General features: G+C 42.8%; 1 protein-coding gene across 1 annotated transcript; it reads right to left on the bottom strand.

Annotated features, from left to right (window-relative positions):
- Positions 1-48581: 48581 nt before the first annotated feature.
- Positions 48582-98229, bottom strand: B3GNT2 (UDP-GlcNAc:betaGal beta-1,3-N-acetylglucosaminyltransferase 2). The gene is made up of 2 exons (XM_088477492.1): positions 97852-98229; positions 48582-52694 (listed from the first exon to the last, which is right to left on the bottom strand). The coding sequence occupies exon 2, from the start codon at positions 52683-52685 to the stop codon at positions 51492-51494; it is 1194 nt and encodes a 397-aa protein (XP_088333618.1). The 5' UTR covers positions 52686-52694; positions 97852-98229; the 3' UTR covers positions 48582-51491.
- Between the last annotated feature and the right edge of the window lie 45950 nt (positions 98230-144179).

The following is a 144179-nucleotide window of genomic DNA, read 5'->3' as shown; positions in this document are numbered from 1 at the left end:
TCTGTAACAATGGTGAAATTTGGCCCCACCCCCTATTTAAATATGCAGTATTCATGTCAATTTCACCACCCCCATCACCACCCACCTGCAACAAGTTGGTAAGTAAGTTGTTACACTGAAGGTTACAGATCTCCAGATTTTTTTTATTATTATTTATTTAATTTTTTTTAAAAATACCTAATCGGCTCAAAAAAGTCAACAAAGTTTATAATTTATATACTATATAAAGATATAGAGGAGAAGGGGATTCCGCATAGGATAAAAGAAAGTGAATTTAGAGTTTAAGTTCTTTGCAGATAGGTAGAATGCCAACAATATACAGTTTTCAAGATACTGTATTAGGGGTATTTATTTATGATGGTGGTGCTCCCCAAGGTTTTTAATATACAATGTACACAAGAGAGGGGAAGTTTTTTGCAAAGGGAAGAAATTGTTTTTTGGAGGGGCACATTTATAAGAAAAAATAATATTGGCAAGTATTTGTTTATATGAAGAATTTAAGTTTAAATATCTTTATTAGTAGTTTTGTTTTTTTTGTTTAAAATACTGGGGGAGATATTTACGCTGAAAGGTATATTTTCTAAAGAGCAGGTTTTCAGAAGTGGAGTTGTTTCCCATAGCATCAAATCAGATTCTAGCTATTATCTTCTAGAAGGTGCTAGATAAATGTTAAGTAGAATCTGATTGGTTGCTATGGGCAACATCTCCGCTTCTGTAAACCCTCACTTTAGCAAATATACCCCCAAGTGAGAGTGAACGAGGTTGTTCCTCACTTATAACCACACAAACACAGTTTAATTGACAATAAATAAAGAAATTCTTACAATATATTCTTAAACAAGAGATTAAATTTCAATTTAATACTAAATGTGTGATAACTAAATAGTTTTTTAGGCAAAAAATTGGCTCAAAAAACAGAAAAAATTAGATCTCAGAAACAGATCATCTAAAATTGGCTAAGTAGTTAATATTTCTTTCATGGGACACCCAAATTCCAGGCCAGAGAGATTGTATTTAGACCAGTAGTTTTTAATTTAAGTGGCTCATCAGTCAGCACAAAAAAAAAATTGCTGTTACTACGAAAAATATTTTCTGATCTACTGGGGTATGTGCTATTCATTAATATCTCACAAGACTACACCCCATATTATATCCATAAGGACCATATGAAAAAACCTTTGTTATGTAAAAAATTTAATATTATCATAGCAGACCAATTTCCAGCACTTTTCTTTTTTTAGCAACACTAGATATATTTATATTATATATATATATATATATATATATATATAAACATGTAGCGGTGTATGTGAACATAGATTAATTCAGTGCTAGTTCGCAGTTTATCCCTTCAATCACATATATAAATACAATTCCAAGGTGTATATACTTGGTGTTCAGATACAATGTATCCTAAGCAAACGTATCTATAGTGTGTGCAGATAGTGATAGAAGAGCAGAACCGAGTGGGAACTCACAGGGGAACTGCTTTCATGCCTTATGCTGTGCAGTGGATGGCTGTTGAGAGGTCCCTGTGAGGGCGCTGCGGTGGAAAAAGGTATAAGGGATGCTTCTGCTTTCCACTATGTGTCCAGCGCAGATCAATAAAGTAATATTAAGCCAATCTGTAAAAAAAAAAAAAAACATATGTGATGCATGTCTTTTTATCCAGGCAACTTGCACTTGCATCAAATTTTGTGACAGCAGCCAAATCAAAATAGGTTTTAAAATGCAACCAAATATCTCCAATAAAGGCAGAAAAAATGTTCTGCTGTCTCCCTCTTTGGCTTCAGAAGAACATATAGTTTTAAATAGGGGTGAGCGGGTTCGGATTTCTGAAATCCGAACCCCCCCGAGCCCCCCCGATCCGAGGCCGATCCGAATCAGGCTCGACTTTTCCCGCCTGACTCGGATCTGAAATCGAGGCAAAACGTCATCATCCCGCCTTCCGGGTCTCGCGGGTTTTGGATCCTATATAAGGTACCCGCGTCGGCGCCATTTTCTCACTCGGCTGTGGACAGTGAAGAGGGAGGGTGGGAGTTAGGGCTGGCTGGGCTGTGTAGTGTAGTGTAGTGCAGAGTAGTGTTGTGCTGTGCTGTGCTGCGCTGTGCTGCTGTTGTCCATAGGGGCTGTGTCCACTACTTCAAAGTCCATAGGGGCTGGCTGTGTTGTGCTGTGCTGCTGTTGTTAATAGGGGCTGTGTCCACTACTTCAAAGTCCATAGGGGCTGGCTGGACTGTGTTGTGCAGTCAGTTCTCCATAGGGGCTGTGTCCACTCCAAAGTCCTGTGCAGTGTCCCAGTCCTAAAGGGGTGCTGTAGTGTTGTCCAGGGGGTGCTCTGTCCATCAGGGGTGCTCCCCCCAAGTGCTAAAAAAAAAATATTTTTTCTGTGTTTGTGAATTGTGTGCGCAGTAGCCGCACGTGCATCAACAAAGTAGTGCCAAGCGTGCGCCTGTGTCATAAGTAAAGGGCCGGCTGGCTTGACCGTTAAAGGGTGCTGTAAACCCCAAAGTACACTCCAGTCCAAACCAAAAAAATATATATTTTCTGTGTTTGTGAATTGCGTGCGCAGTAGCCGCACGTGCATTAACAAAGTAGTGCCAAGCGTGCGCCTGTGTCATAAGTAAAGGGCCGGCTGGCTTGACCGTTATAGGGTGCTGTAACCCCCAAAGTACATTCCAGTCCAAACCAAAAAAATATATATTTTCTGTGTTTGTGAATTGTGTGCGCAGTAGCCGCGCGTGCATCAACAAAGTAGTGCCAAGCGTGCGCCTGTGTCATAAGTAAAGGGCCGGCTGGCTTGACCGTTAAAGGGTGCTGTAACCCCCAAAGTACACTCCAGTCCAAACCAAAAAAAAATATTTTCTGTGTTTGTGAATTGTGTGCGCAGTAGCCGCACGTGCATCAACAAAGTAGTGCCAAGCGTGCGCCTGTGTCATAAGTAAAGGGCCGGCTGGCTTGACCGTTAAAGGGTGCTGTAACCCCCAAAGTACACTCCAGTCCAAACCAAAAAAATATATATTTTCTGTGTTTGTGAATTGTGTGCGCAGTAGCCGCACGTGCATCAACAAAGTAGTGCCAAGCGTGCGCCTGTGTCATAAGTAAAGGGTCGGCTGGCTTGACCGTTAAAGGGTGCTGTAACCCCCAAAGTACACTCCAGTCCAAACCAAAAAAAAAAATATTTTCTGTGTTTGTGAATTGTGTGCGCAGTAGCCGCACGTGCATCAACACAGTAGTGCCAAGCGTGCGCCTGTGTCATAAGTAAAGGGCCGGCTGGCTTGACCGTTAAACGGTGCTGTAACCCCCAAAGTACACTCCAGTCCAAACCAAAAAAAAAAATATTTTCTGTGTCTGTGAATTGTGTGCGCAGTAGCCGCACGTGCATCAACAAAGTAGTTCCAAGCGTGCGCCTGTGTCATAAGTAAAGGGCCGGCTGGCTTGACCGTTAAAGGGTGCTGTAACCCCCAAAGTACACTCCAGTCCAAACCAAAACAAAATATTTTTTCTGTGTTTGTGAATTGTGTGCGCAGTAGCCGCACGTGCATCAACAAAGGAGCAGCGCCAAGCGTGCGCCTGTGTCCCATAAGTAAAGAGCCGGCTGGCTCATTTCTTAAAGGGTGGTGTAACCCACAAAGTGCACTACTCTCCAGCAAAAATAAAAAAATATTTTCTGTGTTTGTGTGCGCCTTAGCCGCACGTATATATCAATATAACATAAATGGAGGACCAAACTTTCTCCGATAAAAATAAAATAGGGAAAGATCAAGAACCACTTCCTCCTAGTGCTGTTGCTGCTGCTGGGAGTCGTTCATCATCCCAGAGAGGAAGTAGGAACATCACTACTTTTACTAAACATTTGACCCTCCAACAGTCCCTAGCGATGAGGATGAAGTACGACAGCAGTCATCCTGAAGCAAAACGTATAACTGAGGCCTTGACTGCTATGTTGGTGTTAGACGTGCGTCCGGTATCCGCCATTAGTGCAGTGGGATTTAGACAATTGATGGAGGTAGTGTGTCCCCGGTTCCAAATCCTGTCTAGATTCCACCTGCATCCTCAAAGCAGCAGCGACAAGCATGCGTCTGTCTGTTAAAGGATGGTGCAACCCTCAAAGTGCGCTCCACAAACAATAAAAATATTCTTCTTCTTTTTTCTGTCTTTGTGAATTGTGTGGGCTGTAGCTGCACTTGCATCCTCAAAGCAGCAGCGACAAGCGTGCGTCTGTCTGTTAAAGGGTGGTGTAACCCTCAAAGTGCGCTCCACAAAGAATAAAAATATTCTTCTTCTTTTTTCTGTCTTTGTGAATTGTGTGGGCTGTAGCCGCACTTGCATCCTCAAAGCAGCAGTGACAAGCGTGCGTCTGTCTGTTAAAGGGTGGTGTAACCCTCAAAGTGCTCCATAAAATAAAAAACTATTTTTTTAATGTGTGCGATGTAGCCGCACGTGCATCAACATAGTAGCAGCGCCAAGCGTGCGCCTGTGTCATAAGTCAAGGGCTGGTTTGGACATCTGGTCCGGACAGAAGGACGTGCCAACAATTTCTGACAAGTCTACTGTCACTGCATATGATACTGTCCTCAAAGCAGCAGCGACAAGCATGCGTCTGTCTGTTAAAGGGTGGTGACACCCTCAAAGTGTGCTACACAAACAATAAAAATATTGTTCTTTTTTTTTCTGTCTTTGTGAATTGTGTGGGCTGTAGCCGCACTTGCATCCTCAAAGCAGCAGTGACAAGCGTGCGTCTGTCTGTTAAAGGGTGGTGTAACTCTCAAAGTGCTCCAAAAAATAAAAAACTATTTTTTTAATGTGTTTGTGAATTGTGTGGGCTGTAGCCGCACTTGCATCCTCAAAGCAGCAGCGACAAGCATGCGTCTGTCTGTTAAAGGGTGGTGACACCCTCAAAGTGTGCTACACAAACAATAAAAATATTCTTCTTTTTTTTTTCTGTCTTTGTGAATTGTGTGGGCTGTAGCTGCACTTGCATCCTCAAAGCAGCAGCGACAAGCGTGCGTCTGTCTGTTAAAGGGTGGTGACACCCTCAAAGTGTGCTACACAAACAATAAAAATATTGTTCTTTTTTTTCTGTCTTTGTGAATTGTGTGGGCTGTAGCCGCACTTGCATCCTCAAAGCAGCAGCGACAAGCGTGCGTCTGTCTGTTAAAGGGTGGTGTAACCCTCAAAGTGCGCTCCACAAACAATAAAAATATTCTTCTTTTTTTTTCTGTCTTTGTGAATTGTGTGGGCTGTAGCCGCACTTGCATCCTCAAAGTAGCAGCGACAAGCGTGCGTCTGTCTGTTAAAGGATTACATCGGTGACAGCATCCAAGTAGGCATGTCAGACAGTCCGTACCTGTACTGGCAGGAAAAAGAAGCAATTTGGAGGTCCCTGTACAATCTGGCTCTATTTTACCTGAGTTGCCCCCCCTCCAGTGTGTACTCCGAAAGAGTGTTTAGTGCAGCCGGGAACCTTGTCAGTGAAAGGCGTAGGAGGTTGCTTCCACAAAATGTGGAGAAGATGATGTTCATAAAATGAATTATCAACTCTTCCAGGGAGACCAGCCTCCAGAACGTACAGAGGGACCTGTGGTTGTGGATTCCAGCGGGGACGAATTAATACTCTGTGAGGATGAGGATGTACACAACACTGAAGAGGGTGAGGAATCGGTGGATGAGGACGACATCTTGCCTCCGTAGAGCCAGTTTGTGCAGGGACAGATTAATTGCCAGCTTGTTTTGTGGGGGCCCAAACGAACCAATAATTTCAGCCACAGTCGTGTGGCAGACCCTGGCGCTGAAATGTTTGGTTTGTTAAAGTGTGCATGTCCTGTTTATACAACATAAGGGTGGGTGGGAGGGCCCAAGGACAATTCCATCTTGCACCTCTTTTTTTTCTTTGCATTATGTATAGTTTGGTGCCTAGTTTTTCAAACTGCCATCCTGTCTGCCACTGCAGTTTCACTCCTAGATGGACCACGTGTTTGTGCCGCCCACTCGTATCTCTTAGCATAGTCATCCAGCTACCTCGGTGCAAACTTTTGGACATAAATACACTATTGTGAGGTGTGAGGTGTTCCGAATAGACTGGAAATGAGTGGAAATTAAGGTTATTGAGGTTAATAATAGCATAGGAGCAGAAAAACCCACAAATTCTGTGATTTTAGCTGTTTTTATGCTTTTTTTTAAAAAAAATACAGATCCAAAACACAAAACCCAGAACCCAAAACACGGAAGGGTGGTTTTGGCAAAACCAATCCAGATCCAAAACACGAAGAAAGATCCAGATCCAAAACCAAAACACAAAACACGAAAAGTGGCCGGTGCACACCCCTAGTTTTAACATGAGAGCACTGAAATATATATAAGAAGCATATAACTTCAACATATAGTATTCACAATTAGTTTGGCCAAGTTTTGCGTCTCAGTGATGGCAATAGAATCTAGTAAATTGATTGGCTGAAGGATGCCGCGGCGCACAGTTTGGGAACCACTGTCCTAGAGTATTATTAGCATCAATAACATTAATTTCCAGTCATTTACACTCAATTTTTATCACCTCACATCTCAATATTGTTCATCAATATAGACCAAAGACTGGCTGGTTAAACTAGGAAACAGAGCAGCGGCACAAATACACAACACTTATTTCGGTTTAAAAATGTTTACAAATTGATCAGTCAGCCTTTTTGTTGAGCAGTTCCCAAAAATCTCCCCAACCAAAAAAACAGTGTTATGTGCAGGTTGGATACAGTGCAGGTTACAGTCCTGGTCGCATTCAGTGCGGGTTGGATACAGTCCTGGTCACATACAGTGCTGGATACAGTGTGAGTCAGATACAGTGCAGGTTCCATACAGTGTGGGATACAGTCCTGGTCACATACAGTACTGGATACAGTGTAAGTCAGATACAGTGCAGGTTCCATACAGTGTGAGATACAGCGCAGGTCGGATACAGTGCGGGGTACAGTGCAGGTCAAATACAGTGCGGGTTGGATATAGTGCAAGTTGGATACACCAATGGTGCACTGTGACAGGGGATGCTGGAATTGTCCTCAGTGCGGGGGTGTCGGCCCTGCAGGGGTGGCAATGGTGGCCACAGTGCGGGAGTGCTGGTGGTGTCGACAGTGCAGGTGTGCCAGCGGTATTCTCCATGCTGAGGTGCTGGCAATGTTGGCGGTGCGGGGGTTGTGGGAGTGCTGGCAAAGTTTGGTGGTGCTGGCAGTGTTCTCGGTGCAGGGGTGCCAGCGGTGTCGGCAGTGCGGGTGGCGGTGTCCTCGGTGCGGTGGGAGCCGCTATCTTGCATACATTTGCCACATTAAAGTCTATGGGGAAGCGCTGATTGGCTGAGAGCCGTGACAGACGGTTCTCTCAGCCAATCAGCAGTTAGCCCATTGATTTCAATTGGACTTTTTAAATTGGTGCCCGAGCCAAACCGCAAGATGCGATAGCAGGATCTCGAGGTTTTGGCTCAGATATGGATCCAAGGCAGACCGGGAGATCTGAGCTGCGGCTCGGATTGCCTTAGATCCTGGAAGTTCGGGTGTATTTGGATTCCAAGGAATCCGAATTGTTCATCTCTAAATTAGATAGAGAGAAAAATAATAAAAGCATGGATGCATTTAGCAGAATAAATTGCATAGCATACCGAAACAATTCAGCATAAGACATGACGGACGGACAAACAAGGAGGGTAGAGACATAAGATAGAGAACCCTGCCTGAGTGAGCTTATAGTCTAGCAGATTTCGGACTGTGTTAATGAGTCCATGTCTGATCTGGGTGCACTGGCTGTACTACTGTGAGTGCAGTCTCTACAGGGAAAAAGTCAGGTCACCTCTCTCCAAGTAACCCTGTGACCACCCTGAGGCACCTGCAGTACTCCCTAATGTTGTGTGTGTAGACATCAGACCCGCATGTTGAGAAGATGCACCCTCTATGCTCCTTTCAAAACAATGTGGGGGCCCCTATGGGCCACTGTGCATCACTAAAGCCCTTAGGTAAGTTTTGCTACATAGCCAGGTGATACATATTCCCTGTCCAGACATTCTGCATTTCAATATTTAAAATGTGTATATGTGTACGTACGTAACTATGTACATGTATGGTCAAGTCTTACAAGTATACAGTCACAGGTTTTATTTTTTTATTAATTAGTCTCTATTGAGTTTTCAATGTATGAAGGGGTACAGAAAAAAGAGAAGGGGGAATAGGGAAGGAAGGGTATACAATTGGCAAGAGACATAACAAACAAGATATACATGGCTGCACAAACATGACACATACAATAATGTGGCACAAACAAGATGTGTTAAAAACAATGTTACCATCTCCAGTTTCCAGGCAAATGTTGTTCTTATATATAACTCTTCTTACAGGAAGACAAACAATAGACTCAGGAGGGTAACATAGACATGCAGACTGTACCACCTCGATAGAAGAGAGGAGAATGAAGGGGAATATGGGCAGTTCAAGGTCTCAATTTTTACCCTATTGTTGGTTTTTTAAATAGTCATGGAGAGAGGCAGTGGCAACTCATGGAGAGACAGAGGCAAGTCATGGAGAGAGGCAGAGGCAAGTCATGGAGAGAGGCAGAGGCAAGTCATGGAGAGAGGCAGAGGCAAGTCATGGAGAGAGGCAGTGGCAACTCATGGAGAGACAGAGGCAGTCATGGAAAGTGGCAGAGGCAAGTCATGGAGAGAGGCAGAGGCCGGTCATGGAGAGAGACAAAGGCCAGTCATGGAGAGAGACAGAGGCCAGTCATGGAGAGAGACAGAGGCAAGTCATGGAGAGAGGAAGAGGCAAGTCATGAAGAGAGGAAGAGGACAGTCATGGAGAGAGGCAGAGACAAGTCATAGAGAGAGGAAGAGGCAAGTCATGGAGAGAGGAAGAGGCTTTTCCTGGAGAGAGGAAGAGGCAAGTCATGGAGAGAGACAGAGGCAAGTCATGGAGAGAGACAGAGGGCAGTCATGGAGAGAGACAGAGGGCAGTCATGGAGAGAGACAGAGGCCAGTCATGGAGAGAGACAGAGGCAAGTCATGGAGAGAGGCAGAGGCAGGTCATGGAGAGAGGCAGAGGCCAGTCATGGAGAGAGGCAGAGGCCAGTCATGGAGAGAGACAGAGGCAAGTCAAGGAGAGAGACAGAGGCCAGTCATGGAGAGAGACAGAGGCCAGTCATGGAGAGAGACAGAGGCCAGTCATGGAGAGAGACAGAGGCAAGTCATGGAGAGAGGAAGAGGCAACTCATGAAGAGAGGAAGAGGCGAGTCATGAAGAGAGGCAGAGGCAAGTCATAGAGAGAGGAAGAGGCTTTTCATGGAGACAGGAAGAGGCAAGTCATGGAGAGAGAAAGAGGCAAGTCATGGAGAGAGAAAGAGGCCAGTCATGGAGAGAGGAAGAGGCAAGTCATGGAGAGAGGAAGAGGCAAGTCATGGAGAGAGGAAGAGGCAAGTCATGGAGAGAGACAGAGGCAAGTCATGGAGAGAGGAAGAGGTCAGTCATGGAGAGAGGAAGAGGTTTTTCATGGAGAGAGGAAGAGGCAAGTCATGGAGAGAGAAAGAGGCAAGTCATGGAGAGAGACAGAGGCAAGTCATGGAGAGAGACAGAGGCAAGTCATGGAGAGAGGAAGAGGCAAGTCATGAAGAGAGGAAGAGGCCAGTCATGGAGAGAGGCAGAGGCAAGTCATAGAGAGAGGAAGAGGCTTTTCATGGAGAGAGGAAGAGGTTTTTCATGGAGAGAGGAAGAGGCAAGTCATGGAGAGAGACAGAGGCAAGTCATGGAGAGAGGAAGAGGCCAGTCATGGAGAGAGGAAGAGGCAAGTCATGGAGAGAGACAGAGGCAAGTCTCATTTCCAAACTTGTGCAATTGTCACACTTCGAATATGGTCATATTACATATGAATATGCCACAGAAGATATTGATGATTTTGAGAAATGGTAGAAGGGTACTGGTGTAATAATTCTATAGCTGAAGTTAGGGTGCAAACAAATCCTAACACTATAAAACAAGGGTTTCTGGATGACTCCATGTGGGTTGGATCAATATATGGCTCCAAAAACACATGTAAAGTGTCCCACGTGTCCACAGCTGCGCCAGTACAGTTGGAACTGGGAGGGTCATATGTTATGCGGTCTCTCCAGATTAAAATACATGCAATGAAACAGAATAATAAACATTTTTATATAGCTAATTAATCTGGACAGTTTAATGCCAGTGAGAAGGAGGCATCTCCAGTCCTTGGACTCCAATCTAAGATCTAAGTCTGTCTTGCAGGAAGTTTGTCAGGAGATAGTTTTGAGAGCAAATGGTCATACCATAAGGTAATCCCTCCTTTATGGTTCTGAGAGGAAAAGCTGAGCAGCAATAAGTGGAAGCAGAGCCCAGGAAAGGATCATAAATGGCAAAAATATACCTAACCTGAAGGAATATATAACAAAAAAAAAACCTGGGAGGGGAAACCTTGCCTGACGTTGAGTAAAGGACATGAGGGAATTGTCAAAGAACAGATCTCATAGGTTAAAAACTTTGCAGTTAGCCCAAGTAGACAAATCCAAATTCAGGATGACAAGGTATAAATTTGGTATCGGGAGGTGGATTGGTTGAGGGCAGAGAGAAAGAGAGGCAACAGTAGCTCTAGCTGTAGCGTGATGGAAAGCTCATGATTAGGGTGGGAGCCATAATAAATTAGTAAATGGGTAAAGGCAGTGCATGAAAACTCTAAAGGTTGTCCAGGGTTTATGTAGGAAAGGGGACATCTCAGATTTGGTTCATCAGGGAAGCACGCTGAACAGTTCAAGGTTAAGGAACGCTAGCCCTCCCCCCGATCTAGGAAGTTGTTGTATATTTTCTAGCCAGTCTTGCTCTCTTGCGTTTCCAAATGTACCTATTAAAATAGGTGCAGAATCTGTTGAGCTAAGAAACTGGGAACCGCCTAGAAATAGACCTAAATATATATAGCATTTTGGGCAGGAACATAGTTTTGTCAACTGCCAGTCTTGCACATCTATGGAATCCAATTATTTGTAAAAGGAGACAAGTTTAAATAAGAGAGGGAAATAACAACAATGTAACATAGGGCCTGATTCAGACCTGCTCACTCTTCGACCATCTGCGCATGTGTTTAATTCGCAGTGCGCGTGCGCAAGTCATTCATTGCGATCTAATTTTGGTAGCTCGTAAGCCACTATCAGGTCGCTGCTTTGAGTGACAGATAGTGCCGTTTGTGGGTGGTAACAGGGGAAGGTGCTTGTGAACGGGGGAGTGGATGTGCGAACGCAGGCATGTCTGGCCGCCAAAACGCCGTTTAAAGGGCGTGCATAATTAGCAAAGCAGCATCATTGTACATGTCACCTGCATGTATTTCAGCCAGCGCTGATTGCTGTGCTTGTGGCAGGCTAAGGCAACCCCAAGGGCTGCGAGCAGTTCCGATGGCTCACGATGGTCCTGATTAATCCTTAATTTCCCGGAGATGACGTTTGTTGCGAGTGGCAAGGGGGAGTCTTCAGACATTTGCAAGCACACTTTGCCGGAGCTCGCTGAAATATAGTGGGCATCATTACGCGACGCAGTGTGAGCGCTTAATTTAAATTTCCGGCCCCTTTTTGCCAGCGAGCAATCACATATTGCGAGCGGGTCTGAATGAGCTCCATAGCTCCCACCTTGGCCAGGATAAGAATGCCCAAATAACTCAAACATGTCATTTGTCAAGCATATTTATATCTCTAATGTAATAAGTCGTGGGGGACATTAATGAGGGGGGGGGAACTACTATGGCCCTCATTCAGAGCCGCTCTTTAACAGCAGTACGCTCGTTGCGTTCCGATGTTGAGAAAGCGCGCATGCGTCGGTGTAACACTGCGCATGTGCGTACGGCATATTGCGAGTTTTTTTTTCGTCTCATTCGGCAAATAGCGTACAGGAAGTGACATGTCAAATGTGATTGACAGAACAGGGCGTTTTTGGGCGTTGACGGGGGTGGAGATGGAAAAACTCAGGCGTGGCGAGGCGTTTTTTGGGCGTACATACATTATCTGATGCGAACGTCAAATGTGTTCGTACCAACTCATACGTCACTGGATGATCCTCTTTCCGTTCAAACTGCTCGCACAGCTTAGGGTCTGGATTACTCAACCACATTGGCGTTGGCCTTCTCCTCCGTCCCGGCCCTCCACGATGTTTCATCGATTAATCACGGCTTGTCAGAAAAACAATTAGTTTTGTATTGAAAACCAGCTTGTAATGTGTTTTGAAATCAGTTTTTTGGGTTAGCACAAAACCGTACGCAGGTGGAAATCATAGCTGCTAATGTCAGGATTACTCAATCAATTAGCGTACATTTGTTGGTCTGTTTTTTTGGGTTGATATTTGGATTTTGTGCTATTGTAACAATAATGTCATCATGTTTGTCTGTATGTTTCCATTTTGCTTTTGTCTGGAGAATTTGCATCCTTATGTAAATTTTAAAGTGTTCCTTAAAGAGGCCTTTTATTTTGGATTTCGTTTAAATTTTTTGGGAGCTCGTTTTTGCCTTGTGGGCCAGGATTAAATGTAAACCATTTCTAAAATAATGTCAGAATACAATGTCGAACATTTTTTCAAAATTTATTGGAAATTAAAACATTTTCAGGCACATTTTTGCCCCAAACATTTTTGGCAGTGTTATTCCCAATAATTTTTTAATTTGTGCAAACATAAAAGGTATGGAATCTTAAATCTAAAAATTAAAAACAATTCACAAGAAAGGAGAGGGAAGTTTTGGCCAGAAAGGAATATGGGGCAAGCACAGAAGGAGTGTGGGAAAAGTAGCCAGTGCTGTCAATGTTTTTCCCCCCGTTTGGCTGGGGGAGGGTGGGCGCCAGACCGGGTCCGGGATGTCATCGGGCTGGCCCGTCCAGAGCCAGATGTTGTGGCCTCTGGACTAGGCACAGGGCTAGGCACATTTGGAGGATTGGCTGATGTTGTGCCAGAGGTGGAGGATCCTGATGTTCCGGCAGGAAGGGAGGTCGGTTCCACCATGTGCTGGCGAACGAGCTGCTCCAGGACATTGGCGATGTGGATGTTGGCCCTGGTATTTTCCGCCAGGGCCTGACCAATGGTCACGTTGGCCGCAGCATTTTGCTCCAGGGCCTCAGCCACCCGTACCAGACTGGCGTCCATCCTCTGCAGAATCTCCGTATGGAAATCCGATTTAAAATTGAGTTCTGTGAGGAGGGACACTGCCTGCGAGGGTTATTGCCCTGGACTGGCTTCTGCAGGGTCCTCAGCCGGATGTACTGGTTCCTCCCCTGCAGAGCCAGCAGAAATTCTGTGGCCAAGGCTCCCCTCTGGAGCAGACTCATCCGCCTGTGTCTCTGTTGGAAAAATGAGAAAAGAGTCACATTAGAATCTACATATTGGCACAATAACATTTCAGAGTTGGTGACATCACAATATTTACCTGGGACAACATGAGGAGCCGCAAAGTCTGGCATGTCCTTATCCATGTTGGACACGCCAAACACCTCCACATCCTGCACACACCCCTGTGCCAGCTCTTCTAAATCATTCAACTCCAATGACACAGGGGTGGGACCCCCACCTGTCCCCCTTGCATGCCTAGCCCTGTCCGCCAGTTTTTGCTTCCGGCGATATTTGAAGTCGCCCCATCTGTGGGTGAAAAATGAACCATTATTCTGTTTTTTTGGGGGGGTTTTGGTTTTAGGGGGGTCAAGTTTTTACTTACCGCCGTTTGACATCCCAGGCTAGACGGACATAATCACCCACCCTATTGACAGCACTGGCTACCTCCTCCCACATTCTCCACTTCTGGCTTGCACTCATATTCCTGTCTGTCTGTGGCACTTCTGAACCAAAACCTCCATCTCCTTTCTTGTGAATTGTGGCTGCCTTTTCTTTTTCCCTGCTTTGGACGGAATACTGGGCCCAGCAGCCTCTTCCATGTCATCCTCCTCACCTATTTGTTTAAATGTTGAGAACTTTAAGCTTGCAAACTTGCACTATATTATGTTTCAAAATAATCATTTTTGGGAAATGCATGAAATACTTACCGGCAGACTGTTGGCCATTGTTTCCCTGGTCTGTAGCCATTTCTTATCTCCAAGCAAGAAATACACCAGAACGTTTGTTTTGCCTCGTGACGTATTTATACATGCGTCCTTATTTTTCGGCCGCATCATTGATTGTGCGTTCCTATGATCCCTCCTTAATTTGTGCGGGAAAATAAACACTATTTATGGCTTGGGGAGTCTCGAGTCGAGGTGGCGGTTGTTGGTTGTTGGAGGTTACGTTGGTCGGAGTGGATTGTTGGCGGGTTTTGGATTTGGCGTTGTTGGGAGTTGTTTTTGGTTTGTCTTTTTGGGGGTTTTTTTTCTGTTCGCTTTTTTTGGTGTGGTTGTTTTCTTTGTCGTGTTTTTTTTTGGTAAGTTTTTGCCCGTCTTACTTTTGTTCACTTTGTGTCTCCTTCTTTTTGTGAATTTTGGCTCGTTAATTTATTCAAAAATCTCCTTTGTTAGGTTTCTTTTGGCTCTGCCCCAACGACCTTTTTATCCGGTGACTTATATATCCTCTGTTGGTAAGTTTATTTTTTCACTTGTTTATTAAATGTTCATTTTTTTTGTAACGCAACTTTGTTTGACCTTACACTTTTAACCTTTGGTTTTGTGAGTCCGAAATGTATGAACTAATTCGTGCTTTTTTATCTGCGTATTTTTTGACTTGTATTTGCAAACTAATTAGCGCATTTTTATCTGTTTCTTTTTTTACTTGTATTTGCGAACTAATTAGCGCATTTTTATCTGTTTCTTTTTTGACTTGTATTTGCAAACTAATTAGCGCATTTTTATCTGTTTCTTTTTTGACTTGTATTTGCGAACTAATTAGCGCATTTTTATCTGTTTCTTTTTTGACTTGTATTTGCGAACTAATTAGCGCATTTTTATCTGTTTCTTTTTTGACTTGCATTTGCGAACTAATTAGTGCATTTTTATGTTTCTTTTTTGACTTGTATTTGCGAACTAATTAGCGCATTTTTATGTGCTTATTTTGATCCGTGAAATTGGTTGTGTTTTCCCTTTATCATTTGTTTAATACATTTGGGCCCAAATTGAGGTAGTCTGCGCACTGTCGTTTTGCTCTTTGCCCAAATGTGTGTTTCTCCCCTTTTCTGTTTTGTCTTGCACCCAATTTAGATTCCTAAATGCCCACCCTAAATTGTTGCATTGTTTATTTGTTATTATTTATAGGTTTGGACAATCATGACAATACCCCGGCATGTAAGCATCATTGGATTGTATCATCAAGCTAAGTAATTTTTCAAATATTTTTGCCCAAAAAAGCCTTACATTCAAATCTTGCAATTTCAGGTTGATCTTGGTCGGATTGTTCTGGCCATGCTCCCGGAATCCGACCAACCTCAATCTCGTCCCAGGCGTAGGCATCGTAGGCGTGCAAGGCCCCAGATATATTGAACACGTGTCACCCTTTTTGGAAGCCCGATGAGGTGTTAAGACGCTACCGTCTTCCACCCCAAATCATCATAGACACTCTCTCATTAATAGAGAGTGATCTTGAGCGGCACATTGACAGTCCAACAGCAATACCACCACTTACGCAATTTATGGCGGTGTTACATTTCTGTGCCTCAGGATCGTTTCAAACAACGGTGGGAATAGTGGCGGGAATCTCACAATCCTCCTTTTCCCGGATCCTGAGGGCAGTGATGGAGGCCCTTTTCAAGCACCTCCATCATTTTATTCAAATGCCTTTGGATATGGGTGCCCTTAGTGTGGCCAAGGCCAATTTTTACCAAATAGCTGGCTTCCCACACATCATAGGGGTTGTGGATGGTACTCACATACCACTTCAGCCTCCAGCACGGCTGGAGGCCATATTTCGCAACCGGAAACACTATCACTCCCTGAATGTAATGGTGGTGGTATGTGATGCCTCCCACCAGATCATGTCCCTGAATGCAAAATTACCCGGAAGTGCACATGACTCCACCGCTCTGGTGGCGAGCTCATGTATTTACCGGATATGGTTTCGAAAATTGTGGTCCTGTGTGGGATATTTCACAACATCGCCATAAGGAGTGGTGTCCCAATGCAGCCAGAGGATGCCTTGCCTGAGGATGGCCCCCCCGAGGTTGGTCGGAGGTCAGTATGTGGGGGGCCATATGCGCTGATGTGGTTCCCAGATATTTTAGGTAATTATTTGCAACCCAAAAGTGTTTTGACACAATGTGGTAAGGATTTTTGGAGAACATCTAATTAATTTGTTTTTTGTTTCCCATCTTCTGTTTGATTTCATAATCTTTGGGACTCAAACGATGACTACTTCCTGCTACCCAAAAAAAACCTTCATGGGGACACATTGGATATATATTCTGGAACCCATATTGCAACGCCACATTTGTGGAATCATGTTGGCATGCTCCTTCATCAACCAGTTCTTGATTTGTCATTTTTTTTTTCATATGGTGTTTTATGGGTTGTATTTTTGGGTTTCACTGTGTGTATTGTTTGTGAGTCAACACTTTGTTATTTTAGTTATGTTGTGAATAAATGTTTTGAGAGTGTAATTTTGGTCATTTTATTGCCCATTACAAGCAAGTGTAACCAGGTTCACCCACGTTAAAATTTATTAAGGGTTAATCCTGTAATGACGCAATTTGCTCTAAATTTAAAGATGCTTTCTGGGTCAAAACCAACACCAAAAGGAATCCTGTACAATCAGTAGGCTTTGTAATGTCGGCCTAAGCAGGTTGCCCCCCAAATTGGAACATGTAAAATGTAGTAATATATAAATTGTCAAACACCAAAAAAGGCCAAGCAGATTGTTACTGTTAGGGGTTTCATGTGCCTGTTTCCATAAAAAATACAACACACAATCTTAGTGACATTAATTGCAAATACTTGCTGGAAGAGTCTACTTATGTCAGTGTAAACAATCTAAAATTTGGAGACAAGGAATGAGACAGAACGTTAAGTTTAAAATTGTAATGAATACAACTATTTTTTACTAAGAAAAATAAATTAGGGACGCAGGATGACAGACATATGGTCGAGGACCACCAGCAGCCCGATGACGTAGCCCCGCATCCTTTCTATGCATCCGGCTAAGTCCGCCATACGCCTCTGTTCCTCTGTGGGTTAGAAAAGTGTGGGGCTTAATACATAATTAATGAAACCACATGAAAAAACAAGCCAAACCAAGTTATCCAAAAATGACAATATTGTGACCAAAAGCAGATTTAACCCAAATAAACCAAGGCCCCAAAAATGGACACCCCAAAAATTGCCAAAGAAAACATCAGATTCTGACAGGTGTGATATGTGTATGGGGAAATCAGTAGTAAAAGGTCAAGACAAACAGAAATCTACACCAAATTCGGACAAACCCCCCCCAAAAAAGCCACAGACACAGGATTACATACAAACACTTTTATAAACAAAGAAAAAAAAACAAAAAAACATACCGTTCAAAATAACGCCCGGGACAGAAGCAACTCCCTCGTCCTCCTCGGATGTGCCAACATTCCCCAACGAGGTGGGAGGGGTGATTTGGGATTCAGGGGAGGGAGTAGTTACGAGAGGGGTGGTTGGAGGGGAGGGGGAATTGGGATGGAGGGGAAGGAGCCCCGACACATCTTCCACAGGGTCTGTGCAGGCTGGGGAGGAGGGGGAAATAATGGAATTTTGGGGTGTGGAGGTTTGGCTGGGGGTTGGGGAGAGGGGCCGAGAGCGCCGTCTTTGACGGCGATGACGCCGTAGTCTTCGCTCTGCCCCTAAAAGATGGGAAACAAATTGTGGATATTTTCAACCCTGACCTAGTTAAACGCTAATTTTTGACAACACAAATATGTAAACATGGCCATGCAGATATGAGTACAAGGAATAAATAGGACATACATGAAAACATGCCCATGCAGATATGAGTACAAACAATAAATCGGACATACATGAAAACATGCCCATGCAGATATGAGTACAAAGAATAAATAGGACATACATGTAAACATGGCCATGCAGATAGGAGTACAAAGAATAAATAGGACATACATGAAAACATGCCCATGCAGATATGAGTACAAAGAATAAATAGGACATACATGTAAACATGGCCATGCAGATAGGAGTACAAAGAATAAATAGGACATACATGAAAACATGCCCATGCAGATATGAGTACAAAGAATAAATAGGACATACATGAAAACATGCCCATGCAGATATGAGTACAAAGAATAAATAGGACATACATGTAAACATGGCCATGCAGATAGGAGTACAAAGAATAAATAGGACATACATGAAAACATGCCCATGCAGATATGAGTACAAAGAATAAATAGGACATACATGAAAACATGCCCATGCAGATATGAGTACAAAGAATAAATAGGACATACATGTAAATATGACCATGCAGATAGCAGTACAAAGAATAAATAGGACATACATGAAAACATGCCCATGCAGATATGAGTACAAAGAAAAACATGAAAACCACAGTCACAAAAAATTACTTTCCGCGATCTGCATGCGAAAGCATGCCAGCAAGCGGGGCGTCTACCGTTGCAGGTCGGACCACCTGCGCTCCAGCTGGCCGATCTGGCGGCGTGAGCCGAAGGAACGCAGGCGGCCACGTACCTCCGCATATGCGGAACGCTTTTCCCTATTGGTGATGGGGGGAGGCTGGCTGGTGATCCGCCTGTCCATGACCTCGGTTAACACCATCAGCTCGCGCCTGGTGAATGCCGAGGCTCTCATGATGGCAATGGTGTATTTTCTAAAAATCAATTTTAATAAAGACCCGAAAATAAATTTGATTGGCTAATGTATTTGGGTAATTAACAGGACCAATTCTATTGGTTAGTGCATGAGTCATGTGTTCGACAGGGCCACAAATCTTTTGCGAGTTATGATAGGCTTGATGCAGTGACATGCGTAAGCTAATTTAAATAAAGAAATGAACCCAGTAAAATATGCGTGGTTAAAAACAAATAAAACAAATGTTTAATTGTCTCAAACATGTATTTTGACAAATAACAGCGAATGTTTAAGCCGTACGTATTCTGCGGGTAAACACAAACACGGACAAGAGTAAAGTTTATTGCATTGCCAAAAAAAAAAAAAAAAAAGCAATTAAGTTAATTGATATATTGATTGGCATGATACGATTGAGGGAGGTAGGCAGAATAAAGGAGCAGGTAATCGAAATCTGACAGGCCCACTTCCGGTTTGTACTTGTGCGTGCGTTCCCTGCAAGCCACATTGGGGATGTACGCTCGCTATTTGGCACGCTCGTTAGTTAGAGGAGGGGTTGGTAGAGTTTGGGGAGGATGTTTAGATGCGTTCGAAATTCCGAGCGAGTGCTTGAATTAACATATGTCTGTATGTACGCCGAACGTACGAATGGCCACTTGCGTCCGGGTCTGAATGAGGGCCTATATTCGACCCATTTCGTTTGTAACACGAGGCAATGGAATAGGTATCCAATACTTATGAATGGCCGGCAATGAAGTCTTGGGGAGGGTAGCAGAGATCAACATGCGAATAGGCAGAGTTAGCGGTGGGAGCTGTGAATTAAATGGCAATTGATTGATATGTAATTACGCGTTTTTTCCGCCAAGTATACAATGGCTAAGACAAAGATGAGCACGGAGAGAGAGCAGTTCTGCTTGAAGAGTACAAAACGAGAATGGCATTAAGGGATTTACCACAAAAAGTAAAAAAAAAGCCTCATGAAGCCTCTCAAAGGCTTTTTTCTGCATTCCGTGATCACATGACAAATGGGGTCCCAGGCAAGGTTTGAGGTTTCCAAATACTGAGTGCTCATCAGGCATGTCCTCAGAACAAAACAAACCTGATCAGGGTCAACTAACTAAAGAAGTAGGGGATTCTATCTACAAGCAAGCATTTCAGCTACAAATGTTTTGTCAGTCTCTAACAACACTATCGGGTGGTAGTAGTAATGATTCTGGGCTGGGTCCTTACCTAACTTTAGGATAGTGATAATATGGGCTTCTAGCATCTCCTTGGGAAAAGGCCTAGATGAAGATCCCTCTTCAAACACTCTCAGCAGAATAGGAGCCAGTTCCTTTTAAATCATAACATAAAAATTATTGGTATAACTGTCTAGAACCAGAGCTTTATGCAAAAAGGCAATGGCATGTTTGACATTGGCATTCGTCCATGAAGACAGTTTGAGTCTGAGGATCTAATGATGGGAGCCAAAGATAAGAATGTATCAGTAGACTCTAAAGTAGGTTTAGGGGCAGCAAAGTCATCTTTTAAATTATAAAGATTGTGTAATAGGCAGACAGTGGGCCTGATTCAGAAGATGTACACAAACCATTAGGTTTGCGTACGTCTCCGATGGCGGGAGTACTTCGCAAGACAGGCTGGGGCAGTTAGGGGGCAGGGAGGGGGTGGCGCCGGGTAGAGTTCCTGTCACCCCCTTTTTCTGTGAGTACCAAGGCCAGGGACTGTGTCTTCCAAAGCAGATTTCCTGGCCATGGCAGAGGAATTTCAGTGTCCATTCTAAGTAAGCTTTGTTTTAATCACTCGTTGTGAATGATAAAACTCGTTGATAAATGAGGCCCCATGTGTGGCCACCCGCCACAGATGAACTTGCCCAACCATAAGGGAAGACATAGTCAGCCTTCAAAGAACAAGGTCCCTTTATAAAGAAAGGACAGGGGTTTATCAGGCCCAGGAGGGCTAATCGGTGTAGTTTCCTAAGAAACTAATCAAGTATCCAAGTTTATCCATGGTCCAACTCAACCAAGTAACTGATCCTGTAGTAGAGTAACAATGTATAATTCGAGTACACGGTCTTGAACCTGAGCAGAGAGTGGGGCCCTCAGGCAGTGGGGCACTGGGCATTTGCCATGTACACCTGAGGGCCAGTCCAATCCCTGTCTGCCAGAATGATATGAAAGTTGTTCAAGGTAAAAAAGAGCAATGGCAGTGGAATAGAATCGCCATCCCTCCTTTCTTGACAGGCTAATTTGCTAAATAATCTTGGAGGATCAAAGGGAGGGTGAAGAGGACTGAGCAACGTGTGTTCCTGTACTGATACAATATCACGCTTAATGTTTAGCAAATTAAAAGAGGGCAAGCCTCTGACTACTAGGCAAGTTAAGGCTGTTATCATTAACAAACAACAACGTCCCCATACCAGGAATGTATAAACGAGTGAGATGACCTTCAGCTGAGGTAGCATCAGTCGCAAAACTAGTTTTCTGTCTTATGGTTTCTTTTATTACATATGAATGCTTCAAATGCAACTGCTTTACCTCTTACTAACAGGATTGTGTCAACATGAGTCAGTGATTAGATTGGCAAACCATGGTGGCCTTTTATGAGCAATCTTATGATCTGACAACTGAAGCAAAAGGATAATAAAGACAAGGAATGCAATAAAAAATTTAATGGAAAATAAAATCCTTTACAATGTGATGTCCGAGCGAAATCAAAATACTGTAGCTCAAGGTATTAAAATAAAAGGGTGACTGTGGTATAGTACCCATCACTGGATTACTTTGCGCTCTGTACCCATCAGTGGATTACTTTGCATTCTGTACAAATCATAGGAAACAATGATATAAATATATGGCAGAATGCAGACATTAAACGCGACATAACAGTTTTCAAAATTGTAAAAACAAACAAAAAAAACCAGGTGAGTTGTTATACAAATATACATTTAATGCATTGGGTAAATTAAATACAATAGAAACTTTCTATTTATATAGTTACATTTAGCGCCACACCTACCACTGTACAAAGCTGTGACTCTTCCAGCTGCAGGACAGTCCACTTCTGGGAAAGCAGATCTGAGTGGCTGGTCTACTCTTGTGAGTCTGGGTAAGATCACTGGATCATGGTTCTCCAGGGACAGGATTGGGCCACCAGGAGAACAGGGCACTTACCACTGGGCCAGATCACCTCTCTCACCAGTATAGTGCCAGATTAACCACTTAACTGACTAATTTTTTTTCCAAAAACCGCTCCGAAATTGTCGTTTTTTTTTTTATGATTGAATTAGGTCAAGAACATCTTTTTAAAACTATTTCAACTCATTTTTTTTTTAAACACCATATACCATAAAAATGAAATTTTTTATGGTATACTGTAGTTCTGGTCATTGACAGCTGTACCATCGACGGCCGATTGATTCAGCCATCGATAGAAACAATCGATTGTTTGACATCAGTTGGGGGGCTCCACACACACACACACACTATATTATATATATATATATATATATATATATATATATATATGGTATATATGCGCGCATACACATATACAGTCAGGTGCATAAATATTGGGACATTGACAGAATTTTCATATTTTGGCCTCTATTCACCACCACAATGGCTTTGAAATGAAACAAACAAGATGTGCTTTAACTGCAGACTTTCAGATTTAATTTGAGGGTAATTACATCCAAATCAGGTGAACGGTGTAGGAATTACAACGGTTTCTACGGTTTCTATGACATTATATGAGAGGAGGGGCCGGAGTGTGAGGTAAGGAGCAGGGTGATGGAGGAGAGGAGGGGCCGGAGTGTGAGGTAAGGAGCAGGGTGATGGAAGAGAGGATGAGGCAAGGAGCAGAGTGATGGAAGAGAAGAGGGGTCGGAGAGTACTGAAATGAGCAGAGTGATGGAGGAAAGGATGAGGCAAGTAGCAGAATGATGGAGGAGAGGAGATGCCGTAGTGTGAGGGAAGGAACAGGGTGATGGAGAAGGGGATGGGGTCACAGTGTAAGGGATGAAGCTGGGTGATGAAGTGGATGATGGGAAGAGATTGTGAGGGAAGAAGCAGAGTGATGGAGGAGAGAATGTGGCTGAGATGTGAGGGAAGGAGCGCGGTGATGCAGATGATGTCTGGGGTGTGAAGGAAGGAGGACAATGGAGGAGAGGATGAGGCTGGAGTGTGAGGGAAAGAGGATGGTGGAGGAGGGGATATGGCCATGCTGTGAGGGAAAGAGGAGCGTGATGGAGGTGAGAAAGTTGATGGAATGTGAGGGAAGAAGCAGGGTGATGGAGAAGAGGATGTGGCTGGGGTGTGAGGGAAGGTGGGTGATGGAGGAGAGGAGGTGCCTGGGTGTGAAGGAAAGAGAATGGTGGAGAGAATGTGGCCGGAGTATGAGGGTAGGAGCATGGTGATGGAGGACAGGATAACATGTGGGTGTGAAGAAAGGAGGAGGGTGATAGAGAGGATGGAGTCAGGGTGTGAGTGAAGGTGGTGAGTGATGAAGGAAAGGATATGGTCATGATGTGAAAGGAGGAGGAGGGTGATGGAGGAGAGGATATGGCGGGGTGTGAGGGGAGGAGGGTAATGAAGTAGAGCAAGGGTGTCATGTGGCTCTTCAGTTGCTGTGAAAACTACATATCCCAGCATGCCCTAATCACAAAACTGGGGCAGTGTATGCTGGGTTGTGTAGTTCCACTGCAGCTGGAGGGCCACGTTTGACACCCCTGGAGAGAATGTTGCCAAGGCCTGGCAATACCATTAGGCAGCAGCCTAGGGCACCGGGACCTGTAGGGGAACCACTGAGGCTGCCTAATACTAGGATTTTGGTACTTACCGATAAATCCCTTTCTCCGATTCCACAGGGGACACTGGAGCCTCAGTACAATGGGGGTATAGAAGTGGGTTAACCGGGAGCTGGCACCTTTAAATAAAATACTAATGGTAGCTAGCTTCTCCCCTCTATACGCCCCCAGGTCAGTCTACAAATAACTGTGCCCGAGGGGAGCTGGAAGTAAGGAGAAGGAGACAGAAAAGCTACATTAATCACATACACATAAGAAAACAAACATATACATGAAAAAACAAAAGTCCAATCAGACACCTTAAGCGCAAACCAGCGTCTGAACCTGTAAAACAGTAATAATGCAGGTAGAACAGCTCAGGGTGGGCGTCCAGAGGCCCTGATTCAGAGCCGGACGCTCTGACAGAGCGCTCGCTCTGAATCAGGGCCGGGCTATTTTTTTTTTAGAGCGGCCTCCTGGCCGCTCGCATAGCTGTGGGTGACCACCCACAGCTATAGCGAGTGGCCAGGAAGATGGTCGCGATGGTCAAGACCATCGCGACCATCGGGCTTGCGACGAGAGCCTTGTGGTAGGGTCTCGTTGCCACAAGCCCCAGAGAGATTTCGGCTCTAACAGAGCCGAAATCTCTCCCACTGACATCACTCGTGATGTGAGTGGGGCCGCCCCCAAACGGAGGCGTTCACATGGGAACGCCTCCATTTGGGCAGCCACTGCCCCGGCCCGCCCACCAAAGGGGGCATGCTGGCACTCAACATTGACACCACGCCCCCTTTGGTACGAGACCCGGAGTGACGGATTGCCCATCGCTATCCGGGTCTTGCGCATGCGCACGACGGAGCCGGCTCCGTCGTGCGAACTGGCCCACCATTGACCCGGTTGTGAGCACACAGCGCTTGCGACCAGGTCTGAATCAGTCCCCTGTGGAATCGGAGAAAGGGATTTAACGGTAAGTACCAAAATCCTAGTTTATCCTTCATCCACCATGGGACACTGGATCCTCAGTACAATGGGGACGTCCCAGAGCTTACATCCCAGGTGGGAGAGGTCTGAGACCCCTGCAACACTGCAAGGCCAAACTCTGAAGCGGAGGCCGCAAAAGTATCAAAACGATAAAATCTTAGGAAGGTATGCTTGCCTGACCAAGTGGCTGCTCTACAAAGCTGGCTTAAGGAAATCCCACAAGCATCCGCCCATGAAGGACCTAACGAGCACGATGAATGCGCCGTAATAGGACCTGGTGGTTGTTTGGAAGCCACCACGTAGGCCTGTATGATAGTCAAGCGAATCCATCTAGAAATGGTTTGTTTGGAGGCAGGCCAACCTGGACAGGCCACATCAAGCCGAATAAACAAAGCATCGGATTTTCGGAGGGAGGCAGTCCTGTCTACGTAAATCCTGAGTGCTCTGACTACATCCAAGGATTTTGAATTTGAAGAGTCATCCTTAAATACCGGGATCACGATTGGCTGGTTGATATGAAAAACCATCACCACTTTGGGGAGAAAGGCCTTTTGAGTACGCAGCTCTGCCCTATCTCTATCTGGAAAATGAGGTAAGGAGGGCGACAGGATAAAGCACTGAGTTCTGACACACGCCTTGCCGAAGCAAGTGCCAACAGCAGAACCACCTTCCAGGTTAAGTACTTTATCTCCACCCTCTGCAATGGCTCGAAAGTTTTAGACTGGAGGAAGGCTAACACCAAATCTAAATCCCATGGTGCCGTGGGAGGCACAAGAGGAGGCTGAATCCTGACAACTCCTTGGAGAAAGGTCTGTATATCCGGAAGCAAGGCCAATAACCTCTGAAAGAAAATTGACAACGCGGATACCTGCACCTTTAAGGAACCCAGGAAGGCCTGCTGTGAGACCAGCTTGAAGAAAAAGAAGGAGATGTGATACGGTACTTTAAGGACTGACGGAGGAGAATTACGTCTCTCGCACCAAGCAACATATGTTTTCCATATTCGGTAGTAATGTTGAGAAGTGACTTCTTTCCTAGCCCAAATCATAGTGGCAATCACAATAGACGGAATACCCTTCTTCCTGAGAACGGCCCTTTCAGTAGCCAGGCCGTCAAACGAAGCCGCCTTAAGTCTTGATAAACAAATGACCCCTGAAGAAGGAGGTCGTCCTTAAGAGGCAGTGGCCACGGCTCGTCTATTAATAGATTCTCTGTCAGTGAGTACCACGCTCATCTGGGCCAATCTGGTGCTACCAAGAGTACCTTGACCCCTTCTCGTTTGATTCTTTGAAGTAACGAGGAATGAGCAGAAACGGCGGGAATAGGTAGATGTAATGAAACTTCCACGAAGCTGTCAGTGCGTCCACTGCCGCTGCCCGTGGGTCCCTTGTTCTGGAGTAGTAAACTGGTAATTGATGGTTTAACCTCGATGCCCTGAGGTTGGCTTGAGGACAGCCCCACCTTAGAGTTAGTTGCTGGAATACCTGAGGATTGAGCGACCATTCCCCTGGATGAATGTCCTGCCGACTGAGGTAGTCGTCCTCCTAGTTTTCCACTCCTGGGATGAAGATTGCAGAAATTGCTACTGCAAATTCCTCTGCCCAAAGCAGAATCCTGCTTACCTCCCTCATGGCGGCTCTGCTTTTTGTGCCGCCTTGCCTGTTTATATACGCCACCGGTGTGGCGTTGTCCGACTGAACTCCGATTGCCTGACCCTTCAACAGGGGATGCGCCAGCTGGAGAGTATAAAACACCGCTCTCAACTCTAGAATATTTATAGGCAGTCTGGCTTCCTGCTGAGTCCAGTGCCCCTGAAAATGCTTCCCCAGGGTCACTGCTCCCCACCATCTCAGACTTGCGTCCGTGGTGAGGAGGGTCCAATCCCACACCGCAAACCTTCTTCCCGCCAGCAAGACCAAATCAGGGATGTTCGAGTTTGAGGCGCCAAGAGGACTCTCTGATGGAGAAAGAGGTGGGATCCTGACCACTGGGAGAGGATATCCAGCTGAAAAGGATGGGCGTGAAATCTCGCATTTTGGATCGCCTCGAAGGATGACACCATCTTCCCAAGAAGGCGGATACAGAGATGTACAGACACTCTGCGATGTTCTAAAATCAGGCGCACCATGTGCTGAATGGAGGCAGCCTTGTTGTGAGGCAGGAAAACTTTTTGTTCCACCATGTCCAGTATCATTCCCAGGAATAGTAGGTGTTGAGTAGGGATCAGGGAGGACTTCTTGAAATTTAGTATCCATCCGTGTTGTAAGAGAATGCTCTGAGTTAAATGAATGTCCCTTAACAGACGAGCTTCCGATGAGGCTTTTGTCAAGAGATCGTCTAAGTATGGAACAATGACGACCCCCTGACAATGCAGCAGGGCCATCATCGCTGCCATAACCTTTGTGAACACTCTTGGTGCTGATGAAAGACTGAAAGGTAGGGCCTGAAATTGAAAATGCGAGTCTAGGACCACAAAACGAAGAAAAGCCTGATGAAGAGGCCAGATGGGGATGTGGAGATAAGCATCCTTTATGTCTAAGGACACCAGAACCTTGTTCCTGTCGAGACCCGCTATAACAGATTTTAGAGATTCCATCTTGAATTTGAAAACTGGAAGATGAGGGTTTAAATCCTTGAGATTGAGGATGGGCCTCCTGGAGCCATCCGGCTTGGGCACCACAAATAGGCTGGAATAAAACCCTTGACCTCTCTGGTGGGTCGGAACACTATTACCTCAGACAATAACAGCTCTTGGATTGCTTCCTGAATTTCTACTCGTTTTTCTGTAACCAGAGGTAAACCAGTTTTGAAAAAACGAGGAGGAGGTTGGACCTGGAAATCTAACTTCAGGCCGTGAATAATGATGTCCCGGACCCATGCGTCCTGGCAAGACTGGATCCAATTCTCCTTGAAATGTAAAAGGCGAGCCCCAACCCTGGGATCCCTCAAATGAGAAGGGAGAACATCATGCGGCAGGCTTAGCAGCTGCTTTGTCCTTCTGTGAGCTGGAGGCAGCTGATGCCGAAGCTCTACCGCAGCCTCTGGAACCCCTGGAGAGGGCCGGAGCTCCTCTGGAATGCCCTCTAAATCTTCCAGGGGCATGAAAGGACCGAAAAGGAAGGACCTGCTGAGGGTCTTCTAGTAAGAGGAGGAGCTGCAGATGGTAGGTAAGTAGATTTCCCACCTGTAGCTTGCGAGATCCACTTATCTAATTCAGAGCTGAAAAGTACCTCCCCAGTAAAAGAAAGGGCCTCTACCAATCTCTTAGACTCTGCATCTGCTTGCCATTGATGCAGCCACAGAGCCCATCTAGCCGATACAGCTAATGCTGAAGATCTGGCAGATAGATTACAAATGTCCTTAGATGGTTCTCCAAGGAATGCAGCCGATTCTGCAATCTGTTCGGCTAACTGAATTAGGTCGTCAGTTTGCATTCCTGTCTTAATCCCCTCCGCCAGCTGCATCGCCCAGGCCTCAATGGCCTTATTCACCCAACAACTAACTACAGTAGTGCTGGATGCATCAAAACCCCTGCTACAGTATATATGGATTTTAATGTGTGTTCCAGCTTCTTGTCAGAGGTTTCCTTTAAGGAAACAGCACCAGGCACCGGAAGCACCGTCTTCTTGGAAAGACAGGCTACTGATGGGTCCACTGCTGGAGGAGTTTCACATAATCTCCTACTGTCAGGCGGAAAGGGGTAATAAGACAGATATTTCTTAGAAATTTGAAATTTCTTATCTGGGTGTTTCCATGCGGAGTATATGGGAAGGTTTCTGAACTGCACACCCTGAATATATATAATGGGAGGTGCTACCTGATGAGACTAATTGTAGGCACAAAAACAGACAAATCTCAGGTGCACAACTCCAAATTATTAATAATATATAAATGCAATACAATTTTGCAATCAATAGAGATTTTTAGCATAATCTTGGCCAAGGTTATGGGCCTAGCCCCCATATCCAGGTAACCTCTGTCAGAGGTTTCCTTTAAGGAAACAGCACCAGGCACCGGAAGCACCGTCTTCTTGGAAAGACGGGCTACTGATGGGTCCACTGCTGGAGGAGTTTCACATAATCTCCTACTGTCAGGCGGAAAGGGGTAATAAGACAGATATTTCTTAGAGATTTGAAATTTCTTATCTGGGTGTTTCCATGCGGAGGAAAGAATATCATTCAGCTCTTCAGATGCTGGAAAAGTAACAGACTGTTTAAATCTTTTACCGAAGATAGACGGTTTTGCAGTAACCTCTAAATCTTCTACATGTAACACCTGGCGTACTGCAGTAATTAAAGCATCTATGCACTGAGATGCAGGTTCAGGGTCTCCAGGAATGTGAACCTCCTCTTCCTGAACATCGCCCTCTTCAGAGTCCTGCACCTCCTCATCCTCTGATTCATCCCAGCATAAGGGGTTATGAATCAATCTCTTACTAAGGACCTGAGTAGGAGAAGATGCAGGCGGAGCCTGGGACATTGCTTTTGTAAGTCCCTCAACAGATCTGGTCAGTGAGCGAGCCCAATCTGGCTCAACTGCTGTCTGTTTTAGCCTCTCCCTGTCTTTGCGAGCTGCTTCCAGCTCTGATGACAGATTTGATATAACTGATGTCAGTTGATCAGACCACATAGGCTGACTTAGGAGATCAGTATCTTGAGGCAGAGACACACATTTGTCACACAGTAAGGAAGCATTAGACTGTCCCTGTGTGAATTTCTCACCACAAGATTTGCAAGAAAATGATTTTTGGGCAGCTTTAGACCCCTTGTTAGACATGTCTATAGTGTACTTACACACACACACACACACTGAAAAGGATAGTAAGAATGCAATAACAGTTATACAATCACACCAACAGAGACCTTGCTGAAAAGGGCATAGAGGGAGAAAAACTATGATCCCTGCAGCGCTAACCGAATGGTGCTGATTACAAGAAAATGCAGGTGCTGATACACACGGTACTAGCCTGACTCCTGACACAGCCTGCACAGTCTCCAGTCCCTGTAGTGCTGTCAAAATGGCCACCAGCGTTCTTCTAGAAGCGCTGAGGCTGCTGGGAGGCAGGAGCAGAAGGAATACTTAGTCTCCACCCCCCCGCTATGGCGCTCTCAGGGCTAGCGGAGCGCACAGTGGATGCCCGCCTAAAAGATTGTCCTGGCTCCTCTGCTAACCAGAGAGCCAGGGAACACTAACCTTAGCCCTGCCTGTGCTGCCGGCGGCGGGCATGTGCTACGGGAGCCCGCGACATGAACTGCATGCAGCGCGTCTTTGGGCTCCCCAGAGACTGAGGTCTCTGTAGCAGGAGACCTCAGCGCAAACCGCATGCAGCAGCAGTGAGGTCTCTCCGGCAGCTCCATCGGCGCAGACAAGCAGGGGCAGTAGGCTATCTGTCTGTCCTCTTGCTGTTTGAAGTTCTTTGGTAAAACTTTTCAGAGCCCTAAGGAGGCACATGTCCAGCTCCCAGGGCACATTTTTTTAGACTGACCTGGGGGGGGAAAATAGAGGGAGAGGAGCTAGCTAGCATTAGTATTTTATTTAAAGGTGCCAGCTCCCGGTTAACCCATTCCTATACCCCCGTTGTACTGAGGCCCCAGTGTCCCCTGGTGGATGAAGGAGAAATTAACATTACGGATAAGGGGAAAAATCATTGATACTTTGAGTGATCTAGTGAAGGGGGAATTGAATCAGACTGAATCACGTAAGACACCCCATAACCTAAGTAGTAGAGGAAAACCTTGATGGAACTTCAAAAAATGGCTCTATTATTAAACCCACGGATAAAGGTGGTAGGAAAGTTATTTTAAACAAAACAGATTATGAGAAGGAGGTTTACGACAACTTGAGGACATTAACACCTATAAAAACTAAGAGGTGATCCCATTGATGCTATTAATAAGAAAATACAGTCAGGTGCATAAATATTGGGACATTGTCAGAATTTTCATATTTTGGCCTCTATTCACCACCACAATGGCTTTGACATGAAACAAACAAGATGTGCTTTAACTGCTTACTTTCAGATTTAATTTGAGGATAATTACATCCAAATCAGGTGAACGGTGTAGGAATTACAACGGTTTCTATATGTGCCTCCCACTTTTTAAGTGGCTAAAAGTAATGGGACAAACTAAACAATCCTAAATCTAACTTTCACTTTTTAATACTTTGTTGCAAATCCTTTGCAGGCAATTACAGCTTGAAGTCTGGAACGCATAGACATCACCAGACGCTGGGTTTCATCCCTGGGGATGCTCTGCCAGGCCTCTACTGCAAATGTCTTCAGTTCCTGCTTGTTCTTGGGGCATTTTCCCTTCAGTTTTGTCTTCATCAAGTGAAATGCATGCTCAAACGGATTCAGGTCAGGGGATTGACTTGGCCATTGCATAACATTCCACTTTTAGCCTTAAAAAACTCTTTGGTTGCTTTTGCAGTATGCTTCGGGTCATTGTCCATCTGCACTTTGAAGCGCCGTCCAATGAGTTCTGAAGCATTTGACTGAATATGAGCATATAATATTGCCCGAAACACTTTAGAATTCATTCTGCTGCTTTTATCAGCAGTCACATCATCAATAAATACAAGGGAACCAGTTCCATTAGCAGCCATACATGCCCACGCCATAACACTACCACCACCATGCTTCATTGATGAGGTGGTATGTTTTGGATCATGAGCAGTTCCTTTCCTTCTCCATACTCTTCTCTTCCCATCACTCTGGTACAAGTTGATCTTTGTCTCATCTGTCCATAGGATGTTGTTCCAGAACTGTAATGGCTTTTTTAGATGTTGTTTGGCAAACTCTAATCTGGTCTTCCTGTTTTTGAGGCTCACCAATGATTTACATCTTGTGGTGAACCCTCTATATTCACTCTTGTGAAGTCTTCTCTTGATTGTTGACTTTGACACATATACACCTACCTCCTGGAGAGTGTTCTTGATTTGGCCAACTGTTGTGAAGGGGTTTTTCTCCACCAGGGAAATAATTCTTCTGTCATCCACCACAGTTGTTTTCCGTGGTCTTCCGGGTCTTTTGGTGTTGCTGAGCTCTCTGGTGCGTTCTTTCTTTTTAAGAATATTCCAAACAGTTGATTTGGCCACACCTAATGTTTTTGCTATATCTCTGATGGGTTTGATTTGATTTCTCAGTCTAATGATGGCTTGCTTCACCGATAGTGACAGCTCTTTGCATCTCATATTGTGAGTCAACAGCAACTGATTCCAAATGCAAATGTCACACCTAGAATCAACTCCAGACCTTTTACCTGCTTAATTGATAATGAAATAATGAGGGAATAGCCCACACCTGTCCATGAAATAGATTTTGAGTTGATAGTCCCATTACTTTTGGCCCCTTAAAAAGTGGGAGGCACATATAGAAACCGTTGTAATTCCTACACCGTTCACCTGATTTGGATGTAATTACCATCAAATTAAATCCGAAAGTCTGCAGTTAAAGCACATCTTGTTTGTTTCATTTCAAAACCATTGTGGTGGTGAACAGAGGCTAAAATATGAAAATTCTGACAATGTCCCAATATTTATGCACCTGACTGTAAATGCCCAAATAGTAGAATATACTGCAGCACTGACATGTCATTAATGAGCTGGAAGGGAGAAGTCACAAGGATAGTAAAGAAGATGCAGAGAGCATAGGACGGAGTTTGAAGTTAAGCAGTTAATAAGAATGATGCTGTGTTGGCTTTTAGAGCTGGTGTTTTGGATTAGAAGGTAGTGTGGGGGGGGGAGGCATGAGGGTTACGGTGCTATAGGGTTCATTGTATTGTTAAGAGAAGGGGCACATAGTCTCTCACAGCAGCATTATGCGGGTTACTTATAGCAGGAGGCAATATAACAATGAAGTGAACTTATCCTTGTTTGTAATTCAAATTATATAGAGGGCAATGGGGGCCAGATTAACATTGAGGGACAGCATCATTGTGAGTAATTAAAATAGAGGGGTGGGTAATTACAATATTGACCACAAAGCTGTGCATTTTCCACATACTGGAGGAGGCATAGGCCTTACACCATCACCATTTGTGCCACAGCAAATTGACTCCCCATTCTTTGTCACTTCTGTTCGACAACCTCTTCTCTATAGACTGTGCGCTCTCTTCCCTCGTGTACACTTTCTTTGCTTTCCTGCACCATCATCTCCTCCTTATATTGTTATCAGTGGATCTAAACCAGGGGTAAAGCTATGCTTCTGTCAATCGGGGCATGGTCTCAGCTTGGCGCCCCCTCACCCTGCCTCCCTTTTTAACATGTTCTTATATGCTATCAAACCATCCAGATGCTCCTTATATGCCATCAGACTCCTATATATGCCCTTATATGTTATCACACTCTACCACATGCCCCTTATATACCATCAGACCCATCTAGATATGCCATCATTCCCCTCCCCCATTTACCGGCTTCAGAAATTTCCAGGGCTGGCTTTCCATCCCAATTCACCCCTTTGTGTCTCTCGGATATTTCGGAAAAGTGGCTCCTCTATTTGTTATAAAAAAGAAGAGACCGTTGTGCCCAGTAATGACTGTATTTTCTATATTGGTTATAACAAGTACAAAAGAAATTAAAAAAACATCTGCCAAAAACTACAGGACCCTACTCTGTACATTGCAACTGGAATAGTACAGCTAATGCTATCCAGTGGGATTGGATCACTGCCATTTTTGCATGAAATCTACTGTTTTCCTAGAAATCCCAAAAGTTCACTCACAGTATCCACAGAAATAACTGTCCCATTTTATTCGATCTAATTTGTTAAATTAGAAGGAAACATACTGTATATGTGAACCGATTACTAGTAAGGGTGATGGAAGACTTTGAAAACACCCAAAGCATCAGGGCCGGTGCAAGGTTTCTGGGCGCCCTAGACAAATTTTCACCAACTGCCCCTGCTCCCTTCAATTCATAAAATGCCACGCATCAGTCTCCCCAGTAATATAACATGCCACACAGCAGTGTCCCAAATTCATAATATACTATATAGATTATACACAGAGCGCCAAAATCATAATGTACCTCATAATACTGCCGCAAATTCATAATATGCCACTCAGCTGTTGCCACAAATTCATAATATGCCACTGAGCCATGAATTATGCCATTTGTTTTATTTTTGTGTACTCAGCGGCGCCCTACAGTGGCCGGCGCCCTTAGGCGGCTGCCTAAGGTTGCTTAATGGTAGCACAGACTCTGCAAAGCATCCCAGCGTGCCATGCCACAGTTTCACCAAATCCGTGGGAGAACATGCTGGAATATGTAGTTTCACAGCAGATGTGAGTGCCACATGTTGCTTACCGCTGCTTTATAAGCATCTGTAGCTCATGTAGTTATATGCCATCTTGTTTTGCCATATGAGATATAGTAGTTGTGAAAACGCTGTCGTCTTGTCCCCCTTTAGTGTTTAAATATAGCATCTCGGCTTCAACAGTTGTACATAATCAGTAATGTTTATTTTACAGTATTCATGATCTTGTAATGACCTTTACCATTAACAAATGTGATTGCATGTAATCACCATGTTACAAAGTGCAACATCTGTCATAAATATTCTTTTGATGAAACAGTGAATGGAATATGTAAAACTTACAATTCCAATCAGAAATGGACACCCATGAAGATTTCACTAAGAATAAAAGACTCACTTCAGAGTGGAATTCATATGTCATATCAAATAGAATTTGGTAACACTCCTAGACTGGGATGTACATCCCGCCAGTCATCGCAACGATATTAAATCGCATATTCACTAACATATGCGATTAGTATCGCAAAGGACAGCTCTTAAGAGCTGCCCTTTGCGAAGCTGCTGCCACCACTGGGTGAGGTAGTCTCCGCGAGTCTCCACCCCCTCCTAGCCATGGGAGCTTCCTGCTGGTGACCTCTGAAGAGAAGGAGGCAGGAGACCCAGGAGGAGCACCTGGAGCACGCAGGAGGCTAAGGTGAGGGGAGCTGGCAGTGTGAGGTGCGGGATGCGGTAAGAAGCCCACAGGCTTCTATAGGGTAACACCAGAAAAATCCTCATCGAAAATCAGGCGGCCAAGGCTTAGTACATATGAAAATGCTGTAAAAACCCCAGAAACTGTGTTTTTACAGCATTTTTCCTTTAGTACGTCCCGGCCTCAGGGAGGTATGCTACCTGTGGAAAATATTTCATACTGATGACTAACATTACACAGAAATGCAAAGTGCCTCAGTAATGTCTCTAGTTAACACTGTATATGGTTTGTTCTTTTCTTTACCTATTTACATTGTTGGAACTATTCATTTATTATTTATTACCAGTTATTTATATAGCGCACACATATTCCGCAGCGCTTTACAGAGAATATTTGGCCATTCACATCAGTCCCTGCCCCAGTGGAGCTTATAATCTATATTCCCTATCACATGCGCACACACAGGGGTTAAATTGTGTTGGGAGCCAATTAACCTGCCAGTATACTTTTGGAGTGTGGGAGGAAACCGGAGTACCCGGAGGAAACCCACGCAAGCATAGGGAGAATATACAAACTCCACACAGGTAGGACCATCGTGGGAATCGAACCCATGACCTCAGTGCTGTGAGGCAGTAATGCTAACCATTACATTGTCTGTGCTGCCCTGATGATGCTAAGAGTTGTACAAATAGATGTTCATTCATATTTGTATACTCTAAGCTACAGCCAGGGATCCAGTCCCACCCACCCAAACCCAAAAGTCTATCATTTACCTCACCCCACCTACACATTAGGGTCAAAGTGCATTAATTTACCCCGTATACTCACTGCTAGATTGTGCTCACCTAATAATCAGCAGCACTACCAGAACCAATAGGTCCAAGTTACCAGTGCGCAGGGAAACCCATATAATTTCTACTAAGACCGAAGACCATAGAAAATAAAAGAGGAATAAACACCAAACTACCGTCTATTACTTCCTCTGCGCATTGGACCATTAAATGACTTGGTAGCAACTCAATGCATAAAAGCTTGCAGAGATGGTCAAGAGATTCAGTTGTTGCTTACATCAAACACCAGACTGCAGAAGACATGTGATCTAAGTGACTGCTTGGTAATAAATCCTTTTAGTTTAAAATGAATATACTTTGACAATATTAAGAGGACACTTGTATTATGGAATGAATCTCCATTTTGTGTAAGAATCTACTTTTGATTTAGTCAACACATATGACATCCAGGGTCATTTGTGTGTATTCATTGTAAAGATTAAATATTTAAAACATAACTTTTAATCTAATCGAGATAAGATATGTATCTCTGTATAAAAGGTCAAAAGACAAAACATGTAACATATAACATAGACCTACCCAAATGGATCAAATTTAAACAAATATATTCAATACAGTCTACACATACACAAATGGTCGAGTAGAATATCCCATCTGAAAAATATATGTCCCATCAGGGTAACAAAATTGGATATCGGTAGGAAGGAAAAATGAACACCTCCTAAAAAGTTATTACACTCACATTAGTAATCAAATGTTACCTATGTAGGCATATCAAATGTTACTTATGTAGGCATAGTTCAAAACAATTTATTGTACATGCGGCAAAGATTTAAAGCAGCGATATTAACCATATATTGCCTCAATAGCACAATTAAAATTTATACCAGTTTGTATGATGTGACTCCTCATAAGAATGAAGTATCAGGATGGTCGGGTAAAGATACTGCCACCTATAATTCTACTTCTCACTTAGCTACAAGCCATCAATGAGGAGTGAGAGATCATCCAGGAGCAGTAATAGACCCCTAGAAACAACAGTGTAACCGTAACATTACTCAATATTTCGCTTCTGCTGTTGAGGGTCTTACATATAGCATTGGACCCCCAATGAGAGTTACTCTAAATGAGATTGTCATCAGCTAATAGAGTAGATAGAAAAGAATAAAATAAACATAGATTTACATATAATCCTGCTGGTTCTTCATCCTATTCATATTAGTCTATCAATAGTCCAATTTACATAATACTTTTCCACAATAAACATGTCTTACCAAATAACAGTTAAAGTAACAATCCTGGACTGATAGTACATATGGTATATTGGTCAATAATATATGTTTTAGTATCTATGCTGTAGGCTTCTAGTATCTAAAGACACAAGTGTAATATAAATACCACTGAAACCTATAGATATAAAGATTGCATTGCTGACACATAGTTAATCTATAAACTGAGGCATCCAAAAATATCCTGCATATAAATGACTGAAACAATATACATCATAAAAGGGTATCCCCAGTATATCTCTGTCTTACTATGAATGGGATTTAGATGCCAGAGCAATAGCTACAGCAAGTGCCAGATACCTACTATGCCCTACAGTGTTTGAATCCAAATTACTGCATACATACTATCCAGCAAGGTGATTTAGTTGCCGTGTATCATAACTGACAGAGCATCTGGCCAGTGAGCAGATGAGCCCATAATGTTACTGCATCATCACAGTGGGAGGAATAATTAACAAGTATTGACAGACAGGTAAGCCGTCCTATAAGACGTAGCTGAGCATTTGCCAGATGATTTCTCTTATAGGTAGAATGAGCCTCAGGCACACAATTAGTTTACAGTTGGTTCACATTAGAAAGAATTGCTTATATAGTGATCATACTCTAAAAGGAGCTGCAGACAGTTAGTCAGAGGAAATTAAACTGTTGATATAGTCTTCATACTCCATACAGACAAAAATCCACATATATGCGCTCCCTAATCAAAATCTAAAATTAAAAACATACTTAACATCACTGTGGGAGGGGTTGTTAAAAGCCTTATATCAGGATGAATGTATGAACTTCCTGTGAAATATTATGTTAAATAAATTAAGCCACAGGTACAGGCATAATTATAAAGAGCTGGGTATGATTAATGATGAATACCCATAAATTGTATAAGAAAAAATTTGTATAGAAAAAAAATATATAATTATTTTAAGAGGGAAATCACATAATAGAATATCGATGTCTGCCTATATCATTTCTATTACTGTAAGTAAGGGGAAGGAGAAAACCAGAGTGGGAACAGCCATATCAAATGATGTGACAAAAAAAGGGGGAGTAACAAGAAAAAAAAAAAAATATATATATATATATATATATATATATATGGAGGATTTATAAAAAATGTGTTTAATATAAAATAAAATATATCTAGTATAAAAGTAAATGTAAAGAATTAAATACAAATGTTATAACCTGACTCATGTTAAAGTGAAGAAAAGAAGTGTATTACATGTGTTAAAGTGTCAAAAGGGGGAGGGGAGAAAAAAGGTGCATAAATGAACAAATAAAACAATGTGTGAAAAACCCACTGAACTGAAATAAATGTGACAGGTGAGATAATACAATATGTGCCTATTCATAAAATTACATGTGATGCAACTGTGATGTCTAAATACAGCTGAATACAGCCGTGTGTAGTCTTAAAACTAATTTATAAACATTGTAAAATGTACAAAAGGTATATTACATTCATAAAAAAATCAGTAAAGAGGCCTGTTACCAGCTGGTGATGCCATTGATCTCATACGTGAGCAGTAAATCGGTGTAAAATGAGACAGAATATTGAAACATAACTAAAATAAATACAGAAAAGTGTGTAAAAGAAGGGTTCTTAAAGGGTCCATAAACAATACATATAGTCTCTCAGTAACCCATCCCAGTAATAGAGTAAAACAGTTCCCATCATTTATGGAATATCTATAAAAAGGGACTAACTATTGTATTCATTCAAACCTCTTGGTGTCAGAGTATCTAAGTTGAAAATCTACTCTGTTTCTTTTTTGAGTAAGCCTGTACTTAAATCTCCTCCTCTAATACACATTTTTACTTTTTCTAAACAAGTGACTTGTAATTCTTCTGGAGCACTCCTATGTTTTGATAGAAAGTGTCTCGATACAGAGGATAATTTCTTCATCTTGGCAACATCTGATCTCGCATTCTTTATGTTACTGACATGTTCTAAAACCCTCAGTTTCAGGGCTCTCGTGGTCATTCCTACATATTTGTACCCACATTTACATATTAAACAATAGACAACCCCTGTAGTATTGCAATTAAAAAAGTCTCGGATCTTAATGTTTCTCCCATATTTATCCTGTATAGCACAATTCGTGCTTATGAATTTACAGGTTTGAAACAGCCACACGGGAAAGTTCCATCCAACATTGGTTTCCTTCTAGGCATGTGTTCGTAGTGCCTATGTGTGAGGAGATCTCCCAGATTTCTTGCTCTTCTCCAACTCATAGACACTTCTGTCAATTCCCGCATCTGTTTCCGAGCTTGTTTTTCTGATTCCTTAATATTATGGCTCATATTCCTAATACGTGAATTTTCTTGAAAGAGTTGATTCATATCCCGAGAAACTAATTCCATAAATATCTGTACTGGTGCACATGTATTTTCCAGGGGAAAGAAGGTAGACTTCTTCTTGCAGGAAGGTCTGCTGTCACTGGTCTCAGAGGTAAAAGTGGATGTGGATTCTTCTGCCAGTTCTTCTAACATAGACAAATCCCTCCAAATCCATTTCAGAATCCAAATCTGGTATACCTTGTGAGACAGCGTTAAATTCAACAACATCAGAGGTTAAAATCCTCATCACCTTCATCCAAGAGTTCTGTGCTGGTGTAAGGATTTCATCCGAGAGGTTGACAATCTGAAGTTCTTCTCCCTGTGTTGAATCTATTACCTCCATCTGTTGAATCGTGTTGACTGTCTCTGTGGTAGGGATGGCTCCCAATTTTTCGTATCTCTTCCTCTTCTTCCTCCCCCTCCTCGTTGGCCTTCTATGGGATATCTGCCTCAGGGCTCTCTCACACCCTCCAAAAAAGAGACCACAGTATTGGAAGGAGTAGACCTAGATACTGGATGGATGTCTGAATAGTCTTCTGGACCCAAAGAGTCTGCTTCTGATGAGGAATAATTATAATTTTCCCATCTAAGATATTTAGGCTTGGACTGTTGGTTCCACTTAAAAATCAAGCATGTCGAGAAATCTTTCATATCCCTAGAAAATTTCTGACGTTTCTGTTCTATTATAGTTTTCTCAAAGGTCTCTAATTCCTTCTTGTTCTTATCAAAACTTGTTTGGAACTGTAAATCCTGTTCCCATTGAGAGAGTTGTTTCCCTGAATTATCAATCTTTTTCTCACATTCTTCAAGAATTAAGAGATTATGTTTAATAAGTATCGTTATCAAATCCTGGGAGCATCTCAGGAAGCAGGATTCCCATTCCTTCTGCAGATTTTCTGTAGCTAAATTTAAAGGATGGGAACACCTTGGGTCTCAAGCCCCTGGGAGAGATCTTATGATTCTGGTAATTTTCCAGCGTTCTCAAGTTCCAATTAACCCGAAGTTGTTTGTGTAGTAAATATTTCAGTTGAGTGAAGTCCTCCTCCCATTTGATGTTAGTATTAAGATCTGTAGCCAATAAAGAGAAAATGCTATCCACGTCTTCCTGAGTTTTCCGTTTACAGGTTAGTTCTTCCTTTAGATTGAAATTTGCCATATTATCAATATTATCTACTAAGAGATATTACAAAATATATAAATATATGTGTCGTGCTGTCACTGACTATTATTCCTCATCAGAAGCAGAATCTTTGGGTCCAGAAGACTATTCAGATATCCATCCAGTATCTAGGTCTACTCCTTCCAATACTGTGGTCTCTTTTTTGGAGGGTATGAGAGAGCCCCGAGGCAGATATCCCATAGAAGGCCAGCGAGGAGGGGGAGGAAGAAGAGGAAGGGATGCCCAAAATTGGGAGCCATCCCTACCACAGAGACAGTCATCACGACTCAACAGATGGAGGTAATAGATTCAACACAGGGAGAAGAACTTCAGATTGTCAACCTCTCGGATGAAATCCTTACACCAGCACAGATCTCTTTATTAATGAAGGGACTTACGTTCTCCCCTATGGTGAGTTTTAACCGATTCTCGTGGGAAAGATTTACATTTATTTGGGAGAACACTCCTCCTTGCCAAATTCTTCTGCAATCAAGAGAGGATGAAGGTGATGAGGAGTTTAACCTCTGATGTTGCTGAATTTAATGCTGTCTCACAAGGTATACCAGATTTGGATTCTAAAATGGATTTGGAGGGATTGTCTATGTTGGAAGAACTGGCAGGAGAATCCACATCCACTTTTATCTCGGAGACCAGTGACAGCAGACCTTCCTGCAAGAAGAAGTCTACCTTCTTTCCCCTGGAAAATACATGTGCACCAGTACAGATATTTATGGAATTAGTTTCTCGGGATATGAATCAACTCTTTCAAGAAAATTCACGTATTAGGAATATGAGTCATAATATTAAGGAATCAGAAAAACAAGCTCAGAAACAGATGCGGGAATGGAGCCATATAATTATCAAGCCTTCGGACAAAGGGGGCAATATTGTCCTCTGGCCTAAGGCAATGTATGTGAAAGAAGTCCTGCGACAACTTCAGGATGTTTCCTGTTATACGCAACTGATGTTTGATCCTATGGACAATTTTCATATGCAATACAACAAAATGATTAAAGAAGCTCAACAGGAGAGCATCATTACTAAGAGTGAATCAGAAGTTCTACAGGTAAAGAACCCTAGGGTACCTACATTTTATGCACTCCCTAAAGTACCCAAAAATACCAAGAACCCCCCAGGTAGACCAGTAGTCTCTGGGATAGGAAGCTTGACAGAGCAGGGAAGCACGTTTGTGGATTTACATCTAAGGGATCATGTCTTAACCCTTCCATCTTATCTTAAAGATACAAGAGATGTATTACAACAAATACATGGTATCAAACTAGGAGAGAAACATCTATTGATATCCATAGATGTAGAATCATTGTATACCTCCATTAGACATCAGGATGGCTGTCAGCAGTAAGATACTTCCTGGAGATGACTAATAACGGGGAATTTAATGAATTCCTGATTAAGTTATTATCTTTTATATTGCATAAGAATTATTTCACTTTTCAGGACAAGTTATTCCTCCAAACTAGGGGTACAGCCATGAGTTCCACCTGTGCTCCCACCTATGCCAATTTTTTTCTTGGCTGGTGGGAGCGTGAGGTGGTGTTTGCCAAATCCAATGAGATATACACACAGCATGTGCTACAATGGCTAAGATATATCGATGATATATTTGTCATTTGGGGAGGTGAGGAACATGAATTCCTGGAATTCATGGACATTCTGAATACTAACCAATACAATCTGAAATTTACTTGGGAGATGAGTAATAAGAGCATCCCATTCCTAGACTTGAGAATAAGTAAGGAAACCAATGGGGAGATTACTACTAATCTATACAGAAAAACAATGGCGACCAATAGCTTCCTTTTTGAGGAAAGTTGTCATTTTCCACCTACGATTTCCAATTTACCAAAGGGCGAATTTTTACGCCTAAGGCGGAATTGCTCCAAAGACTTCAAAAAACAATGTGAAGATCTTTCCTCTAGATTACTGAATAGAGGCTATAGTAATCGCTCTATCAAAAAAGCTAGACACTTTGTGTCAAAAATTGAGAGGGATACCCTTGTTTTCCCCAAACCTAAGATCATAGGGGAAAGTCAAGAGATCAGATTTGTTGGAGAATTCTGCAGGGATTGGCATAAACTGAAAAGGATTATTCAGGAACATTGGCTGGTTCTTTTGTTAGATATAGACTTGCAAACCCATCTGAAAACAGAAGTGTCTATGAGTTGGAGAAGAGCAAGAAATCTGGGAGATCTCCTCACACATAGGCACTACGAACACATGCCTAGAAGGAAACCCAAGTTGGAGGGAACTTTCCCGTGTGGCTGTTGCAAAGCCTGTAAATTCATAAGCACGAATTGTGCTATACAGAATAACTATGGGAGAAACATTAAGATCCGAGACTTTTTTAATTGCAATACTACAGGGGTTGTCTATTGTTTAATATGTACATGTGGGTACAAATATGTAGGAATGACCACGAGAGCCCTGAAACTGAGGGTTTTAGAACATGTCAGTAATATAAAGAATGCAAGATCAGATGTTGCCAAGATGAAGAAATTATCCTCTGTATCGAGACACTTTCTATCAAAACATAGGAGTGCTCCAGAAGAATTATAAGTCACTTGTTTAGAAAAAGTAAAAATCGGTATTAGAGGAGGAGATTTAAGTACAGCCTTACTCAAAAAACAAACAGAGTAGATTTTCAACTTAGATACTCTGACACCAAGAGGTTTGAATGAATACAATAGTTAGTCCCTTTTTATAGATATTCCATACATGATGGGAACTGTGTTACTCTATTACTGGGATGGGTTACTGAGAGACTATATGTATCATTTACGGACCCCTTAAGAACCCTTCTTTTACACACTTTTCTGTATATATTTTAATTATGTTTCAATATTCTGTCTCATTTTACACTGATTCACTGCTCACGTATGAGATCTATGGCATCACCAGCTGGTAACAGGCCTCTTTACTGATTTTTTTATGAATGTAATATACCTTTTGTACATTTTACAATGTTTATAAATTAGTTTTAAGACTACACACGGCTGTATTCAGCTGTATTTAGACATCACAGATGCATCACATATAATTTTACGAATAGGCACATATTGTATTATCTCACCTGTCACATTTATTTCAGTTCAGTGGGTTTTTCACACATTATTTTATTTGTTCATTTATGCACCTTTTTTCTCCCCTCCCCCTTTTGACACTTTAACACATGTAATACACTTCTTTTCTTCACTTTAACATGAGTCAGGTTATAACATTTGTATTTAATTCTTTACATTTACTTTTATACTACATATATTTTATTTTATATTAAACACATTTTTTATAAATCCTCCATATATATATTTTTTTTTGTTTATCCCCTTTTTTTGTCACATCATTTGATATGGCTATTCCCACTCTGGTTTTCTCCTTCCCCTTACTTACAGTAATTGAAATGATATAGGCAGACATCGATTTGATGAGACATGCCTTATCAAAAGGTTGGATATATGATTGTACCAATTCATCCTAAATTTATCAACATTGGATAGTCCTCGAGAGGAGACTTGTATAGTAGTATTAAAAATCGTATATTTTTAGCATTATTTATTTCACAATATTTATTCTTTGCTATGAAAGATGGAGATTTGGATTTTGATTATGGCATGAATTTGTGTTCATCCTTGTCCATACAGAACACTATCATTAGTCAATGTACCACCTTTCTATTATGTGATTTCCTTCTTGTAAAGGGATGGGTTCAGAGAGAAAAATAAAATAATTTGATATTTTTTTTCTATACAATTTTTTATATACAAATATTTTTCTTATACAAATTTATGGGTATTCAGCAATAATCATAACCAGCTCTTTTTAATTATGCCTATACCTGTGCCTTAATTTATTTAACATAATATTTCACAGGAAGTTCATACATTCAACCTGATATAAGGGTTTTAACAACCCCTCCCACAGTAATGTTAAGTATGTTTTTAATTTTAGATTTTGATTAGGGAGCGCATATATGTGGATTTTTGTCTGTATGGAGTATGAAGACTATATCAACAGTTTAATTTCCTCTGACTGTCTGCAGCTCCTTATAGAGCATGATCACTATATAAGCAATTCTTTCTAATGTGAACCAACAGTAAACTAATTGTGTGCCTGAGGCTCATTCTACCTATAAGAGAAATCATCTGGCAAACGCTCAACTACGTCTTATAGGACGGCTGACCTGTCTGTCAATACTTGTTAATTATTCCTCCCACTGTGATGATGCAGTAACATTATGGGTTCATCTGCTCACTGGCCAGACGCTGTCAGTTATGACACACTGCAATGTGATAGGCCAGTGCGCAGCACATTAGTCCAGACTTACCAGGAACTTCCATGCAGAGCTGCTTCCTCCGTGAACAAGCCTTACAGGTGTAACGTGCGTCGGCGGGAGGGTGTCTGTGTCTGCGCAACACAAGACACACCGACTACCAGTTTGTATATACCTATTTTGCTTACTTATCCTCTACTTTATCTGGGCGATTGCTTCCCTTATGTACAGGGGATATGATTAATCGCTGTGCGCGATTATCCCTGCTATGTGTTAGGGATACAACTAAATCACCTTGCTGGATAGTATGCATGCAGTAATTTGGATTGAAACACTGTAGGGCATTGTAGGTATCTGGCACTTGCTGTAGCTATTGCTCTGGCATCTAAATCCCATTCATAGTAAGACAGAGATATACTGGGGATACCCTTTTATGATGTATATTGTTTCAGTCATTTATATGCAGGATATTTTTGGATGCCTCAGTTTATAGATTAACTATGTGTCAGCAATGCAATCTTTATATCTATAGGTTTCAGTGGTATTTATATTACACTTGTGTCTTTAGATACTAGAAGCCTACAGCATAGATACTAAAACATATATTATTGACCAATATACCATATGTACTATCAGTCCAGGATTGTTACTTTAACTGTTATTTGGTAAGACATGTTTATTGTGGAAAAGTATTATGTAAATTGGACTATTGATAGACTAATATGAATAGGATGAAGAACCAGCAGGTTTATATATAAATCTGTTTATTTTATTATTTTCTATCTACTCTATTAGCTGATGACAATCTCATTTAGAGTAACTCTCTCATTGGGGGTCCAATGCTATATGTAAGACCCTCAACAGCAGAAGCGAAATATTGAGTAACGTTGCAGTTACACTGTTGTTTCTAGGGGTCTGTTACTGCTCCTGGATGATCTCTCACTCCTCATTGATGGCTTGTAGCTAAGTGAGAAGTAGAATTATAGGTGGCAGTATCCCCACCGTCCTGATACTTAATTCTTTTGAGGAGTCAAACTGGTATAAATTTTAATTGTGCTATTGAGGCAATATATGGTTAATATCGCTGCTTTAAATCTTTGCCGCATGTACAATAAATTGTTTTGAACTATGCCTACATAGGTAACATTTGATTACTAATGTGAGTGTAATAACTTTTTAGGAGGTGTTCATTTTTCCTTCCTACCGATATCCAATTTTGTTACCCTGATGGGACATATATTTTTCAGATGGGATATTCTACTCGACCATTTGTGTATGTGTAGACTGTATTGAATAAATTTGTTTAAATTTGATCCATTTGGGTAGGTCTATGTTATATGTTACATGTTTTGTCTTTTGTCCTTTTACACAGAGATACATATCTTATCTTGATTAGATTAAAAGTTATGTTTTAAATATTTCATCTTTACAATGAGTGCTCACAAAATAGTTTCTTTTTCTTCTTTCTTCAATATAGCCATTTACTCTAGTGAGCACCTCCACTGCCCGGCATGTTTTGCTGACGCCATGAGCAGGGAATAGCGGTTACCAGTATTAGTCATAATATTCTATTACTATCAGTCAGTGCGTCAATTTCTCCAGTTCCCTTTTTCCCTTATTACACTCATTTGTGTGTATGTTTTGAGGAAGATTTAGAAGAGGGCATGTCTTGAAACTGCAGAAAACTTGGAGACCTGGACAATGAGATTATTAAAAACGGGAGATTCAACAAAGTTAGACTAGGTTTACAAAGTTCTCAGTTACTTGAGTAAGTTTAAATTTGCCCTAGTATTCAGACATTTGCAGGCCTAGACATAATTTTATGTAAAATTAAAATACTATGTCAGCATCTATTATAACTTGCTGTCACATCTAAAATACCTGGATTGAAAATACTGCAATTCTAAATTCTCAAAATTTAAAGATGGTTGAACTGCTGATCTCTTGGGATATTCATGCTCAACAGTCTTATATCTTATCTTATATAGAGATGCACAAAACTAAAAACCCAGTGATCAGCAATTATGTGGGTGTTAATCCCTTGTTAATGTAAATTTAGTGGAGAAAGGGTAGATGAATGCCAACTGAGAGGAAGGCCACTCAAATAACTTGTGTGATAACAGTGGTATGAAGAAAACATCTCTGAATGAACAGCACAGCAAACCAAGGAAGTGGATGGCCACAGTAGACGAATATTACACCAAGTTCCACTCCATCACATAAGAACAGGAAACAGAGGCTATAGGGGGCACAGTTTCACCAACACTTGTCATTTGAATATAAAACCTTTGTATGGCCTTACCAGTTTCTCAATTTCTGCTGTGTCATAGATGGTACTGTAAGGTCAGAGTTGAACCAATAATGCAGTGTGTCAACAGCTCACAGCTGGTAGAGGAGCAATGGTGTTGAGAATGTTTTTTTTTTTTTTTTAAACATTAGACCCCTGAATACCAACTAACGTTCTTTACATATCCCACAGCCTACCTGACTATTGTTACAGACCATGTACATTCCTTTATGGCCACAGTCTATCCATCTTCTAATAATTACTTACAGCATGAAAAAAATGTAGGGTCACAAAGCACACGTCATCTCAAAAGCTTTTGAGATGACGTGTAACAGAAGAGCCAACAAATCTGCAGCAATTGTGTAATGCTATCATGAACCAGAATGACAAACTAATGTATCCAGAACCTTGTTGAACCCAAGGACAAATATTTCTTACTGTTTACGGGGTACTACCCAGTACTAGCAAGTAGAGAAGTGCAGCTCAGATCACTTTGGTTGTCCGAGTAGTACAGAGAGACCCAGTTCGGGTCTGAATCTCGGGTTTTGGATTGTATTTAAACAGGTCCAAATTAAATGAATTTAGTAGTTTTAATCAGATTTAAAGAGTTCCTAAATCAAAACTGAATCTGAACCAAAAGACTTGAGGGTGGTTTTGCCAAAACCATAACATTTGAGGGTGGTTTTGCTGAAACTAAAAAACAGGGGTCTGCGCACAACTTTACTCGTAAGATTAACAAAATTCGTAGGGCACCTTTTGCCCTCAATCCTTCTAGGCAGGGATTCTATTACCTGTCAGTATGTTTCATGGGGAATATTTGCCCAAATGCGATGAACTACATCTCCATAATGTTGCCCCCGCCAGCCTGAAAAGTCGCGACGATGCAAGAAGGATCCATGCTTTCGTGCTGTGGTCTCCTTATCCTCACCCTACCATCTGCATCTTGTAAATGAAATCCTGACCAGACCTGTCAGACCACATGAACAGTTTCCAACCATTTACTGTGCAATTCCTGTGTACTTAACAAACTGGAGGCGTTTCACTCTGCTTGCAGACGATAGCAATGGTGTACGGACAGACCTTCTGCTTCAGTAGCCATTAAGATGTTATGAGCAGTGTACTGTTTATTGAGAGGCAACTGACTTGATCTCTGATTCAGATTATCTGTAATTTGATGCACTGTTGCCAGTCTGTGGGACTAAACAAGTTTGCCCACTCCCCGTTCTGCTTGAGCATCCAGTAATCATTTACTACCACTTTGTGCACACTTTAACTTCCACCCTCGAACAATGCACCAGTGAAGCCCTTTTGCTAATGCTTGCACTGCTGCAGAAAGTGCCAACAATCATTCCATGTTCATAGTCTATCAGATCGTATTGTTTCTTATTTCATGAGTGATGCACTTCATTAGTATTTGCATAACTTTGCCTTTCTGTTCATATACATATTCAGACATCCTACGTTAGCATTATCTGCGGAGTAACTAATTTGCATAAAGTTGGTTTTGGCAACTCAGTGTATACTGATAAAATATCATGTTTAAAGATATAATGCTGAGATAGTTTAAATGCTTTAACTAACATTAGTACCGTGTCGTCAGTTTTTGTCCATCAACATACTGATGGTTGACATAATGACTTCTTCCGTCAATACGGAGGAAGGGGACTAATTAGCTACTCCTCAGTCATGTAATATGCAAGCCAATCCATCAACTCACCATTACTAGAAATTGATAATAAAATTAATTTAGTTCATAATAATAATAATAATAATAATAATTAAAAAAAAAACCCACACACACCAAAATTACACATATAGGTAGAACTTTTAAATTTCGTATTAGCTCACAAACAATTATCATGTTTGAAATATTGCAAAACGTTGACTATAAGAAGTTGAAAAAAATTAAAATTACCTGCTTCCGGACACAATAGACAGAAAACACAAGACAAACTATGTATTCAGTGAAAGAAAGAAAAAAAAAGTAACAATTAGCTTTATTAACTAGGTTCCAACTTACAGCCAATTACTATTTTGTTAAATATTCAACTGAAAACATTGTGTACAAATAATGTTGCATACACAAATTTAGGAGACTGTTTTGGTTTTAACATTTCAATAAATAAAAAACAGGCACTTCTAACTAGAAAGTCATTGGGAGACATTTAAAAACTTTATTCTTTTAATAATCGGGGTACAAGGAGGCAGCTGGACCAACATAAATCCTTCAAGTTTCAGAATCAGAGTAATAACTTCATTATAAAACTTCTAGGACAGTGCAATAAAATTAAAAATGTGATAAAAAAAATGGAAACTGACTAATTTAAAACAAATATGTACCCCCTAAACCATTGTGGTTTGAATGAGCTCAGTAGTTAAAATAACAAAAAAAAAAATAAATCACAAGAAAAAAAATAAATACGTTGACGAAAAATGATTTGCGATACGCAATAGGATATCATTTGGAACTTGTAAAAAGACAAAATAAGATCATTTTTACCAAAAAGGACCAGGAAATTAATAAAAAACAAAAAAACACAAAAACAAAAAACACCTATATTGTACATTTTATAGCTTATGAATTAGGAAACACTTTGGACTATCATGGAAGCTTTCTGCAAAATAACAGCAATTTGGTTTGGATAGAAAAATAGATATATTTGTTAAAAATGCATTTTTTTTTACTCTATAAGAAATGTACATTTTATGTGGTATAACATATAACCTGGTCATAAAGGTAACAAACTATTATGTGGCAAGCAACACCTACCCTGCCACTCATGATTCCATGAACCAATAAACGTGTTCTATAGAGAAATATGCCACTCCTTTTAAATAAAATGATAAGTAGACGCTAAATTTTTTTCCGTTAAAGGCGTCACCCATGTTTGGACAAGCCACCAACTTTAGGTGCTTTCTTCAAGCAGCAAATAAATAAAATGTCTCTTTTATCCAATAAAGTGACTTTGGGTGCTGATGTGAAAGCAACAGGTGCGTATCACAGCACTGGATTTCTCAGATCAATAGTTTCTAGAACTATTTTATAAAATTACTACAGTATGTCGTTGGTTGCAGCTGCTATCAGCACACCTTTAGCTACATTGGGTTGGCTAAGACATAAAGGGCGTTTTTCCACATCTGGTGAACGTCCCTTCTTTAACTAGGATTCACTATGCCCCTGTAAACTAGTTTTGTTTACTATCATTTTTTTTTTGGACCTGATTAATAACAGTACTTTCTAATATATCAAGATAGATGGCCTGCATAGTCTACTAGATTGTATTGACCACTTTACTAAACAACAAGGTATGTTTCTTTAAGATTCTGGGAATGAATAACCATAAATAAAATTCTTAAGAGACACACACCCGATCGTCAGTAAATATAATGCAATGGGGGGAGGACTGTACGTTTCTGTTTTTGACTTTGCTATGCTAAATAATTTACAGATGTATATGTGTTTTATTTTGTCAAGTACTGACCATAGTAAAATCAACACTAAAAGATTTAAACATTAACAAATTTGGGGCCTCTCAAAAATGTGGATGATTAGAGGTTATATTACTTATGGATAGAGAGTTACTAAATCTTCTAGTAAGGAAAAGTGGAGATATATGACATAGCAACCAATCAGATTATAGCTAGAATGCACTAGATAAATGCTATTTAGAATTTGACCGATTGCTATAGGCAACACCTCCATTTTTTTATTTTAAACAAATGGATTTATTGTCATTCTGAAGACAGCCATTTCCATTTTTAGAAAGGCTATGAAAATGGCTATTTAAACACACTATTATTAAAAAGAAAAATAACAGGATAGTATCAGAAAAAATGTGGTTTGCTTAAACTTTTAACACAACACAAGGTATTTTGGCTATAGAGGCAAAGTGTTCTGCCTGGTATTTTACACCCAGGGCGTGCAGGTCACTAGGTTATATTGATATGTTCACACTCCCCACTAAACATTATGACAAGTACACTTATAAAGGCCACTGGTGAAGAACTGGATCAAGTGATCATGCTACAAGTGTGATAATTAAAAACCACTCCCTACACCCTTGTGGACAACATGCACAATGAAATCCCATAACACCCCTGACTCGTTAGGGTCTGTTTAATTCCCTGAAAATAAAAATCCTTCAAAATACATATGAAGTAGTAAGATGCACCTGTCTGCAACTTTATCCCCAAAAAATAAATATGATTTGTGTTTCTTTAAAGTAACAGTTGTTGATGTAACACAGGAAAAACATTGATATGAACAAATACAAATTCATAAGCATTGGTACATGGAGCATTATCACATGTTTTAACAAGACCTAGCTGTGCATATGAAGGAACATACGTATCTCTTTAAATAAAGCAGTAGGTTACAAAGATCCCGCAGCAAGGACTTCATACTCCTGAGACTGAGTCTTATTTCACCTTCAAATCCTACTGCAGCACAGCAATGAGACCAGGAAAACCCGACAAGCCTTTGATCCCAATAAAATTATATGCTATGCATGTTTTTTTTTTTACATGTGCGTGTTTAAAAGCTTCTGAAAAATATGTTTATACAATGAATTCAAGACATTGTTTAAGACGGACTACGTCAAGAACAAAAAAAACAACTGGAAAAAGAAAATACAAAACAGAGCCAAAAAAACAGACACACATGAAAACAAGATGGATCTACCTACAGCAGCGGTGGGCAAAAAATGGCCCACCCCTGTTCTACAGACTTCAGGCTAGCAAAGACTGGATTTATACAGCCTTTGGGAACATTCAATGTGACATATACTAACAGCACAAGTCCTCACAACATCAGCAGTGCAAAAATATAAATCATTCTGCAAGGTATGGACCTTATCCACGTCATCCCCTACTAACAGTTTAAACGAGAGTTTTGCAACTGGGACCAAATCTTAATCATTTCTTGAGGTTTTCTAGGATGGACTAAAATTAAGTTTGAATAGGAACAAATGTTATTTTTGTGTTTCTCCTCTATATCAAATGTCTTGAAGCCTTTGTGTTTCTCTGGAGCAAGCCCAAGTTTCTGAAGGCACATTCCAGTATAGACATCATCTATAGGAAATAGGAGGACCCTAGAAGTTGCATTGTAAAGTTTTAATGCCAGATTACCAGAGTAGAGGAAGCCCCCACCCCCGGCATATGGTGGGTAGGAACCTTCGTATATGCTTTCGGGAATGTAGTATTTCAGCTTCTTGTCTCTATGAGGTCCAGCATCCTTGATCACATCCCCAATAAATAAAGTTTTGGCTTTTTCCGCAGACAACATCTTCAAGTAATCCAGGATCTGATGGGTATTCACAAAAACATCGTCATCTCCTTTAAAGATAAACTGTACATCCGCACAGGAGTGACTTACCCACTTCAGAAAGAGAACTTCTTTCAGAGTCAAATTAAAGAATGTGTCCCTATAATTCCAAAGGAGGATGTCATTATACTTCTCACTTTCATATTTAATCAGGCCGGAAAGATTGGGGTGATTATCCTCAGTGGGAGTCTCTCCAAGAAGGAACACCCTGACGACAGTCATGTTATTTACTTTCAGTTCTTTCCCCCAGGATTCCCTTATGGCTTGTCTTCTATCAAATTGTGGAGTTAGGGACTTGATGGCCAGTAGCAAGAAAGGCTTATCTTTACACTTATCGGGCTGGTCAAACACCAGTGAATAATTCTTACATCTTAAATAAAAAAGAAAGTCTTTAAATCTGTCCGGTAAGTTGCCAAAGTCCTTTATTTCAGACTGTAAAATTGTATCCATTTCACAAGAATTTAGAAGGCTTGAGTTGGAAGCCACCATCTCCTCTACTGTAACATTGTTGAGCAAATTCAGGATTGGATTATACAATCTATCCAGTTTCTGCTGTTCTCTATTCCAATACGCACCGCTAGCCGAGCGCTTCTTCCAGAATTTCCCATGGGGTAGCAGAAGCTGTTGTTTTGCAGTTTTTACTTGGTTGTCGCTCTTCGACACCTCGACAATGACATAAATAAAGAAATTGACCATCATTAAGATCCCCACCAGTTTCAATCTTCTTTTTCCAACACTCATTTCTCATACCTACCAAGAGAGAGGGGAAAAAACAAAACAGAACATCAGTTAACTAATACTTTGGTGTTCATTTAGTTCTTAATGATAATCTATTATGATCATATTTTAAATGGACTGTGTGGAAAAAAACAACAATGTAGAGCAGGATAGCTTTAGGTTAAGAGATTTGCAATAAACATTTGGATTTACTCCGATCAGACCAGAGGCTCTAATCTGCTTCATAACAGAGAGGTGAGGGAACCAAGCCAAGAGAAGTGTCAAACATGCATGGAATTTATTACATCAGTACACGGAACTGTTTATACTCCTCTAGTACTGTATGCTGTAAAATGGGGCACTTTTATCACAGCATAATGTTCTAAAACAATGCTCTGGGGTAAAACACAGACACTGTATCTTTCTTATATTAAATCTGGGCAAATGTCTGATCATGTGACCAGTTATTTAAACAACATGTGAATGATGAAACTTTGCACATTACTCTGTGCAGTCACCTGCTCTGCAAAGTGGAGTTCCAGTTTCACCAGTGGACATCTCAAATAAGGGAAAGGAGGGGGAGGATGGGTGTGGAAACTTAATCCCATGTTTTAGAAGGTGAAATTAGGGCTATATTTTAGTAACAATGGCATTGAAGAGAAGCTTAATACAGCATACTGCAGCCCTAATCAGAAGAGAAATTAAAGCTGGGTACACACTAAACGACATGTGCACACAGCGATGCGACCTGCGACCCCCCGCCGACGGGCCAACATATTGGCCGGCCAACAAACACTAGACGATCCGGTGCTCAACTGTCCGATATGTTGGCTCCTGCAGCATCCTGCTGCATGAGCTAATCTGCCGCATAGTCAGGTTAGCCTGCATGTAGGGCCAACCTGACGATGCGGCTGACGACCAACATAGTGCATAAATACTTAATGATTTTCACGAATTGTCGTTCCGATCTGTCGGAATTGGGTAAAAAAAAATCGCTAAGTGTGTACGCACCTATAGAATGTTAGATCTTCCCCTCGCCATCACTAAATTTTCTGTACATCAGTCCACTGAATATGCCAAGTCATAATTTGGCAGTAGAGTGATAGCAAAACTGATCTCCTTAATACAGACACTTTGCCTGGACAGGCTCTTATCGGAGGGGCTCTCCTGGCTGAACATTGTTCTTGATTAATAGTGCACTCCCCAAAAAAATATTTTTTTTTTCTGTGTTTGTGAATTGTATGCGCAGTAGCCGCACGTGCATCAGCAAAACGGCAAGCGTGCGCCTGTGTCATAAGGGCTGGCTGGCTTGACCGTTAAAGGGTGCTGTAACCCCCAAAGTGCACTCCAAACAAAATAAAAAATAATTTTCTATGTTTGTGAATTGTGTGCACGTGCATCAACAAAGGAGCAGCGCCAAGCGTGCGCCTGTCTCCCATAAGTCTGTTAAAGGGTGGTGCAACCCCCAAAGTGCACTTAAAAATAAACAATAATTTTTTTTCCTGTTTGTGTGCAAAATGTATGCGCAGTAGCCACATGTGCAACACAACAGCAGCGCCAAGCGTGCGCCTGTGTCATAAGTCAAGGGCCGGTTTGGACTTCTGGTCCGGACTGAAGGACGTGCCAACAATGTAAATTTCTGACATGTCTACTGTCACTGCATATGATAATGTCACCACTGACAGAATGGTGGAGGAATTATTTTCTGTGTTTGTGAATTGTGTGCACTGTGGCTGCACGTGCATCATCAAAGGAGCAGCGCCAAGCGTGCGCCTGTGTCATGAGTAACTGCTGTAACCCCCAAAGTGCGCTCCACAAAAAATAAAAAAAATCTTCTTTTTTAACTGTCTTTGTGAATTGTGTGGGCTCTAGCCGCAACTGCATCCTCAAAGCAGCAGCGACAAGCGTGCATCTGTCTGTTAAAGGGTGGTGCAATCCCAAAGTGCGCTCTAACCAAAATAAAAAATTCTTTTTTTTCTGTCTTTGTGAATTGTGTGCACTGTAGCTGCATGTGCATCAACAAAGGAGCAGCGTCAAGCGTGCGCCTGTGTCCCAAAAGTAAAGAGTCGGCTGGCTCATTTCATAAAGGGTGGTGTAACCCACAAAGTGCACTAGTCTCCAACAAAAATAAAAAATTATTTTCTGTGTTTGTGTGCACCTTAGCCGCACGTATATTCCGATATAACATCAATGGAGGACCAAACTCTCTCTGATAAAAATAAAATAGGGAAAGATCAAGAACCACTTCCTCCTAGTGCTGAAGCTGCTACCACTAGTCATGACATAGACGATACCATGCCATCAACGTCGTCTGCCAAGGCTGATGCCCAATGTCATAGCTGAGGGCATATACAATCCCAAATGACACAGTTCAGGAAAATGACCTTAAAAAAAAAACATTTAAATCATCTCAGGAGAAACGTAAACTTGCCAATATGCCATTTACAACACGGAGTGGCAAGGAACGGCTAAGGTCTTTCCCTATGTTCATGACTAGTGGTTCAGCTTCACATGACGAAGGAAGCCCTCCTCCCACTAAAAAAATCAAACGAGTTAAGCTGGCAAAAGCACAGCGAAGAACTGTGCGTTCTAAGAAGATATCACAAATCCCCAAGGAGAGTCCAAGTGCGGTGGCGATGCCTGACCTTCCCAGCACTGGATGGGAAGAGGTGGCTCTTGCCACCATATGCACGCCCTCTGCAAGTGCTGAACGGAGCACCCACAGTCCACTTGCTGATATGCAAATTGAAGATGTCACTGTTGAAGTACAACAGGATGAGGATACTGGTGTAGCTGGCGCTGAGGAGGAAGTTGGCGAGGAGGATTCGGATGGTGATGTTGTTTGTTTAAATCAGGCTCCAGGGGAGACAGTTGTTGTCCGTGGGATGAAAAAGTCCATCACGGTAATGCCTGGGCAGAAGACCAAACATTCCACCTCTTTGGTCTGGCAATATTTCTATCCAAATCCGGACAACAACTGTCTTGCCATATGTACCATATGTAAAGGTGAAATAAGTAAGGGTAGGGACGTTAACCACCTAGGAACATCCTCCCTTATACGTCACCTGCAGCGCATTCATAAAAAGTTACTGTCAAGTTCAGAAACTTTGGCTAAGACCGTAAGCAGTCCAGGGACACCTAAATCCCGTTGTCCTGTTGTATCCAAGCGCCTGCAAACCACACCGTCAGCTCCCTCCTCGTCAATTTCCTCCTTAGTCAGGATCGGAAGTAGTCCTGCAGGCCATGTCACTGGCATGACTGACTTTCCTATCCAGGATTCCTCAGGAGGATCCTGCATTGCTACGCCTACTGATGCAGCTGCTGCTGCTGGGAGTCGTTCATCATCCCAGAGAGGAAGTAGGAACACCACTACTTTTACTAAACAATTGACCCTCCAACAGTCCTTAGCGAGGAGGATGAAGTACGACAGCAGTCATCCTGAAGCAAAAAGTATAACTGAGGCCTTGACTGCTATGTTGATTTTAGCATCCGGTAACCGCCATTAGTGCAGTGAGATTTAGACAATTGATGGAGGTAGTGTGTCCCCAGTTCCAAATCCCGTCTAGATTCCACTTCACTAGGCAGGCGATACCGAGACTGTACAGAAACGTCAGAAAAAGTGTCCTCAGTGTCCTGAAAAATGCGGTTGTACCCAATGTCCACTTAACCACGGACATGTGGACAAGTGGAACAGGGCAGACTAAGGACTATATGACTGTGACAGCCCACTAAGTAGATGTATCACCTTATGCAGCAACAACAGCAGCGTCACCAGTAGCAGCATCTCAGAAACGCCAGCTCGTTCCAAGGCAGGCTACTCTGTGTATCATCGGTTTCAGTAAGAGGCACACCGCCGACAACCTCTTAGAGAAACTGAGGGAAATCATCGCCCAGTGGCTTACCCCACTTAGACTCTCCTGGGGATTTGTGATATCTGACAACGCCACCAATATTGTGCGGGCATTACATCTGGGCAAATTTCAGCATGTCCCATGTTTTGCTCACACAATAAATTTGGTGATGCAGAATTTTCTGAAAAGAAACAGGGGCGTGCAGGAGACGCTTTGGGTGGGCCGAAAAATTTCTGGCCACTTTCGCCATTCAGCGACTGTGTGCCGAAGACTGGAGCACTAGCAAACACTCTTGAACCTGCCCCGCCATCACCTGAAGCAAGAGGTTGTGACACGGTGGAACTCGACCCTCTATATGCTTCAGAGGATGGAGGAGCAGCAAAAGGCCATTCAAGCCTATACATCCACCTATGACATAGGCAAAGGAGGGGGTATGCACCTGACTCAAGCGCAGTGGAGAATGATGTCCGTGTTGTGCAAGATTCTCCAGCCCTTCAAACTTGCCACACGTGAAGTCAGTTCAGACACTGCCAGCTTGAGTCAGGTCACTCCCCTCATCAGGCTTTTGCAGAAGCAGCTGTAGAAAGTGAAGGAGGAGCTGAGACGGAGCAATTCCGCTTGGCATGTGGGACTTGTGGATGAAGCCCTTCATTCGCTTTGCCAGGATTCCAGGGTGGTCAATCTGTTGAAATCAGACCACTACATTTTGGCCACCGTGCACGTTCCTAGGTTTAAAGCCTATGTGGTGTCTCTCTTTCCGGCCGACACAAGCCTGCAGAGGTGCAAAGACCTGCTGGTGAAAACACTGTCAGCTGAAGCGGAACGTGACACGTCAACAGCTCCTTCTTCATTTTCTCCCGCAACTGGGGCTGCCAGGAAACAACTTAGGTATCTTAAGCAACCCGCTGGCGGTGATGCAGGGCAGGCAGGACCAAGTTTGGACATCTGGTCCGGACTGAAGGACCTGCCAACAATTTCTGACATGTCTACTGTCACTGCATATGATACTGTCACCATTGACAGAATGGTGGAGGATTACATCGATGACAGCATCCAAGTAGGCATGTCAGACAGTCCGTACCTTTACTGGCAGGAAAAAGAGGCAATTTGGAGGCCCCTGTACAAACTGGCTCTATTTTACCTGAGTTGCCCCCCTCCAGTGTGTACTCCGAAAGAGTGTTTAGTGCAGCCGGGAACCTTGTCAGCGAAAGGCGTAGGAGAAGATGATGTTCATAAAAATGAATTATCAACTCTTCCAGGGAGACCAGCCTCAAGAACGTACAGAGGGGCCTGTGGTGGTGGATTCCAGCGGGGACGAATTAATACTCTGTGAGGATGAGGATGTACACAACACTGAAGAGGGTGAGGAATTGGTGGATGAGGAGGATGAGGACGACATCTTGCCTCCATAGAGCCAGTTTGTGCAGGGACAGATTAATTGCCAGCTTGTTTTGTGGGGGCCCAAACGAACCAATCATTTCAGCCACAGTTGTGTGGCAGACCCTGGCACTGAAATGATTGGTTTGTTAAAGTGTGCATGTCCTGTTTATACAACATAAGGGTGGGTGGGAGGGCCCAAGGACAATTCCATCTTGCACCTCTTTTTTTTCTTTGCATTATACTGTTTGGGGCCTAGTTTTTCAAACTGCCATCCTGTCTGCCACTGCAGTGTCACTCCTAGATGGGCCACGTGTTTGTGCCGCCCACTCGTGTCGCTTAGCATAGTCATGCAGCTACCTCGGTGCAACCTTTTGGACATAAAAACACTATGGTGAGGTGTTCAGAATAGACTGGAAATTAGTGGAAATTAAGGTTATTGAGGTTAATAATAGCACAGGAGCAGAAGAACCCACAAATTCTGTGATTTTAGCAGTTTTTATGCTTTTTTAAAAAAAAATACAGATCTAAAACACAAAACCCAGAACCCAAAACACGGAAGGGTGGTTTTGGCAAAACCAATCCAGACCCAAAACATGAAGAAAGATCCAGATCCAAAACATGTAAAGTGGCCGGTGCACACCCCTAGTATAAACTGTACTATGCAGGGGGAATTCCAATGTCATCATTAATGGTCAATTTGAGCTCTTAAAACGGAATACATAGGGCAGTGTGACAATCATGTCGACACTGTGGATGTCGGCGCACCATTGCCAGCACCAGTATGTCAACAACTGAAAATTCTAATCAAAACGTTGTAACTGTGTTGCAAATCTAAGATCAAACATGCTGTGAAAGTGTAAAGCTATAGTAGCGACACATTTATTAGGTAGCATTTTTAACGTTGTCAGCATACTTGTGCTGGCAACAGGGCTCAGACATCTGTAGTGTAATAATAATGATTCTCAATATCCACATCGCATACCCTTAAAACAACCCCCTACAATCTACTAATGCTCCTCATTGACCAGCTCAACCACATATAAAAATAACAACCTGTGCAGCTCCTTTTTCCTGCCTGGACTGTCTCTGTCTGCTCTGGTGCTTCTAGCACACTCAGCTGGTTCAACTAACTGCTGAGAAACAGACCATTGTGTGTTAAAAGTACCAGAGAAGGCAGAAAATAGGATGGGTTGCGACAAATGCAGGGTGCTAGAATGAACACTAAAAAGCAAAATACAGCTTAGGATCTATATGCCAACTCTCCAAGAGGAGAGGTCCTCTATGCAGGGCCACAACGTGGGGGGAATAAGGGTACACATGCCCCGGATTTGAGGGGAGACGGAGGCTAGATGTCAGATCACCTCCAGCCGTGGCTCCCGGGTGTGTCTATCTATGGTAGTGCGCTCTTCTCTCCCTCACTGCATCCGGGTCCCGGGTGGAAAGGGAAAACAGGTTGCCATAGCAACTACAGCCATGCCACTGTCAGTCCCCCGCCATGACACCTCCCCCCAGGGTGGGCCTGCTAGCTGCACTCCCGGACACAGGGGCCTCTGGGAAGTGTCGTTTCTGGAGGGAAGACCTGAGTGACTGCTGGAGCCGAATGGAGCAGCTTGTCCTTAACATCATCTTCGCGCCATGGCATGCTGGGTCTTGTAGTCCCACATGAACTGAGGAGTTGGAAAGTGCCTGGGCGCCTGCTCTATGTACAATATACAGCTGGGACACTTATTTATAAAGCTGAAACCCATCTATACAGCTGAGCCGCTCCTTCCCCATCTATACAGCAGAGCTCACTCTATGTATGCAGCTTAGCCCCACCCTCTTTGTATCTATGTATATGATGCCAGGACCAGATTAAGGAGGTGGCACAGGGGGGCAAGCACATGTAGTTATGGCAGGGGGGTGGGGGGCACCAAATTGCTGCTGCCCCGGATGACAAAAATCCTAGTTTCGCCCCGGTCTGCATTGCACTGCAGAAAAAAGTAATGTCTTTAAGGAAGAATAGTCATTGTGATGATACAAGGATCTAGCTGTGCCATGCTACCTGACTGAATGGTCTATAGAGTGTAACCTGGCACTTGGCACTTACATGGCCTTATGACCGGTGAGGGAGGGCCGGTCTGGCAAATGCAGACTATATAAAGAGCGCCAGGTCGGTGCATGTGGACCTGCAAAAAAGCCTTTTAGATGTCCTGCTGGAGAGCTGATTCAAATAAACGCTGATGATGGTGAGGACTTGGTGCAAACCAGGTGCATAGGCTGCTGATGCAGAGCTGGTCACGTCTCCAGAAGTTTATGCTTTACATATAGATGAATATTCAGTCTTTTCACATGCACTTTAAGAGTAACTTACATCCAACAATTCTACAACAGCCACGTGGTCTTTACCAACCACTAACATTTCTAACATAATAGTACTTTAGGAGTAGGTCTAGAATGACAGTTATGAGTAGTTCAGCTGTAAAAATTACAAATTTAGAACACGTATTCATGCATAAGGCAACGTCAATCACTAAAATAAGCCATGCATATTACCATCAATACCTCGACACATCCCTTGACCATTTCTGAAAGCACAGACTCCCTGCAAAATTCTATCTTTATTCATCTCCCAGCTCCATGATCCCGGTTTTATGTCTTCTGCCAGCTTATAAAAATAAAAAAATTCCATCATCTGTCCTTGTCCCCTAACGCATGTTCCTTATATACAGTGTATCCGAGTATGTTACCATCTTCATATTGTTAAGTTGCTACATTATAAAAATGAGAATTAATTTGTGAATATTCAGCTGCTGTCCATTGCAATTACAAAACATATGAAAAATGGAACCGGTATGATTTACCGCCGGCCGCATGCGGCAGCCCGGCAGAGGTGAAAATCCCGATCGTTCTTTCTAGTAAGTATCGCTAACCTAACTCCCTACCCTAAACCTCCTTTAGGGGGTGCCTAACCCTAACCTCCCCCCGTAAGTGCCTAAACCTAACCCCCTTTTCCCACAGCCTAACCCTAAGTCTCCCAGGGGGGGTGCCTAACCCTAACCTCCCCCCGGGGGTGCCTAACCCTAACCCCCCTTCCCCTTGCCTGACCCTAACCCTCCCGGGGGGAGGGGTGCCTAACCCTAAGTCCCCCCCAGGAGCCCCTAACCTAACACCCCACCCCCACCCCGCGCGGCTGTCTGCGCCCGGCACCCAGCTTACCTTCAATCGGTGTGTTGGGCTCCAGGCGTAGGTCTACTGACAGGCGTCGGGATTTTGACACCTGTCATTAGTACCTTGCAGGGACTAGACCAGGGGTCTTCAATCTTTGGCCCTCCAGCTGCTGTGGAACTACACATCCCAGCATGCCCTGCCACCGTTTAGATATAACAGCATGCTAAAACTGTGGCAGGGCATCCTGTTCCACAGCAGCTGGAGGGCCAAAGGTTGAAGACCCATGAATTAGACAGTCGGGAAGCCGGCAGTCGGGATTTCATCCCAACTGCTTCCCATGAAAAATGTGCAGCAAGTTGTATGTGCAGAATATTCTCCCACACATGTAAATGCATTGCTGATAGTGGAACGCAACCCCATAAAAATATTTGAAAACATACTTGCCGACTTTATTTTTCTCCTCTCCGGTAGAAGCCACTTCTGGGGCAGGGCCGGGCTCTTCAGGGCATTAGGACGGGCACTGACAAAATGACGCGAACCACATGTCTGCAGGGAAGGGGCAGAGCTAAAACTACAAGATGTGCCCCATTTTAGCCCTGCTCCCTTCTCCCCATTCTGCCCTAGTCACTAGGAAGAGGGTGTGATGCCGGAGACCCTCGCACTCGCCCGGGTCACTGCCTGAAAAATTGTGAGTCTCTCGCACCGGGAGAGTAAGTGTGATTTAAAAGGTCATATAAAAGATTATACCCTACAACAGGCCTGGGCTACATGTTGTTGTGAATTTACCAGTAGCAGCATGCTTTGCCAGAACACTAACAGCTGTCAGGCTATGCTGGGACTAGTAGTTCCACAAAGTTCTCCATGAGTGCTCTACTGCATCACCTTCCAATGAATGACAACATAAGAGGACTCATAAATTGCTTACAGAATTCTGCCATATTTTTATGCCAGTCAGTCCCAGAGCCTCGATAAAACAAACTGCCCCGCTAGGATCAAAGTTTGATAAAGAAGGACAAGTCTAACACATCTGCTGACATATCAAAACAAAGCATTTTCTTTTTTACACCATTTTTTTATTTTAATTAGCGGTCAGTATATACACCGGGAAGCAGTCGCGAAGCCGACGGACGGAATCCCGAACGTCGGCTTTCCAACTGTCTAATGCCGGCAAGGGGTAAAATGACAGGCGTCGAAATCCCGACGCCTGTCATTTTACTTAAGCCGGGAGCCTGACACCCGACTTCCCGATCTGAAGAAATCCCTATGGAAAGAAACACGTTAGAGAACCAAACACCTGTCGTCTTTTGAACACTGAAGTGAGATCTACTCTGCGTTCCTGCAGTGCTGTCCGGTGAATGAGCTCATTCTATATTGTCAGTCCTGGAAGCAGCTACACTGACATCGCTCTATCATTAAGCTGAGGACGCAGCCTGGTTACACACGGCAGGCGCCTCACAGCGGCTTCCTATCTGAGGACGCAGTGGGAGTGGACAGACATTGCTACCTACGAGAGACCAGACCCTCTATGTATTGCCCTATCATTGGAGATTAGGTGAGAGAAGGCGGGCACTGTCATATTAGGAGCTGGGATCCCCCGTACTTCACCGCTCCGCTGGGGACAAGGTGAGAACGAATATTGCCGGCCAGATCGGGAGCTCCCATCCGTCAACCTGGAGAGGTGGTGACTTTAATTTTTAAGCTGCTGCAGCGGAGAGTGCCAAGTTTTTTTTCACTTACCATTATCCTACTGGCCCCCAGTGAGAGTGCGGGGTACAGTGACTATTACAATGCAGTATTAAACACATTACATCTTTGCACTTGTTGGTTACATCTGAGAGCTGCACATTACCAACCATCTATTCAGGTATCACCTGATTTGGATCTGGACGCAAACTTAAGTGTGTCCCAGTTTTTTGCCTCCTTTATTATGCGGACCAGAACGGAATACAAGAAGCAAACAGTTGCTGATAAAGCTTTACAATTTAGATAAGCTAATTATAATGAAGAAGTAACATTGCTTATTATTATCTCTGTCAGTCTGGCACATTTGGATACGGACCTATCATTCTGTCAAAACCATCTCTTATTAATTGTGGTGTTTTTAATATATAAACACTTTATTGATTTCACATCAATGTTATTATTTTTTATGTTTATTAATTTTTATATGTATTGACATTGATTATATGTGATTAATAAATTTACATATTTATTATTAATTATATGGCATAACTGTTTTTTACATAATATATATAGATTTGATTTATTATTATTATTATTATTATTATTATTTTCCATATATTGTTTTTGGCAAACGGTCATTCATACCATTACGCTAATGTATAATTATTGATTTGGGTTGTCCACAGCGCTGTTATTTTTCTTTTGATGGATAAGTATCTGTCTGTATTTCTCAGCATTGAGGACACCATTAATCCTGTCCAAATCCCTATGCTGAAATGCAGCCCTGAACTTGCAAGGAACCTTCACCATGCTGCACTGTTGCCTGCATACACTCATTATTGTACCACTCCTCCAGCTCTTCGGCAAACAAACTGTATTCTGTTACAGCCAAACTGTAAAAAATTTGACACATCAGTCCAGAGCACCTGCTGCCATTTTTCTGCACCCCAGTTCCTATGTTTTCGCGCATAGTTGAGTCGCTTGGTCTTGTTTCCACGTCAAAGGTATGGCTTTTTGGCCGCAATTCTTCCATGAAGACCACTTCTGGCCAGACTGCTCCGAACAGTAGATGGGTGTACCTGGGTCCCACTGGTTTCTGTCAGTTCTGAGCTGATGGTACTGCTGGACATCTTCCGATTTAGAAGGGAAGCATGATATGTCTTTTATCTGATGCACTAAGTTTCCTTGGCTGACCACTTAGTCTACCATCCTCAAAGTTGCCAGTTTCTTTGTGCTTCTACAAAAGAGCTTGTGCAACACATCTGGAATCCCCAGTCTGCTTTGAAATCTCTGCCTGGGAGAGACCTTGCTGATGCAGTATAACTACCTTGCGTCTTGTTGCTGTGCTCAGTCTTGCCAGGGTGTATGACCTGTGACATAAAACGGTCTTCCACAACCTCATCTTTCTAGCAGGGTTTGGCTGTTCCTCACTCAGTTTTAAGCCTCCTACACAGCCGTTTCTGTTTCAGTTAATGACTATGTTTCAACCTACATATGATAATGATGATCATAATCACCTGTTTTCTATGATTGGTTAATCATAGATCTGACTATAATCCTACAAAATCCCTGACTTTGTGCAAGTGTACCTAGAAGAATTGATGCTGATTTGAAGGCAAAGGGTGGTCACACCAAATATTGATTTGAATTAGATTTATCTTCTGTTCATTCACTTTGCATTTTGTTAATTGAGAACAATAAAAGAATAACACTTCTATTTTTGAAAGCATTCTTACTTTGCAGCATTTTTTCCACACCTGCCTTAAACTTTTGCACATCTATCCGCAGTGCGCTACAAGTCGCGTTACACATAATGCAAGAGCAGTGTGACTCGGTAACACCGAACATCTTTTTGTGCGACTTTTTACATTGAAATGCGTCTTACAGGTGCATCTGCATGCAAAATGCTACGTTACAGTGTCAGCGGCTGTGACACACTAGCGTAGCATTTCGCATGCAGGTACACCCGCATTTGCACACAGAATATAGGAATGCTGCATATCATTTTAATCAGTGGAAGCTGCTAGTGCTATCTATTCACATCACTGTGTGAATAAGGCGCATTTGGAGGTAAAAAGTTGCATGAAAAGACGTTTGGCGCTACCGAGTCATGCCACGCCATAGCCCGACTAGAAGGGCTGTTTAACACAAGGAGGCTAGATGTATGAGGACACATCTGTATACGATCAGATACCTCATACTGTTGTAACAGCATCTGAAAAAAGAACAGCATCACCAAAATAAATCTGGAATTTAGCACTGCTAATAAGGGGATTCCTATATTTACATGGCTATTTGAATATTTACCATTTGTGGAGCTACAAGTAATTGTTTGTATGCTTGGACATAGTCCTGAAACAGCTGGAGCTACAGGTTGCTGACCTCACTGTCTCCTGCAGAACCTGCTGGGGACAGGGAGCAGAGCAGGGACTATCCAACATGCCAGTGACCACTCACAAGCGCCTCCGGGGCAGGGGGAGAGCTGAACAGTATTGCATGAACATCAGCGTGGACTGGATGTACCAATCTCCATGTAATCCAGGGAGTGCTGTACCAGACACATAGAACTCTGCAATGGCTGCAATAAAGGCAGGGATACAGAAGCACGGCATCATCTGAGAAAATCAAAAGCATAACATTTTGCACAAAGTGTGCAACTTACAGTAAAAATAACAGTTAAAGTGATATTGTCTTTCTAAGCAGCAGGCTTTGACAGAACCCCCTGCAAAGCGGATAAAGTAGAGATTTTATTTGTTCTCCTTAACAGCTACAAAGTAAAGAGAAATGATGTCTAGACAACAACCGAGCTCAATAACATATATGTATGAATTTGGTTAAATACAGAGGTGAGCTTAGCACCACGATCTTCCTGCATCAGTATGACAGGAATCTGACATCCCCAACTGTGCTATTGGGAACCCTATGCCTACCTCTCCGCTCGTCTCTACTCCTTTCCCCAAATCATGAGACCCCCTGTCGCATGTAGCTCTGCTCTCAGCAATGTAACATGAGTGAAGAAGTCCACCGAATGCCACAACATAAAACACGTCTCCTGAAATACTCTGATCTGCTGTGAATATTCTCAAGATCTGATTGGCTAAAGGTTGTTCTATTCCTCTATACCATCATCTACTTCCAAACTGGGGCAATCCAAAAAATAAGAAGACGACTGATAAGATATAGCAGCCAACACTAAAATGTTTCTATAGGGAACATGAAAAATAAATTATGCTCAACACACTATTTCTAAGTTTCCATTTCTGCAATGCTAACGTTTGCTGTAGCATCTCCTACTAAAGACACTAATGGCAGCAGACACATACCAGATTTTAGATAGATGACTATAGAACCAATATTACGATGGTGCTTTTGAGAGCTGCATTTTTCCAGCCAGTGAATTCCAGTGTTCACAATTTGTCACCACCTTGTCTAGTGATCTTTCGAAAGGTGCAATTAATCCATCAGGAAAAATGACTTGTGGCTAATGTTATTAACATGGCAACATTTGAGACTCTGGGTTATTACCGCATAACAGTTTGTGCAGACATAGAACTTTCACCACGGATTATGTTAAATATTTCTGGTCAGCCTGGTTAGAGTGATCAGGCTCATGTTGTACATGGGTGCAGGCAGATGCACTTTTGGTCTAATTCTGATCAGATAATGGAATAAAAAGCAAGTTACCCGATGGCTAAGTGAACTTAACAGCGCAGATATGAGTTCATTACCATGGTAGTCAACAAAGTCGAAAGGGCACAATGGCGCCTATGTGCAAATTTCCCATAGACACACTGGAGGTAAATTACAAACCCCAAATCAGTTCCTGCACAAATTATAAGCAGATTTACACCTGCCACATGCCTACATTTCTACCAAGGTGCATAGATATATCAAACAGTGTGTGTGTAAGAATTGAAGTTTGCACAGTCAGGAGTAGTTGGATGTAGTTATGGAGTAGGGGCACCAGCAGGTCTTGTTTTGAGAACAGTGCAGAAAGGAGATCAGATTTTGTGGAGTGAAATCACTGTAATCAGATAAAAAATGGCGGAGAGAAGTGCAGACAGCTGTACGGCTATTACCACTCCACAAAAGGACTGGTTTTGCAATTCATTAAGCTGGATACACACCTAAAGATTTTCTGTCCAACCAGCCAACTAGTTGATTGGTTGGAATGAAAATCTGGTAACGTATGGGAGTAACTGATGATCAGCAATTTGCTCCTAAATGCCAGAAAACAGATGAAAATGGTCATCAGACAAGTTTGTTAAATGTTTGATCTAAACAATTTGGTCAAACAACAGTTTTTGTCCATTTTCCGGCGTTTGGGAGCAAATTGTTGATTGTCATTTGCTTTCATCCCTTACCAGCTTTTCATTCCAACCAATCAACTAGTTGGATGGTTGGACAGAAAATCTTTACGTGTGTACCCCTTTAGTCTTGCGATCTCATCCTACACTTTTGATAGAAAGTTGCAATTCTTCAGACAAGCTCATTTTCAGGTGCACAACAATTTGATAAAAAGTTCATACACAACTGCCACATATAATAGATGTGTGTATACTATATATATATATTTGCCTCTATTATGCCGAATGCAGCATGCCCCTGTTGTCGCTCCATCGGTCAGGCATCAGCAAGTGTGTATGCCCTTACTGATGCCGGCACCCCCGCCTGGTCCCGCTGCTCGTAATATCGTGCTGCGTGCACATGGTTTAGTTTGTACCCACTTCCTGGAACTATTTTATTTATTGACCACAGTATAATCCCCAAGGCCCTCCTATTCTCCCTCTATACATCCTCTTTAGGTGAGCTCATCCGCTCTTTTGGCATCCAATATCATCTCTATGCTGATGACACTCAAATCTACCTCTCCTCCCCTGATCTCTCCCCCACTACTCACTTGTATCTCTAGCCGTCTCTGCTATTTCCTCCTGGATGCCCCAGAGCTTTCTTAATCTTAACGTGTCTAAAGGTGCGTACACACTAGACGATATTTTAAATGATATTGGCGATAACGACACATCATTACGACAAATCAGTTTGTACGCACTATATTGTTAACGATGCGCGCTCCCGCGGGTCGTTAATATCCCCAGTCGTTTGTACTTGCAGTCCAATCTGGGCATATCGTTAGCGATGACATGCTCGCTTACAAAAATAGGAGGCAAAAAAACAGAAAAATCTACAACCACAAACGCCTTCAAACCTTTTTGTATCAGAAGAAAGAAACAGTCTGAATTTACGAATCATATTCTAGCAGTTTGATAGGTATCAGTGAAGTCATTTTCTAAAACTGCAGACTCTGACAGTTACGACTACTAGAAAAGACATTTAAATATAGCATTGTTACACATGAATTAGTTTGGGATGGGTATGGGATGCCGGCGGTCGGGATCCCACATTCAAAATCCCAACGCCAGCATCCCGACAGGGTTAGGATACCGACATTTGTCGGTCGGTATCCTAACCCTCTCTGGTGCCTAAACCTAACCTCCCCCCCTAGTGCCTAAACCTAAACCTCCCAATGGTGTCTAACGCTAACCCCACTACTTACCTTCGGGATGGCGGCGGTCGGGATGCCGGGATTCTGACAGGTGTCGGGATTCCGGCGCCGGCATTCTGACCACAGGAATCTCAAATGCTGGGATATTGAACGTATCCCTTTAGTTCAAGTGAAATCTTGTATTCTAGCAGTTTGTAATCGGCTGCACATACAACTAGATATCATTGATCCATGTAAAGAACGGGCCCTCAGTATAGAAGCTTGTTACCAGATAGCATGGACAGACCAAGCATGCAGTTCATGGTAAATACAGTGTTTGCTATGAATGCTCATCTGCACAATTTAGCAATTCTGATCACTGTACTACTGTGCTACAACAGTATAAAAAGTTTCTTAAATGGACCCGTTTAGATTGCATGCATTTCTAAATGAATATCAGTTGCTTAGCAGATTAAATTTTGTTTATATAGACAGATGGAGACAGATAGAAATATATGGAGTCACTCTAAAGTACACACGTATACAATTATTTTGGCCCGTTCGTTCGATTTCGAGTCAAGTGTTTCAAAAAATAATCTTACCATTATCTTCTACTTTTATTCTCTGCACACATTTAATACTATAATAGAATGGCTCAAAAAAAAATGTTCTCTCTCATGTAGTTTTTGATAGGTTTGAAATTGACAAAAAGCCACAGATTTTGGAACTTGTTTCTCAGGCCAGGATTAAGACATTTTTTAAAAAGCATTCTGTTCAAAACATAAACAGGCTTTTAGGGGCATATTTATCAATTAATATTTGACCATATTTTTGGGGGGAAATCAGATTTTAAATGTTTGAGACATCAGCGAGTCCCGTGCGAGACTACCTGATGTTATAAAGTAGCAGTATTTTAATAGGTAAAAACAGGCTGATTTTGCCTTTTAAATTACTGCTACTTTAAAACATCGGCAGTCTCGCACGGGACTCACGAATGCCTGCAGACCGCAGGCTATTACATTTACCCCAATGACCTTGAATTGTTCAATTCTTTAAATACCAAATTAAGCTTAGGTTAGTCACCAAATTGGTGATATACCAAATTAAGCTTAGGTTTTTAAACCAATTTTTTTTTTATTAAACTATATTAATACTGACCTGAGAAAATTAGGTTTTTGTATGCACTCAAGTGCCAAAATGTGAGGAGTTATGAAATTTTTTAAAGCCTCATAACTCAAAAACTATATAATATAAAATCTTAAGAGTCAAGATTTGTATTCAGCGCAATAAAAAAAAAAAAAAAAAAAAAAAGGGAAGCCTAAGCATACAAAAAAAAAGAAAAAAAACTATGATCAGTTTACGTGAAATGACCCTATGGGGGCGATACAATTGTTAGTCCCCGCGGTTGCATGTGCCGGGCGCCCAACAGAGCAATTCAATTGTTGCTCTGTACGGGCGCATACAGCCGCAAGAGCATACATTTCAGCGTGATAAGTCGGGGGTTTGGGCGCCCAAAGCATGGACTTTAGACGGGTTTAGCCCCTTTACGCGCCTAAACACTGTCTGTTTGGGCGTGATATGCATGGCCGCCCAAACACAATTGAATATCGCACGCTGATCTCCCGTCACTTTAGACGGGAGATAGGGGGCGAAAAAACAATTGAATCGCCCCCCTATGTGTATGTATTGTGCACATACGTGCGCACACACACTCTCCTCCAGCTGTGACCTACTATATATCATGTGGCGCTGTGGCATCTGCAGTCTTTAACCTGCTGTACCAGTTTTCTCAGTACCTATGAGTTAGCTTTTAAATCAAATTTTGTTTTGAAATATGTAAAATAAAAAAAATTTATTAAAAAAAAAATTTAATAAAAAAAAAAAACCCAGAAGACAAAATAAAGAAAAATGATGTTTGCTTAGAATATGCTGTGACAAACCCAGTTGTATGCTGAAACTCCTTACAAAGCAGCTGGTATCAAAATCAGAGTTCAAAACAGGTTATGGTCACTCAGTTCAACCACAAGATTAGCAGCTAATACCCTTTAACGACATTGCTACGCCAACATGATACCAATCACATTTTAGTCCGTAAACTTCCATGGGGAATCAAAATAAAAATGTAGGTCGTAAAAACAAAACAGAAAAAAAATAATGAATGAGATTTTAGCTGTGATTTGCTTATAGACAATGCTACAGAACCTTTAGAGAACACAAGTTTCTGTCCAAGTACTTTTTTCTTGCTTTCTATGTATGTTTAAGGGGAAGAATAGATAGGCCAAATGGTTCTTTTCTGCCATCAATTTCTATGTTTCTCTGTTACCCTGAGCAAGAGTAATTGCTTGAACCATAGCTAGATAACTTTGCTTTGACATGACGGGAATGTGGGCCTGATTAGAAAATGCTTGCTAATGGCGCGGCTGTGTGAATATATGCAAATGTTGCAGCCGTCTGGATTTGTAATGAGATACCCACCAGTGGCTTTGCAACTCCAAGCAACAGCATACAAAAGACAAAGCTCGTTCACAGATCAGTCGATTATAGGACTTCTGGATTTCCCTATAGTCGTGTAGAATGGCCACGGGAACGGAGATGCCGGAGCCATTCTTACTGCATATGGGATCGCAGTCACAGGTAAAAAGATAAGCCCCGAAAACGTTCAGGACATGGATGCTTTTGAGTCGTCACATCCCCCGTTGCAGCCCACAAATGGGCCTGTCAATCACTTTGCAAATAAATTCTCACTGCAAGCAACAATGAAAATTAAGCTTGGCCCATGCGCATTGAACTCATACCGCATGTGCAAATTACTGATAATTGCTAAAACTGCGCAAAACATCGGCATTGGGTGCTGTGTATAATAGTATAGCGCTTTACATGAATGTCATTCGATTAGACACGCCCTTCTACCCAGTTAAGGCCCTAATGCTCTTTCTGCTAAGTCCAGAGACACGCAACCTGCCACTTGGTCGCTGCAAAGGGAGAACTTTGCTCCACTTCCTGGGAAAATAGGCTGGAAACAGGTAATGATGTTAACTGTGCCATGAATAGAATTTGGTCAGTTTTTATTTAATACATAAAAACACACAATAAAAAGCTCTCAAAATATGAAAGTAACTTTATAGGCCTTTACTAGTAGCCTTGCCATGTTGGGCTGTATCCTGCACCAAAGAAATTTGAGAAGGACACAAACAGGTGTGTAGCGCTCAGATAAGACACTCACAACGCTTTGATGAAACCAATAAGTTACTATGGATGCTATACTTTACATCAAACATAATGCAATTTAACGAAAGCACCCTGCCAAGGCACAATGTCCTGATCAACAACAATTATAAACATAATAAAAAATATAAAAAATTATGTAAAACATACAAAATAAATGAGACCATCAGTTTGAATTCACATAGATTTTCTAAAAGTAGGAATTCCCAGCTGCTAGAGATAAGAACAAATTATAGTAAATGTCCTCAAAGTAACTTATATTAGCAATTTTGAAGAATTGAGTGGACACAAAGTAAAACATGTTTGTTACAACCACAATGTTGGGTAACAGCTCCTCAATGTTCTTTCAACTGATCCCATAAAATAGATTTACATATACAAGTGCGAGTTGGTAAAAAGGACCGCAAAAATAACTTGCAGTCATTCACAAACATCTACTTGCGTCACGGACCACATGGAAAGTTTGGGTGCAACTGTCGCTGCTGAATCCAACAGCCTGGAGGTATATTGAGGGCGGGGGCTTGAGAATATAGCGGAATGGATACACATGTGGGTTTTCAACATTGAGTTCCTGTATGGAATGATGGGCTCACGACAGCAAAACTATAGCTGGGAATGCAGCAATCACACATATACAGTGGCTTGCATAAGTATTAACATCCCTTTTCATTTTTCATGTTTTGTTGCCTCACAACCTGGAATGAAAATAGATTGTTTGAAGGGGTGCATAATTTCATTCACAGAACATGCCTACAACTGTGAAGTTGTGTTTTTTTTATATTGTGAATCAAACAACATTTCGGACAACATAACAGAAAACTTCAGCGTGCATAACTATTCACCCCCCTAAAGTCAGTATTTTGTCGAGCCACCTTTTGCGGCAATTACAGCTGCAAGTCACTCTAGATAAGTCTCTATGAGCTTGCCACATCTTGCCCCTGGGATTTTTGCCCATTCCTCAAGGCAAAACTGCTCCAGCTCCTTCATGTTGGATGGTTTCCGCTTGTGAACAGCAATCTTCAAGTCTGACCACAGATTCTCAATTGGATTGAGATCTGGGCTTTGACTAGGCCATTCCAACACATTTAAATGTTTCCCTTTCTTCCACTCGAGTGTTGCTTTAGCAGTATGCTTCGGGTCATTGTCCTGCTGGAAGGTGAAAGTCTCAAATCACAGGCAGACTGAAACAGGTTTTGCTCAAGAATATCCCTGTATTTAGCACCATCCATCTTTTCCTCGACTCAAATCAGTTTCCCAGTCCCTGCTGCTGAAAAACATCCCTACAGCATGATGCTGCCACCACCATGTTTCACTATGGGGATGGTGTTCTTGGGGTGATGGGATGTGCTGGGTTTGCGCCAGACACAGCGTTTTCCTTGTTGGCCGAAAAGTTAAATTTTAGTCTCATCTGACCAGAGCACCTTCCTCCATACATTTGGGGAGTCGCCCACATGCCTTTTGGCAAACTCAAATCGTGTCTTCTTATTTTTATCACTTAAGCTGGCCATCCATTATACAAATGACAATCGTCCATTTGCTCACAAACACTGGAAAATAGCCAAAAATGGTTGTTCAGACAAATTGGTTAAAACACACAAATGTAATCAATTTGAACACATTTTTTTGTCCTTTTTTCAGTGTTTAAAACCATATGATCGACTGTCATTTGCTCCCATACATTACCAAGTTTTCATTCCAACCAGCCAGATTGGACAGATATCTGACAGATAATTGTATAGTGGATGGCCAGCTTAAGTAATTGGCCACTCTTCCATAAAGCCCAGCTCTATGGAGTGTGCGTCTTATTGTGGTCACATGCACAGATACACCAGTCTCTGCTGTGGAACTCTGCAGCTCCTTCAGGGTTACCTTTAGTCTCTGTGCTGCCTCTTTGATTAATGCCCTCCTTGCTCGGTCTGTGAGTTTTGGTGGGCGGCCCTCTCTTGGCAGGTTTGTTGTGGTACCATGTTCTTTCCATTTGATGATGATGGATTTGATGGTGCTGTGGGGGATCATCAAAGATTTGGATATTTTTTTATAACCCAACCCAGAATTGTACTTCTCAACAACTTTGTCCCTGACTTGTTTGGAGAGCTCCTTGGTCTTCATGGTGTGATGCCTCTTGCTTAGTGGTGTTGCAGCCTCTGGGGCCTTTCAGAAAAGGTGTATTTATACTGACAGATCATGTGACACTTAGATTTCACACAGGTGGACTTCATTTCACTAATTATGTGACTTCTGAAGGTAATTGGTTGCACCCGAACTTTTGAGGGGCTTCATAGCAAAGGGGGTGATTACATATGTACATGCCAATTTTCAGAATTTTATTTATAAAGATTCTTTTTTATATATATATATATATATATATATATATATATTTTATTTATTTTTATTATTATTATTTATTTATTATTATTTTTCTCATTTCACTTCACCAAATTAAACTATTTTGTGCAAATCCATCACTTAAAATACAGATTTAAAAAAATAAATAAATGACAGGTTGTAATGTAACAAAAAAGGTAAAGAGCCAAGGGGGCTGTTTGGATTATTTTCCCCTTTTTATTTCATCAGACTGTTTAACATTTGTATATTACTTGTTATAATCAGTAATCAGTGGCCCATTGCTTAAATACAAAATATTCTATGTGCGGCCCTTAATTAACTAAAACTTGTGAAAAGGCCCCCCACCTGAAATAATTGCCCACCACTGGTCTAGGTCATGTTGGTGTTGTAATAAAATGTCATTAATTATAGATTTTAAAGGAACAGTGGACAAATGAGACAGAATTAAATTAGCCATGGGTGGGACAACCCCCCCCCCAAGCTAATTTATCACACAGCATGAGGAATAGCTATTCAATTAGCCTTTTCCCCACACAGTAAATCAATGGGCTTCCTCGCACGTTAAGCCCCATCAGTGTGCCTTTTATGAAGGACTTTTCATCGCAGCTCCGAAAAGTGAAAAGGAAAAGTCCCTCAAGTACGAGTATAAAGCAGGAGTATCATTGACTTACTCAGTAAGTATAGTGGATTTGTTTCATTTCAATGTATAATGCACTTTAAGGAGTGGCAGTGATTATACCTTTAGGCGTTTTTTTTTACGCACACAGAAGAATGACTTTGAGCTTTAGGATTCAGTTTAGTGATGCTGTGAAAATGCAATATGAAACACAATCCCTAAATCACTTTCCTGTGGTAATTCAAACGTTAAATCTATGCTTTAAATTGAAAAACAACATTAGTTACAGTAGGCTGGGTAATACAGATATCAACCAGGCAGAATTCACAAGCGCAGCTGCCATGGGACACCGCCATAATAGAATACCGCTATATAGGTAAAAAACATACACCATGGGCCTGTTTCCGAGATTTACACTTTAATGCAACCATAACTGCAATCTTTTACGGATCGCAGTTGCTAAAATATGCAAATGTCTTTCAGAGCTTAGCTGAGCATAGGGACGCCCACTGCTGCCTTCTCTTATCTGCCCGACAAAGTGCCACAGCCCAAACATCAGTAACATCGATGCAGCCTGTAAATCAAGTCTGACCCGCCTCCAATACTGCATCTCTCCTGGCATGCAGAGGACTATCATGATGCAAAAGGAGAGCGCAATGGCTAATTTATGCGCGCCCATTAAACTGGGGGTAAATGATCAGACATGCCTGCATTTTTGTAACCACCCCCCTGTTACCTCCCCTCAAATTCTGACTACCGGTACCACAACTTGCAAGTGAATCCTCTTTTTGAGAGTTATCGCAATGTAATAGCTGCACGTGCGCAGTGCGGCATCGATGCATGCACAATGGCTAACAATAGCTCGATCTGCATAAATCTGGGAATCAGGGGGGCAGATGTACTAAGCTCTGGAAAGTGATCAATTGGAGAGTCATAAACTACCAACCAAGCAGCTCCTTACTGTCATTTTTCAAACACAGCCTGTAACATGACAGTTAGGAGCGGAGTGGCTGGCAGTTTATAACTTTCCAATGTATCACTTTTCAGAGCTTAGTACATCTCCCCCGGGGGGTTTTCAAGTTTTCCAGCATTTCAAGTAAAACATGCTCACTTTAAAAATACAGCATGGTGCTCTTCCTTAAACACTATTATCACACTCATTAGGTGTGACGGGGTGTGCCGAGTATAGGTAACATGTCAAAAAACAACTATCTATCCCATTTATCCTGCTGAATAATAAGCTGCATAGAGGATCTAGTTGGGATACGTCATGCAGATAAAGTGGTTAGCGTTCTTATGCTCTGTCTTTGTTGAAGCATGACAAAAATCCTTTCTAGGGGTTAGGAGAAATGGTATCACTTAAAAATTTCCATAGTACATCAAATTATGTGTTCAGAAAGCAACATAATCCTATATACGAACAATATACTGTACAAGCGCTGTGCTTTTCCCGATCAAGGGCTACATGTATGTTTTATAAAAGAAGATTTTGATCCAAAAAATTATGTACTCTACTTCCTATTAACCAACTTAAATGAATGACTTCCCTGGCTCTGTACAATTCTCCATACTTTATCTTCATGCTGTAGAAAAATCAGGCTTTACTGAAAAGGGAATATTTACAATAGGCCAGAAACATTCTAAATAAAAACCCTGTGATCAGAGCATGTTGAGGAACGTGTGGACTTGTGGTTCAATGTGTGTATACACTCAGACACCATTTCCCGCAGCAGGGAGTACTACAGCTACTTCCATAAAAAGACCAAGAATACGAATTATCGGATTCTAGACCTGATAATTAGAATCTCTTATCGCTGTTATAAGCTATACCATTTGCCCGAATGTTCTAAAAATCACATGCAGAGAGAGGAGCCCCTTCCCAGCAATGTGTATAGAAGTGAAATGGTCTCAAAAGCAATCATTTCACTTTTATATTATAAGCGGTGGCCGTTGTGCGTATGCGGGGTAAGCAGACCAGGCATGTGCGGCGGCCACGGCCGGGGAGAGTTCTGGAGATGGCGTTACCTATCCAGGTCAAGCTCTAGGTTAATCTGACAACTTTTCAGCCCCCTAATATACCTATAGGGTCTGCGGTTGCTGACGGAAATGGAGGGAGCAGATATCGGTTATATCTGCTGCGCTACTTCAATTTGGGGAATACTTAAGATTTCGCATATCGCCCAAAAACGAGTGTTTTCGGGGAACATCCCACAAATATGACTTGATAAATAAGCCCCTATGACCAAAATGTAATAGCCTGTCAGTTGAAGGCAGCGGTTCGTTTTAGGGATCGAGCCGTAGGTTTCAAGTGGTAATAATTTGAAAAGGCAAAACAAAGTTAATTTTGCATTTTAAATTATTGCTGCTTTAAATCTACCAGCTAAACGGCGCCAGTCCAATTAACTTGCAGGCTACTACATTTTGTCCTATATGTTAACATCATACACATTTTGAGTTTGCATTTACTGAAATACAGAGTTAAACAGCAACAATTTGCACTTGGCTACCCAATTCCCCTTTCACATCTGAATGCCAGGTCGCACCCGGGATTTGTTTGTAGCAGCTCCTGTATTGTGTCCCCCCCCCACCACCACCTAAAATCTTTAATTGTTTATTTCCCCATAGTCCAAACTGCTAATCATCCTATATTAAGAGCATAAACAGTAACAGTTTTTTTTAACCAGTTGACCTTATCCAGGATTTAAAAGAAGTGCAGAATAAGAGAAGACCTAAAGCTACATAAATGCAACTAGGTACCAAAACTACTGTATCTAACCTAGTGGATTTATGCATTGGGTGGCGATTCAAATGTTGGCACCTTTCAGCGCCAAGGCGCCCAAACGGAGCAATTCAATTGTTGCGCAGTTCGAACGCTAACAGCCCCCAGCATTTCTGCCCGTCCCCTCATGAGGAGGCGAGCAGAAATGTGTGCAAAATCTGTGGTTTGGACTTTAGACAGGTTTAGCCATTTTAGGCAGTCAAACCCAGTCTAATTTGGTGTGACATTTGCGATAATTAATGGGCGCCCACTAACAACTGAATAGCAAAATTGGGCATGCATTAATTGCCGCGACTTAAAAAACAATTGAATCGCCCCCATAGAGTTGTGCAGTGCAAATTTGATGGACGCATATTTGCATCCTCTGCTTTACCTATATTTCTAGCTAGACATTAATTAGTCCCTGGCTGTAAGCAATACAAATCACACTATTATAATTGAGCGGGCAGCACACTTTTTGCCAAGAAAACGGCCATGAAGGGCCAAGTCTGCATCCTAGATTGACACTGCTTTTTTTGTTTTGTCGTTTACCATATTTTAAATCATGGCAAACATGACAACCACATTTACGACCTATAAAGTACGGTATGTGGCTGCCAATTCCAGCAAAAATGCTGATGTTCCTAAACACTGATACATGGGCCTTACTCTCTTTTTTTCAGAGCAGACGGCTAGAAGATTCATATATATACTAGATCTAATAACATATGATTTGCGAGTTGCCAGTACACTTCGCTCATATATATTTAATGTATGTATTCTATCCCATGTTGTGGTCAAGCAACAATTATACCAGGAATATAGAGGATGAGAGCAGGAGAGGGTGAATGATATGCAACATGCCTGCGTCTGCGGGTGTATCTGCATGGCAAACGATGCGTTACAGTCACTGACACTAACGTAGCGTTTCGCATATAGATACACCCGCAGATGCAGCCATGCTGCATATCATTTTAAATCAGCAGAAGCTGCTAGTGTCAGCTATTCGCATCACTTTGTGAATAAGACGCATTTGAAGGTAAAAAGTTGCACAAAAGACGTTCCGTGCTACCGAAGCATAAGGAGCTCCCGCGTTATGTGTCTCGCGACTTGCACACGGAGGATAGGGCGGGAGGGTAACCGGAACAAAGCAGCAACTAAAAATCCCTCCCCCTAAGCAATCCTAAAGGACCATACTTGCCTACTTTTGAAAAAGCATTACAGGAAGATTATAAAAGCAACACCTAGAGGCGTTAAAGTGGATTTGTGCTGCTACATATGAGAGGTGTGTCATAAAACTGATAAAAACTTTACTTAGTAAAGCTAGGTACACGACGCGTGTATCTAGCGATCCGACGGGCGACCCTCCCACCGACAGGCCGACACATCAGGTGGACGGTATACATTAAACGATCCGGTGCCCGACTGCCTGATATTTTGACCCTTGCCCCATCCCATTGCATGGGGGGTAGTCAGCCACATCGTCAGGTTGAGATTAATGTAGTGCCGGCCTGATGATGCGGCTGACGACCGCTCTACATAGTGGGTACTCGCTAGATGATTTTGAGGATTGTCGTTCCGGTCCGTCGGAATCGAGCAAATCGCTCAATAAATCCTCTAGTGTGTACCCAGCTTAGGATCTATTTGTTAATGAAAACACACTGATACTTTTCGGGGTTTGCTCATGTATTGTGTTTTATAAGGGGTTCCATATAAGTGGCCAATAGAAACCTTATCTGAAAATGCATGTAGCCATAGGGATCATTATGGGGACAGATGTATGAAGATCTGGGAAGTGATAAAGTGGAGAGTGATAAACGACCAACCAATCAGCTCCCAACTGTCATTTCTCAAACACAGCCTGTAATATGACAGTTGGGAGCTTTGGTTGGTCGTTTATCACTCTGCACTTTATCACTTTCCAGAGCTTCATACATCTGCCCCATTACTGTGTCTTATAACCATACTTACCGACATTCTGGCAGCCCCCTCTGGGCTATTGCGCTGTTGCACCCCCGGACCAACCACTTTTGCGAGGGGTTGCCGGGGTGGCGCTGTGCATTCCAGGGGACTTGACTACTCTTGCAGGGTTCCATGAGCGGCACCCGATTTTGGGGAGGCTCCCTGGGAGAGTAGGAAAGTATGCTTATAAGCAATGCAGGGAAATGATACTAATGATCCCATTTGTATGTGTAGTCTCCGTTTTTTTTTAAAATATAACAGCTACATAATTGGGGTGTAATCAGGGATATTGCTAGACTCTTCAGGGAGAGGGAGATTGCTATTATTTCAGGGAGTCTCCCTGACAATCAGAGAGAGTTGTCAAGTATGCATGGGACAAAAAACTCCACAACTAAAATGCTAAATCTTTGGGGAAAACGTCACGAGAACAAATCTTAGGGGAAACGTCGGCAGGGGACAATGCACAGAAAACACCTCATGGTTTATCTTCCTTCATGAATATTGTAAAACCTTCAGTCCCATTATGCTGAAAGTTAGCATGTAATGTATACATAAAAATCTGGGCTAAGTCTCCCATTTATACAGAATCTTTTAGTGTTGGCAATAGAGGAGAACGGCTGCCGTCTCCTGAGAAAATACAAGGTATGAGCTCATTGAGAATAAAGAAAGAAATGCTGTAGTTAAATCTTGGTCATCTTTGAGTGGAGGAGGCAACACAGTACAAAGCTCAGGTTGGGATGACTGCAAAATATTACATTATTGAATTAGTACTCTATAATGGCCTCACTGATTCCACTCTACACGCAAGTCAGACATTGTTAGCATACCTTTGGGTAAATGAACTACTAAAGAAGGTAAATGTACCATCCTCCCATTTAGGCCTAACTCACAAACCATATAAGTGAAGGTAATAGCTTTCCAAATGTTATGCCGGGTACACACTGGAGCGATGTCGGCACGGTATGTAGTTTCCGTCAGAATTGGAACAACGTATCAGCCGTATCGTTCAGTGTGTATGGCCAATATGTGCGCTCCCGCATATTGGCCGTACACACGCAGGTGACGAAGGACGGAACGAGGAACTGCATACCATCTAAACTGTCTGGCTGTATGCCACAGGATTGTCTAACAGCCAAAACAACAACACCCCTACCTCCTTACCAAAACAAAACCTAGCACTCTTCATTCATTCATGTCCATTTCATTTGGGCCAGTCCTTTAGCTGGAATAAGTACCACATAGGAAAACAAGCAACGAAAACATCTACTAATGGTTCTGGGTGTGTTCACAGAATACACTGTAATTGGTGTGACAATAATATAGAGCTGCCAGCGTTTTACCAAGACACCATGTGACCTGAAGTTTACTCCTGACATAGGGCCTGATTCAGAGACGGACAGTAATGCAAACGCACCTGCATACTCTCACCGATCGCAGTTGCTAAAATATACTAATACCTACCAAAGCACAGACGGCAATAGGGACCCCCCCACTCCTGCCTTCTCATATCTGTACGACGATGTGCAACAGAGTAAACATCGATACCGTCAATGCACATCAGACTAAAGGGACATTTTTTTTCCTGTAGATCTGTCCCTTTCACACACACACACACACACACACACACACGTTTTGTGCTGTGAGTCATGTTTTCGCCGTGTGTTGGAATTTCTTTTACATCTTTAACACTGAAACCATGAATGGCAGCCGTCCTTGTCAGTGGTTATTCACGGCTGTAACACGGTGACCGTGCCGTGTTCGTGTCGTCTGAAAGCATCCATGTATTTGCATGCTTGAATAAAAATACTGTACAGACGTTTTTTTTGCCATCCGGATAAAACAGTTTAGTTTCAAATAGCCCTAAGTCCAGTCTGACCAGCTGCAAACACTGCAGCTCTCCTGACACGCAGAGAGCGGTCATGCTGCACAGGAGATCATAATGACTAAATTATACACACCTGCGTTTTTCTAACCACCCTCTGTTACCACCACCAAAGCCGACTAGCTGCCACTCACTTTGCAAGGGAGTCCCCTGTGCGTGCGTGCGTGCGTGCATGCATGACCGCAATGCACTTGCAGCATATTCACAGCGTGGCGTTCCAGCATGCGTATTAGCAAACAATTGCAAGATCTGCGTAAAAAAAATCGCCATTGTGCATCTATGAATCAGGCCCATAAATCATAAATAATTTTGGCTGGAAAAATGTAGGATTGTCATGGGAAAACCGGGACACAAGAGACCTCAGAGCACTGTATATTTTTAGAGATATCCCTGAGACACCATCAACTTCCATGGAAGCCTTGCTCCCCCACGGTGGCATCCGCAAGGATGCTTCCATTGAGCCCTCCCACTCCCACCCTGTAGCTATGGGTACATACAGTATTGGTGTGTCTTTACCTTGCTGCATGTACAGATCTACCTTTTAATTAATTACTTTAGACCTGGATCGGAACTCTAAAGGATACTGGAAAATGGCCGCTGCACATATGGAGTCCAGTAGTAGTTGAAGAAGTGTTTTTCCTCTGGTGCTTGATAGGGTGTCACATGACCGTACTGAACCAATGGAACTGGGACCGAGAACATGGATACAAGCTCATTCTAAACTGCTACCAGCCAGGTTGGATGAAAATTGTGGGTTTTATTAATTATCACAGTTTAAGAAGTGTGCTTTTTCAGGAGTGTACTAGAAACAGTGGCAAGAATGTTGTTGCTATGGGTTACAGCACATCACAGTGTTATGAAACGGTCACCAGTAGTATGCATTAAAACACAGGCAAAGTGCTTCTTATCATCTGAAAAATACAATACAATACATGTTGAACACACACTGGGGGAGATTTAATTGATATAGGGCTTGATTCAGTAAGGATCGCAACTGCGAATGCAATAGCGATTACGCACAGTGTCTCACTGCGATAGTATGTTAATCCATTGCAACCGCTATGCTGTCGCAGCACAACATAAGGACGCCCACCTTACCGTACGCACATTCGTAATGTTTAGCAAGACTGCAAAACCATCGGTACAATCCAGTACCATCGCAGTCTCACGCGCACTTGCACGAAGTCTGACCTTACTGAGGCTGCATACGCCCTGCCACGCCTGCATCACCACCCACAAGCGGCACTTCCTGTCAATCACTCTGCGATGGGTCTGCATAGTCTCTCCGATCTCAGTGGCATATGCATGCGCAGAACGCAACAATCGGCCATTTGTGTGCGCAATCGCAGTTGCGATCGGTAGTGAACCAGGCCCATAGACTGTAACCTTGGGAGCAGAGCCCTCTCACCCCTTAGTCTATTATTACCCATCTTGCTCGATTAATGTTCTATTACCGTTTTGTTCCCAATAGTATGGTGCAAAGGAGTATGCTGCTGCTATATAAGTAAATGTTAATAATAATTAAGCAAAAGGGGGGAGATTAATCAAATCTTCTAAAGAAAGCAAGTAGTGCTTCCCATAGCAAACAAGCAGATTTTAGCCATCATATAGAACAGTGCCGCATTAAAGTTTGCAACACAACCTTGCCCTTGCCACTCACAAGCTATTACATTTGGCCCACAGTGACTGAACACAGTGATTTCTGTAAAAAGCTCTGTATAATGCCTGTACCAAATGATCTCACTACTTGCACAGAGGGCGTAACACGCTGAGTAAATGAGGGGAAAAAATTGAAGAATACAGTCTGCATGTTCTATGATCATTTTATTTTAGTAATTACAGTGCATTTCTGCTTTACGTCGCCTCACCATGAAACAAGCAATATACAGAATGTGCAAATGTACAGGACCATACTCATTTTTGGGGGGTTTGACAGTTATACATCTCCATGTAAATGTAGTATAAGTGAAGACTTCTTTTAATTTATAAGACTTTTCATTTTAATTCAGAACACCCCGTAAAGCACCAATTATGAGGGTTCAAAATCAACTATATGGGATAAACAAATTGTGGGGAAAAAAATAAATTGCTCCCCTATAACTTTTCACTGCGCCGTTTGGTACCCAGCAATATTCTCATGTATGGATTGAAGAATGATCTCCCTCGTTTATGGTCTGCCATATTAAGATTCCATACAAATTGTGTTCCCAACTCTAAGCCCAAGACCAGAATGAAAGGATCACTGGCTAATTTGGCCCCAGACGAGGGTGACTAATCCGGATATTTCATGTTGTGCGTAGTCACTGGCCGACTATATTTTTAGGCTGTTCCCGTTATCTTCTGAATAGATACTGATCCCTGAAGCAAACTATTTGCCCAAATCATTGCAAGTTTGTGCAGTTAGCGTGATATTGAACACTGAAATCTAGTCTATCCCTGAAATGTTGCATCACTGACAGAATAAACATCTACTACAGTAGATGCAGTAATGAGAAATGCAATGTTCCGTCGTTTTTGTTGAAAAAAATCTTCTCTGTTTAACACATTGGGCACGATTCAATTAAATGCGAAGTGAACAGCGCCGGGAATGAGCTCCCGAAGCTATTCAATGCGAAAAGTTAGGTCAGGAAAGGCTCGTTCTCGTGCCTTAAACAGGGTGTTTAGGCGCGAGAACGGACATTCTCCGGCTAAAAACTTCCCGGCGCGATGCTGTTTTCCCGGCGCTAAGGGCATAAAACAGCATTGCGTCTGGACTTTTGTTGGATTTCTGCTTGCATCCCCCCAGCGCAAATGAATTGAACAGACTCGGGAGCAGATTCCCGTCGCTATTCACTTCTCGTTGAATAGAATCGTGCCCATAGAGACAGAAATTGGAAAAGTCTGAGGTTATCACAATGATATCACCAGAGGAATTCTGAAACTAACCTGCATTTGTACAAGGAAAACAAGACCTGTAAGCAAACAGACCTGGTCATAAAAAATAATAATAAAATGATATTAAAAAAAAGAGCAGATAAGGCCTGAAATATGGCAGCCGTGTTATTATAGGTAAAACAACTTGCCAAGGCGAGATGATATGTAATTGGTAGAGCATTAAGGGGGAGATGTATCAACTCTTGGAGAGAGATAAAGTGAAGAAGTTTCCCATATCCGTTTCCAATTGTCATTTTACAGGCTGTGCTAGAAAAATGACAGTAACTTTTCACTTTATCTCTCTCCAAGATTTGATAACACTCCCACTCCCATTATGGTTCTGTTACCTCCAATTGTGTGTTGTACCTACCATACAGGCACCAGATTTTCATTTAGCAAACTCAATTCTGCATGTCACTGAGCAAAAACGATTTAGCCTCCAATAATTCACTACCTAAAACCTTTGCATATGTAAATTGATGTACATTGCTGGTGCTTTGAACTCGCAATCAGACCAGTGTAAATGGATGCAAATCTCTTGTGGGATACTGCTGCTTGCTTTCACGATTACTCTGTGGGTGTGACATTTATGTATATTTTATAAAAGGAGCTTCAATTGCAAGGAAACCCAGGGGAAATACTAGACAAAGTGACAACGGACCAGCCAAATACGGATATGGTGCATCATTTGCAAAAAGTAATAGCAGAAGGAAATCGTGTTAGGTCACTTTCAAAGAAATCTGAGAAACAGATGTTTTTCATGATTCAGTCTTCAGCAAATAAGGTTTACTTTTCAAGAATATAATGCACCAAATGGGATAAGACCTGTATAATGGACAAACTGACTACTGAAGGACTGCTTCCTATTTCTGAAACATTCTATGCCATGGAAATCACCTCTGCAAAACACCTATCCCTCTTCTCCAAATACTTGCCTACTTTTCAGGGAGATTGTGAGAACACCACCTATGAGCGCGATGGTAAAGTGGGCGTGTACAGCTCCATCTGAGAGGCGTGTCATAAAATTGACTTACATCCAAATGTAAATGAGCCCCAAAGCAGTTAATAAGATCTACAGGTTGAGTTTCCCATATACAAAATGCTTGGGACCAGGGGTATTTTGGATAAAGGAATATTCCGTATTTTGGAATAATTGCATACCATAATGAAATATCTTGGGACTAGGACCCAAATATACACACAGAATGCATTTATGTGTTATATACACCTTATACACACAGCCTGCATGTAATTTTATACAATATATTCAATAATTTTGTGGTTCAAACAAAGTTTGTGTGCATAAATGAAATTCATTTATGTTTCATATACACCTTATACACACAGCCTGAAGGTAATTTTATACAATATTTTTAATAATTTGTACCTTAGACAAAGTTTGTGTACATTGAACCATCAAAAATCAAACATTTCATTATCTCAGTCATGCCAAAAAAATTCCGTATTTCAGAATATTTGGATATGGGAGACTCAACCTGTACTTGTTGATGAAAACACACTGAGACTTTTCAGAAAATGCCTGTAACCATAGGGATCATTGTGCATAATAACCAATGCAGGGAAATTATAGTAATGATCCCATTGAATGTTTATATCTATGGAGTTTTTTTTATATATAACAGCTACATAATGGGGGTAAGGTCCAATCAGGGAGATTTCTAGACTCTTCAGGGAGTCAGGGAGACTCCCTGAAATAGTAGCTATCAGGGAGAGTTGACAAGTATGCTTCCCCGTCATACCTATCTCATTCATCTTGATAATACCAGTCATTTTCACATTTTCTATCCACCGCGCGCTTTGCCATTCGCCTGTCACCTCTCGTATCATGTGCCCCACACCTCCAAGGTTTTACATTTCTTTGGGTTAGGGCCACCATTACCTTTAGTAAACCACTCTTAAACATAAGCTCTAAAGTGGAGAATACCGACCAGTTCTCAGAGAATGGGACTATCCTGGTCACAAACAATCTGCTCATCTATCTACTCACGTGAGTTGCTAAACTGGCCTGTCTGTAGCCAGCAAATAGCCCGATTGTGTGGTCATCTTTCAAACAAACAATTAGAGGTCAACTTCCAATCGCATTTCTGAACATGCCAGAAATCCTACAGTTTTGTATAAGATTATACAATGATGCATGATCAGCAACATCACATACACATGGCCAGATTTACAGTGGGTTTATTTTAATAACTTTTATTTAAATGTTATATATATATATATATATATATATATATATATATATATATAGATATATATAGATATATATACATACACACACACACACGTATGTGTGTACATATTTTACACATGCACACACATCAACTTACACAACTTTTGTGGTGCATATACACGGTCAGATTTTTCATCAGATCTGAACGATAACGATTTAAAAAATCGTTCATATCTGAAGGAAAATCTGACATGTCTGAACGATGAACGATGCGCGTTCCCGATGGTCAGATAACGATATCTGACATCTGATGTGTTTGCAGTCAGATTTGGACGATTCCATTAATTTTAATGCAGTCAGAAATTGTTCGTAGTTCAAATCGTTGGTCAAATCGTTCAATCGTTCATCTGACAAATCTGACCGTGTGTATGCTCCATTACTCCTCTAGATCTGCCAAAGCAGCAACCTAGACATTGCTAATTGTGCGCCTGCAGAGTCTGACATTTTATCTACCCCCACTCTGAGGGGGTAGGTACCCTCTATTGCATATTGTGAATTAAAACTTTCCCAAAGTTAGTTTGATATATATGCCATGCTCTCTATAAAAAGTGCCTAAAAATTGTAGATGGTCAGGTGGTGGTTGCTCCCCATGGGCATCAATAAGCCTTGGGCAACCATGACCCTGTCGGTAGTTCACCGGTTGTCCTTCCTTGGACCAGTTTTGGTAGGTACTAACCACGGTATACCGGGAATTCCCTCATAACATAGATAGATAGATAACCATTATATTCCAATGTCCTTTACAATTGGGGAAAAACACAGTAATTAAACAAGACTGGCTATTGACAGATAGGTAAGAGCAGGGTCGTGCTGGCCCACAGGCCCAGACCATGACCTCTCTAATGGCTAGCCATGCCTCTGTGGCGTTTGGCACACCCCCTCTGGAGACTGGTCACACCCCCATTAGCATGGGCCCCTACCGCTGCATTCCCTCAGTGGGCCCTTCATGCTCCAGTCCGACACTGAGTGAGAGGGTCCTACTAACAAGCTTAAAAAAATACATTTCAGTCATTCTGAGAAACAGCTGAAGAGGTCATCACATATCAATTCTATTGGTAATAAATTATTTTATTGCATTGATTAAAAGTGGTAAAGATGCAAGAAACCAAACCTTGGGCAATCTGTGCAGCATTTCAACTGTGCAACAGGTACAAAAGCCTGGATGGGCAAGCACACACCACTGGCCCATGAGTAGGCATCCATCCTTTAGGTACAGACCTTATAGACTGTTTATTCTACGTTAAAAAGCTCTCTTGTGGGAAAAAGAATGAATAAAAAGCCAGGATGCTAATTCTAAGCATCCTCTAAAGGTGACATAGGACATCTTTGGTTTTATCACCTAACCCCTGTAATCTTTTTATTAGTTTTCCTTGTATTGTACTGCCAAATCCACCAACCAATACATGATATGTCTGTGACAGCAATGTGCAAGACAGACTGAATCTGACAAGAATGAATCAAATGTACATAAAGGGCCTCGGTGACGTACAGCGTCTGGCCTCGGTGACGTACAGCGTCTGGCCTGCACTCACTAAGTCTTGCCACTGCATCATTTCCACCAGCATGAAAGATTTACAAGCTTCCTATAATAGCAATGAAAATACCTGCAGCTTATCAATAAATAATACTGAACCGAAAACAAATTGTTTAGCAAAGCTGTGTGTGAATCATCTCCTCATTGTAATCTTCCTATACAAGCTGCAACCTGTATAGCATATTAGTCCATTAAAGCCCACATTATAAGTTGGACCATTATTTTGGAAAAGTTAAAAACCTCCAAGTAAAATATGAGAACCGCTAAGGGGTATATTTATCATTGGTGGCATATTGCAGCAATAAGGAAAGGTTTTACTGGGCTAGTTAACAAAAACCTATTGCAGAGACAGCTGATCTGATAGGAGCCTGCACTGAAGAGTCTGGCTGTAAAGCAATATCTAACCTTTGTTAAAAAGCAAGAATGCTTAAAGCAAGTGCAATCTGCCATTTCCACATTGTTTTAGCCTTACTAAATAGACTCCTAAGGGCCTAACTTAGGGTTTTGAACAATTCAAACTACTGCCTAAAAAATGTGCACCATTTTGTGCAGCAGGGAGAAAATGTAAAATGGATTTAGATTTGTGAGGAGGGTGCAAAGCAGCCTAAGGCCAGTTACACACTTGCCGATTTTGGCCGGCCGGACAAGAACCTGGCGTTAGCCAGACGGGTTTTTCCAGGCACTCAGTGCCTTTCACAACTCTACATGATCATGAAATACCTTCGTTACATTCAAAAATATCTTTGAACTTCTACCCTCTGCAGTACAAGGAATCGGAATGTACTACCGATGGCTGTTTAGCCGCCGGATCAAATACCGACAGTGGCAGCCCGGCAGGTCAAAATCCTGACAGCAAAAGGTAAGCACCCTAACCCTCCCCTCTTCCCCCCCCCAACCCTCCCTTAGGGGTACCTAACTCTAACCTCCCCTCCGTTAGTGCCTAAACCTAACCTCCCCTCCCCACACCCAAAACCTAACCCTCCTGGGGGGGGTGCCTAACCATAACCCCCCCTTCCCCTACCCTAAACCACCCGGGGGGTGCCTAACCCCAAGTCCCCCCAGAGGTCCCTAAACCTAACCCCCCCCACACACACACACCTAGACGCTAAAACAACCGGCATACCTTTGCTTGGAATGTCGGGTGTCGGGATTCCGTAGCGGGGCTAATAATAGGCGTCGGAATTTCGACGCCTATCTTTAGTCCCATTTCGGGATGTAAGTGTCAGGATATCGGCGGGCAGGATAGCGCCCGCCGGTATCCCGACTGCATCCCGCAGTACGATATGGGTGACTGTGCTGCAAATGTGAACCAGGGAAAAATCCACCCTCCAAGCTTTAAATTAACCTCAGGAACAAATTTAGCATTGCAACTTACTAGAGATGAGCGACTCGGTTTTGGCTCGGACCTACCCTCCAAGTTCAGGTCAAGGTTGAAAGATGAAAATGGTCACAATGTGCCTGGCACAGGTGCATCTGTATTTATGGTTGTATGTATCTTCTCTTTCCTTTCACTTAGAGAGACAATTCAAGGGTAATAAATGCAGTACACAGGTCTATGTACTAAGCATTGGAGAGAGGGAGATAAAGTGGATGGAGATAAAGTACAAACCAATCAGCTCCTGTCACTTTACAGGCTGTGTGGTAGATGTATGAAGCAGTGAAAAGAGTGGAGAAGTGAGTCAGTGGAGAAGTTGCTCATGACAACCAATCAGCTTTGAAGTTGCATTTATCAAGTACATTCTAGAAAATGATAGGTAGAAACTAATTGGTTGTTTGGTTGGTGCTTTGGGGTCTATTTACTAAGCCTTGTATGGAGAGAAAGTGAACAAAGATAAAGTACCAGCCAATCACCTCCTAACTGCCATGTCACAGGCTGTGTTTGAAAAATGACAGTTATCTCCATCCCAGACTTAGTACATAGACCCCTTTCTCTCCATCCACTCTTTCTCTCTCTCCGAAGCTTAGTACATAGACCACTATGGGACAAAGATAAAGGAACAATCAACCAGCTCCTAACTGTCATCAAAGGAAAACTTCAGCATCCTTGCCCAGGACACATCTATTAACTGCAATTAAGGTACACACATCTTAATATACTGATGTAGAAACTTAATTGTGCAAATGAATCTTTGCTCATACACGGTGTCCATACATGCCGCTCAAAACCTGGCTTCTAAATGTGCTTCTATTGCCAAATTTATACAAACTGACAATCATCAGTAGGATTGAAGGAAGGAAGTCTGGCGGTCTGATCACTCCAGAATAGGGAAATATAGAGTATACGTTCTTTAAGTTACACCATAGCTACAGCCAGGAAAAGAGAATTATAATAGCAATAGTAACATAAGACTGAAGATTCAATTACTATGGAGCTCCCATGGAACATTATACAATTCTGTATTTCAGCTGGGTCAAGCCAGGTCAATCAATATATCATGGAAGGTGTCTCTTCAGTTACAGCAACATCTTATCTGGATTGACAGCGCCAAACAAACTAATGGTAAAGATTAAGGCATCTTTAAGGGCAGACAATAAAGACACAGGGAGTCATGGGGAGACCAGGAGGACAGGTATTAGTTATTTTTGAAAATTAGCACTTGTGACACCCTAACAGTTGGGTTAATCAATGGGCTCGATTCAATTTAGCGTGCTGTTTGGTCCGACAGTTGCCAGTTAAGTCGAAGAATGACGGTTCTGGCGACTTAACCTGGGTGTTTAGTCGCGAGAGCCGGCATTCTCTGACTAAAGTGCCGGTCGCGAGGCTGTTTCACCACGCTAAACCAGAAAACAGACTCGCACTGGCACTTTTGTCAGATTGACCAGGGTTCTTCCCGGGACTTGTAACTCTTGTTAGTGCCCCGGTTTATGTCTGAAAGGCATAACCCGGGTCTTAATGACCCGGGTCATTCCTAAAAAGACTTGATTGGCAGCTGAGTAATGCTTGGAGCAAACATCATCTTCAAAAGTCCACTGTCAGATGGAAGATCGCGGTCACTGGAAGGCCCGGGTCCGGAGTGAAGGGTTATGACCCGGGAATAAGGCGGGACCATCACCCAGGTGTGAAAGGGGGTAAGTACTAAAACTCAAGCTTCAACCCGTGTTCAAGGTCTGACCAGGGTTAAGGCCGGGGCTTTATGCCTGAAAGGGGTATAAGTGTTCGCTAAAGTATGTATTTGTTAAGATAGCAATCCAATACATATATTTTTGTATTACTTTAAATAGCAAGTTAAATACATTTTTAGCATGCATCTAAAGTCATTCTTCTTCAAATCATTCAACAAATCATTATCTCCTTTTTCAATAACGCTTTGGAGGGGTATCCAGACACACACACACACACACTTCAGCAGGTTATCTGATGCAAGACGGGTGGAAACTGGGTATAAAGCCACAGAGCAGATAGAGCTCAGAGTGGTGTGCCAAAGCTTCTTTGCTCACTACATAATGTGCCACATAAATTGGTTGCCATTATAGTCACATGACATGGTGCAGAATAATAATTAATAACAGCCTGAAGAACAAAACAAGGAAAAATGGCAAAGACCAATGCTGGGCATACACTATACAATTATCTGGCAGATATTGACGGATCGCCCAGATAATAGTACTGTGTGCGCAGCTGACATATGCCAAACTATTCTGCAAGTTAAATGTCGGCCGCATCGGTCAGTGTATGCCCAGCCGCGGCAGACAGACTGACATTTCCCCTGTTCCTTCACAGGGAAGGAACGAGGAAATGTCTTATCCCCAGGGGCAGAACGCAGATATCGGGAGCAATACACTGAAATATCTCACAGTGTATGCCCGCGATATCTGCTGGGTGTCAGGCTGCCAGATAAAATGCCTGTCAGACCGACAGACATTTTATCTGGCAGTGTGTATTTACACTGGCAGTGTATGCCCAGCATAAAAATCTTCTTATAGCTTACCACAATGACTTATGTAAAAATAAAGAAATGAGATTGCAGCTTTAGCAATGAGGACATTTTTTACACTGCTGAGGTTCAATTATAATGCAACTACAGACTGCAAAATAATTTTTTCTAAAACATGTTGTCAAAGAGCAATGCTAGCCATACATGGGCTGTTCCTGTTGAGCCTCAACATCAAACAAGATCTATTTCCAATTTGGCGCCACCTGTAGGTGCACTAGCCAAGCACGAAAAATAGGGTGGGAGTGATTAGCGAAGACAATAGCCGACTGCCCACACAGGGATAGACTGTGATGTCTGACTTCCATATGTGCTGATCTTACAGCATGCAAAACTTTACCTCCAAAAAATTAATTTCCAGAATTCAGACTTCTGATGTCTTTATGCATTAGTAAGCACAGAATGCCAGCACTGTTTTCTGTATTTGGTACCAAAGAGAAAACAAAGAAAGGCTTATATGAATTTCATATCAGTAGTGTTTTTATTTTAAAATTATAAAAGGGCACTACTCATGCAATTATTATTTTTATTATGTGTACATTCTGAATACTAAATAAAATAAATACTTGCAGCAACAGGCTGAAAGAGGGTATTATGTAATCTACGGCCAGCAATTTGGGGAAGGGAAGACTTATGGCTTATGCAATATATAGTTTGTTTCAAATCTCTATGCAATCTATGACCAACAACCGATCAATGATTTCTTTGCAAGAGTTACCAATTCCTCTTATTCATATGTATGTTGGGCAATTAAATTGTAAAGCTTTTTTTTTTTTTTTTACATTTTATAACACTACTGACACCAAAAAACATCTTGCCAGACCATTAAGTGAAAGTGCCTATAACATTTATGGCAACCACACACTATGTGGTGCATACAAGTAAGGGATCAGGTCAGAATGTCAACAGGTCATAAATTACTTCAACAACCAATGGGCAAAATTCAATTGTTTGTGCCCCCTTCACGCCTGACGGAGCTATTCAATTGTTGCTCCTGTCGGGCACGACTAGCTACCAGCACCAGCATTTCAGCTCGCAGCCCCCCCCCCCCACCGGGGTTGGTGAGCTGAAATGAGTGAAAAGCGACCCGTTTGGGCACCCAAACTTCACTTTTCGCGATTGCACCCAGCACTTGGGTCGGGTGTAGCTGTTTTACATGTCTATACCCAACATCTATGGGCGCGATCAATTTTATCAATTGAATATCGCCCCGCGATCGCCCGCCAACACAATTGAATTCCATCCAATATGTCAACATTCAAAAATGTCAACATGTTCAGAATGTCGACAAACAAGTTTTTGCTTATTTTTAGGGTTAGATTTAAATAAGCAAAAAAACCTGTATGTCAACATTCTGGTGCTGACATGGTAAACATCAACATTATGTAAATGATGACATGTTGATCATGTCGACATGTTGGTTTTCGACCCAAACTCCATATCGACATTCTCACTGTGACTTTCATACCACACTCCTTTAGCAGACAATAATTTGCCATTATGGCCGTCGAACAGCTCAGTTATACACCCTGGGTCTGATTCTGAGTAACACCTTGTTCTAATGTGGTCTCATCTAGCGATTTCTAACAAACTGCATGTACACATGGACAACATACGCAGCTTTAAGTACTTGAGAACCCATCTCAGTCTTTTCTCTGCAACCACTGAATGGGAGTTACTGGTTAACTGGCTGGCAACTAGGTGTTCACATGTAAGAGAAACCTTCTGTGGGTGTGTCGTGGGCGAATCCAATTCGGGGTCGTGCGTATGCACAGTGTTCGCCAGTCTCAGTCGCATCTCCTGAACCCAATATTGGGTAGGTGTATGAGACTTTAATAGAACTGCGGCCACGCGATATCACAGATGCATATGACACATAATACAGGAGTATAGTTGCATTGGTATTTTGATCAAAGTAGCACATGGAATTGCGTTTGCTTACGTGCGACTCAGACCCGGTTGTTAACCAAATTTTTTTTGTTTGTGTGTAAGGCGCAGCAGACTGAATAATAATAATAATAATATAGTTATGTACTTTCTGATAAAATGACCTCATTTTCTACCTACAAAACAAATTTCTTATCACATTTGAAAAGCTCTTTACATTTTCGATACTGAGCGCACGTGATTCCAGATAAACATTAGGTTAATTATTGACTGAGTAACTTGAGTTAATTGGAAACAGCCTGCAGAACAGTATGCAAGATCCAGCTGTGTGCAATCTTCCAGGTGCAATGATCCAAGAGCCACTTTGAAAAGCAACAACTATGAAAGTACCCAACAGATTACAGGCACGTTCCAAACAAAAACTGAATAAGAAACAGTCTTCTACTTCAGTTAAATACCTTTGTAAACTATCACCTATAATTCTTCTAGAAAGCAGTCAAACCCGGTGTTCATTTCTCTTGTTATGCTTTTCTAGATTAGATTAAGGTTTATCACACAGTAGGACAGGAGTAAAGGCACTATAAAAGTACAGTAAAGTATATACTAGCTGACAGTTTGCCAGATCCTGCGATCGGATACACTGGTCGGAAATGGTGACCAGCAGCCATCGTTGTTCCGCGATCAGTCATTGGATCTGTGAAATTATACATGTTCAATTTCACAGATTTGCAAACCACAATCATATTTTGATCGTGTTTGGCAAATCAGTGAAATCCAACATGTTGGATTTTGCAGATCGTCCAACCCGGCATCGCATGATTGCAGCGTCGTGACAATCCGTCGCTAGTGTATCAGGCTACAGAAAAAAAAAAGTCAGGGCTTGCTATGATATCCCCTACAAGTCAAGTGAAAGAAGACTTAAGTATCATGGTTTAAGATTAATTTATGGTAGATTCAGATAGGCCATGCAAACCTCTAAAATGTTAGTATGTCACATAAAACACTTTCTCAAGGCTTCAGTGAAATCTAAACAAAAATGTACCAAATGTACAGCAGATGTGTTTTAGGACACGCCTCTCAGATGTAGCAGTACAGGTCCACTTTACCGCTGCACTCAAAGGCACGACTCTATACTACGCAAAGTGAATAGCGCCGGGAATCAGCTCCCGGAGTTATTCAATTCATATGCGCTGTTAAGCCCGACTAGGATTTCATCTCGCATCCCTTCGGGGATGCGAGCTGAAATCCGACAAAAGTCCACGCGCGATGCTGTTTTCTGACCTTACCGCCGGGAAAACAGCATCGCGCCGGGAAGTTTAAAGCGCGAGACCGAGCCTTCCCCGACCTAATCGCGATGGATTGAATAGCTCCGGGAGCTCATTCCCGACGCTATTCACTTCGTGTTTAATTGAATCGTGCCCATAGGTGTTGCCTTCACAATCTCCTTTCAAAAGTAGGCAAGTATTTGGAGAAGAGGGATAGGTGTTTTGCAGAGGTGGTTTCCATGGCATAGATCTTTACAGAAATAGGAAGCAGCCTTCGAGTAGTCAGTTTAGCTATTATACAGGTCTTATCCCGATTGGTGCATTATGTTCTTGAGGAGAAAACCTTATTTGCTGAAGACTGAATCATGAAAAACATCCGTATCGGGGATTATTGTTCTTTAAATTGGTTCTCTCTGATTTCTTTGAAAGTGACCTAGCACAATTCCTTCTGCTAGCTGTAAATATATATATATATATATATATATATATATATATAGCAGTGTGTAACTTATTATATCTGCATTACCAGTCATTATGGACATATATACAGACCCTCAGTACAGGGGTGGGCAATATGTGGCCCTCCCCTGCTTTAGTATCACAGTGACCAGTGCACGGCGATCTGGTGCCGTTACATGACACAGATAAAATTGTTTTGTGTAACTAGTAGAAACAAGATGTGCTTGAAAACAATGCTATTGCAACAGGTGAATTTGCAAAACGCCTTGTTTCTAAGGAGGGGCCCCACAACTATTACTCACCTCCCTGGGGTCTCTGAAAAGCTAGCCTGACACATAATTGGAAATGAAGTATAAAGCAAGTAACACCAAAAGGCATAAAAATTACATTAAAAGCCAAACATTGTTCCATGCCATACATGGTGTGTGCGGGTAGTGCCTCACCAAAAAAGGATTAGTGTCTGCATTAATTTAACATTATAAAATAACCTCAGAGAAAATATAAGTGTCAACTCAACACTGGCATAAACACTAATTCAACGTCTGAGACCTAGCTCATTTCCCAGAGAGGTATTCCAAGGAGACATCATTCATTATTATCAAACACTGCTAATGAACCTTATTGCCATAATAAGTAGTTCTTTCTGTAGTATGACTCTAGGGATACATTTACTAAAAGTGAGAGTTTTTATAAGTGGTGTTGCCCATAGCAACCAATCAGATTCTACTTATTAACTAGCACCTTCTAGAAGATAATAGCTAGAATCTGATTGGTTGCTATGGGCAACATCTCCACTTTTAAAAACACTCACTTTAGTAAATATACCCCTAGGCCTTTTTGTGGGGCATTACATAAAAGGTACTGCTTAAACTACATACAATCGGCAACAAAAAAATAGACATGTAATTAGGTGTATGGGAAAAACTGATAAGGACTTAAAGTATAGGTGCTACAGGGTGACTTTACAAGGCACAAATACAAAACTCATGGTCACATATACAAAACGCATAGGTAATAGGCACTCACTACCCATCATCAAGTAGGTTTGTTGATGGTATGCCACAGTCAGGGCCGTAGCTATGGTAGTGTGGCCGGTGCCATCGCACAGGGCACCACAGGTCAGGGGGCGCTGTTTGGGCCTGTCAAATTTCTGTTTATTATCATTCTTGCTTGTAGCTTCCTCTCATTTCATCCCCAGCATCTCCTGGCCTCTCCTATCTCTTTCCTGGCCCTTCCCCATGAAGCCATGGCCCTTTTTTGGGTGCATTAGGTCCCTTTGAAAAATGAGGGGGGCGCCAATGCACTTTCTGGCACAGGGCACCAAAAAGTCTAGTTACGGCTCTGGCCACAGTTAAATCCCCCCATCAGTTATTGAGCAGTCACCTATCTCAGTACAGATAGGTGCCAGTGGCACAGCTTGCTCTACCCACTACTCTGCCAGATAGCCCAGTCTCTCCACTTTCAGACATAAAACGCGCCAGCTGCTTCTACAAAACAGCCAGAAAGAACATGGGAAAACTGCTTAACCTGAATAACGCGCAAAATATAATGTAAGGCCTCAGGATGTAAACAATCTGAGACACACCACCATGTAACTACTGCACTGCATCAAGGGACTGATAGCCACCTATTAGGTAAACACACTTCCCATAGATGAGAGAACTGAAAAGATGAGGTGGGTTTCAAGTTGCAAATTTAACCTGCCATGGATCTATTTTTAGTTTTGCCTCTGTATATAACAGCTCCACGTGGGAAACCAGGATTGCACGGACATGTAAGGCAGTGAGCTGGGCTGTAGGGGTCAGGCAGCCAGGCTTCCTGAATGTGTCACAGAAAGAAATCTAGATTTCTACATATGTGGGTCAAGAAAAATAGGCAGCACACATTTCCCAGCACTGCAGATACATTATGTCATTGGACTCCTCAACCAAAAACACATTATAATCATCTGTGCAGCAAAGTAAAAACAAAGCAATAGACAGTTAACCCCTCTCATCCCATAGCTTGCATGATACCACTTATTTCCCAGGGATGTACTCCTGCAAAGCTCCTGGCAATCAGGGGACCTGATGCCAAATATACTGCAGAGCCCAGAGGTGGCCAAACTGAGAAAAGTGGACACACGATGGAGGGGTTACACTGTATCACATATTACCCAATGGGAGACGTCTAGGCAGAAGGATTTGCACATGATCCTTAACAAAACATCCGGCTTTCTCCAGCTTTTTACAGAAGTCCCTGAAACCCAGTAACCAGTGCATGGCTGCTATGGAAAATATGGCACATTACTCCCTAATCTGCAGACAGTGTGATAGAAAGCAAAGATTCTGGCAAGGGAGAGATAATATTATTAATAATAATTTATTAATAATTAGCAGGTCACCCCTACTCATGCACACAGTATACAAAGAGCAATTGTCTTGATACTTAGCAGTACTACAGTTGCAAATGTAGAGGTAAAAGCATTGCACTTTGCATTAGTACTGTAGTAGTGTCAGTGGCATGACAGAGGGTCAGGGTGCAGAGGGCAAGGACTGGGCACCTTGTTGCAGTGTAGTTGCTGGATAGGGGGATACGCGGCGCTATGTACACAGAGGGAAATGCACATATTTACCTTTCCCACTGGCTCGGGCTGGACGGATCTCCTGGAGTGAATGTGGCCAAGGTGTGATCATCCTCTCCGCTGCCTCATCGCCCCACAGTTGGAGTGCTTTGGCCGTGGGAAGTCCCCTCTCACTACCTCTCTCCCTCCACACCCACCGGCTCTTTAAAAATATCCCCACGGGTGCAGCAATCCAGCGGTAACTACTGCAGCAACAGCGAAAGGTCCGGTGCCTGGGGTCCTGGGCTGCTTAGCACGAGTCCTGCCTGTGAACCCAGCGAGTCCTGCTGCAAGTTCCCAACATATGTCTATAATAAGCAGCTGTCTCACAGGCTCCTTCTGTCTCCCCAGCCACCACCACCACTGCTTGCCTTGTCTGTCACCAGCGGGTGTCGCCTCTCCCTGCTGCTGTCTTCACAGCCTATTGGGAGGAGAGGGGCTGGGTTTCAGCTAAGTGACAGGAAGGAAGCTCGGCCTCCCCCCTAGTCAGTACTACTGACACGCTGCTGCTGCAGGAGTTACACAGTACACAGGGTTTGGGGTGTGCACATTACATGGAGTGGGACAGACAGAGCTTCTTTTCTCTTATTGCTGGGTTTTGTATCTAAAAAATATGCATTGTATTAACTACATATTAATAATAACTAATATGGCCATCCTTAGCTGCGATAGCTTGCATTTCACAATGCAGGACTATATTCCACATAGCTTTGTATTTTGTCCTTATCCAGTCACACTTTTATTTTGTTTGAATAATCAGTTCCTTTGATGAACAGCCCATTTCTCCAAACTGTAATTTGGCTATACGAGGTAAGTTCTTAATTGACTTTTTAGCAGGGGAGTTCCCCACATATTGAAGCAGGGTTTAAGCAGGGCCAGAAACTTCCAGCAGGCCCAGATGTGGGGTCCATGGCCACAGGAGAGGGAGCAGATCTCCCCCCACAGTCATACAGTAGGAAATTACAGTGCACACCACACTCCCTGTGGTTACGCCTCAAGTGTAATCTCTCAGGGCCATACAGAGGCCCGAGCAGGTGCTGGCTGGCAACTTTCAGACTGGGGGGGGGTGAATACAAACAAGTGACCCCATTTTTCTACTAAAGAAAACTGTGACAGAAACTATAGATAGATATAATAAATATTATATACATTTACTTTATTATTCATATAGCGTGTACATGTGCATATATACTGTATATATATATATATATATATATATATATACATACACAGGTGCATAAATATTGGGACATTGACAGAATTTTCATATTTTGGCCTCTATGCACCACCACAATGGCTTTGAAATGAAACAAAGAAGATGTGCTTTAACTGCAGACTTTCAGATTTAATTTGAGGGTAATTACATCCAAATCAGGTGAACGGTGTAGGAATTACAACGGTTTCTATATGTGCCTCCCACTTTTTAAGGGGCCAAAAGTAATGGGACTATCAACTCAAAAGCTATTTCATGGACAGGTGTGGGTTTTTCCCTCATTATATCATTATCAATTAAGCAGGTAAAAGGTCTGGAGTTGATTCTACGTGTGACATTTACATTTGGAATCAGTTGCTGTCGACTCTCAATATGAGATCCAAAGAGCTGTCACTATCAGTGAAGAAAGCCATCATTAGGCTGAAAAATCAAAACAAACCCATCAGAGAGATAGCAAAAACATTAGGTGTGGCCGAATCAACTGTTTGGAACATTCTTAAAAAGAAAGAACGCATCGGAGAGCTCAGCAATACCGGAAGACCATGGAAAATAACTGTGGTGGATGACAGAAGAATTATTTCCCTGGTGAAGAAAAACCCCTTCACAACAGTTGGCCAAATCAAGAACACTCTCCAGGAGGTAGGTGTATATGTGTCAAAGTCAACAATCAAGAGAAGACTTCACAAGAGTGAATATAGAGGGTTCACCACAAGATGTAAACCATTGGTGAGCCACAAAAACAGGAAGACCAGATTAGAGTTTGCCAAACAACATCTAAAAAGCCTTTACAGTTCTGGAACAACATCCTATGGACAGATGAGACAAAGATCAACTTGTACCAGAGTGATGGGAAGAGTAGAGTATGGAGAAGGAAAGGAACTGCTCATGATCCAAAACATACCACCTCATCAGTGAAGCATGGTGGTGGTAGTGTCATGGCGTGGGCATGTATGGCTGCCAATGGAACTGGTTCCCTTGTATTTATTGATGATGTGACTGCTGACAAAAGCAGCAGAATTAATTCTGAAGTGTTTCGGGCAATATTATATGCTCATATTCAGTCACATGCTTCAGAACTCATTGGACGGCGCTTCACAGTGCAGATGAACAATGACCCGAAGCATACTGCAAAAGCAACCAAAGAGTTTTTTAAGGCTAAAAAGTGGAATGTTATGCAATGGCCAAGTCAATCCCCTGACCTGAATCCGATTGAGCATGCATTTCACTTGATGAAGACAAAACTGAAGGGAAAATGCCCCAAGAACAACCAGAAACTGAAGACATCTGCAGTAAATGCCTGGCAGAGCATCACCAGGGATGAAACCCAGCGTCTGGTGATGTCTATGCGTTCCAGACTTCAGGCTGTAATTGCCTGCAAAGGATTTGCAACAAAGTATTAAAAAGTGAAAGTTAGATTTAGGATTGTTTAGTTTGTCCCATTACTTTTGGCCCCTTAAAAAGTGGGAGGCACATATAGAAACCGTTGTAATTCTTGTTTGGAAGTGCTGACTCCTGGTCGCAAGCTAAGCTGTGAGTTACCACTCACAGCTTAGCTTGCGATCAGGGTGATGGTACCATCGCGACCAACGGGGCTTACGACCAGACCCTAAGGTTGTGTCTGGGCTCTCGTAAGCCCCAGGGAACTTCCTGCTCTGTTTGAGCAGGAAGTTCCCCACTGACATCATCAATGATGTCAGTGGGGCCACCCCCAAACGGCAAGCATTCCGACTGGAATGCCTCCGTTTGGCCGTGCACGCCCCCATCCCGCCCAGCAAACGGCGAGCTGTCACTCAACATCGACAGCTAGCCCTGTCTGCTACGAGACCTCTAGTGACGGAGCGCCCCTCACTAGCCGGGTCTCGCGCATGCGCACGATGGAGCCGGCTCCATCGTGCGCATGCTCTGTGGGGACCATCGACCCGGTTGCGAGCGCATCGGCGCTTGCGACCGTGTCTGAATGAGACCCACTGTGCTTCCCTTCCTCCTCCACATCTCACACTGTGCTTCCCTTCCTCCTCCACATCCCACACTGTGCTCCCCTTCCTCCACATCCCACACTGTGCTCCGCTTCCTCCTCCACATCCCACACTGTGCTCCCCTTCCTCCACAACCCACACTGTGCTCCCCTTCCTCTTCCACATCCCACACTGTGCTCCCCTTCCTCCACATCCCATACCATGCTCCCCTTCCTCCTCCACATCACACACCGTGCTCCCCTTCCTCCTCCACATCCCACACCGAGCTCCTCTTCCTCCACATCCCATACCGTGCTCCCCTTCCTCCACATCCCATACAGTGCTCCCCTTCCTCCTCCACATCCCACACTGTGCTCCCCTTCCTCCTCCACATCACACACTGTGCTCCCCTTCCTCCTCCACATCACACACTGTGCTCCCCTTCCTCCTCCACGTCCCCCATTGTGCTCTGCTTCCTCCTCCACATCACACACCGTGCTCCCCTTCCTCCTCCACATCCCACACTGAGCTCCCCTTCCTCCTCCACATCCCATACCGTGCTCCCCTTCCTCCACATCCCATACCATGCTCCCCTTCCTCCTCCACATCCCACACTGTGCTCCCCTTCCTCCTCCACATCACACACTGTGCTTCCCTTCCTCCTCCACATCACACACTGTGCTCCCCTTCCTCCTCCACATCCCCCACTGTGCTCCCCTTCCTCCTCCACATCCCCCACTGTGCTCTCCTTCCTCCTCCACATCCCATAACGTGCTCCCCTTCCACATTCCAAACTGTGCTCCTCTTCCCACTTCACAGCCCATACTGTGCTCACCTTCTCCCTCCAATTCCCACATTTGTGCTCCCCTTCCTCCTCCACATCCAACATTGTGCTCCCCTTCCCCCTCCACATCCCACACTGTGCTCACCTTCCCCCTCCTCATCCAACATTGTGCTCCCCTTCCCACACCACATCCCACACTGTGCTCCCTTTCCCTATACACACCCCACACTGTGCTCCACTTGTCGCCCTATTCAATTCCAAAGGACGCGAAAACGGGACCCGGTGAAACTCAAATAGGCGAAAAGTGCTGTCAGATTTGGGGAAATCAGCCTGACACCCCCAAAAGATGCACTGACATGGGGGATCACTATAGATACCCCCGAATAGCCCTGCTGAAGGTATATGGGGTACTTAAATGATCTCAATAGGAGTTATTTTGCATCTTTGCATAAGTGGTGAAGAATAGCATTTAGCAGGTTTTTTTGCAGAAACTAACTAGTCCCAGCAAATTTGGGGTACATGAAAATGGGTGCTAGCATATTTTAAAGTTGCTAAAGTGAAGTTTTAAAAAACATTATAAATCCACCTGCCGCAACCACATGCAAACTTGCAAAACACCTGGGGCATACTTGGGGGCCCCCCTGGAGTCCTGCAATGTTGCATCCCTAAACCCCAAAACTGCACTTTTTTTCGACTGCTATTCACAGGCGAATCTTTTTTGCCTAGTCCAATGCATTGACTTTTTGCACCGGCGAAAAGCCTTTGGAATTGAATACAGGGATAATTTTTTGCCTGGCGAAATGACGTCACCAGTGAAAACTTTGTGCCGAAAACGGCTTATCGCGGCTAATTCAATACGGCCCTAAGTGGTAGCACAGTGTGTTATTCTTGTTCATAAATAATTAATCTTGTGACACTATGTGTTAGCGCAGTGTGTTATTATTATTCATAAATAATTAATCTTGTGACACTAAGTGGTAGCGCAGTTTGTTACTCTTATTATATTCTTATACTCTTCATAAATAATCTTGTGACACTGTAGGTCATTGATACCACAGTGTAATATTTAAAATTGGTACACATTGACGTGTGTGCTGTACCCCACTTCATTCGTGTTTGTTGATATGGAGAATGATCAGTTGAGACTTGAAAGGAGTGCAGGAACCTCATACTAGTGCTGGAACTGCTGCCAGTGCCACCAGTCATGATGGTACTAGTCCATCTACATCATCTACTAAAGCCGATGCCCAAAGGCATACAGTCAGGGCATCTAAAATCAAGAACCAATCTTTTACAGTGGTAAAGAAGAAAACATCAAAGGGAGAGTTAGCTGTAGAAAGACAAAATTGGCAATATTCCAGTTTCACCACATGAAGTGGCAAAGAAAGGCTAAGGCCATGGCCTTTATTTATGAATGGTGGTTCTGCCTCTTATGATGGTGTAAGCACAAGTGAACATGCTGACATAGAAATTGAGGATGCTTCTGTGGAAGTGCATCAGGATGAGCAGGATATTTGTGTAGCTGACACTAATGAGGATGTTGATGATGAGGATGTTGTTTGTGTAAATTAGGCACCAGTGGATGAAACAGTTTGCCTATGATAAGGAAAAGCCCATTGTCACGCCTGGGCACAAGACAAAAAAAAACTTGGTTGTGTTGACTCATCTGCATCACCAGTGTGTTTTTTTAAAAAACTTTAGTTTTTTCTCGGCAGATGCACTTGCTGGAGAAACTGAAGGAGAAGCCACTGCTGCATCATGTGCCACTTGAGCTGAGAATTTGCTTACCAACGGCTCTTTGCATCTCTTCAGATCTGTGTCCATTGGGAAGAAAGACACAACATCTTCATCCGTTCTGGGATGAAAATCCACTCCCAGCAGCAGCAGGCATAGCGCTCAAGGATTCTCAAGAAAGACACAACGTAAAACTTAAACTTAAAGCTTGCATTTGCTCTGTTCAGCTTGTCCATATATCTGTGGTTAAGTGGACAGTTGGTACAATGGAATTTTGGAGGCCACTAATTAAGTTTTTTTTAATGTCCCTGTACAGGTTGGGAAATGCTTTTCTAGTAAAGTGGAATCTTTGCAAGGATTGTTTAATAGTCAATTGTTTTTGAAAGCACTAATAGTAGTCTTCCTGGTCCCCTTCTGGGATGAAAATCCACTCCAAGCAGCAGCAGGCATAGCACTCAAGAATTATTCTGGAACAAGGACTGATGTGAAAGATTAAAATATTTTTTTGTGAATGCCTCCCCTCCACTTCTCCCCTCCTCCTTCATACATTTGCACCAGAATCAAAAAATGAAATTAAATTTACTGCCAATCAACCCTTCCTATCCCTGTCTTCAACTACATACATACTCCAACTCCCTCAGGCCTCTTGAATAATAAAAGCATTTGTTTCCTGATGTGCCATGTTGGAAGTTGAATTGCCAAGTGTTTGTGCCGCCCACTGCTGCCGCTTAGCTTAGTCAGCAAGCTAGTTTGGTGCAGATTTTGGGCCTAAACCAGATGAAAACAATATTGTGAGGTGGATAAAATTAACTGGAAACTAGTGGAAATTAATGTTATTGAGGTTAATAATACTGTAGGAACAAAAAAAAACTAATTATGTGATTGTTAGCAGATTTTATAAATTTTTGAAAAAAAATACAGATCCAAAATCAAAACACGCAAGGGGCGGTTTTGGCAAAACCAAATTCATATCCAAAACACAAGGAGATACAGATCCTAAACCATATCACGGGGGTCGGCGCACATCTCTAATATTTACTGAAGTGCGGGTTTATAGAAGTGGAGATGTTGCTTAAATCAACCAATAAGATTCTACTTGTCGTTTATTTAGCACCTTCTAGAAAATAATAGCTAGACTTTGATAAATATACCTCAATATGTCTAATTTGTTTCTCTTAGTGTGTGCATTTTGTGCTGCCCCTTAGTAAACCCACCAAATGACAGCCTCAAACAGCCTTTCACTTAAAAGTGTTAATGCAAACTATTCACAGGGCTGTGTTAACCCATGGCCGGGCCCCTAGGCTTTCTGGTCCCCTCCAGCAGTTTAATCTTTAATCCACTACAGTTGACAGCCTGATTCTGGTAGGGTAGGTACTAGACCGTAGCACATAGATATATATCCATTTTTAGTGTCTTCTGAAGAATTCTGTTCACAATTTTTTTATACTTTTATTGTGCGAGTAGAACTTTTCATAAAAGCACATTTTGCGTGTATAATTGTTCAATACTGTAATATTTTAAAGTGAATAAAAATGTTATTATGTATTAAAAAAATATAATTTATGGATAATTGTTTTAATATAAGACAATTTGTTTCACTGCAATAAGGAAGCAGTTGGTTGTGTTATTGATAGAGTTTATATAAGAGAATCAAGTAATTGTAATTTATGTGGGGGAATTAATACGAAAAAAGAAAAGAATAGAAAATAGGAGAAACAAAATTCTTATATATTTGTTCTTTTAGGACATATAGGGCCATATTGAATTGCCGCCGAAAAGCTGTTATCAGCGATACTTTTTCGACAATGATGTCATTTTCGCCAATCTGGACTTGTCCCGGTATTCAATTCTTCCAACTTTTCACCGGTGTGGAAAGTCAATTGTTCGAACCCTGTGAAAAGTATCATCTATGAATAGGTGTCGTAAAAAGGTGCAGAATTGGTGTTTTGGGGTACATACCTCCAGAAACCACCCAGCTCCACTTAGACTGTCCCCCAAAGGTAAATGGTGTAAAAAAAATAAAAAAAAAGTTACCCAGGACACCCCAAAAAAGTACTTTCGTTTTGGGGGTGAAACAAAAACCAAAGTTGGGGGACAAACGTCTAAACCAGCGAAATAGACTCGGGGCAGGGGCAGTCCCAAGTATGCCACAGGTGTTTTTTTATTGCAGGTGGTTGGGGCAGGTGGATTTTTCACGATTTGAAAAGTTCACATTAGCCACTTTAAAATATGCTTGCACCCATTTTCATGTACCCCAAATTTGCTGGGACTACTAATTTTTCCCCCAAAATCTTGCTAAATGCTATTCTTCATCACTTTTTCAAAGACCATAACAGCACCTATTGAGACCATGTAAAGACCCCAATACCTTCAGCAGGGCTATTCTGGGGTACCCATAGTGAACCCCATGTCACAGCATCTTTAGGGGGGTGTCAGGCTGATTTCTCCAAAAATGCCAGCACTTTTTGCTCACTTCATTTGTGCCGGATCCCGTTTTTGCAGATTTGGAATTGAATATGGGTATACGCGGGGACGAGCGTGATACTTTTTCGCACCCAAAACCTCTGATGTCGGCAAAAAGTGAGTACCTAGAAACCCCCCCTGACGGGCTCTTTTTTTTCTGAGATGGAGACATCTCTGCCTCCCTCTCTAAAGTGATGCTGCAGCCACGATATGATCTGTCGCCCATGCGCAGCAGCTCAATCAGAGAGCTCTGCTCAGATCAGAGCTCTCTGTGGTTTGCAATTTCCAAGGGGAGCTGCGGGAACTCAGCAGCGGTGGGAGCAGACAGCACTCATCTGTGCTGTGCTCCAGAGTGTCCGGCACTTGGCTGCACTGTTATGCAAGTGTATATATTTGTATGTATATATGCATCATGTATGTGTGTGTGAATGTATGTACTGTATGTGTCTGTATGTACTTGTATGCATGTATGTGTGTATATGCACTTGCATGTGTATATATTTCTATGTGTGTGTATATGTATTTGTATGTAAGTGTGTTTGTATCCATGTGTGCATATATATATACTACCGTTCAAAAGTTTGGGGTCACTTAGAAATTTCCTTATTTTTGTAAGAAAAGCACAGTTTTTTTCAATGAAGATAACATTAAATTAATCTGAAATACACTCTATACATTGTTAATGTGGTAAATGACTATACTAGCTGCAAACGTCTGGTTCTTAAAGGAATATCTACATAGGTGTATAGAGGCCCATTTCCAGCAACCATCACTCCAGTGATCCAATGGTACATTGTGTTTGCTAAGCGCGTTAGAAGACTAATGGATGATTAGAAAACCCTTGAAAACCCTTGTGCAATTATGTTAGCATAGCTGAAAACAGGTTTGCTCGTTAGAGAAACTATAAAACTGGCCTTCCTTTGTGCTAGTTGAGTATCTGGACCATCACATTTGTGTGGGGTTCGATTATACTCTCAAAATGGCCAGAAAAAGAGAACTTTCATGTGAAACTCGACAGTCTATTCTTGTTCTTAGAAATGAAGGCTATTCCATGCGAGAAATTGCCAAGAAACTGAACATTTCCTACAACGGTGTGTACTACTCCCTTCAGAGAACAGCACAAACAGGCTCTAACCAGAGTAGAAAGAGAAGTGGGAGGCCCTGGTGCACAACTGTGCAAGAAGACAAGTGCATTAGAGTCTCTACTTTGAGAAATAGACGCCTCACAAGTCCTCAACTGGCAGCTTCATTAAATGGTACCCACAAAACACCAGTGTCAACGTCTACAGTGAAGAGGCGACTCCGGGATGCTGGCCTTTTAGGCAGAGTGGCAAAGAAAAAGCCATATCTGAGACTGGCCAATAAAAGGAAAAGATTAATATGGGCAAAAGAACACAGACATTGGAGAGAGGAAGATTGGAAAAAAGTGTTTGGATCACACAGAACATTTGTGAGACGCAGAACAAGTGAAAAGATGCTGGAAGAGTGGCTGGCACCATCTGTCAAGCATGGTGGAGGTAATGTGATGGTCTGGGGCTGCTTTGGTGCTGGTATAGTGGGAGATTTGTACAAGGTAAAAGGGACTTTGAATAAGGAAGGCTAGCACTCCATTTTGCAACGCCATGCCATACCCTGTGAACAGCGCTTAATTGGAGCCAATTTCCTCCTCCAATAGGACAATGACCAGGGTCGGATTAAGGTCTGTGGGGGCCCCTGGGCAACAAACATGTGGGGGCCCCTATTAAATGTGATAAACTGGGGGTATGCGCAATGGGGACCTTATGCAGAGCCCCCAGTAGTGTCAGTGCCCACAGTGGTAGTTCCCCGTATGCAGTGCACCCAGTAGTAGTGCCCCTTATGCAATACTCCCATTAGTAGTGCCCCCTGTAGTAATGCCCTCTGTATAAATGCCCCCAGTAGTAATACCCCTGTAGTTGTGCCCCAAATAGTAATGCCCCCCAGTAGTAATTGGGCGTGTGCCCAATAGTAATGCCCTAGTAGTAATGCCCCCTGTATAAATCCCCCAGTAGAAATACCCATGTAGTTGTGCCCCCAATAGTCATTCCCCCTTTAGTAGAGCCCTCTGTAGAAATGCCCCCAGTAGTAATGCCCCTCTATTAGTGCCCCAATACTAGTAAAGCCCCCAATAGAGATGCCCCCTGATTAATGCCCCCAGCGGTAATGCGTCCCCCCGAGTAATGTTCCCAGTAGTAATTCCCCCCCAGTAATGCCCCCAGTAGTAATTCCTCCCCCCTCCCTGAGTAATGCCCCAGTAGTAATGTTCCCCCCTGAATAATGCCCCCAGTAGTAATGCCTCCCCCCTCCCTGAGTAATACCCCAGTAGTAATGCTCCCCCCTGAATAATGCCCCCAGTAATAATGCCTCCCCCCTCCCCGAGTAATGCCCCAGTAGTAATGCTCCCCCCTGAATAATGCCCCCAGTAGTAATGCCTCCCCCGCCAGTAATGTCCCCAGTAGTAATGCTCCCCCCTGAATAATGCCCCCAGTAGTAATGCCTCCCCCCTCCCCGAGTAATGCCCCAGGTATAATGCTCCCCCCGAGTAATGTCCCCTTTAGTAATGCCCCCCCGCCAGTAATGTCCCCAGTAGGCTGCTTGCACTAAAAAAAAAAAAAATAAAGCTCATACTTACCTGAACCTTAGCCCCGCGTCCGCTGCAGTCCGCTCGGCTGCTCCTCCACACTATGGCAGAGACGTCATGACGTCTCTGCCATAGTGCTCTGCGTGAGACGGAAGCTGGAGCTCGTGAGCTCAAGCCTCCGACTCCGGCTGCCGCTACGGGGAGGGAGCCGGGCACCCGCTGTTTACAGCGGGCGCCTGGTAAAAGGAGCCTCCCTGCGGCGCCGGGGTTAGGTTGGCCAGAGGAGGCGGAACTGGTTCCGCTTCCTCCGGTCCACTTTAACCCCGATGGGTGTGGGGGCCCTTAACGTGTGGGGGCCCAGGGACGATCGCCCCTGTCACCCCCCCTGTTAATCCGGCCCTGACAATGACCCAAAGCACACCTCCAAATTATGCAAGAACTATTTGCGGAAGAAGCAGGGCAGCTGGTATTCTGTTTGTAATGGAGTGGCCAGCCCAGTCACCAGATCTCAACCCCATTGAGCTGTTGTGGGAGCAGCTTGACCGTATGGTACCCAAGAAGTGCCCATCCAGCCAATCCAACATGTGGGAGGTGCTTCAGGAAGCGTGGAGTGAAATTTCTTCAGATTACCTCAACAAATTAACAGCTAGAATGCCAAAGGTCTGCAATGCTGTAGTTGCTGCAAAAGGAGCATTCTTTGATGAAAGCAAAGTTTGAAGGACAAAATAATTATTTCAAATAAAAAACATTATTTCTAACCTTGCCAATGTCTTGACTATATGTTCTATTAATTTTGCAACTCATTTGATAAATAACAGTCAGTTTTCATGTAAAACACGAAATTGTCTGGGTGACCCCAAACTTTTGAACGGTACATATTTATTTGCACGGGGGGAGGGAGGGGGGGTTGGTGGTTTATATATATATACATACGGAAACCCCCATTCTAAATTCTGTGTTTGCCCCTGTGCAGTGTAGCATCTACTGATAGATTTGGCACATACAATACTATGTATAAGATGACTCTTGCTGGGGGGGAGACTCTTCCCATATGGTGTGCACACCATACATCTTTCTCACCCTGAAGGTGGGCGTCAGGGTTTTGGTTGTCCTTGTGTGTGTGTTGTGGCAGCGATCCCGCATTATGCACTGACCAGTAGACGATCTTCAGTGCATTTGGCTCCACCCCTATGCTGGGGTATCCTAGTGGGCATCTCCTGTCCCTGTGTGAGCTGAGGTCTGGAGGAGAGAGAACTTCCCCCAGGTAACGGCTGTGACAGCAGTTGTGATGGAGGCGGTCACGTGTCCTCTCATGGAGGTGTAACAACTCTAACGCTAGTGCTCTATTGGTCCACTGTCTCCTCCCCCCCACCACTGTCTCAAAACAAACCTCAACTGACTACAAGTGTGCCTCGCAACTTCTCCCTGCGGTGCCCCTAAGCTTCAGCCTAGTAAGCCGTATGCAGTGCCAGATTAAGGTCTACATGGGCCTGGAGCTGAAATTTATGAAGGGCCTATTGTGTGCTGCTGCAGGCGAATGTGATAACCTCTGTGGCAGTGTGACTAGTGATGTGGGGGCATGCCTAGTGTGTGGATGTGGTCTACACAGGGGGTGTGGCTATATCCATGGGGGAATAATTGCCTCCACTTTTAACAACTTTATAGTTGAGCTATAACAAAAAAGGGTTTTTTTTTGTGAAAGGGCAAATACAGCTGCCATCCGCGGCCTGCGGCACCACTGAAGGCTATGATTATTCATCATCACTCCTCATTGATGCAGCAGCTCCCTATATACACACACACAGAGACATATATATATATATATACCAATGGGTTGGGTACGGAATGCCAGTCAAAAACACCCGATGCCGGCATCCCGACAGGGTTAGGATAACAACACTTGTTGGTCAGTATCCTAACCCTCCCACCCCGCTGCCTAATACTAACCTTCCCCCTTAGTGCCTAAACCTATCCCTCCCTACTTAGTGTCTAACCATTCTCCTAATGCCTAACCCTTACCCCAGTACTTACAGTCGAGATGCCGGGACCAGGACTCTGACAAGTGTCGGGATTCCAGCGCTGGCATTGTAAGCGCTGGCATCCCGACTATCGGTCTAATGACCGCATCCAATACCAATCAAAATAGCACTCTAACAGCGATTATGGATCACACAGGACCCCCAAGATGCTTTTAAGTTTCAGAATTCTATACTTAGGGTGTTTCATCATAAAAGAACCTAAAGCCTGGTACACACTAGGTTGACGTTTGGCAGAGCCGTAACCTATCTGACGATTGGTAAGTGTATACATATTTGCCAATCGCCTGCGCGATGACCCGGGCTTGACAGCTGCACAGCAGATGGGATATGTCTGTGAACCATATCGTTCACAGACATATCCGCTGTACACACCCGGCGATGCACTATGGATATATCGCCTGTACAGTGGAACGGGGGATATATCTATCAGTCTAAGTTAAAAGGTAATAGGTGAACCGGCGCGCAAACAAAGCTGCAGATGGGAGGTAATCAAAAATAGGAGGTATCCTCACACCTCCATCAACATAACGTGATATATCAGCAATCTTCAAGACAACAATATTCACACAAAGATAAAAGAGTGCATGCAAAGCACCAATATATAGCATATACTGAATCCACACTAGTGAGTGGAAATGTATAGTACGCGTATCCACAAATGGCTGGAGGGTGACAATTACCGGATTGGAGTAAAGGAGCTGTTAACGACAGGCCTTAATAAGCCAGAATGTATAGACACACAGAAGTAGTCCCGGGAACTGCACTGGTCTGGGCTTGGACCTCCGCTCTCAGGCACTGCACTCCCTGTTCATCCCTGGTTCCCCCGTCTGACACCATGGTGTTGTCTTGAAGATTGCTGATTATTTGTGTGGATGCCATTTTCAACAACTGATTATACAGCTTCAACAACTGATTATACACATACACACATATATATATATATATATATATATATATATATATATATATACAGTATAGCACAAAACTCCGCTCTAGTGATGTATGACAACACCACATACTGTATATGAGGAAAGAAGAGGCGGCACTCCCAAATAGAATGGTGAATAAAGGTTTAAATGTACTTAAATATCAGTACAGATCTGTACTGATGTGCCGCCTCTTCTTTCCTCATATACAGTATGTGGTGTTGTCATAGATCACTAGAGGGGAGTTTTGTGTGTATATATTAGTGTTCCCTCTAGCTCCGGCGGCAGGCAGCTAGAGAGGGCATGCCCGTGCGCGCGCCGAAGGCATGCGCGCGGCCGAGAAGGGGGCGTGGTCATCGGAAAAGGGGGCGTGTCTATAAGACACGTCCCCTTTTCGTCACTCTTGGGGGCGTGCCCGGCACTTACGGACACGCCGGGCAGCCCCCAAGCCCTGCAGACAGGGAGAATAGATGCCGGGCGCATGCGCCCGGCGTCTATTCTCCGGCGGTGACCGGGTCACCGCATGTTTCTCCACCCGCGGGACGCAGCGTCCCGCCGGTGAGAACGGCTCCCGCAGGCTGTTAGGGCAGGGCGCTTTTTGCCCTCCTCCTCCTAGCGGGAACACTATATATAATATATATATATATATATATATACACAAAATACATATATACACTCACTTATATATGTATGTATACAAATACACACATTATATGTATATATACATATATATAATATATATATATATATATACACACACACACACACGTAGGTGCCAGACATTACACTTACCTGTGTGAAGGAATGCTGGTTATGCATCCTGATTTCTCCTCACGGCTGGTGAAAGCTTCCTTCCTTCCTTCCTCAGCTCAGCCTCTGCACTCCACTTGTTAGGCTGACTTTATAGTTGAATTTATGTGCCCAGCTATTGACTAAGTTGCCCAGGAAGGGGGGTAGTGGCCCTTGGGTGAATGGGTTAGGCTTCAGATGACCCGGGGGACTGGAGCATATGGTGACCCAAGGGACACACAACTTCAGATGGCCAGGGGAGCTTTAGTACGACCTGGGGGCGGGGCTTCGGGCGGCATGGAGGCGGGGCTTTGGGCAGCATGGGGGCGGAGCCTCGTACTGCAGGGAAAGGAATAAGGATATTCTGACGTGTGACGGAGCTTCAGACGGCCGATGCGGGGTGAATGGTCCAGACTTCGGATCTTCCATCACAGCAATGCAGTGTCGTCGCATTAAAAGCAGTGCAGACAGTGTTCTCATGGATTTTTTTTCCCTGTCTGCATTGCATTGAATCCTGTGGGCCTATTTTAATGGTGGGCCTGGAGCTGTAGCTCCACCCGCCCCATTAGTAATCCGGCCCTGGCCGTATGAATAAACGGCCCTGACTATTCACATTCTTAATAGCCTTCAAAAGTTTTACATGGTGTTCTGGGATTGCAGATGCTTAAAAACAGGTATGTTTTTAATTAAAGAGAGTTGGGTACGGGACGCCGGCATTCGGCATCCTGACGGTCGAAATCCAGATGCCGGCATCCTAACAGGGTTAGGATACCGACACCTGGCGGTAGGTATCCTAACCCTTCTCCTAACCCTCCCTATCCGGTGCCTAAACCTAAACCCCCCCTAAGTGCCTAAACCTAACCTTCCCCTCCCCGCACCATAAACCTAACCCTCCCCCCTAGTAACTAACCCTCCCCCTAACCCTGCTACTTACCTTCTGGATGTCGACAGCCGGGATGTTGGCATCAGGATTCTAACAGATGGCGGGATTCCGTCTGCCGGTATTCTAAACGCCAGCATCCGGGAAATTGACCAGACCCCAAAGGGACACAGTATTCATCTTGATTCACTTCAGCTCAAAATAAGATAGTTGCCCATGATGGACACTTTGTATATGCACAGCAATGAATGAGTGACTTTGGGCCTATTGCTAAGTTGAACGCAAATCAACCGTAGATGCTCCTGAATTGCTTTCACGGAATTAATGCGTATTTTCGTAGTTTAACGCCTCTTGGGGTGCACCCGACCCCTATCCATACACTTGGTTTGATACTCACCTTCGTCATTACTGCGCGCTTGGTCCAGCCTATACTTGGTATAAATAATATGCATATTTATGTCCAACTCTGCAGAGTTCGCAGGAGTGGTGAGACGTCGTCACTGACCTTTATCTACACCTGAGGTGTAACTGGGAATGCAACTGACTCCGCAATATGACTCCGAATTGCTCATACTTGGTTTTGGAGCATGAGCAGTGCAACATCATACAAGATACGCTCTGCATTCAACTCGGGCACAATATGGCATGATAGCATGTTATATTGAGTCAACAAGTTATTTTATGTATAGTATTCAGCTAGCACACATCCTTTGATATATATGAATTTGCATTAGTGTCTTTATTTGCTATTAAAGTACTTATATTAGCCCTGTAACCTCATTACATGGTGGCCAAAAGAGAATAAGGGTAAACTAATGCTTAATAATTAATACAACAGTAGATGAACACATTTTAGATGTCTTAGTTTTAATATCAAATATGTTTCATGTATATATTCTAGCTCATGATTCTTCATCTACATATTGGGTGTATATTACTTTTAAAAGAGAAACTGACCAATCTGAAGATGCAGAATTTCCGCACATACATGTGTGAGAGGACAGATGGTTTATAGTGATACACTGTACAGCTAATAGTCACCTTATCGCGCTCTAGACACACAGCCTGCAATATCTGTTGCACACTTACGTGTAGGAGAAAATGTTACATGCTATTTTTTAGATTTTGTTTAAATAAAGAAATTGGCTGACTTGGTATTATATATAGCGTCAATGTTCATAAAACTGTACAACTAGAGATAAGCAGTTGCGCTGAGAGGATGGGGGAGCAGATACAGGTTACCCAAGCCCGGGTCTGAGTAGGGGCATGGGAGTGCATCGGAGATGTAACAACACTCCCCATGAAGCCGTGGCCATCCACCTGGTAGGTACTGAATAAGGGGCATAGCCACGCCTCCTCCTATCTTAATCTTAACGAGTGAGCTGTTGGGTTTAGACAGAGAAGAAATGAGACAACAGACCAGCAGCTACCCTACTCCATGTGCCTTCTTGTCACTGTATTAAATAATAATAATGGAAGCCCAGGTCCGGGTAAATTGTACCTGCCGCCCCCTCTTGGCGCCCCTGCATGTATGAGTATCTATAATGGATGCAGGGTGTGCGGGGCACACGGGCCCCTGGGTCCCGGGGAGCCCCGCACCGCAACACCCTGCAACCATAGTATTGCTTACCTCTCCGGAGTCCCACGTCGGCGCGGGGGTCCGGCGCTGTAGAAACGACTGGAAAATGGCCGCCGCAGCCATTTCCCCGTCATTTACACATGCGCAGTACAGGGAAAATGGCCGCCGCGGTTATTTTCCCGGTGACCTGCGCATACTCTATAGACTCTGGGCTCACTCTAGTGCACAGAGTCTATAACTCTGGCGCTGGCCGCGCACAGCTCAGTGCGCTGCCGGACAGAGAGGAGGGGGCCCATGTCGGAGACTGCACATGGGCCCCCTCCTCTATAGAAGCGCCCCTGGTGGTGCGCATGCAGACTGTGGTGTGTGTGCACTGCATATTACTGTAGTGTAGTGATTGAGGTTAGACCCATTCAATGTGATTTATTTATGTTGTAACATTGGGCCTGATTCAGAGATGTACGCTATGGGGACAGCAGATGTGTCTTTGGACACAGCTTCTGTGCGCATATGTGCTTATGCTGTAGGAGGCGTCTGACGGAAAAAGACTCCTCCAGCCAGCATCTCCAATCCGATGCCTGCGCCCAAAGACGAAGGATCAGATTAACCATCGGTCGCAACGTTTGCCACATCGGCCATCTGAGTAAGACTAAAGCTGGCCACACACTAGACCAACTTTCATCCAACCATCCAAATAGTTGATTGGTTGGAATGAAAATCTGGTAAGGAATGGGAGTAAATGATGATCAGCAATTTGCTCCTAAATGCCAGAAAACAGATGAAAATGGTCGTCAGACAAGTTTGTTAAATGTTTGATCTTAACAATTTGTTCAAACAGTTTTTGTCCATTTTCTGGCGTTTGGCAGCAAATTGCTGATTGTCATTTGCTTTCATACCTTACCAGGTTTTCATTCCAACCAATCAACTAGTTGGCTGGTTGGATGTAAGTTGGTCTAGTGTGTGGCCAGCTTAAGGCTGCCTAGGCCAGTAGATCTGCGCCAGTAGATGCAGACACTGGCCTCGGCACTCCTATAAAATGGGGACAACTCCCCCCCATTTTAAGGAAGGCTGAAGAGTAGGGGGCACTGCAGGCAATCGCAGGACATATTCTGCACATGCACAGTACCCCCACAATCGAATATCTCTGAAACTGACCCATTGTAGGATAAAGTCTATAAAAAAAAATATGGGAGAGTTATTTATTTTATGGAGTACAACGGCAAAACAACATGCTGATATTAAAAGAAACCTTGGCTGTAAACGAAGGAGCACAACGTGAAGAGACATACAAAACACGCTGGCGGGTACAGCCAAATGAGGGGGAATTTTTCAGGCATGACTTTATTTCAGTTGATAGCCTATTTGAGCTAGCTTAGGAATAGTTGTGTACTGTACAGTAAGTTTTGGTTATCTCTCATGAGTTGGTGGAAAAGTTAGGTGGGGGTGGGGGAATTACCCTGCAACCCTCTCTGTTTAGTTAAAGTCAAACTCAGGTGTAAAAGGTCGTGTACACTGACATTAGACAAACATAAAAAAGCACATCTTACGAATGAGCTACCACTGGTAATTTGTAGGTGTAGTGAAATCTGTAATTTAGCTGTATATTTTTAACAATGGGACATGTTTTCAGTCTAAAGTGGCCTATTTATCAAGATTCAAACAAATAAAAGAGAAAATCCAGGCTATTAGTAATAATGAGATGCTAAGGTAACAGAACATAATAAACGTAGGAATTATCTATTAGAGGCAATTTGTGTAAGGAGGAGAGCCCCTCTCCTGCTGAAATCCATTTGCTTGGCTAGTGTAATAAAGCCACCAGACCAGTTCAAGGTTAAAGGACCCCATGACAGTTTGGGGCATCCAACCAAAAATTGGTTATGATCGGCGAGTCAGATTTTTTAACATGCATTTATTGTCCGATCCGCCGATGGATTGCCATTCATCGGCGGCCGCTCGTCCGCAATGGATCAGCAGAACAGGGAATTACGGAGCTGATGTATGGGCCCCTTAAGGCATACCTCACACCATTTAGAATAGAGAGAAAAGTACAATATCTCTCTTTAATGGTGCGCGCACACGGTACGATTAAAATGGACGATATGAATGATAACGATATCAATCACATCGTTATTGTTCATATCGTGCATTTTTCGGTGGCCAACGACCTGCAAAGCGTGGGCACGCATGGACGATAACGATATCGTCCATTGCCCGTGCATGCCGACCAACCTGGTCGATATCAACCAAGTTACTATAGGGACCCGCGATCGTTGGTGGGTTTGTGGTGTGCTGGATGATCGATATCGATCATCCAGCACACCCGGGAGATCGTTCAACGATATCGCTCTAGTTGACGATCGTCCCGTGTGTATACACCATAAGATACTGGGATATATAAATAGAATGAAAAGTAAATTCAGTATCATTACGCAAAGGGACTGTGGGGGAGATTTATTAAATCTTGGAGAGAGACAACGTGGAAAGAGATAAAGTACCAACCAATCAGCTCCTAACTGTCAATTTTCAAACACAGCCTGTAAAATGACTGTTACAAGCTGATTGGTTAGTATTTTATCTCTGTCAGCTTTATCTCTCTACAAGCTTTGATAAATCTCCTCCTGTATGTATGACTGAATGTTTACATTACTTGGTATTTGTAAGATTGATTGAAAATTTAAAAAATTCAGCTTTTATACAGGGGCAGCAGTATATAAGTGACAGCTATGGACAAATAAATTTACAATACAAAATAAGTTTAACATAAAATAAGTTTATTTACTTTTATGCTACTCAGACATTCCTCGCTAGTGTGAATAAAGAACTAAATGAATGCCCTACAATTTGATAAAATATATAAAAATATAATATAATATTATATGATATAAAAAATATGTTATACTGTAACAAGCACAAAGACTAGTTACAAAATAGACAGTGTTCAAGCATTTGAAATAAATCACAACTGAAAGGCAAAACTTACAATAAATTAATTAAAAACAGTTGTTGCTTCGTATATATATATATATATATATATATATACATATATATATATATATATATATATATATATATTAGGTAAAAACATGTGATAGGCGCTAAACCCTAAGTGTTCACGAATAATAAGTGAGCGACACGCTACAACATGGAATATAAATAAACACTAAGTTCATATGAGAACTGCTGCTCCTCTTCTGTAACAAGGTGTATCCCGAATCCCTCAGGATGATGGATCTAGAGAAGGAAACACAAAAGAGGGCACTCCATAGTGCATAAACAGTTTATTTAAAAACACACAGTACTGGTCATCCAAGCATAAGCATCAATGTACTCGTACCACAATAGATGACTCTGTGGACTGGTTACCACATGGCAGAAAGAAATCCAGACCAGGCAAAACTCCAAGCTCCGCACACCGCAGGAGACCTGTACACCACGCCGCGACTCTCCACGAGGTGATGGCGTGTCGGGTGACCCGAGAGGCAGACACCGGGAGAGCAACCTGGATGGATCAGTCGTCTTGTAAGCCCCGCCCTAACACGTTTCGTCATCAGACTTCATCAGAGGGCTGTCCCACAAGACGCATGGCTCAGTATTTACATTGGGAACCACCAATCACTGTTCGGTGGGCGTGTTTAATTCCCTAAACAGCACTGCACATGTTTAAATCAGCTACTAAGTGTTACTCAGGCCGATCAAAACATTAACTAAAACAAGGTTAGTATTCTAATACCAGGCCGCACTCCGTCAAGCCCTAACTAGATGTTAACCCTAGTACATCAAATTAACATACATTTATCAAAATTACATCATAAATGCAATAAAAATACATGATAATAAATACATATTCAATACAAGAAAAAATACAGCCATTAAACACACATAAGTACACAGCAGTGTCTAATAACAGCCATAATGATCTTTGTGTAGCCACACTGTATCGGGGCCATACACGTGTACCATATATAAATACATGAAACCTAAATAGATTATAAAAACAAAAGAAAACAATGAATATTTTATTCTATAAAGGGTGTAATTTCGTAACCCTCATTTAACCCTTCAGGCACAAGAGTCCGCAGTGTTAAGATCCAGTAAGTCTCTCTCTTTAGTAAGAGTCTTTCACGATCACCACCTCTTCTATTCAGGGGTACATATTCAATGCCCTTAAATTTAAGCCCTGAGGTATCACTCTTATGGCATAATTTAAAATGTTTTGGGACGCTATGGTTCGTTACCCCATTTTTAATATTACGCAGGTGTTCTAAAATTCGTATCTTCAAGTTTCTCTTAGTTTTACCTATATACCTGAGTCCGCAAGGACATGTCAGCATATAGATAATAAATGTGGAGTTACAATTTATAAAGGACTTCATTTGATATTTGCTTTCACCCTTTCCGAATGTAGGGCCTTTCTCAACCTGAGGGCAAACCTTACATTTCCCACATGGAAAAAAGCCTTTTAACTCTAGGAAAGTCTTGGAAGATTCACTAACAGAAGGTAAAGGTTTAAGTTGACTCTTAGACACAACATAGCGTTGCAGATTGGTGTCATTCTCCGGACTTGAACAGCACAAATATTAATTCACATCTGAGTAGTCAACTTTTCGACTTATGTCCTGATGATGAGTTTTTTTTAATAAACTCGAAACGTTGACTACTCAGGCGTGAATTAATATTTGTGCTGTTCAAGTCCGGAGAGTGGCACCAATCTGCAACGCTACTTACTGAACTTACTAAATTAGGTGAGCACCGCGGCATATATTTAATTTGATTGGGAGTGCCTACACTGCAGAATTTGTATATATATATATATATATATATATATATATATATAGTTTCCACAAGGCTGCACTCCGTAATAAAGAAGACCTGAGTCAACAGTGCTTAAACTGCAACGTTTCAGCGCTATAATCTGCGCTCTTCTCAAGTCAAAGATATACAAACATATAACACACAGGAAATGACGTCACACCCCCCACGTTGCTATAACAACACTAAAAACCACAATAAACAAAACATACATCTGAAAAAATAATAAATACACAAATAAATAAATAAATGTTTATTATTTTTTTAGATGTATGTTTTGTTTCTTGTGATTGTTAGCGTTGTTATAGCGACATGGGGGTTGTGACGTAATTTCCTGCTCCCTGGACTTCCAGTTTCAGAACCAGGAACTGGTGTGTCTGACGGGCATGGTGATTAGCTGGTATTTATATGCGGTAAGTGTTATATGTTTTTATATCTTTGGCTTGACATATATATATGTACAGTATATAATATATATATATATATATATATATACACACACACATACTATGCCTTTCTATCTATATGCACACGCACACACACACACATAGCTGTAAAGCTCTGACATTCCAATAAATTGTAAACTTGCGAGCAGGGCCCTCTTACCTCTTTGTCTGTCTTTTATTACCCAGTATTGTATTGTTACTGTTATGTTACCAATTATTAAGCACAACAGAATATGCTGGAGCTATATAAATATGAATATATATTTCTATATATATATATATATATATATATACAACTGATAATAAAAATATTAATAAAGTCATACTTAATTTTGCCTTTTTACATGTGCTAGCTACTATGTTAATATATTATATACTTGAACTTGTGTGACTTAGAACAAAAAATGTGCTGCCAAGGTGGGCATAATCAATCACATAAGAATAAGACTGGAATGTACATACACTGACATTCTACATCAACAAAAAATTTAATATATGAACATATAAACAAAGCAACGTGAATAACAGTGATTGATAGTCTATTATCCTATATTCCACTTTAAATAATAGATAATACATCACAATACACAACACTTAGTGTCACCATAAATGCTTTAGAAACATTTAGATAACCTTTTAGACCTGCCTTTGCACTGTAAACGATTTATCGTAAAAAAGGAACAAATACTGTGTATGTATTTATCTAGTAATTCCACTGCTTGAGAAGTGCATCCTCCAGTTCATAGCATATAGCAGCCTCTCCTTAATTGTAAAAAGTCCCCGGCTAAAGTTCCTTGCTATAAATCCTGAAAAGTAAATTGTTTTCTTTGTGTTCTATATTGTTGAACATATTTTTATAGACTGGTCACATGTTAATACAGATACTTGTGAGCTGGATAGGATTGTATTCCAAACTGACGTAACAAGGCCGTATGTGTAGGACAGTGGTTCTCAAACTTGTTCCTCGGAACCCCAAACAGTACTTGTTTTCCAGGTCACCTGTGGATCCTTCAAATGTCACAGTTGGTCATACATCTGTGCCCAGCTCGGTGACCTGGAAAACAGGACATGAGGACAGAGTTTGCAAACCACTGGTGTAGGACATGTTACGCAGGTATCTCTTTCTGCTCAACAGGTATTTCAAGATTCTGTTTTTAACAGTACAGGAAAGTTAACTCACAATCAATGGAGAGACTGATACTTATCACTTATTCTTCATTTAATAGAAAAGTTGAAAATGACAAAGTTCAGGAAGGCCAAACCAAGCAGGAAAAAGAAAAAGTCAACATAATATATTACCATTAACATCCACACAGACTGTTCAAAGACCATGCAATGCTCACAGGCTCTAAGTGTCCCATTAAGAATGAGTGAATTTAGTTAGTGATATTATGAATGACCTTCTATTTTGACCGGCCTACAATGTCATCAATGACTTACTAATTGTTTATTTGAAGTAACAAAGCATGGTCACATCTGGAAGATAGGCAACACTGATACGAAGGTGTCTTCACTTAGTGTAGGCTGACTGGACTGTTTCCCAATACTACCCATGTTGACAATCTTTTTTAACTGAGACCAGAGCTGGGTCAAATTAGTAACTCATTTTATTTTTTGCTATATTATTAAATAATCTATGGTGGAATTGGATGTCATGCACTGTGTTACTGAGGTTTTTGCCCCTCTCTCTTCCCTCACTTTCCATTTTTTCTTCCCCTCTTCCCCATATCTCCCACCCCTCTATATCTGTCTGTACTTCTCTTCCATTAGCAAAATCAGAAATCTGTTACCGGGTTGTCCCAGCCATTTGCAAACCCCCGGGGACCACCAAGACATCTTACAGGCACCATTGCTAGAGCTGGGAGCATGACGAAGCACAGTGGCATGGTCATCCTGCTTTGAAAAGAGTAGCTATAATGATTGTGTGTGCTGTCTCAAAGTGGAAGACACTTCAGTTTTCAGATCTATATAATATCTAATATATAATATTAGATATTATATATTAATATATATAATGGTCTGTCCTGTTTCGATCATGTGCAGAGGCTTCCACTGCAGCAAACCCACCACTAGGTAAGTGTAGATTCTGCTGCTTTGCATGTAGATTTTGCAGCTTTGCAGACGTCATCATCTCCTTTTTTCGGTGTAGGGGGTTTATTTAAATGCCCGTAAATGTAAAAAAATCATAAAAAATCATGCCATAGGATGATTAAATTGAATAGTGCAAAAGTCGGGAGCATGTATAACCGGGTTAATCAATAATAATTATAGCTGCGGTAATTTTCCCCGTAAAAAGCGCGCGGGTAATTAAATATGCCCCTAGAGTCTGCTAATGTGATCAGGGGGCTCGTTAAATTCAGCATCGCCCACCCATGTCTCTCATTAGATAATCACAATGCAGACAGCCCTGCTATCTACAGAAAGCTCAATATTCTATTAACAAATCATCTATGTTCTATAAGAAGGGTCACTTAATCCTATCTGCATTGGTGAATGAAACAAAATGTGGAATGTTGTGGGTAAGCATAAATTAAAGGAGCAGATGGAAAACCTGGCCCTATTATACTAGGTTCCTCTTCCCAGCTCATGGTCTACTCCTCCCACCAGGTTGAGCTCAGAAAACCCTTCAAAGGCTGATGGGATGACAGGAGTGAAGCTAGGCTTTCTGTCACCTTTGTACAGTATCAATCTCAGCACCCTTCCCGCCCCCGCACACCAGTAGATAGTGGTCACTCTTTGGTCGCTTGAATACAGTCGGCAACATTGTAAAGGTTAAAATTGTCCCATTAAACTAAGCACCTGCTGTATTTATTCTGTGGTTCTGGGGTGTCTTATCATTTAAATTATGTATTTATTACCAGTTATTTATAAAATGCACACATATTACGCAGCACTTTACAGAGAACATTTGATCATTCACATTAGTCCCTGCCCCTGTGGAGCTTACAATATATATTCCCTACCTCATTTTTTTCAGGAGCCAATTATTTTACCAGTATATTTTTGGAAACCCACGCAAACACTGGGAAAAATATACAAACACCAAAGAGTTATGGTCATGGTGAGAATATTCATTACTTGAAATGCCAAAATTGTACAATACACAAATAAACTCCGTATTGGCAGATGCTGGATTGCTAGCTTGGTCAGCCCTTTAACCAACTCAACCATGAACAATAAAAACATAACACAGATAATTTAATGTCAAAATTGGTCATCTTTTATTGATAACTGTATAGAGAGGGTAGAAAAGAAATGGTGGCAGAAGAGAGGGGCGGACAGATCAGCATCAGACTCACGGGCACTGCAAACCTGCAGAGGCCACAACGTTTAACCGACAGAGGGCAGCAACCGACAGAGGGCAGCTCTACTGAAAAGAGAAGCATACAAGCCATGGATAACCAGGGCCGGTGCAGCGTGTCTCGGCGCCCTAGGCAAGGCTTCAGCTTACCACCCCTCAAGACCACTACTTTTTCACATGCTCAATTCTGCCTGCCAGCTTCTACCTCACATACCCCTCTGCCCAACAGCTTATCCCTGACATACCATGCTGCACACTAGCTTGTCCCTCACATGCACATCTGCCTGCCATCATTTCCCTCACATGCTCTTCTGCCCACCCATCATTTTCCCTGCAGCTTTAAGGTGCATACACTATATCGTTATAATACGATAATGTTCAACGATATATCGTTCCTATCGTTCCGTGTGTATGCAATGAACGACCAACGATGCGTGCTCCCGCTGGCCGATAACGATACCGTCCATCGGGCATGCATGCAGGCCAATCTGGAAGATATCGTGCATTTGCCATATGGGAGAAAGATCGTTGGTCGTTCATCGTTGGTGAAATCTTTGGTGTGTGGGTGAACAATATCGTTCATCCAGCACACCAGGAATTTCAAGAAAGATCGTTCAGCGATATCGTTCGCTGAACAGATCGTCCCGTGTGTACCCAGCATAAGGCTTACATATCCTATTGCTCCAACCAAAGAAACAAGAGGAGTTCTATCTAGATAGCACACTATGGACCACTCATATTATTTAAATCTTCATACTTTATTGATTATGCTCTAAAACACACAATTAATGTCTCCTAGATTGGGATCCTGATAAGTAAATAAAGTATGAATTTATTTTTATGCATATTTATTTTATTTATTTATTAACAGTTTCTTATACAGCGCAGCTTATTCCGTTGCGCTTTACAATTGGAAACATTAATAGAACAAAACTGGGTAATAACAGACAGATATTTACGGTAGGAATACCCTGCTTGCAAGCTTACAATCTATATATATATATATATACTTATCCACAGGAAGCGGCACTCGTGGTGCTTATATCCAACTTTAATGATGCAATATGTACAGCAATGTCTCAGTGCCTCTGTTACACTGGCACTGTCATCAGGCTAAAATTAAACAATGATAATCCTACTTTAAATAACATCCCCTGTGCTTCGATGCGGACGCCATAGCCAGAAGCGGGACCGCTCACCGGAGCCGGAGGCGCATACTGAGTGACATCATCACTCAGACAGTTCAGTGCCCATCACCATGGAAACTAGAAATACAATACATCATGACAATATGAATGGATGTGCTATAAGCTGAACAAACATCGCATTATAGGAAATGCTAGATGGAGCCTTTGACGTAAATATCATGTTACATATAACACATATATAGTAGTAATTAATATGAAAACTAGAAAAGCCACTATAACTTCAGTTACTAACATCAGTTACATGCAGAACACCAAAAGAAAATCCAATGGGATGTGCTGTCACAAGAGCAGCTGTTAAAGGGGTAGTAACGCCCTTAAAAGTCAGAAACAATAAATAAAGAAAAACCAGCGCTTAAAATAATGATGGACGGTTACATTTTAAAAAGTAAAATAACATTTATTAATAAAAAAACATAAAAAATGTATTATGATAGTTGAATATTGTGCCAATGATAAGAAGTAGCAAAGTCCCAAATAGATTGATCCTTTGTGAGGTAAATGGAATAAGGTTTCTGTTCCTGTATACAAATATATTAATATAGATAGGACCTAGGACTCCTTCCTGAAGAAGCTGGGTGTGCATTTACCCAGTGAAACGCGTTGATGTCACGATTCCATTAATCCTGTGCTCTATTGGACTCGTATTTGGACTTTCCTATCCCCATCTTACTGAGTGCGGTGCTGGAGACACTACAGGTGGATTACAATATATACAGCTTTTGTACTTTGGATGCTATAGACTGTGTTGAAACCTTTGTGCTCATTACTTCATTGCTGCTCATTCATTCTCAAAATGTGGATGCAGTTGCATAGACTGCATGTGTGTATTCCAATGAGCACACAATTATGTGAATGAGCAGCTCCACCATTTTGTGAGTGACAGCAATCTCACTCTGTGAGAGTGCTGAATCTGCAGTTAACCACATTGTGTCATGGCATACCATATCTGTATTACGCAAGGAACACGTCCATTAAGGCGTCAGCCTTAATGATCATCATGTCATTGCTTTTTGGAGTTTGAGTGGCAGAAATTCAATAGGGCTTGTGAATTTTCAGATCGTGTCTAAGCAGCCTTAATGGGACATGTGAAACCGTAAGGTTTTTTTTGTCTATGGATTATATATATATATATATATATATATATATATATATATGTGTGTGTATTTACCTAAGTTTTATAAATTATTTATAAATTACATTATCAACTCCTCCCCCTTAGCTACTTCTGATTGGTTAAGCAGTCACTGCTAATGCAAAAAAGGTCAGACCCAGTCACAAGTCCTGCCCTGCCTCAGGGTTTATGGTCCTTTCAGCCATATTGGGACTTCTGTCATCCTGAATTTCTTTAATCAGACTCTTTAATTGATAGATATTGTAAATATATTATTCCATTGGGTGAATGTTGGTGTGTTTCATTGTAAAGCTGAAAAGGTGATAGTATACAGATGGTAAATAAAGCAAAGCGGGTGAGAAGAGAGATGGAGTGAAAGTAAACAAGAAATTTGGGGAAAAAGAGCCATTTTGGGAAACAGACAAATGGAATGGGTTAAAATGAAGAGGATAGACAGGAGGGTATAGATCGAGTTTAAGAATAGAAGATACCAGCAGGGTAGTTAACTGGAATTTTAGACCCTTTACCCTGATTACTTCTTTGAGGACCCTACTAAGCTGAGTGCACAGCAGAGGCCAGTGCTGACAGTTCAAGCTAGACGGGATGTGACTCCATAGAACAACAGAAAGCTATTGGTCCATGCAGTTACCTTCCCCAACCATCATCCGCTTAGACAAGTTATAGAAGGGTGGATGACATAAACCTGGTTACTTCCCCTTCCCCCCTTTGTAACTGCTCACTCTTTCCCATTTAGCATCTCTGGGTAGAGGTCTAAGGGCAGTAGTGTTCTCATAAACTCTGATATGGTGGCCATTTGTTGGATACTACAGGTTGAGTCTCCCATAACCGTATATTCTAAAAACCGAAATATTCCAAAAACCGGAATATATTTTGGAGCAGCCATGATGTCATGACGTGACCCGACGTCATGTCGTCACCAGTGTCAATGGCCAATGACTAGAAGGTGGGTGTGGCTTCAGAGGCCTCCAGACAGCACGTCACTCATCGGATCCCCGCGACATCTGACGGACATCCTTGCAGCGACCTCTAGTGACACCCGAAGCGCCTGCCGTACCCATTGCACTCGCCGGAAATCCAGTGACAAGCGCCGGACCCCCTGCAGCCTCCTGTTACACAAGCAGCGGCACCCGCCGGAAATCCCTCTGACACTCGCCAGAGCCCCTGCAGCATACACCCAGCCTCCTGTTACACCTGCACCACAGGCCCTACCCACTGCGGCACCCGCCGGACCCCCCCGCGACTCCAGCTAGGCCTCCCGTGACACTCCCAGACTCACACAGCACCCTGGCCTCAGGTATTCTGAAAACTGAAAAAACCCAATATCCGAAATGCTCCTGGTCCCGAGCATTTCGGATATGGGAGACTCAACCTGTACTAACACGTATCAGAGTGGTATAAACACAAGAGCTTTTTACCAGCAGACAAAAGGCTACGGAACATTGGGCCTGATTCAGCAAGGAACGCAACTGCGACTGCAATAGCGATTACGTTTGAAGTTAAACTGCGATAGTTTGCTAATCCATTGCAATCGCAATGCAATCTCAGCACTACTTATGGACGCCCACTTTACCATACACACATCCGTAATATTTAGCAAGACTGCAAAACCATCAGTACAATCGAGTACCATCGCAGCCTCATGCACACTTGTACAAGCCCTGACGTTACTCGAAAATTGCTAACATCTACTCACACTATCAGGCCTAATTTATGCATGCCCCTGCAACAGCATTGAAATCCACTGGCACGTCTGCGTTCGCCCAACCACCCCACCCGTCACCACCCACAAACAGTCCCGATCGCAGTGGCTAGGTTGCGAATGCGATGCATGTGCATGCGCAGTACGCAACAATCGTTCAATTGTGTGAGTATTAGCAACTGCGTTCCTTGCTGACTCAGGCCCATAGTCTCACAGCGTCTTTCCTGCTTCCTGAAACCTGAACCCAAAAAGTTTCTCAGCAGCTGTCTAACCGCTTGTGTTATAGCTGAAAGAGGAAATAGGTGTACATGGAGGGGCAAACCATATGTCTAGCTAGAAAAGGGGATGTACATGCATTAAACATATGTACGCATACGTTGTTCTCAGTTTACTGACAAGTCAAAGAAATGACCTAATTACTTATCACATTTCAAAGAAAAGTCGCCAATAGAAATAAACACCAATTTTATCATGGAAAACCATTAAATCAAGGAAAACCATTAAATATAGTTCTGCACTGTATATAAAAACATGTTATTATATAAATAAAAATCCTATTACAATTAAAATGATTAGAAATATATGTACAGTAGGCTGAAATATTTCTTTAACTTGATAACATTCCTTAGTAATTACAGTTATGGACATGCCAGCAGTATTCTTCAGAATGAGCTGCAATCGTATAACGATTTGTATCACATCAAACGGGTGTGGTATACGAGTTCAACAATCACTATATTGACATTCAGAGGGCTCGATCCAATTAGGTGCGAATTGAAAGTAGCGAGTTTGTTTCTTTAAACTCACACACTTCGCCACGTAGCGCGTTCCCGAGAATTCTCCAGTCCAATTAAAAATGCCTATATGCACTACTCGCAGTGGAGGGGTGGGAATTATCTGCCAAATGAGATTTGCGAGAAATGCATGAAAATGTGGAGAGACCATCCTGGACCCCCCAAAATGGATAATTTCCTTAGCAGTACCATTTAGATGTCTGTTTGTTGGCATTAGGAAGTTACTGTAGGTTTTGAAATGGTGTCAAATGGCTGATTTCTGCTTTTTTTTAAATGCTTTTTTCGTTTAATCTCAAATGAATTATACGAAAAGTGCAAAAAAAAGTAGGAAAAAGGGTGATTTTGGGGTACTTGGAGGGCACCTTGAAAAATGGAAAAAAAATAATAAAAACAATTATTTTTCAACTAAAAAATTATTGTAATTAAATTTGGGGTGCCTAAACTAATGAAAAAGTAAATTTTGGGGTAATTTGAGGACATTTTTTTTTTACCTCAAAAAATGACATGTAATTATCGGACATGTAATTATTGGACTAAATAAGCTAATTAGAAACTTCCAATTGCCTAATTGGTCATTAGGGGGGGTGTCCAAGGGTTTCAGCACAGTGTCCCCACATTTTAACCTTAAATTAAAGATTTTCCTTTCCATCTCTCACCCTCAGGGAGGTGCGAGTGGAAACTTGCGAATTCAGTCTGACTGATCAGTGCGAGTTGCTAATTGGATTGCAAAATGAATTTGCTATGCAAATTTGAAGTAAAAATCGCAACTCGCACCTCGCATCTCGCAATTCGCACCTAATAGGATTGACATCAGAATGTCAACATGAGCATGTCGACACTGAATGCTGATATTGTGGAATGTTGATAGGGTCTCAATTTCGACATTTGACATGCCGACAGTCATAATGACGACACTGCCATAATGTTGACATGTTCAACAAGTCAACATCATGCATGTCAAAGTTGAGAATGTCGACAATACTATCTAACCCTAATGGTGATATGTTCATAATGTATACATAAGGTTGACATTTTGCCAATGTCGACATGTTGCATGTAGTCATGATAAACATGCAGACATTCATATCAAGATTCTGAATGTCAATATTGTGAATGTCAACAATGTGACCACATGCCCACAAAATCATTTGTATCAGTATACAAAGGTATATCCTTCAGTACTTATATACCTTACATATAGTACCTTATATCCTTCAGTACTTCCTTTCTTCAATTGAATGAAAACGCTCTCACCAGCTGCCTCTCCAAATTACTTTCCCAGCTAATAAGCGTACACATAAATCTCCTTGGACCTTGTAAAGACTTCAGTTGTTTTTTTCCTTATTTGTCACCCAGTGGGCTCATAGGGCCTGATTCAGAGACGGACGCTATTTGCGCTTGCACGTTCAGAAAAAAGGGGTGGCTATTCAAATGAACCGTTCGCTCTTTGCGGTCTGTTCATGCCTCTAGGTCTGAACGAGCGAACAAAACTTGCGGTCGTTTTTTGGAAAACTACGCCCCCTGGCCGCTCGCATCCTACGTCATGTCCGCTATTTATTAGATTAATCGAGTACATCGACCAGCGTATGAGCTGCTCGCTATTCTTGGGGTTGGTTTTTCCTACCACAATCTTGCGAGCAGTTCTGACTATAAAATAACCCAGTGACGTGGTCAATGACGCTGCTGTATTAATTATGCACACCCATAAAACGCCCGTTTTGACCTTTAAGCACGCCTGCGTTCTGATCTCCACTCCCCGTTTTCAAGCACCTTCCCCTGTTACCACCCACATACGCCTCCTCATGCCACTCAAAATAGCAGGCATTCGCTATTTAGCGACCAAACGATTTTCGGCCGCACTGACTGGTTCGCGCATGCGTATTACGATCCATACGCATGCGCAGTTGTGCAAACATCGCTCGGAACGAACGAGTGGCCGCTTACGAGCGGCTCTGAATCAGGCCCATAGTTCCCGGCTTTTTACCGATATACAGTTGTTTTTCAAAGAGGCATTAAAGACCATGATTAACTACTTGACTGAGCTTTCTGAATGCACAAGACAGTGTGAAGGGGTCGAATTATCACTTGAGGGGTCTAGGATGCAGCATCTGAGCAGCGCCATCTTCCCAGTGAAATTCGGGAAGATGGCGCATGCGTACTAGAGAGCAAAGGCTCTATCGCAATTCAGAGTCTTTGCTGTCACTGTGTGGCTCCATTTTCCCAAAGATGTCACTGGGAAGATAACATCGCGTGGGAGGAGGGACCGGCTTGCCGGCACAAGGGAAGTATATTTGGGTGCAGCATGTACGGCGTGTGGGCTGTCTGGACCCAGGAATCCATGTCCACCCTGCACCCATTATAAATACACTGAAGGCAATTGTTAGTGGACCAAAGCCAGAAATGCTATTGGGAATATTTTTATTTTTTATCTTGGATGTCATCTCGCCACCTGAAACTTAATATTTCTAAAACAGAATTAATTATATTTCCACCGGCCAATAACAGTTACCAACCTGATCTCTTTATCACTGTTGATAACTCAACAATCCACCCCGCCCCACAAGCTTGCTGCCTTGGTGTCATCCTTGATTCTGAACTGTCCTTTGTTCCCCACATTCAATCTGTCTCAAAATCATGTTACAGACATCTAAAAAACATATACAAAATTTGCCCGTATCTCACACAAGACACTGCAAAAACTGTAATCCATGCACTCATTATTTCCCGCATTGACTATTGCAATGGTCTCCTTACTGGTCTTCCCAAAAGCAGGCTATCACCATTACAATCCATTATGAAAGCAGCTGCGAGGCTTATCTTCCTTGCCAAACGTTCATCGTCTGCTGCCCCGCTCTGTCAGTCCCTCCATTGGTTGCCGGCTTTCTACCGTATTTAATACAAAATACTGTTACTTACACATAAGGCCATTAACCGAATTACACCAACATACATCTCTTCATTCATCTCAAAATATCTCCCTACCCGACCTCTCCGCTCAGCATAAGATCTGCGTCTCTCATCCCCGCGCATTACTTGCTCCCATTTACGGTTACAGGACTTTCTTCGGGCTGCACCCACTCTATGGAATGCCTTACCACGCACAAATAACACTTACCTCTAGTCTTCAATCCTTCAAGCGTTCCCTGAAAACTCATCTCTTCAGACAAGCTTATCAGATTCCAGAACTGACCACATAACCTTCATAGTTTCCATGTCTTATTACATCCCCTCTCACAGTCCACACATAAACTCACATATTGTCTTTCTTTCACATACTCCTGACATTTGGCCAACATTCCTGTGTGATTGGATCATGCAGTCCACCAAGAAACTCTGCATTCTGGCCGGACCATGCAATATATAGCACCTATCCTTGTGTATCAATGCCTATTTCCCTATAGATTGTAAGCTTGCAAGCAGGGCCCTCTTACCTCTATGTCTGTCTGCTATTACCCTGTTTTGTTCTATAAATGTTTCCAATTGTAAAGCGCAATGGAATATGCTGCGCTATATAAGAAAGTGTTAATAAATAAATAAATAATAAATCTTTCTAAAATTTGAAAATAAAACTATTTGTAAACTTAGAAAGTTCAAAATGAAGAAATTAAGGTCATGTAAAAGGATTTGTCGCACAAGTATAAACTGATATATTATCCATAGATCCAGATCTACTGCATAACTGAGCCATGGTCAAGTGACTACATCCTTTTATGACGGAAACTGTGTAAGAAATTGTCATGCTCTTAATTAGTATTACACAGTACATTTGTATACTGCAAGGAAATCTGGTGTTGAAAAGTTTCATTCAGAGGTGCACGCAGCCGCGTCTTTATGACATTGCCGAGGCTGGTTCTCAGCCCAGTGGCTGCAGCACTATTCCGTACTGGAATGTACTAAGACGTACTATTGTTAGACCATCAAAGATTGTATGAGCCCTGACAGGTACAATTTTGCCATCTGTACATGGCCTCCTGTGTCAGAAACGCCATGTTCAGACGAAGACACTGCAATTACCTTAGGCAGGTGCAGGTATCAAAGTGTGCAAGATGGTGTGCTAATGGTGCCCTGTATAGAACCATCAGCAGTGCTACTGAGTACAAGGGTGTCTCAGGGATTGCACATTCCAGCACATGGCAGTGCACAAAGGAAAGACTGAAACTACAATTTGCATAATCGCAGCCACGACTACAACAAAGGGTGCTTGAATGAACACAGCAGCGCTCATCTTTGAATCAGGCCCCCGGGGTCATCTCTTTCAGTCATTGTCTATTCCGCCCAGGGGCGTTTTAAGAGAGGGGGGGCCTGTGTGCAGCCTCCGTTTGGGCCCCTCCTCTCTGACTGCGGCTCAGCGGTACTGAGCACTGTAGATTCTGGCTTCATGCCAGAATCTACAGCGCATGCGCGGGTCTGAAGGAAAATGGCGCCCGCACCTACTTTCCCGGGGAGATCTTTTCTGCGCATGCGCAGATCACTGGGAAAATGGGCGCCACCATTTTCCCAGTGAGTGTTTGCTGCTCTACAGCGCCGGTCTGGCGCTGAGGAGCAGCACTTTGGGAATTGGCGGAGAGGTAAGTATAATTACCTATGGGTGCATGGTGTACGGTGTGGGCACCCCTGCCCCACACACCCTGCTCATTATAGATACGCCCCTCATTCCGCCGAGTGTAATGTGGTGCGTCCAAGATGGCTGCCTCACCTTTATTAGTAGGATGAATAATCCTTGGAAACGATGACCAAAAATGGTTGCCTCTTCTTATATATGTTCATGGTTTCTGTTAAGCGCCTTGAGTCATATTGGAAAAAAGTGCTATACAAATAAAATGATTACTATTATTGGCTACAGATGGTCCCCACACACCTATCCTTTTTTCCGCCAAATAGTGTGAGACGTCTGATGCAACTCAGATGCTTTCTGTCACATGTAGCAACTCCCAAGCTTTCAGTACTCTCTCCTGAAGTTTTGAGTCTTATTTGCATTGTAGAGATATTGTGTTCTAGGTATTTATGATTACAAAACGGTTTAAAGTTGTAGATTAAGCACAAGGATGTGTTGCACAAGGGATGGAGTGGACCACTCATATTGTACCTCTGTCTTTTGCCTTTCTACCTACAGGCCTGGTGGTAAATTTTATTTGCCCGAAGACACACACAGAAGCTACATGTAATGCAAGTATTATACTTGTGTCACATTAGTGATGCGAATATGATGCATACATTGTGAAAATGTCTCTGGTGAAAACATTTGATGTAGCTAGTAAGTCACAAAGTCTGTGGAGAGCCAAATAGACTTGTTTGAGAAAAGGTGTATGTGCTCACAACTGTACATTGCATTTATTGATTGCTATTGGCTGGAGATCAGCAGGAAATGCAAGTTTATACATTACGCTCCCATCCAATACCAGAGTGCACACTGCATCCAGGCACAATCTGCATTTACCAAGTCAGCTAGGTCATTTTGATAATTACTGAAATGCGGGCAAAGGTTTCCACCCCTTTTAAAACATGTAGACTGTAGACTAGGTTGAGTCCTTCTGGATGATGTAGAGTTGCACATAGATCCATCATGGTACTGTATGTCTGTCAATTTAATGGGCATTTCTGTATTGAGATGGATCAAAGTCCATGAGCTCAACCCATGTCTGCAGTCACTTCAGTTGTTTCCTTGAAGCCCATTTGTCTGGGGAAACTAAGGGTCCAATATTACAATGGGAAAGTCACATGGAACCTTCAAATGTTCCATTTCCAATGTACATCAGCAAATATTTGCTTCTGTTTGTAATTCATGTACAGTGTGATCCTTGCAGTCCAATACAATGTAACCCCCCTTTTACCTCTGTAAAGAGTCACCAGGTTACTAACCCCCTTATGGTCTAATATTGCCCTACCTTTAACCTCTTGTTAAGTGGTGTACCTTTTTTCTATCAGTGCCTCCACCCAAGTATTTGTGTTCGGGATATGGGCCTACTTGGGAAAACCCAAATGCTAATAGTAAAGTTGTGTAGATAACACAATATATATTCTATACCCATATTCCTGATCACATCCTGTCCTATTTGGCTTTGTGTGTTCTTCAATGACTCTCACCACTCCTCCCAGTAAGTAGACAATATTGTGTATAGTTTAGTTTTAGCGCAATTTATACAGACAAGATATTCATGCATATAAGAACATTATCTTATTTTTTATTTTTTTTGCATTACATAACTCATCACATACAGGACCTGATTCAGACCCGCTCGCTAAGGTGCGATCGCTCGCTGTGAGCGATTTTCGCCCATCTGCACATGCATATAATTCGCAGTGCACATGCGGAAGCCATTCGTTGCAATCTGATTTTGGTAGCTCATAAGCCACTATCAGGTCGCTGCTTTGAGTGACAGATATTGCCGTTTGTGGGTGGTAATGGAAAGGTGCTTGTGAATGGGGGAGTGGTGTTTCGAACGCAGGTGCGTCAGTCCCCCAAAATACAGTTTAAAGGGCGTGCATAATTAGCAAAGTAGCATCATTGTACACGTCACCTGCATGTATTTCAGCCAGTACTGATCGCAGTACTTGCGGCAATCTAAGGCAACCCCAAGGACTGCGAGCAGCTCCGATGGCTCACGATGGTCCAGATTAATCCTTCATTTCCCGGAGATGACGTGTGTTGCGAGTGGCAAGGGTGTGTCTTCAGACATTTGCAAGCGCACTTTGCCGTAGCTTGCTAAAACATAGTGGGCGTCCTTACGCGACGCAGTGCGAGCGCTTAATTTAAATATCCGGCCCCTTTTTGCCAACGAGCGATCAAAACTTGTGAGCGAGTCTGAATGAGCTCCACAGTTTGATACCTAACAATACATAGAATTTAACTGAACAATACATCAGAGTAATATATATATATGGATCCATATAATATAATTATGTAGAGTCTACAGCGTATCCTTTAATATGAGGGTGCTCATTTGTAATTATGAGTCCAGATCTCTTTTAACTCTTAGTTATTTGCACTCTGGGCCAAAAGCACAAGGTTCCTGTTATAACTAGGGTATTAGTATTATGCCAGTATCCTCCTTGGCATAAGAAAAGTTGGAGTCTGTATCTGCAGCAGCCAGCTAGTGTATGACTCCAACTGTCATTAGATACTTAGTGCTCGATCCAATTAGGTGCGATGTACTCGCGTGTGCGAGTCATTGCAACAGTGGCCGTGCTTGATGGGCGCCTAGATTCGCCTGAAAGTGCTCGCTGCCCCATAGTGGCGAGTCGAGCTGAGAAGGGTACGATGTGCTGGGCCGTTGCTGGCGTTTTAACACCGTTGCAACGGCACATCGCACCTAATTGGATCGAGCCCTTACAGTCTATCTCCACTGAAAAAGGATGCTAAACAATTTTGGATACATATGTTCCTCTTAATGTCTATAAAGTAGAACCCTTCTCCTGAGTGGTAGATTATATTTTACTTTACCAGTTGCATTAAACATTGATGGCTTATTTGTCAGGAAGACACTACTCTGTGACTTGCTGCTTGAGGATGAATACAGCCCCCAGATCATATAGTCTCTGCCTATAATTAAGTAGTGGCCATTTATTCTCAGTAAGTGAGCATGTAAATACCTAGCTCTCTCCTTAGTAGAGTAACTATAACAACATGTGTAACTGATGTAAAAAAAGGGGATTTATATTATAATCCCCTATATTTGGATGAATTAGCTTGGTAGGGAGAGCTGGTAATCTATGTCTTATCCCCACAGCGGTATGTACCTGAGATGCAGTTCTACTACAGTGTATGTCATAGCCAGAATTACCACAGTTATCTAATAAATGCCTAATATATATATATATATATATATATATATATATATATATATATTGTGATAGGATCACTGGTAAGGTGGTCTGTGGCAGGTACATTTGTCCCAGATTCCTGTCTTATGTGTTTTAAATCCCCAGGAGAAAGTCTGCAGTGTAGCAGGCTTGAGTCTCGGCTTTTTGAAAAGCCGGTTTGGGACCTGGGGGTTGTGGGTGAGAGGAGAGGGAGGGCTCCACCCACGGCCACTCCAGGTTTTGGTTCTCTTAGCCTGGTAACAGGCTTGTTAGGGTTTCCACCTGAGAGTGGCCAATATAAGCCTAGTGTGTTTAGGGCTGAGTGTCTCACCTGGGAGAGCAGGCAGGGAGTTTGCTCAGAGACACTTGAAAACCTAACTGTGAGTGTTGTGCTGTGCCTTTGTTGCTGGTGAGGGCATTAGGCCCTGCCAGGTTCTGGTAGTGAGGGAACCACCTGTAAAGTTAGAGCCCGGCCAGGGCTAGGTTTTATGTTTATGGTTTCTTTTGTTGTTTCTGTTTTGCACAATAAAGACTGGCGCCGACCAGCTTGTACTCGAATCCAGTCTGGCGTACTGTTTCCTGGCTGCTGTGTGTGTAAGGAAGGAGTCCCCTACCCAGGAGAGGGACCCCCTAATCTGACTGCGTCACAATATGGTGGAGAATGTGGGCAACCACACACACTGAAGTTGCAGCGAGAGGAAAACTTTTCGTTTAAAAATTAAAGGGACAGACACCCAATTTGTGAGTGTGGAAATAACACTGTGTCCTTGGAGTCCCATAGAGGAGGCGTCAGCCAATGCTCAGAGAGGCAAGGTTCAGCTTCCAACCTACGCCCCAGGACAAAATGGAGGACATTATTAAGGCCTTGCTCCAAGCTACAACAGCTCAGCAGGAATCTACCAGAGCTCAGCAGGAGACGAACAAACTTCAGCAGGAATCTACCTGGGCTCAGCAGGAATCCACCAGGGTGCAACTGTTGGCCTTGGAGACAGCCCAGAGGCAACAACAGGTCGCCATCGAGGAAACCCGCCAGGCCTTAGCGGAAAACAGCCAGGCCTTAGCGGAAAACAGCCAGGCCATAAAAGAGGTGGTACAGCACCTGGTCGCCCAGCCCAGAGATGTTACTACTGGTCCTCCCACCACCACTCACTCCATACGAGCCAGTCACTTCCTCCAAAAGATGACTCCGGGCGATGATGTGGAGGCCTATCTCACCGCATTTGAAAGGACGGCCGAAAGGGAGAGTTGGCCCAAGGAGCAGTGGGCAAGTCTGGTGGTACCTTTTCTGTCTGGGGAGCCACAGAAAGCATATTTTGACTTATGCCTGGCTGATGCCAAGGACTATAAAAAACTAAAACAGGAGATCCTAACTCGCTTGGGAGTCACCACCTTTATTCGTGCCCAACGGGTCCACCGCTGGGAGTTCCATATGGACAAGCCTCCACGTTCACAGATGCATGACCTCGTCCATCTGTCCTCAAAATGGCTACAGCCCGAGACGCTGACGGGACCACAGATCGTGGAAAGGGTCGTGATGCACCGGTACCTGCGATCATTACCCGCGACTCTGCGCAAGTGGGTGAGCCATGCAGACCCTAAGTCCGCGGACCAGTTGGTCGAGCTAGTGGAGAGGTACATGGCGGCTGAGGAGCTGATGAGTATGCCCCACGAGCCCCGATGGCGCACCGGCGAACTCCCACAGACACTGGTAAGACTGTTCCAGGGGAGAAGGGTGCTGGGCGGTGGAATGTACCTAAGACTGAGGGTGTAGAACCTGGAGACAGGCCTGCCAGGCCAGGAAGGTTCTTGCCCCGTAAACGTCTAGACATTAATATGATTCAGTGTTTCCGGTGTGGTGACTTCGGCCATATTTCCACTAATTGTTCACTTACACCTGAACCTATGCAATGTGATACTACTCATGTCTACCGCAGGGGATCTTTCTTTGCGCCGACAGCCTGTACGGCTGACCGGCAGGCTGAGACTGATAAGCACATGTGTGTACTCACTGTAGATGGCAACCGAGTAGAGGCACTGTTAGACTCTGGTAGCTTGGCGACACTTATGAAAGCTGAGCTGGTGAACCCCTTGAGGCATACAGGGAAAACTGTTGGTGTGACCTGCATACATGGGGATACTCGATATTAAGTTACTGCCGAGGTGAACATCGAGACACCATGTGGTTCTGTTATAGTTTCTGTGGGTTTGGTGCATGGTCTGATGTACGATGCAATATTGGGGAGAGACTTTGCTCACTTCTGGAAGTTGTGGGAAAGCCGTTTTGTTCCAGAAGTGAACAACCCCGATCCATTTGAGAAGGTTGTCGATGTAGTGGAGGAGGGAGTTTCTTCTGAGTCAGAGTTATTCCCTTTTTCTACTATGACTGGCGAACTAGAGAATGCGGAGCGTGACGGTGGCCCACCAACTGATGTGCCTCCCATTGAGGTGGGAAGTGTTGTTGGGCCAGTTGATCGTCTGCCTGATTTAGAGGTCAGAAGAGAGGTCTTTGCCGTGGAGCAGTTGAATAACCCTACTTTGGTGAATCCAGGGCCCTTAGTTCCCAAAGTGACAGTGGCAAAAACTCTGTCGGCAATTCAACAACAAGAGGTCAAGGAGTTTCTGATCAGAAATAGGGTGCTGTTCTCTGACGTACCTGGGAAAACCTCGGTCATTAAACATGACATAATCACTGACCCAGGGGTTAAAGTTAATCTAAAGCCCTATAGGTTACCAGAAGCACAAAGAGAATCGGTGTCGAAAGAAATTAAAAATATGCTAGAGTTAGGGGTTATTGAAGAATCACATAGTGAATGGTCAAGTCCCATTGTGTTGATTGCAAAGCCCGACGGGAGTGTGCGTTTCTGCAATGACTTCCGAAAGTTGAACAGTGTTTCAAAATTCGATGCCTACCCGATGCCAAGAGTGGATGAACTGATTGAGAGACTAGGGACGGCAAGGTATTTAACCACTCTTGACCTAACCAAAGGGTATTGGCAAGTACCGTTAACCGAGAGCGCCAAACAAAAGACAGCTTTTTCAGCGCCAGAGGGCATGTTTCAGTACAAGATGTTGCCCTTCGGGCTACATGGGGCACCTGCTACCTTCCAAAGAATGATGGACAGGATTCTAAGGCCCCATAGACGGTATGCGGCTGCTTATCTGGATGACGTGGTCATTCATAGTCCTGATTGGCAGTCTCACTTACCCAGGGTACAAGCAGTGTTGGACTCCATCTATAAGGCAGGTTTGACAGCCAACCCAAAAAAGTGTTGTCTAGGCATGGAGGAAGTAAAATATCTGGGATACACCATTGGCAGAGGCCTGATAAAGCCTCAGCTCAATAAGGTTGATGCCATACAAAACTGGCCACGGCCTCTGAATAAGAAGCAGGTGAGAGCCTTCTTGGGAATTACGGGGTACTACAGGAGGTTTATACCCAACTTTGCCACCATGGCAGTCCCATTGACTGATCTGACCAAAGGCAAACAAAAAGTCATGGTAGAATGGAGTCCTGAGGCAGAGAAAGCTTTTCAGGAGTTGAAAGTAGCGTTGTGTTCCCAACCAGTCCTGATGACTCCTAATTTTGACAGGGAATTCATAGTACAAACCGATGCATCAGAAGTAGATATAGGAGCGGTCCTGTCCCAGAACAAGGAGGGTGAGGAACACCCTATTTTCTATCTAAGCAGAAAGTTGAATATACATGAGAGAAACTATGCCACAGTGGAGAAGGAGGCGTTGGCCATAAAGTGGGCGTTAGGGGCTCTCAGGTACTACTTGGTCGGAAGAAAGTTCAAATTGATCACTGACCATGCCCCTTTGAAGCGGATGTCCGAAAATAAGGACAGTAATGCGAGAATTACGAGATGGTTCTTGGCGTTACAAACTTTTAAATTTTCAGTGGAACACAGGCCAGGAAGCCAGCTGACCAATGCAGACGCGTTGTCACGCGTTCATTGTTTGGGGGCTTCAGTTGTTCCGCCCCACAGGTCGAAACAAAGGGGGGGGATATGTGATAGGATCACTGGTAAGGTGGTCTGTGGCAGGTACATTTGTCCCAGATTCCTGTCTTATGTGTTTTAAATCCCCAGGAGAAAGTCTGCAGTGTAGCAGGCTTGAGTCTCGGCTTTTTGAAAAGCCGGTTTGGGACCTGGGGGTTGTGGGTGAGAGGAGAGGGAGGGCTCCACCCACGGCCACTCCAGGTTTTGGTTCTCTTAGCCTGGTAACAGGCTTGTTAGGGTTTCCACCTGAGAGTGGCCAATATAAGCCTAGTGTGTTTAGGGCTGAGTGTCTCACCTGGGAGAGCAGGCAGGGAGTTTGCTCAGAGACACTTGAAAACCTAACTGTGAGTGTTGTGCTGTGCCTTTGTTGCTGGTGAGGGCATTAGGCCCTGCCAGGTTCTGGTAGTGAGGGAACCACCTGTAAAGTTAGAGCCCGGCCAGGGCTAGGTTTTATGTTTATGGTTCCTTTTGTTGTTTCTGTTTTGCACAATAAAGACTGGCGCTGACCAGCTTGTACTCGAATCCAGTCTGGCGTACTGTTTCCTGGCTGCTGTGTGTGTAAGGAAGGAGTCCCCTACCCAGGAGAGGGACCCCCTAATCTGACTGCGTCACAATATATATATATATATATATATATATAGATAGATAGATAGATAGATAGATAGAACGCAGGGCGGCACTCCGTAATAAATATGTCCACAAACAGAAGGTACTTTTTTTCTGTTTGTGGACATATTTATTACGGAGTGCCGCCCTGCGTTCTATGTATCCAGTTTGCCCTGTTTTTCATGGCTGACTGTGGAGGGCACTCGGCTCAGTTATCTGCGGTACCCGCGAGTGCCGGAGCGATGGCTATATATATATATATACTGTATATGAATTGTCCCTTGTTCACATACAGAACATATATATATATATTGTGATATGGTCGGGGTAGCGGGTTCCGCTCCTGGGGTAGATGGACACCACCTTACACACAGCAGCCAGGAAACAGCACTCAAGTCGTGGATTTTCGTGCAAGCTGGACGGTGCCAGTTTTTATTGTGGAATTTCAACAATCAAATAAACAAAACATAAAATAAACCCTAGCCCAGCTGGGCACTAACTAGACATTAAGTTCCCTATCTAACAGAACACTAAACAAAATCCCCGTCCACAGTACCTTCTGGTTTACAGCCAACAGTGTCTCAGAGCAAGCTAACCTGCGGCCTGCTCTCCCAGGTATGAGACACTCAGCTACGAAAAAACCCAGCTTATCTGAGCCACTTTCAGGTGCAAGCCCTAATGAGCCTGCTACCAGGCTGAAAGGCCCAAAACCTGGAGTGGCGTGTGGATGGAGCCCTCCCTCTCCTCACATCCACACCCCTAGGACCCATTCCGGCTTTTCACAGAAGCCAACATTTCTAGTCTGTTTATCCAACAGACTTCTCCTGGGGGTTTTAAAAGACATAAGACAGGAATCTGGGACATATATAGCAGCCATTTCACACTTCTCCAGTGCTTCTATCATTCTATCACAATATATATATATATATATATATATATATATATATATATATATATATTTTTTTTTTTTTCTATTTTTTTTTTTTCATATATAGCATTAATTTTTTAACATTTTACCTCAGAATATGTATATAAAGGAATTACATATCACATTGTAAATGTTCACATATATTGTATTGCAGCTCCTACACGTTTCCCAATTCCAACCATTCACATCCCTTCACCTGTAAATATATGAAATGTGTATATATATAAATTGCCTAATATATATATCTCACATACACAGCAATGCACTTCAGTGCAGGTAATCCTATAGATCTCCAGATAAAATTTGAAGATGTATTTACTGCTTTATCCTTAAATTTCCTCTTGCCAGGAGGATCCCAGAATTTCTAAAAGATACACATAGTAGGAATAGTGCACTCATGAGAATAGTATAAAAAGTATAATTTACTTGTAATAATGCTCACATACATCAAGGTTAAGAAGTCGGGGCCTGATTCAGATCCGCTCGCAAATTGCGGCTGCTCGCTGGCAAAAAGGGGCCGAATTTTAAAATTAAGCGCACGCACTGCTTCTCATAAGGACGCCATCTATGTCTTAGCGAGCCCCGGGAATAAGTGCTCGCTAGTGTATAAAGGTGCCCCCTTGCCACTCGCAACACACGTCATCTCCAGTATTTGAAGGATTAATTGGTAACATCGAGAGCCATCGGAGCTGCTCGCAGCGCTTGAGGTAGACCTTACCCTTCCGCAAGCACTGCGAGCAGTTCAGGGTAAAAAACAACCAAGTGACGTGTTCAATGATGCTACTTTGCTAATTATGCACACCCAATAAACTCCGTTCTAACGGTCAGACACGCCTGCATTCGCATTACCACTCCCCCGTTAACAAGTACCTTCCCCTGTTACAACCCACAAACGGCTGTCACACATTCCACTGGGCAGTCTTTCCAGGGCGAGCGAGCAAAATCGCTCGTACTAGTTTGTGCACGCGCACTGCGACTTATACGCATGCACAGACGGGTGACCATCGCTCAGAGCGAGCTCAACTTAGCGTCCGGGTCTGAATCAGGCCATTTGTACATAGCCCAGTAATCAGCTCTTCTCAGTTGGCAGACTTAGTCGCCACCGCTATAGGAGCTTCCGGGTCAACGCTGCTTCTGGAGATAGCAGATGACTTCAGCGTCTCACATCAGTTTAGATCACGCCCTTTATATATATTATTAATACAGTATAGTATTTAACCCTTAACCAGGATTACAACAATATTAATAACAATGAGCCTGATGCGGATTTCATGGCTCTGGCTGAGCAGTTCCTTTGGTCATTCTTAATAAACTGAGGCTTATTCAGATGACCGATGGCTGCGACCATGTGATGGTCGCAATGGGGATCTGATGCCTACCCTCCAACATGACCCATTCCATTAGGTAGAAAATGCTCTGCTCCTGGACTTCCCACCTAATTTGCAGTCACATGTGTTGAGCTAAGTAATTGATGAGGCAGGTGTTTCAACACAGGTGGCTGCAATTATAAATTAAGAGGGAAGTCCAGGAGCAGAGCATTTTGTACCTAATGGAACGGGTCATGTTGGAGGGTCTGCTGATGCCGTGTCTTTGGACACAGCACCCGGATCTGTGATGCCGGCAGGAGGCGTCTTTTTGCTTCATATTTTAGCAACACCGTTGCGTCCAAACGCATACAAATCCGAATCAGGCCCAATGTCCACAGACCTGAGAAAGTGTCTTCTGATAACCTTTCATTTCACGTAGTCTATGGAAACTAGCAAGTTTCCCAGGAGCCATTTGGATTGATTCGCTCTCATTGTCCACAACACTCTGGGCAAATAGACTAGACATTGGCCACTAATCTGTATAAATGAGACAGCAGGTAAGTGAAGAATCCTCTGATCATGGATATTTTATATTTTTGCCTTATCTATTCAGGTTTGAGGATGTAGGATTGAGCATCTCATATGTTGTAAATTCTGTTTCCAGCTGCAGACAAATGAGCACACCACACCCCATGTAATATAACACTCTTTGTGGTGGTGCTAAGCGATGCTCACATTTCAGGAATAACATTAATAGACATAATGAACACTGTTGATGGCATTATGCTAAAGTGTAAGTGCATACTGAAAGCTGCAATTACTTTGGATGGGATGTAGATTAATTCCTGGCTGACGGGAATGCCGGCGCTCAGAATGCTAGTGCCGCTTTCCCGACCATTAGCATCCTGATGGTAAGTAGAGGGGTTAAGGGACGGTTAGGGTTAGAGGATAAGTTTAGGCACTAAGGGTGAGGGTTAGGGTTAGGTACTAGGGGGGAGGGTTAGGTGTAGGAGGTAGGTTTAGGCTGCGGGGAGGGAGGGTTTAGGGGTAGGGTTAGGACACTTACCAAGAGGCGTTGGTATCCTAACCCTGTCGGGATGCCGGCGTCAGGATTCTGACCACCGGGATCCCGAGCACCGGCATACCGTACCCAACCACTTTTGATTTACAGAAAAAAAATCATTCATAGACCATATTTGCCTATTCTCCCAGAATGGCTGGGAGGCCTGAAAATAGGGTGGCGCTCCCGGGAAAGTGGCTAAGTCTCTGGCACCCCCTCCACCCACTAGCCCCTCCTTCCAAGACACCCTCTCCATCTGCTCACACAAGGTGGTTTCCCACTTATAGA

Source organism: Taudactylus pleione, unplaced genomic scaffold (assembly GCF_031769625.1).
Source record: "Taudactylus pleione unplaced genomic scaffold, aTauple2 ptg000201l, whole genome shotgun sequence".
NCBI lineage: Eukaryota > Metazoa > Chordata > Amphibia > Anura > Myobatrachidae > Taudactylus > Taudactylus pleione.
This window is presented reverse-complemented; position numbering and strand designations above follow the sequence as displayed.

Excerpts from the sequence above, each read along its gene's own strand:
- B3GNT2 (XM_088477492.1), bottom strand. The coding sequence starts at position 52,685 with ATGAGTGTTGGAAAAAGAAGATTGAAACTGGTGGGGATCTTAATGATG.